At 40.3% G+C, this 135,483-nt stretch overlaps 2 protein-coding genes across 7 annotated transcripts; one reads left to right on the top strand and one right to left on the bottom strand.

The window, feature by feature from the left end:
- Positions 1–33,466: 33,466 nt before the first annotated feature.
- On the top strand, positions 33,467–92,433 carry LOC149319520 (amine oxidase [flavin-containing] B-like). 3 transcript variants are annotated; one of them, XM_089511895.1, is made up of 15 exons: positions 33,467–33,535; positions 51,700–51,794; positions 56,000–56,137; positions 65,362–65,466; positions 68,183–68,274; positions 73,712–73,853; positions 75,459–75,608; positions 76,325–76,484; positions 78,148–78,244; positions 78,962–79,015; positions 83,513–83,570; positions 84,850–84,947; positions 85,980–86,091; positions 88,771–88,833; positions 91,143–92,433. In XM_089511895.1, exons 1-15 carry the CDS (start codon positions 33,490–33,492, stop codon positions 91,311–91,313), a joined length of 1,581 nt encoding a protein of 526 aa, XP_089368021.1. In that variant the 5' UTR covers positions 33,467–33,489; the 3' UTR covers positions 91,314–92,433. The 3 variants fall into 3 exon arrangements, with proteins under 3 accessions (XP_089368021.1, XP_089368022.1, XP_089368023.1); XM_089511897.1 differs by lacking the exon at positions 33,467–33,535 and adding an exon at positions 50,805–50,839; XM_089511896.1 differs by lacking the exon at positions 56,000–56,137.
- Positions 92,434–103,890: 11,457 nt separating this feature from the next.
- LOC149319519 (amine oxidase [flavin-containing] A-like) lies at positions 103,891–133,480 on the bottom strand. Of its 4 annotated transcripts, none has more exons than XM_089511893.1 (16): positions 133,323–133,480; positions 129,110–129,201; positions 128,933–129,027; positions 128,525–128,662; positions 122,851–122,955; positions 121,522–121,613; positions 118,700–118,841; positions 117,223–117,372; positions 116,485–116,644; positions 115,565–115,661; positions 113,267–113,320; positions 111,341–111,398; positions 111,116–111,210; positions 109,164–109,275; positions 105,573–105,635; positions 103,892–104,659 (listed from the first exon to the last, which is right to left on the bottom strand). In XM_089511893.1, the coding sequence occupies exons 3-16, from the start codon at positions 129,023–129,025 to the stop codon at positions 104,498–104,500; spliced, it is 1,521 nt and encodes a 506-aa protein (XP_089368019.1). In that variant the 5' UTR covers positions 129,026–129,027; positions 129,110–129,201; positions 133,323–133,480; the 3' UTR covers positions 103,892–104,497. The 4 variants fall into 4 exon arrangements, with proteins under 4 accessions (XP_089368017.1, XP_089368019.1, XP_089368020.1 ...); XM_089511894.1 differs by having other exon boundaries at positions 129,110–129,198; XM_089511891.1 differs by lacking the exon at positions 129,110–129,201 and having other exon boundaries at positions 103,891–104,659.
- Positions 133,481–135,483: the final 2,003 nt, after the last annotated feature.

Raw genomic sequence — 135,483 nt, 5'->3', positions numbered from 1 at the left:
GCCTCATTTTGACTGATCTTCAGCTCTGTGAAAGTATTTTGAACACATTATGCACATGCCTTTAACCTACAATTTTATTTATATTATGATACAGCTGATGCACTGGTACCAAAGTTTAATGTTTGTGTCAAGATAGCTTTTAGACTCCAATGCCCCTTAGCATGAGCCAAGATGGCCAAGGTCAGGATAAAGGGAAAGTTGCTGGATGCCAGAGAAAGGACTTTTTAATCACCGTGTCTTCACATAAAGCCTGTATCACACAGAAGTGTTGCTCCTCCTCTGTACAGATGGGGAAGTGCTGTCAGTTTCCTTCTACTTTGTAAGCACTTCCCGCTGTATGTCATACAGTGGCTTTCAAACAAATTGTCAACAGAGAACCATTTTAATAATATCAGTGGGTGCGGGGAGGCCTCTTAACCTGTGGCCTGCATCCAACTGGTAACTCCAATTTGAATAGTGGGATATACAGTTAGCACACTCTGCATACCCCAAGTTATTTTGTGGGGTACAAATGTTTTGTTATAATTACATAGAGGACAACAGTACGGTCCTGGAAAGGTCATGATGACTTTTAAGTGAACTTCTCATGAGTGGTCACATAAGACCTCAGGGCATGTGGAAAGGACCATGTAACTTAATGTGTGTAAATGTTGTTTCTTCCCAACCCCTGCCTTGTGCATTTCCTCGTCTTGTCTTGTCTTGAAGGTCAAGACAAAAGAAGTCTGGCAGCCTAAAGCAGTAAGCCAGTCTCCCTGCTATTCACTCCTATCTTTTATATCTTAGTTCGTGTGTGTGTGTGTGCGTGTGTGTGAGTACTTTGCATGTGTGTTGATTCCCCTTTTTATATATAAACAAAACCAATTTAGAACCTGCTTCTGGAGTTCTTTAGGTTCAGAACCTATACATGTAGGCTGAAAGTCCTGGTTGCACTTACCCTGGCCCTCTCACTGCTCCCTAATGAGCTAAATTAATTTCCCAATTGAATACAATTTGTGGGTGACCTCCCAGGACCCTAGGTTTTCGGGTACCAATACATTGATGTTGACTTACCATTCAATAATTAAGTCATTACTGGATAAAGTCATTGTTGGATGAATACTGGCATCTAAGCATTAGATTCAGGCCTAATTTGTTAACATTAAAAGTAATCATAATATCATAACCAACCTAGTTGTCATCAATTATTGTTAATATTTTCAGAATATTAACTTCCTCATTGTCTAAGATGGTGCCCAGATGGTTAGGAAGGGTGTCATGTTCCAGTTCAGAGCTTGGAAAAGTTACTTTTGGACTATAAATCCCATCATGCCTTAATTATGGGAACCATTGTTTAAAAACATGACATATCCAACTCCTGATTCAGGTTCCCATTTCCATCTATTTCAACAGGGATCAAAAGGGAACAAGATTCAGAAGTTATCTTGTTCTGATCTGGGGCTATGCAGCCTTAGATGGCACCAACCTTAGATGGCACATTAACAAAATTTTCACTGACTCATATATATATCATGTGTTCATTTTCATTCAGAATAATTAAGGATGTCACCCATATCTGACACATCTATATATAACACCAAAATTTTCACAGTTTCTTAAACACAAAAAGCTGAGAATTGTAAAAGACATTACTAAAACTATTCCAATAGCTGAATAATATCCAAGAAAAGTCACTGTCCTGTTATTCAGTTCTCATTAATAGTATTATTTATCAATGTCAACTGCTGTATTACCATCTTCAACTCTTTCTTACCCATTCAATGACATTTGGAGACATTAATATGAATTGATCATCTTTCCAAGCTAGGACGTAAAGAACTGGATAAAGTCAGAGAACAGAAAAACATATGGTTGTATCACTCTCTCCCTCTCCCCTCACTTATCTTTCTGTCTCTCTTGTAAAAAGAGAAGGAGGATTAAAACAAAAGAAAACACTTCACTCCAGAACTAACTTAGGAAAATATTTATAGTAAGACAAAAGAATTGGTACAGTGTGCATTTCCTTATTTCCTTTGCTACTACAATACTGGCGCTATTATCACCACAGTAGGACACACAAAAGGTATGCATGTATTAATAATACTCTCCCATGGATTCTTTCCCTTTCTGCTACTTATATGATCATGATCATATGCTTATTTTGACATCAAAGTCTGTTCTCTGCCAATTAACTGAAGTCATAAAACTGAATGTTTAAAATGAGGCCAAAACTTTTAAGAAAGCTCATAAAATATTAAGATGCAACTGTGTAAACATGTCGAAGGGTCGGGTATTGCTCCCACATATGCATTTAGCCTAGTACTGCCATTCTATGTGGACTCTCATTTTATGTGACATCCTCTTGATGTCACATCTAAGCTTTGACCTGGTTTTTATGTTTCTCCTGTATTTCTCCCATTTTTCCCAGATCATAGAAACTCATCTTTTTTATATAAAAAGGAAAGACATAGCCATTGCACTGTTCTCTTTCTTTTTCTTTTTTTAAAAATGATTTTGAACATATGATTACAAAGAAAACAAGAAAGAAGAAGAAGAAGAAGAAGAAGAAGAAGAAGAAGAAGAAGAAGAAGAAGGCGGCAACAAGGGAAAGGAAAGTACATAGAATATGAACATGGAATAGGCATATGAATCAATATAAACTCACTTAGATCCAAGAATAATTCTTCTTGATGTGTAACATGGAGCTAGCCTGGTGCAGTGGTTTGAGTCTGGGAGATCCTGATTTAAATCCTTGCTCAGACATGGAAACCCACTCTGTGACCTTGGGCAAATCACACTGCCTCAACCTCAGAGGAAGGCTATGGGAACACCCCCACTGAAGAAATCTTGCCAGGAAAACCTTGTGATAGCTTCACCTTAAATTACTGCTCCCGAATTTAATTCTAATTCGGACTTCATCCGGATACTATCGCATGGATTTTGCCAGTGACTCTTCTGGACAGGTGCTCTCCTGGCTTTGAAAATCAGATGGTTGAACTCAGAATCTGATGGCGTCAGTGGCAAAAATCCATCCAATAGTATCCAAATGCAGCCCGAGTTAGAATTCAATTCAGGAGTAGTAAGTCATGTTTTAAAGCTGTGTGATAAGCTCCTCAGTGTATGTGGTGGTGGCTTATCTGGGAGAAGGCAATTCCATAGGCAAGGCTAGCATGATATTGCCTGTTACAGACTGCCAAAATAAAGCTGCTTCGGGTCTCTTTGGAGGTATGCTATTTAAATGATGCATGGATCCTAAGAGTCTGGAGGCCGCGCCAAAGCCACACTCCATTCCTAAGCACTGGAGTGCAGCTTTGGTACAGCTTCCGGATTCTTAGGATGCATGCATCATTTAAACAGCATACCTCCAAAGAGACCTGAAGCAGCTTTATTTTGGCAGTCTGTAACAGACCATAGTGATTTCACTGTTGGGAGATCAGGTTCAAATTGTGACTTAGCCATGGAAACCCATTGGCTGAACTTTGGCAAGTCACAGTCTCTCAGCCTCAGAGGATGGCAATGGGAAGCCCACTCTGAAGAAACTTGCCAAGAAAACCTATGATACGTTCACCTTAGGGTTGCCATACATCAGAAACAACTTGAAGGCATACAATAACAACAGCAAAAATCCCATAGGCAACCTGGATGCCGAAGTCTCATGTAGGGCTTTAAAGATAATACTTACCACTTTGTACCTTGCCCAGATGGTAATTAGCAGTCAGTGGAGTGACTGATGTAAACGTAATATGATCATTCCTAGATATGCCAGTAACCAATCTGGCTGCTATATTTTAAACTAATTGAAGCTTCTGAATTTAGTGAGAGTGATAGGAAGATTTGTTTACTTCTGTTTCTTTCATCTTATCAAAAACTGCAAGACCCAAGTTCCTTGTGCATAGACAAGAGGGGAAAGAGATGGGAAGGGCAATGCAAACCATAAGACATCAGGAACAAATACAGCTGTTTCTACTGGTAGGATTTTCAGTGTCTAATTTATTAATGGTTTCTGTGCAATTTTGGATTATACAGTCTATCCTTGCCATACGCGGGGGATCTGTTCTGAACCCCCCCCCCCCCCCCATAAGGAAAATTTCACATATGCTGGAGTCCCTTTACTTTGAATGGCAGCACATTCCAGCACATGTACCATTATGTCCCTTACTGCTTGCTGTCCACGTAAGCTTAAATCTGCATATGTCAAGGGAGTGTATGCAAAGGGCGAACTATATCTTTCTCTCTCTCTTTTTGTATTAGAGCAGAGATTCAAAGCAATCAATAATATATGTTTTACATTCCATTCAATCCTAAAATGTGGCATCAGAACTTTGAGACCTAGAAGCTTCTAAATATTTGTTTCAGAAATATCCCACAGATTTTTCAGAAAATTTTGCATGTGAACTATTGTAACTAAGGAAAAAAAAAACACCTTGACATCTAATTTAGGAAAATAATTCAAATTACTCCACTTATATTATTAAATGATATTGACAAGAAAGAAGTGCAGTTAGTTTTCAGTGAAATGTGCATAGTCCTACTGATATGTTGCTCATTGCTAATGACTATAGCAAAAGCTGAAAAAGACAACTCAACAAGCTAGTGGTTATCAAAAATGGCAAGCATTTTACAACAAGGAAAAACAGTTAAGCCATCTAGCCATCTTTTCTATTGGATGTGAACTTGCAAAAGAAATTGATGTTCATGTGAAAGGGAGGCTAACTCATGTTTTTGGAATGCAAATGTCAGAAAACTGAAGTTTAAAGGTTAATTTGCCTAATATTTTCAACCACATGGGTCCATTAGGAAAGAAATCATGACGCTGAAAGAATAATCCCTTTATTAATGACCCAAAAGTTACAAAATAGTTAATAAACATATAGGACTCTCAGACCGGATGTTATTGTTAAATAAAAGTAGCAAAAGCAGGTGTTTTCAGAAATGCAATATAACAGTAATTCCAGAGCAGTAATTTCCAAATTAAAACACACTTTTTAATTCCTCATGAGATGTATATATGAATGAAGGATTGTGATTTCAGTGTGGGAAAGCAGGCCATTTTTGTACTGGACCCTGGACAATTATGCTTGGGCCCTGCTAATACGACCTGTTTCACACAAAAACATTTGACTTTGCTTTTCAGTACACTATGATCCTGAAACTGACTTACCACAAGTAATGGGAACAGTTTTATACCCAATGCTTGTTAGATTTTTCTCCACGTAGCATTCTCACTGTCGTGATTTCATTGCTTTTCTTTGCTGAGGTAGTGAAAAGTTATTACTGGAGAGACTCTCATGCCCTTTCCACGTATTACTTGAGAGATTCTATGAATTACCGTTGCCCAGTCCCTGTTGTTTTTCCCTCTTTCTTTTGAATTCCAATGGAATGTAAAAGATTGAATTCAGAATAAGAAAATTTCTGCCAATAAAGCTAATTTCCAGTACTCAGTGGTTGCACATTGAATGAAATGCAACATAATTGAAGTCTTTTGGATGAAATCTCCCCTAACTTGGCACTTGTGATGGATGGCAGCTTCCATCACCCCAGGCAGTTGGCTGTGGTATCAGTGCACAATGGGAGTTCTAGTTCAATACATCAAGAGGATAGAAGGTTGGGAAAAGCTGCTTCATTCTACTCCTTGTATTTTGTACAATGGGTTAAAATTCTTAAAGGGATTTATTATATTTACAATAGAAGTGTTATCTATTTTGTACATTTTTAAGAAGACAAGATGACCTATATTTGGAACATTCCAGCATCCTTTCTGCAGTACCCTAAGGGATGGCACTCCTGTTCCCCAACGCTTAGGACTGACATCCGTAAATTCTTGATTAGAGATCTAGATGCATTTGTGGAAAAGTAGCCAGGGCAGGACTCTGAAATACCATTTTGGCCCTGCAGGCACCGGCCAAATAAAATGGCTTCCCCGCATCCTCTGGGAAGAGAGTCCAGACGACATGGGGCCCAAATCCCGAGTCTGGCAGAAACAGTCCAGATAACATCCTGCCTGTTTAATGACAAACCTGGAGTATATACATTTAAAAATGTATTTAAAAACTTCCCTATTTGCTCCAGATCTTCATGAAAGATCCAGAGTCCTCAATGCTAACACTGAGTGGCTGTTTGAAATGTGTCCCACTTTGCTGCTTGGTGCTGCCACCACCACTACCAGACATTGCTCATTCTGAAGTCAGAACAAGGAGTGAGCAACACACGTGGTAGCAGAAGTGAAAACAGCAGAAGTGCCAGGCCACAAAGCAGGACATGTATGCGAACAGTCATCCAGCATCAGATGGAGAACCCTGGTAACAGTGGTAGGTAAAGATAGATCTGGGGCCAGGATACTCTGGGCTGCTTCTGGAGTATTTTGGCCTGTGCAGACATTACCTTTCTTAATTCACACTGCCCCATGATCTGAATGTTGAATTCTTCCCATGGTCTGATCCCCACCCCCCCTCTCTTTCTGTGTAGACACAAAACATTTTATCTGATGATAAAAATGGCAGTGGGAACCCTATCTATCTCTTTTTCTCTCCACTTTTTCTCTCCTGTGATATAATACCAATCTAAAATTATAAGCAATTTAATACTGACAGCATTAGGTTTCTGTTAATGTCATATAGCGCTGTATCAGCAATAGGACGGTTAAATTTCAGTTGAAGAAACTAATGATTTAGTGAGAGTCTGGAATGTTTCAGAGGCCGTGGTCGTGAGAGATGGGAACTTTGAGCACAAAATATAATATAACCAAGTTCCTCACTGGTATTGTTTATTTGTAAGAAGTGCAGTAAAATGTTTTATATCATGATCTGTCAGGAGGAGGTTGTGATGTCCCAGAACACAATGCTCATTTAAATGTCCAGTAAACTTTGAAGACTAGGGCATGAATCCAACAAAGCAGGGATGTGTACACATAAATTTAAGCACAAAAGTTGCTTTGTTGGTGGGATTGCTGGCTGTTTAGAGTTCTCTGGTCTGTGCCTAACTGCTTAACCAGATCAGCCTGTGCAGAAATAAAACATTTTAAGGACACTTTTGGAAGTGGGGTCAGGGAACCAAGAGGGGAGCATAATCTGAACTGCTGTGAACTTTTCCCAGTACAGTCTTGGTACATCCCTGGTGTCTTCCAAGTGTGTTGAACTACAACTCCCATTATACTTTGGAAGTGGCAGTGAAGAAAAATGATAGGGGACACAGAACCATTAATTCCACTCTACTGAAATACAATCATTTTTCTTTTCTTTTCCCCATGCCCTTTTTCTTTTGTTTCAAATTTTTCTGGATTATAAATTTGCAGACAAAGACTGGCTTTTAAAAACTTGTAATAAAATTTATGTAAGGCATTCTGTCAGCTTTTATTTTTTTTTTACACAGGAATGGGATAAAAGTGCTTTAAACAAACAAGCAAATATCTAGTCAGCATGATCATTGGCCATGGTGGAGTTACAGTACACTATACATAGAGGATGTTAGGTTGTGGGAGCCAAAGTGGTTTAGTGATTTAGGCATTGGACTACAATTCTGGAGAACAGGGTTTGAATGCCCACTCAGCCACAGAAACACTTGTCAGAATGTGCAAGTCAGCACAGTAAGTTGTGACTGGATGAAGGTGTAGCAAATGGCAGGTGTACCCAGAACAAGGTAAGCCTGCGATTAGAAAATGAGAGGGCAATTGGTCAATTAGGCCAGGTGGCTATCATAGCCAATCTCTTCAGACTGTAATTGTCTTGCAAGTCTGCTGGGTTTTTGGGAGTATTCTATGTGTGCTCTCCATACTGTTTGGAAGTATTCTGGGCTTGCTTTCCATGCAAGTAAAGCATACTTAAAGTGCTCTTCATGCTTGCTGTCTTTGCTCTCTGTGAGTTTTACATGCTGCTAGACTGGTAATGCTGAACTGATGTACTGCTGTGCTTTGAAGCCATGCTATGCTTTATTTTTGCATTTTTGTATTACGCTGTTTTTACTATGTTTTTGCTTCAGTTTTAAGACTCTACTAAGTAAAGCTACTTTTTTGTTAACATACTTCCAAGACTCTGCTGTTGTTATTTTTAACTCAGTACACACCTTAACAACCCTATCATGGGGTTTTCTTGGTAAGATTTTTCAGAGGAGGTTTGTCACCTAGGCTGAGAACATGTGACTTTCCCAAGGTCACCCAGTAGATTTCATAGCCAAGCAGGGGATCAAACCCTGGTCTCCAGCATCGTAGTCCAAAGTTCAAACCACTACATCACATTGCATTACTTTCTAATTGCTTTTAAGAAACACAAAAATAGTCTGAACCACTCAAAAATTATTCAGAGTGGCACCCAAAAAAGTAAAGAGTAACTGTTACTTGTTACCCAAATACACACAAAATAACCAGTTAATGTGTGTGTGTGTGTGTATGTTTGTTTCTCCTCATGACCCACCATAATGGTAACACTTGTAACACATTATTTTTGAACGCTGCTCCATATATTTCCATTAAATGAAACACAGACTTTGTCCCATGGACTGTTATATTTGTATGGTTAACCCAGCATTTATGTGACCTGGTCTCCTCAAGAGGAAATATGTATGTATGTATGTATGTATATGTAAGGCATAATGAAAAAAATTTAGATTGTAGCCTCAAGGCTTCATTTCATTTCTCTTTTCTGAAGGTTTCCTCAATGAACCTGTAATATACAGAACACTTTCCTTCGACTTATGTTCTAAGAACACATTCATATATTAAGGATATTGTGCCTACTGCTTCTTACATTTTATGCAGATTTCTATGAGCCAGTTGGGCATAAAATGAAATGAGCACCCACTAAATTGCAAATAATATCCTCAAACAATTTCAGACAATTGTTTGCCTTGGCAAACCATGCTGCTAATTTTTAAATGACAAAAAAATATATGGAGTGTGGGTCATGATGGTATCCACACTTCACAATTATAGGAATTTGATCACATTTTAACTGACATGGCTCCATCCCATCGCATCCTGGGATTTGTAGTCTGTCAAAAAACATTTTCTGCTAGAGAAGTCTAGTCCATTTCCCTGAGCTACAACATTAGAGTTCCCTTGCACAGAATTTCACATAGCCCAACAAATTGCCATCTGCAAGATTCCCAAGGATGGAGCCATGGTAATTTGAGTGCTGCCTGTAACTACATGGTGTGGATACACTCAGGGTGGGGGAATATCATAGGCTTATTCCAGATGGGCCTTAGCTCCGCCCCCAGTATGTACTAGGGGCTGGCTAAGGATGTAGCATCCAATCAGGCCTCACTGCTAGTACCTACTGGAGACGTCAAAATGGTGGTGCCCTATACACATGGGCGCCGCCATTTTGACGTGACATATGCTTAGCGTCCACACATCACGGTACAGATGTGACGCTGCAAGTGCACCATTGATGCCTTGTGGCGTCACAACTGTGCCACAAGAAGAACCCACTTTTTGCAGGTTCTTTTTGCTGCACGGGGGAGTTGTGCGGTTTGTCTGCTGCAGCTCCCTCGTGCAGCAAACACGGACACTGGAGAGCGCCCTTTTTGGGTGCTCTGTAAAGTGCCATAGTTAGTTAAATTTATTTTTATGGCTAGAAAGACAATCAAAATGTAAATTTATGAATATAGTGGTAAATAACCATGTTCTGCTCTTCCTGCATGTGCATCCTTTTAGAATTAAATTTACACTAAATGAGAAGGGCAACTAAATTGCAAAGTTCTGGATATAGTAGGAAATACTCCATATTCTGCTCTTCCTTCTGGTATCTCCTTTTAGAATTATATTCACATCCATGCATGCAGCAATATCTGATAAAGAGGGAAGAAAAACCCTGTCATCTAAGGCAGGCTGAAGAAAAGTGGAGTAGGGTCAGCAAAATCCCCAGCTCTTAGTCCTATGGAGAACCTGCACCGCCTGGAGTCTGCACAATGAAAATGCAACTCTAAACAGTGGACTCTTACATATGACACAGTTATAGCATTATATTTCCCACTTTCAGTACCATAACAACATCCTACAGACATCTGGGGTTTGTAGTTTAGAGTGGAGTATTTAGAAGTCTCTGCTAGAGAGCTGAAGTGCCTCCTCAGAATACAAATCCCAGGATTCCAGGCATATTTCCATGGCAGTTGATGTGGAATTATAGTGCTATAATTATGCAATGTGAAGAACCCAGTGTGTTGTCAATTAAATGTAGTAACAGCATCAAGTAGTTCAATAATTTAGTAGTACTAAAAATCTTGTGAGAGCCAGCATGGTGTAGTGGTTTCAGTATTGGGCTAGGACTCTTGAGACCAGGCTCAAATCCCCACTTAGTCATGAACACCCACTGGGTGATCTCTCAGCCTCAGAAGATGGCAATGGCACACCCCCTCTGAAGAGCCTTGCCAAGAAAACCCTATGATGGGTTTGCTTTGGGGTCAGAAACGAAGGCACACAGCAACAAAACAACAAACTAAAAATGGTAAGTTTATTTATTTTCATTAGGATTTGTGAAGAAGTGTTGTTTTAATAAATATATTAGTTATCCATTTCCAATACACGTTTTCCATTTTTTCCCCTTCTTTTTGCCCTTAAGTTAAAACCTATGTCACTTAAAAAAAGTAGTAACATTTGATTTATAGGAAGATGAGGCAGGGGTTGCTGAATGTTCATCTTGTCTGAGGCCCAGTGCCAGCTCTCAGCAGCCCTGCTCTGAAGAAACAAACGACGATGTATCATTTTCAGGAAAATGAAGTGTACTACGGTTTATGATTGTGTGTTAAAGCTGGCAGGAGATTTTCAAATGAGCACACCAAGAAGGGAATAGAATACTAGCAAGAGAAGGGCAGTTTTGCTCAGGAAAGAGGGTTTCGGAGATGGAGAATTTATTCAGAATATCCCAAAGGCATCAAGGATTCAGGGCCCCAGCAGGATACAGGAACAAACCACTACAGCAAGGTGGAAGAAGATATATTTATATGGATGTTTTTAATAGCCTTGATAATTGTGTTTGAAACAAAAGGACACAATTCACCAATAGAGATTGTACTCCTAGCCAAATTTGACGCATTTGTGATTCAGACAAATTTTCTGTATTTGTCACTCAGACAGACTTTTAAAGCAGAAGATTTATTTATTTATTTTTTAAAAAGAATGGGCTGGATGTTGTGTTTAATAATATTTTAAACACTTTTATCTTTTTAAACGTTTTTATTTTTCATGTAATCTGTTTTAATATTGTAATAATTTAATTGTGTTCTAATGTAACATTTTTCTATATTTTTAAGTGTACTTTTTTTAAATCTTGTAAGCCATTCTCTGAGTCCCAGTTTTGGGGAAATGGTGGGATAATAATAATAATAATAATAATAATAATAATAATAATAATATGCCAGATTACTAAGAAAAGAAGAATGATTCATTGCCATTGTAATTTTCACAGCTTGCCCTTCTCATTTTTTACAGAGCATCAAAGATAGTAAAGGATGACATGTAACAATTCTTGCCTTTTCCAGTTCATGGAGAGAACTGGGTCCTGATTTGTTCCTCCACATTATTTCACACCAATTTTGTGTGTGTGTGTGTGTGTGTGCACGTGATCATGCATGGGAGGGGAAGTCCACATAAAAAGTTGTGCACAATTTCATATGATATTTCCATTTTGTGCAGTATGTGTATGTGTGCAGGCTTCTTCCTTTAATCTGATTTACCTCAATGCTATTTTTACTAATACATTTTGGGGAGAATTTCCCCATAATGCATACATGGTTTGTACATAGTTTTTGATGGGAAACTTAGGGCTCAATCGATTTATTAGTCCAAAGTACAGTAGACCATTAGAATCTGTGGTGCTTCATTCAATGGGTCTGCCCTAACTCTTTAACTCTCACACTTCAAACCGGAAAGTCAGAAAAATATATCTGATAGAGTAAACTGAGTCTAAAAAGCTTATTCTACAAACTGTTTTTTCTCCATCTCAAAGGTGCAACAAGAGGTTCCCTTTCTATACTAACACTGATCTGTCTTGGAGTATGTTGCAAATGATTGCTTGTGTTAACTGTGTGAAGATGGTCCTAGCATATGGAAAACATGTCTGCCTGCAGTGTCTGAGACCAGACCATATGTTAGAAGCAAACAGGCATCAAACACTTGCATAAAGTGATTAGTGTTTTTACTATTCTGTATCTTTCTTTTGTTTATCTACTAAAACCTTTTACTTCCTTCTTTCCTCAAGAGGTCATGTCTCCCTTCTCTCAAGAAGTCAGTTAGTCTCTTTGTTTCCTTTGTCTCAAGATAATACTGTATCTTGTATTTTATTGTTGATTTTATTCTCTGTTGTAATCTCGCCTCACTCTGCAGGGAGAGGCAGGAAATATAAATAAAAATTATTATTATTATTATTATTATTATTATTATTGTCAGGAAAGGAGCATCCACAGGGCTCCAAATCTAGCTTACACCAACACATGACAACAAGCTTTTAGATGCTCTTCTATACAAGATTAGGTCAACTTCTTTTGCCTATCTCCTTTACAATCCTAAAGTGGATTTCTGAGATTTCATAAGGATTCTTTTTTTCACTTTACAAGACCATCCTGAGTAATTACTTCTGTTTTTACAACAAGCTCATATTCATATAGATGCTTAATAAAGATATTAAGTACTCCTACACAAGTGCTCTTACATCCTTTTTACAAAGACTAGCCAGATACGCAGCTTTGAGACAAGGCCGTGATTCCTCTGAACAGGAATCAAAGAGTCATTTCCCAGATATTAGTTGGCTAGATGTTGAAAATTTTTATTTGGATTTTTGCCTTTTTCTAAGAACAATGTTTTCTAGAAATATTAAACATGTCATTTTCTATGCATATAATTTTGAAGAGATTTGAGGCCAAGACATTTACAATGAAAACAAGCCTTCATAGAGTCAGATGGTTAAAATTAAACAAACACCCTAATGAAGTGAATTCAAAAATTTAACTTCGCATCTGTCCCATTATGACACTGGGTCAGACAATGCTTGGAATTGTCCATACCGTTGCATTTCCAATTTCTGTGTATGGTTGTGAAGGCTGGATGATGAAGAAAGTTAATAGGAAGAAAATCAACAGATTTGAAATGTGGTGCTGGAGAAGAGTTCTATAGATACCCTGGACTGCGAAAAAGACAAATGAATGACTGCTAGTGGTGGTTTCAATGTCAATGGGTCACAGGTTCCACTCCAGGTTTTACTCTGAACATCAAAAGAACTACCTAAGGGGCAGAACCATATCCTTCAAATGTGTTCAGTAATATGGAAAGATCATTTGAAGTTCAGACTCAAACCAAGAATACATCCAAAGCCCAACCTAATGGCATGGAGGTCATCAGTCACCACTGAGCACTCCTAAATTGTGATGTTTTCTTAGAGTCCTCCATTTACACATATGTTGCCCAATGTTCCTTTTGGAAGGGTCATTCTGTCCCCCCCTCCCGCTTTCTTTCCTTCTTCATTAAGACATTTTGTTGTCCCCATATTGCTGTGTGTAAAAGTATTTCTGAACATCTATATTAATAATTAGAATATCTCATAAATTTATTTTATTGCTCATTTTTACAGTTTAGAAACTCTTTCCATTACTTATTAGCTTGTCCAGGCATTTTTTAACCATCTGTTACTCTTTTCAATGCACAATAAAAGTTAAATTTAATTAACCAGCAGGTGTCATGGTTGACTAAATTCAAGCCTTTCACCCTGGGCTAAAAAAAAAAATCATATTCAGTGATCCTTGCTTCTCCAGAAAACCAAAAATTGGTTGCAAAACAACACTGACCTTTACTTTGGAAAAATCCACACCTTCAGTTACCTTCAACTAGATCTAAAACTTTGTGGTAGAAAATCATGTTTATATGCTCTGATAAATTCAGCATGGTGACTTCATAAATTTGTAATCTCGTGAAACAGATGTACAGTAAGTATGTAATAAATTGCTGCCTTTCAGATCAAGCAGTGCTGAAGATTAAACAGCTTTTGAATGGGCATGAGTGCACCTTTGTGAGTCATAAATACTACAAAAGCAAAATGGCTTTTCCATAACCTGCTGCTGATCGGCTTTGTATATTGTCCCTTGTATGATGGAAGGAGCTTGCCCTGCAAAAGGAGTTTTGAAAAATTGCTCCCATTTTAATTAACTGCTTTCTTATTTCTTTTAAAAGAAAATCTTGTATAGGTAAAAAGGCACTGGTCCACAGCCAAACATAAAATCAAAATTATTGCAGTCTGATGGTGCCACAATAACAAACCCACACATGTAGACTAAACAAATCAGAGCAAAGTACAGCCCTAGGGACAAATGCTGCCCAACTATGTTTCTGAAGCCCTGAACCCTCTTGCTTTGGAAAAGCTAAAGGGTGAATTGACTGTCCTGAAAACTCAGGGAATGACAATTCACTTTTAAAATACAGATGAGTCTCAATTTACCTCATCCCTCATTGACAACATTTCAAATTTACAACATTTCTCCACAAATAAATCAATAAAAGTCTCACTCACAAATCAGAGTTCTCCCTGCATGTCTGTGCAGTTGTACATGACAGGAGAGGCAAAAAGAGTGTCAGGTGGGTTGGACTTTTGACATAAGAAAAGTTAACGGATTGACTTTTTTTAACCGCCTAGGCTGGGGAGGGGAAAAAGCAACTGACTTTGCTGAAATGGAGGAGTTTTCTTTGACAGCTTAATAGGGAATGTGTGAGGAGGAAGAATAAACTGGAATCGTAAAGTTTTGATGTGGCTGGAGGGAAGACTGGAGTGAAGCAGTGGGTGGAATTATGATGAAAAGAGAGCACATAGAAAATAGTAACAATATCCAAAGGAATAACTCTGGGTGCATCTAAACTGTAGAAATAATGCAGTTTGACCACACTTTAACTGTCATGGCACCATCCTATAGATTCCGGGGATTTGTAGTTTTGTGAGGCATCAGTACTCTTTGGAAGAGAAGGCTAAAGACCTTGTAAAACTACAAATCCCAGGTTACATAGGATAGAGCTACAGCACTTAAAGGGGCATCAAACTGCAATATTTCTATTGTGTAGATGTACCCTCTGTTAAGCATACTACAGCCAAGACAGAGAGAAGAAACAGTTCTTACGAGGTGCTCTCTTTCTGCATGCTCATCTTAAGAGAAACTGCTGTGTAAATGGCATGCCAGTTTACCCCCAACCAAGCCCCTTTGGGATCAGCAGTTCCTGCCTATTCTGGTTCCTCTGGAAATCACCATCATACTTCTGTAGCCTGAAAAATTCAAGCTTTCATGTTTTATGCTTTAAACCTCTTTAAAAGTGGTGGTGGGTTGAATAAAACTGCTATCTTTGTGGCTACTTCAGCTCTGCCAAGATGCATCCCCTTCATCTCCAATGATTCCCTATGGAAGTAGCTCCCATCATTTCCATCAGTCTAAATTTATGCTGCAAATCTTGAGACTTTATCATAAGGGAGAAAAGCAGGAAAAGCTAGGATTAAAAAGGTATTTTACTGGGAAAGTCCCAAGATTGCGGCAAAGATTTTCAGACGATGTTGCGATTGGAGAGGACTTAGCCTAGGAATAGCCAGGGAATAACCAGCAACAAATCATTCACAGGGAAATCCTGTGAATGATTTGTTGCTGGTTATTCCCTGATTATTCCTGGGATAAATCCTCTCTAACTGTGATGTGTCTTGCTGCGATCTTGAGACTTTGCTGGGAAAATGCCTTTTTAATCTTTTAAACTTTTGGTTTCCCACAGAACTCTCATGGATTAAAAATATAAACAGTACCCCCAAAATGACATCTTTTTATGACAGTTGCTGCTGTCAACATGCCTCCCGCTTAGGCCACGACTGTTGTCCTCAGGCTTCGGTCTTAGTTCCTTTGCTTAGATCTGCCTGTCCCCCAAAACTACTCATTCAAGCTTCACGGCTTGAGTCTTTCTGCTGTCCAGCTTTCTGTAGATTTCAGGATGGGTAATTGCATCCTCCCTCCTAAGCCTCTAATTCTACTCTCATTTTGCTTCCCCTTTTGGTTAGTTCTGTGCATTGGTTGGTTGGATGAGTTAGTTGCATGTGTGTGCTTTCTATGTTTCTTCTAATAAAAGTTCATATAGTTTCACATACCTGGGATCTATATCAATTATTACTAGTATAGCTGGTGCTGGATCCCACAAATTAGGTTATCGTCTCTCACATAGCCAAGTTGAGTGTTCCCCAAACTAAGATAGATTGCTATTGTCAGTAGAGGAATGGAGAAGTGACCATCTTACAATTACCATAGGTTCCCCTAGGCTATGGGTGAAAATTATTAATGAGGTCAACATAACAAATAGGAAGCATTTTTTAAAAAACTGGAGAATGAAAACAACTTACAAAACTGAAAGGACAATGATTAACTCTGTTGTTCAGTTGTGCAAATGTATTTGTCTCCTCATTCTTCAGAAGGGTCAATTGCTATAGGTTTTTCAGTTTTGTTTTGTTTTAAAAACATTATTATTATCATTAATATTATTTGGTTTTTTTTCCATTTTATAACCCACCTTTCTCCCAATAATGGAACTCAAGGCAGCATATTAAAAACAATACAAATTAATAACTATGCAAAAGTTAAATGAAAATATATAATTAAACAATTATATGTTAAAACAATTAAAATATTAAAATGCATTAAAATGATAATAAAAACTATATAAACTATATAAAAACATAAACCACTTTTTAATCTTTTCAGATACTGGAGTTGTGTACAATAAACTTTTAATGACTGTATGAAGAAATGAAACAGCTTCCATGCAGAAATGAAGGACTTGAGAGAAATTTTACTTCTTTGTATTAATGATTCTCATGACCAGTATAATAAGCTTTAACTCAAAGTTTTGCATTCAATTTTTATTCTACTGGGAAAGAAATCTGTGTGTCAGGAAAATGGTTGACAAGGTTCTTGCTGCCATCATGTGTTCCATTTTACTTGAAATTTATTTTGAAGGACTTGCAAATGAGAATAAGCACATGCCTCCTTTAGGTGGTGCTAGTGCATTGCTGTATTGTAGAATGAGCCAGCCTTTTATTCCTCCTGCTTAATGCTAAAATCATTACTCCACTTCTCTGCACAAAATAATAATACCATTGGGGAAGTGCTATTTGTTTGTTTTAAACTACTTTATTCCACCTTGAAGTCAGCATGGCTGCAAATGTTGCTATGTGCCTTCAAGGACATTCTGACTTATGGCTACCCTATCCTAGAGTCTTCTTGACAACAAGCGTTCTGAGAAACTTGCCATTGCCTTCTTCTGAGGATGAGAGTGTGACACTTGCCTGAGGTTTTCATGGCTGAATGGAGATTCAAACCCTGGTCTCATGGAGTCCTAAGGTTCATCTACATTGTAGAAATAATGCATTTTGATTCCACTTTAACTGCCATTGCTCCATTCTACAGAATACTGGGATATGTAGTTTTGTGAGGCATCAGCACTTTTTGGCAGAGAAGGCCAAAGAAGTTGTAAAACTGCAGATCCCAGGATTCTATTTAACAGAGCTACAGAAGTTAAAAGTGGTGTCAAACTACATTATTTCTACAGTGTAGATGCATCCCTAGTCCAACACTCAGACCACTATGCCACACTAAGAAGCATTAAATTAGCCTGTGCCTGCCTCCTCACAGGGTAGTTAGTTCTAGGCACCTTTGGGAAAGGAGTAGTCCCAGCCCTAACTTGACAAAATAGCAGCAGGTGAGGAATGTGATAATGGAAGTTCACCTTGCTGGCTTCTTTTCTCAGTTGTGCCCTTTCAGCCAATCTACTCTTTTTCAGTGATCTCTGTCTGATTTCAAAGGAGTCTCATCCTTAATGTCAAACAATATTTCCCAGGACAGGACATTTGCTTGGAATATAATGTTAACGATGTAGCTTAGAGGTCTGTGATTAACCCAGACTGAAGACTAGATTCATAAATCAGGGCAGACCAAACTGTCTGGTGGCCATTTTCCTGCCCTGAGACCTCGAGGCTGCTCAGATAGTTAAAAACACCTTCCAGCAGTCTACTCCTGATTTTGAAAAAAAGGTTTATAAGACATGCAAAACACTGTGGAGGAAGAGGTGCTGTAACTAATTTAAAAGGCTGATCACCATGCCTTGAAGCTTCCGGGAAGCAATTCATTCTTTCCTTGCCAAAAAGGGCAGTCAGAGGATGACAGAAGAATCAGGGGCTTCAAAATAATTTTTTGAGGGGATATATGTAGCCAAAGGGTGCACTGTCATGAGTAAAGGAAGGTATTATGTAGCTTCTTAGGTAAACAGATGGCTACATTTCATTTGAATAATGGAGAGTGGGGACATCCATTTTGGTTCTGCCAGTAGCATCCCACCAACAGATGGCTATGCATTATCTGTCTGTAGGGGAAAAGGCCCCAGGCACAGTGCTTCTCTCATGTAATAAGATCTGCAACTGAGTCATTCGATTATGCCAGAATTATAATTGCATAGAAGCTGACATGCATAAAGACTTCTTATTAGACAACAAGCTGAACGTAAGTCAACAGTTTTGTGCAATAGCTAAAAAAAAGCCAATATGATTCCAGGCTGCACCAAAAGGAATATTGTGGCTAGATTAAAGGAAATAATGGTATCACTTCATTCTGCTTTGGTCAGACCTCACGTGGAATACTGTCCAGTTCTGGATGCCACAGTTCAAGATGGAGCGTGTCTAGAGGAGAGTGACCAAAATGGTGAAAGGTCTGGAAACCATGATATTCTATGAAGAGTGGCTTAGGGAAATGGTATGTTTAGCCTGGGGAAGAGAAGGTTAAAAGGTGATGTGATAGCTATGTTTAAATATTTGCAGGGATGTCATATTGAGGATGGACCTGTTCCAGGGACAAAGACATGGAGCAATGGATTCAAACTACCTAAACATTAGGAAGCACTTTCTGGTGGTAAGAGCTGTATGACAGTGGAATGCACTGCTTCAGAGTGTAGTGGAGTCTCCTTCTAAACTGTTTCTAAACAGAGGCTGGATGGGCATGTGTTGGGAGTGCTTTGATAGTGTATCCCTGCATGACAGTAGGTTGAACTGGATGGTTCTTGGGGCCTCTTCCAACTCTTTGATTCTCCCTTGTTGAAGACCATACTCCTCCATGAACATCAGTAGGTAGGGGTAGGTAATATGCCCAATACACAGCTCTGAAAAATCCTCTCTTTTTTTGGCATACAGCTTCCCAGCCAGTCTAGCAGCCTATGCCTTGTAATCAAATAATTTTCCATGTTCTCAACAATGGTGTGTTGGGAGGTGGGGGTGACTAAAACTGTATACTCGGTTCCTGTTATTTGTTTGGTTGACAAGGGAGACTTGGAGGTTGCCACTTTTTATCTTGGGAAGTTTGCTCTGCACCAATTAAACATTTCTGCTCATCTGCACTATCTTACATCTAGTTATACTGTCCCTTAGTCTGTATGGGGCACATAAGCACTGTGAATCCATCTTGTTTCAGATTTCTTGACCTTAATTTTACATAATACCTTGCTCCTGAGAATTGACAGGGAGTGTATGTATTTATTTTCAGCACTTGTAGGCCACCTTACACCATATAAGCCACCATGATGTAGTTTGAGTACTAGACTAGGGTTTGAGGGAACCAGAGTTTGAAGCTGCACACAGCTACAGTATGGAAAAACTCACTGGGTTATCTTGGACAAGACCCTTTGTTCAACCTAAGAGGATAGTAATGGAAAACCTCTTCTGAATAAATCTTGCTAAGAAAGTCCTATGATAAGATCACTGTAAGTCAGAGTTGACTTGACTGTCCATAGCAACTACAACTCATATTGTAAGGTTTCTGGGTGGCTTATTACAAAGTCAATTAAAATAATCAAATTTTGCAACAACAAAAGTAATCTAGATATTCAAAAAACATTAAACATTGCATGATTTTAAAAGTGGATGTAACAATAATAGAATCATAGAATCATAGAGTTGGAAGAGACCACAAGGGCCATCCAGTCCAACCCCCTGCCATGCAGGAAATCCCAATCAAAGCATTCCCGACAGATGGCCATCCAGCTTCTGCTTGAAGACCTCCAAGGAAGGAGACTCCACTACACTGCAAGGGAGTTTGTTCCACTGTCGAACAGCCCTTACTGTCAGGAAGTTCCTCCTAATGTTGAGGTGGAATCTCTTTTCCTGTAGCTTGCATCCATTGCTTCGGGTCCTAGTCAGTGTTGCCAATTTCGCGACTTTCACGCGAAAACGGGGACTTTTCAGAGCTTTTCGTGTGATTTTCACACCTGGCTCTATTTCAGTGCCTTTTCGGCGACTTTGGCCCATTTCAGCTCCAGACTGCTGCAGAGCAACCAACCCTTTGGAGTGTAACAGTTTTCAGCCAAGAGGGCTGGAGAAAAAACTCTCTCTCTGTCTCTCTCTCTAATGACTCCCTCTGAGAGCCAGGACGGAGCAAGCCCCCCAACCAACCCCAACTGTTTGGAGGAATCACATTCACACTAACAGTTCAGCCAATCAGAGAGAGGACAGTGATTGCCCCCCCCCCCCCTCAGGCATTCTCAGGCTCCAGGGGCAAAGGAAAGTGGCTGCAGTGCTGGAGAGAGGCAGGGAGTGAGGGATCTTGGGTGGCTTAATCCCAATTGCCTTGGATTTCCAAGTAAGAAATAAGTTTTAAGGCACACAAAGGCAATACTTGATCATGGTCTCATGGCTTGATGTTGTGGACTTCTGTGTGTGCCTGAGAGTGACATTTGAATTTCTGAATTCCTGAGCTTGGGCAGAGTGCCCCAAGCCTACCTCTCAGGGTCGTTGTTGTACTGTGAGGACCATTTGGGTTGTGTGATGTGAATGTGATGTCCCTGAGTGTGTGTGTGTGTTAGTGATTAAATATGCCTCTGAGCATGGGCAGAGCACCTGGTCAGTTGGCATCCCTGCCCTGTCTTCCCAGAATTTTGTTTTGTGGCTCTCTTTTTCGTTCTCTTTTCCATTGCCATCCATACTGCAGAAATAATCCAGTTTGGCACTGCTTCTAACTGCAAGGCTCCCTGCAATGATGGGATTCTGGGCACAACAAACCACCAAGCCCAGAATTTCATGCATGGAGCCCTGGATACCAGTAAAAGCAGTGTCTCAACATGTCACAACAAACTACAATTCCCAGGATTCCCTGGTTTGACAAGGGAATTGCCTGCATGCTTCCATATCACAGCCCCAGAGAATGAGTCTACAGGATATCAGTGTTGCCAATTTAAGTCCAGTTCTTCAGCTGCATTTGGATTTAATAATGATAATAATGGTGATGATGATAGAGAGATCTTGTAGCACCTTTGAGTCTCACTGGAAAAAAAAAGTTGGCAGCATGAGCTTTCCTAGACTTAAGCGTACTTCCTCAGATGCATGGGAATTGTAGTTCATTGTGGCACCTGAGCTCTTTCTCACAAAACTACACTTCCCAGGGTTCTCTAGCACTGAGCCAGGGCAGTTAAAGCAGTCTCAAACTGGATTATTTCTGCAGTGTGTCTTGGACCCAACTCAAGCTGCATCTTCACTCACGTTTTAACTGCCATGGCCCAGTGCTATTAAATCCTGGGAACTGTAATTTGTTGTCACACCAGAGTTTGCTGAGAGAGAAGGTTAAATGTCTCACAAAACTACACTTCCCAGGGTTCCCTAGCACTGAGCCAGGGCAGTTAAAGCAGTCTCAAACTGGTTTATTTCTGCAGTGTGTCTTGGACCCAACTCAGGCTGCATCTTCACTCCAGACTCCAGAGACAATCCAATTTCATACTGTTTTTACTGCCATGGCCCAGTGCTATGAAATCCTGGGAATTGTAGTTTGTTGTCACACCAGAGTTTGCTGAGAGAGAAGGTTAAATGTCTCCGAAAACTAGAATTCCCAGGATTCCATAGCACTGAGCCATGGCAATTAAAAGGGTGTCAAACTGGATTTCTGCAGTGCGGTTGCAGCCTAAAACATTTCTATTTGGCACAAAGCTTCCTGAACCCCCTTCATGTCAAAATAAATATCTTAAAAGGACTGAAACATTCTTTGTTTGGTTCAGTGGTGATTTTGAGGGTTGAAATAAGTTACAATTATTTTTATTCAATTATGTTTACGTTTATTTGCAAAACATCTGCCATTTTAACATTATGGGAATTTTCCGGGAATTGTGACTGAATATTCCGTGTGATGTGGGGGGATTCAGCGGGTTTTGGACAAACATTTTCGGGAATTATCTTCCAGGCTTGTTGGCAACACTGGTCCTAGTCTCTGGAGCAGCAGAAAACAAGCTTGCTCCCTCCTCAATATGACACCCCTTCAAATATTGACACAGGGCTATCATATCACCTCTTAACCTTCTCTTCTCCAGGCTAAACATCCCCAGCTCCCTGAGTCGTTCCTCATAAGGCAAGGTTTCCAGACCTTTCACCATTTTAGTCGCCCTCCTCTGTAAACCCATTAGTCCCCAAAGGCTTTTCTGGAATGCCAGGCTTTTATTTGGCACTGAACTGAGACCAACATCAGTGCTAATCAAGCCTGCATTTCCTAAGTGGATGATGTGGCTAAGAAGACCTTCCCTTATATACCATTCCAAGGTATAGCTCAGAAAACTTGCAAAAGTGGTGCAATCATGATATACTGTAATGGTATACCCATGAAATCAATGTATATGCTCATGGCAATGGCGGTCGTACAAAGCAACCTGCAGTAAGTCCATGTCAAATTATGGAAATGCAGCCTTTATGCCAAACTACATTTTGCATTAAATGTGTGTGTGTGCGCGCGCGCGCGCCTGCACACATGAATAAAACAAAACAAAATGAGGTGGGGAAGCCAGTGGATCTGTGTTGTGAAGCTGACAAATTTACTCAGCTTTGTGGGGACCTCTGATGCAGCGATCCTGGGTTGTATGGGAGCCATCTAGCTGCTGCGTGCTATTCCTAACAGATGTTTGACACCAGGAGAGGTCACATCCTGCTCAGAACAGCTGTAAGAGCTGCAGTCCTAAAGCCAAGAGTGGATTTTCAGCTCCCATGGCAACAGGTCCTCCAGCTGCCCTAGTCTGAGATAGCTGATCTAGATTCTTTCTTTGAAATTCATTTTTTTAAAAAAAAATACAAATAACACTTCAACAAACACAAACACAAATACTACTACTACTACTACTACACACACATGTTGTTGTGCACCTTCAAGTCATTTCTGACTTATAGTGATTTTAAGGTGAACCTATCAGGGGGTTTTCCTGGCAAGTTTCTTTAGAGAGGGTTTGCCATTGCAGTCTTCTGAGGCTGAGAGCATGTGACTTGCCTAAGGTCACCCAGTGAGTTTCATGGCTGAATCAAACTGTGGAATCAAACCCTGGTCTCCAGAGTTGTAGTACAGCACTCAAACCACTATGCCATGCTGTCTGGCTCTCTCTGGCCCCCACTGTGTGTGTGTGTGTGTGACTAAAAACTACAATACAAAAACTGCAAACTAATAAAAAGAAGCAACAACAATCCTAACATAACACAAAAAAATAACAAACACTCTGACTTGCTCTGCTTATATCAAAAAACCCTTGTGTGTTATGAATTAAAGGAAGTCCCTGGCCTGGATTTGGACCACAGTGCTGGCGATGTAGGGGAAAGCCCCACAGTGGCAGGATCCTGCTAAAATCCTGGCCAGATACTGTTATTTTTCCTGAGAGGAAAACTGCTTGTAGTGCTAAAAGTCTTATCATGATATCCAGCCCTCTACCATCTGTGCAGCAGAAACAGCGCCCCCACCCATTACTATTAAAAGAAGCTACACACACACTGCAAAGTTACCTTTAATGTAATGCAGGGTTTGGGGCCCTTACAGTAGCCACTGCAATACTACCACTTTTCTGTAGTATACAGCACTGCTGTAGAAAAAAAAGCAGGCAATGTGTAACTATGGATAAAAGGTAACATTTGCTTCTTCTGGGCTTGGTGTGAACTTTCTGGGTTCTTTAGCTACATTTATTATTGATTCTTTAAGATATACAGAAGAGGTGACATTATCAAATTTAGTTATGAAGTTGGTCAGTTTGGAAACTAGGTTGAGTTACTGTTATTTACTTACAGAGTATTACTTTTAGTGAGCAATTAATTATTGACATTTTAGAAGACAGAAGTAATTACTATTATAATGAGCTTGGAGCATTTGAAATCACCAGACAATATTCCAAATGCCATGCTCTCCATCTTGATCTGTAACTGAAATAATCCTAAAGGGATTTTTTTTGTGCAAAAAATATATGTCATCGGAAAGAGGGAAGGAGACGTGAAACAAGAAAATGCAATGGAAGAAAATCCTTAACGAAAGACACAATTGTTCAGCCCTTTACAAATGTAGACGTTCCTTGTACAGTACTAGAAAAACCATTCAAAACATATTCTATAATTTTGCAACAGCTTGGATCCTACAGTTCTAGAAATTAATTTATGTTCACAGAAAGACACTTCCCACCTCTTTCTCTTTCCTCACCCCAAATGACACTCTCCTTGTCTTCGAGGAAGGGAGTGTGGTGGTCACAAGAAGTAAAGAGGTTGAGATTTTTTTTCTTTCTGTAAATGTCTGTAAGTATATTTGGTTTTCTCGATCCCCCCAACCTCGCAATGTTATATTGTATTTGAGAGCATTTATAAAGAGAAAAGTAAACAAATCAGAAATCTATTATTACAATTTTGAACAAATGTACTTACCATATATTCTCAACTATACATTGACCTCATGTATAAGTCAAGAGCAGGTTTGAGGGCCAAAATAATGGATTTTGATGTGACCCATGGATACGTCAAGGGTGAAATTTAGAATTATGCAACAAAGGATCTAAAGGATGAAGCAAAGGAAAACAATGCCAAAGAACTTACAAAATTCCAGCAGGCATGACTGTCTGTGTTCACACTGTTAGGAAGGATCGAATTAGGGAAATTTTAATTAGCTCAAATACGAGAGGTGTGTCCTAACAACGCACACACAGGATCTTGTCCCTTAGTGTATACCCGAGGTCACCTCGTCCACCCCCAAGAGACAGAGACTTTGATACCAATGAGGTGCAATTAAACAATGAACATTTATTAAAGCCACACAACAAAAGGGATCGCACACACACACACACACACACACACACACACACACACTCAATACTATAGCAAGGGAGGGGTGAGTTCAGGGAGTAAAGGAAGGAAGAGAGAGGCACTGTTGGGAATATTTACTTTAGACGTCTTCTCCAAGGAACTGGATGAGATGCAGGATGGATAGTGGATCATGGCTGCGGGAAGGGGAAAGGAAAGGGCGGCCGCAGTGGCTTTGGAGCTGAGTTCCGGCAGGCAAAGCTAACTAGAGGCCCGGTGACAGTGAGCTTGGCTTCGCTCAAGTGATTTCAGCAGAGCAAGATGCTCTAGGAACTCAGGCTCGGAACTAGAAGCTCGACAAGCCCAGCTTGGAAATCAGGCTCGGAACTTACTGCTCGACCAAGCCCAAGGAAGGGCTGGAAACGAGGTCCTTATATATCCCTAAACATAACCTCAGGCTATGGCAGCCTGGCAGACAAAAGGCTTGATGACTTATCTTTGTCTAAGCTGAAACTTACACAATGGATACACAAAGCATAGGTCTGCCACTTATTCAGGAGAGGACAAATATCTAGATGGCTGAGCCGTTAAGTTAATCACTGGCTCATTAAGGAGGGAGCCATAGCTATTGTCCTCCTTGTCTCAGGTAGCTTGCGAATCTGGTCTAGCAACTCCCAAAACTGCTGCTGAAAGGTTTAAATCTACCTTTTTTCCTGTGACCATGCCTAGCAAGGCAGCTGGCTACGTGGTCTGCTCGCTTTTGGGATAATGGCGGCTAGCAATGGGGTCAGTCAGGGGTCATAGCTTCAGACTGCATGGCACTCAAAATTTAATATAAATCCATACTCTGTAACAACACTAAAGGCTGGATGGATAAAAGAGTAGAGGTGGGTCAGTCCTTCCAGGACATATTATACTCTGGCTTATAACCAGGGGATGCTTCTTATATATATATATGTATAAAAGTCAAAGTGCAGTATCCATTGACCCATGGATAAGTTGATTCAGATTTTCGGGGTCAATTTTTTGACTAAAGTTTCTAGACTTATACATGAGTATATATACAGAATCTTAAAATAATGAAAGTCCATGAAAAATATTCAGACAAAACTATTCTTAAAAAAGCACTATAACATTTATCTTGAACTGCTCTCAGTGGCAGGCTTATTCCCAGCTGGTTTGTATTCACCTTGCTTTCCATAAAATCATCACTAGCACTGGCAAGACAGAAGTTGACTTTAATGTAGGATTTAAGATCTAGCTCCAACTGTTACTAAACATTTGTTTATTTTATTATATTTTTTCTGCCCAATTATAGAATAGAATAATAGAATCACAGACTTGGAAGGGACCCCAAGGGCCATCCAGTCCAGTCCCTGCCATACAGGAAAACACAAGCAAAGCACTACCAACAGAGGATCATCCAGCTTCTGTTTAAAAACCTTCAAAGAAGGAGATTCCACCACATTTCAAAGCAACATATTCCATTGCTGAACAGTGCTTACCTTCAAGATGTTCTCCCTAACATTTAGGTGGAATCTTTTTTCCTGTAGTTTGAATCCATTGCTCCATGTCTATTCTCTGGAGCAGCAGAAAACAAGCTTGCTTCATCCTCAATATGACATCCTTTCTAAGGCTATCATGTCACCTCTTAACTTTCCATTGTCCAGGCTAGAGATACCCAGCTCCCTATGAAGACTGTTCTTTATAGGGCAAGGCTTCCAGACCTTTCACCATTTTGGTCACCCTCCTCTGGACATGTTACAGCTTGTTCACATCCTTCTTCAATTGTGGTGCACAGAACTGGACACAGTATTCCAGGTAAGGTCTGACCAAAGCAGAATAAAGTGACACTATTCTAGGCATCAGTAATGATGGCTGGGATTACATAAGACTAAAAGAATAAAAACAACCAATGTAGGTGTTTGGAATTTTCAAAAGAATTGGTGCAAAATATAGTTAGAGATCACATTCACTCTATACATATGTTTTATATGCTTAAGGGAGACTTATCATAATCATAATTATTTGCTGGTTAATCAACCAAAACATAATGAATACAAGCTCCAGGAAAAGAGATTCCACTGACCTTATCACACGTGTGTGTATGTATGTGTGTGTGTGTGTGTGTGTGGGTGGGTGGGTGGGTGGGGTTGCAGCTCAGATCCGCAGTCACTCCTGTTCTAGCAATGCAAAGCATGATGTTTTTTCACACCAGATCCAGAGTCACTCCTGTCTAGCAATGCGAATTACGGTTAAAACGTGATGTTTTACCACACCTGGTTGCCTTTCTGTTGCCCTTCCGAATTGAGGGGGAAGCGAAGTCAGTTCTATTCCAAGCAAGTCACGTGATGCGGATCCAAGCAAAGCAGAGTGGGTTCACATTGTATTACCACACCGGAGGGTTCAACAATTCGAATCAACACCCTTGCACAGTGGGGCTCTGAATGCTGTCCTCCTTCCCTGCCCCCTCCTTAGCTGTCATCCTTCATCGGGGTGAAGAAGCAGTGAGGGGATGATGGGATAGGTTGCTGGGGGTTGTTGGGGCCAGTATTGGGATGCAGGAGAAGGCAGGGGATGATGGGATTGCTCACTCGGGGTTCGCTGGGGCCAGGATTGGAATGCAGGAGAAGGCAGGGGATGATGGGATAGGTCACTGGGGGTTGCTGGGGCCAGGATCAGGATGCAGGAGAAAGCAGGGTATGATGGGATAGCTTGCTGGGGGTCCCTGGGGCCAGGATCGAGATGCAGGAGAAGGCAGGGGGTGATGGGAATGATGGGATGGGTTGTAGGGTGGCAGAGGGGGCGACATGGCATGAAGGAAGGGGATGATGGAGCAGGATGCAGGGTGCCAATGGGGGTGACATCGGAGTGGTTTTCCACACCAGACCAATTCGCAGTGCAATCGAAGTGAGCCTGGAAGCGAATTCTGTGAAGTCACTTTTTTTCTGGTTTTACCAAAATGAGGAGTCACTTTGGAATCACTGCGGAAGCACCTCACAAGGAGCTCCCATAGAAAGGAATGGTGTGTGATAACACATTCACATTCTGATGTGAATGCGCATCATTGGAAGTGCAGACACGTCGGAACTGAGCCAGAAAATCTCCAAAAATCTCCGTGTGATATACTCCCACCCCAACATTAGGAGGAACTTCCTGACAGTAAAGGCTGTCTGACAGTGGAACACACTCCCTCGGAGTGTAGTGGAGTCTCCTTCCTTGGAGGTCTTTAGACAGAGATTGGATGGTCATCTGTCAGGGATGCTTTGATTTAGATTTCCTGCATGGCAGGGGGTTGGACTGGATGGCCCTTGCAGTCTCTTCCAACTCTATGATTGTAACAGTAAAAGTGCAGCTTCTCTACATCCTGAGCAAGGTCAACTCACATCGAAGGAATAGAGAAGGATTTTCACTATAAGAATATTTGGGGAACTGTTCCTTAGTTAGGATGAGGATGTCTTACCCTACTGTCATCCCAGCTGGAAAGCATCTTCTAAACATAAGGGAGAGATGATATTGAAAGAGTGGGGAAGATCAGATAGAGAGCCAGTGTGTCATAGTGGTTTGAGTGTTGGACTACAACTCTGGAGACCAGGGTTTGATTCCCAGCTCAGCTATGAAGCTCACTGGGTTTCTCATTGCCAGCTCTTATTGTCAGGAAGTTCTTCCTAATGTTTAGGTGGAATCTCTTTTCTTGTAGTTTGATCCTCATCCTAACTTATTGCTCTGGGTCCTATTCTCTGAAAACAAACTTGTTCCATCCTCAATAAGACAGCTCTTCAAATACTTAAACAGGGCTATCATATGACCTCTTAACCTTCTCTTCTCCAAGCTAAACAGACACAGTTCCCTAAGCTACTCATCACAGGGCATGGTTTCCAGGCCTTTTACCATTTTGTTTGCCCTCCTTTGGACATGCTCCAGCTTGTCTACATCCTTCTTCTATTGTGGTACCCTGTGTGCATGGACTTGGATTGATAGTTCCATTTGGAGCAAAGCAGGAGGACAGTGCCAGTATCACAACTCACAAACCTCTTACTGCACATGCCCTGGCAGAAGTGACACAGAGCGGGGTGGGGAATCCTCCTCAACAGCAGTGTTGGGCCTGGAAAACTTCCCATATATCACATGTGTGGTAGTTAAATCCACATATGTTATGAGCCCTAGTGCAATAATGTCAAGTGCTGCAGCTACTGGGCATGTTTTGCTGCCTTCCTAAAAAAAAATGTGTCAGATTTTTTGTCTCTAACTCTGAGTTAACATTTTATTTGGTAAGCCAGGTTTCTGGGCCTGTTTACCCAAACTGTTCTCATACTTGTTTCCACAATCATCGAAGCAGTCTCATAAAGTTGTTAAGATTGTCTGTACAGCAATTTTGACACTTTGTAAAGATATAGGGGCATAGGTTTGCATGAAATACAGTTTTATTTTCTCCTCATAATCATGGGTGTCTAGCCTGGCTAGCCAGCTTCTGGAATACTATATACACCGCAACAATCTTGCTAAGCACAATCCTATTCATCTTAATAGGAGTAGTAACTCCCCTTTATGCCAGACTGCAGACATGGGTGGGCCTGAGAAAAGAGCAAATGCATCTTTGAAATGTAATGTGAAAAGCAATTCTCTGAATGGATGCTGTGGATTAGATAGTTGCTAAGCACCAAAGCCAGCCTGATAATAGGGTGAAGTCTATGGCTTGTTAATACCCTACATTAAAGCAGATCTAGAAAGACTTGGGCAACAAAAAAACACATGTTTCAGCATTTTTATTTGGTGCAGGTCGAAGATGTGGTGGTGTTTGCTAAATGAAAAGAAATGCATTATCCCTTCAAATCACTGATGCAGGATATGGGTGGTGCAATTATTGGTGGCACTGATGTACAGTTGGCCCTCTGTATCCACAGATTCAACCATCCATGGCTTGAAAATATTTTTAAAATACACATATTCCAAAAAGTAAACCTTGATTTTACCATCTTATATAAGGAGCAGCATTTTACATTGCCATTGTATTTAGTGGGACTTGAACATCTACAGATTTTGGTATCCATGGAGGTGTTTATGTCCTGGAACAAGCCCCAGCAGATACCAAGGATTCACTGTATGTCCATGGTTGTAACCAACTCAATACCTGGCCAAGGCTCACATAAATTTGCTAGCTCCAGGGCCAACCCAAGACACTTTGCTGCCTAAGGCAAAGCACAAGATTCTGTCCCCTCCCTTCCATTCCACATACAGAAGTAAATTGGTCTGAAAGTCCATTTTTATTGGGCAAGGTCTTCTACCACACCCATTGCTAGTAGTTAATAAAGCCAATCACATACAATCATTCTACTGTTTGAGTAATGCCTACATTAAGGGTGTCAGAACAAAACCAAATCTTGTTGCAGTTATTATATTACAACAGCTATACATCATAAGTATGAGGGTTGAGCTTGTGGTATTTATTGGATGAATTATTATTATTATTATTTTGAAATAGTGAGACTATTTAAATAGGCTTGAGGAAGAATCTCTGCTTTGAGATAAATTGAAACAGTATAACCCTGTTTGTCTTAAAATCTCTATGGAGTTTATTACACATTGGTAGAATCCCATGCAGAAACAGGATTTTAAAATCCAGGTGTTGTTTGTCAGATGCATTGGCGTGAAAGAGAAGTTACACGCACATAATCCTAAGTGAAAACTCCTTTGTACTTTTGGAATTTAGAGAAAGTAAAAAGGAGTTATTTTAACGACTTTGTGTTCAGGTTATTTTTGCATTGTTTCTCTTTCACGCAAATGTCATCTAAAAAACATCCTGCAAATGTGGGTTTTTTCAACTTTCTGTTCAGGTTAACTCCGAAAGTTGTCTGAAAAACAACCTGTAAATGTGGGTTGTTTTCAGTTTAAATTTAGTTTCTGCACAGGATTCATCCATGTGATAAACTCCTAAATTACTTTGGTCATCCAGATGTTCCCCCACTTATTCCCCTGAAAGACACATGCTAAAGAAGATGATGGGAAATGCCAACTAGGATCCACAAGAAGGTTTTGGTGTTGCCATTGATTTAACCCCTAATAAAGCAACGGGAAAGATTACCTGGATCTTCAAGACTGCATTTCATCTAATATGCTATTTATTAACTCTATATGCCATTATATAAGCATTCAGAGGGGCTGTAGCATCTGTCTTGGGGTTATATCCAACTGCAGCCTTCTGCAAATGGAATGAATACCACTGAATGGTTGAAGTTTTCCTTTCCCCTCCAGCCCTCCAAATCTGTTCTGAAGTATTGGAGGACTTTTCAGAGCATGTATGGGGGGGGGGGAGTAGGTTGGAGAAGAAGAGGGGAAACCCCTACTAACAAACAGCAGTTTGTTTGGTTAACATTAGAAAGTCCTTAAACCAGGTTTCTAGAGGCTGTAATCAAGTGGATGAGGCCTAAATTGAGTCCAGATAATATGGAGGTGATTTCACAGATCCTGCGGGATTCATGGAAGGTGAATAAGTGGTGCCTTTATCAGATCATGTACTGAGAAACATGTTGACACTGTGGGTAGGAGTACCTTTTATCAGTTATGTCTATTGTATCCTCCAGATATAGATTGCATTCACGTTCTTACTCATCATAAAGAACTCATCACATGGACTTCCAGGTTTGATTCTTTAAGGCTTTGTATGTGGAAGTCCCTTTAAAGATTTCAGGTAGTAAAAAGGGTTGCTGGTCATGAATTTTAAGATCAGGCACGCGTCCATTTCCATTTTTGGTATAGTTTAGTCTGGAAGGTCTAGTTTGAGCAAATGCATTTTAAAATCCTCAAAAGTGGAGTATTCTCATACATCCCTAGCTTTTGAGCAATAAATTTCTTCAGGAGCAGACATATTGTCTAATTGTCTACCCCTGTAGTGAAATAAGCTACGTTCCTTATTCTCTTCTTCTCAAGAGAGCCTTACATTGGAAAAGTGGAAAGCAGGGTTTTTACCTAGAGATGCGAGCTCTTCAGCTTGATTTGGTTTGAATTCAATACTTGCAAGTTTTCATGGCAAGCATTGGCAAAAGGCTCCTCTTTTTTCTGAGCATTTTCTCTCAGCACCTAATGTTGGAGCATGAACAGTCAAGGTATGCTAGTAGTCAAGCACATGTGCCTTATGGTACTGTCATATTAAAAATCGCAGTTGCTCCCAAATATGGATAAAAGAACCTCTTAGAAGTTCAAATGTTACTGCTGCTGTACACCTTCAAGCTGTTTCTAACTTATGGTGACCCTAAGGGGTTTCTTGACAAGATTGGTTCAGAAGGGCTTTGCCTTTTCAATAGCCAAGCAGGGATTTGAACCCTGATCTCCAGCACTGGAGTCCAATGTTCAAACCACTAAAGCACTCTGGCTCTTCTAGTTCAGCACATGCACCCATATTCTTCTTATTGTTGTGTGCTTTGATTTACAGTGACTCTAAGGCAATCCTATCACAGGGTTTTCTTGGCAAGATTTATTCGGAGGGGTTTTGCCAGTACCTCCCTCTGAGGCTGAGAGAGTATGACTTGCCCAAGATCATGTGGGTTTCCATGACTGAGATTGGCACCCTGCTCTCCACAGTTGCAGCCCAACGCTCCAGTCCCTACACTACACTGAAGGAGGGAGGGAAGACTTTAGATAGAGGACGGTCCTTGGGGCTGATGAGGCATGTAGTCCGAGTATATCTGGAGAGGGACAACACATAAAGGAAGAACGGAAAGCTTTGGATAGGCGAGAGTTATTGGAACTGATGGGGCTTGTAGTCCAAATCTGTCCAGAGGGGCCCAGGCACAAAGGAAGAAGGGGAAGCATTGGATATGGGCCAGTCATTGGGGCTGATGGGGCTTGTAGTCTGAGTTCACCAGGAGGGGCCAAGACACGAAGGAAAGAGGGGAAGCTTTGGATATAATGGGACAGTCATTGGGGTGGATGGAGCTTGCAGTGGGAGCCCCTCAGGAGGGGTTCATGCCAGGGGGAGCAAAGGGGGACCAGGCCCCGCCAAAGGGAGGACATTCCTGGAAGATGCAGGGCAGCTGCAAAGGAAGGGCTCCCAAGAGAAATACTAGAAATGCAGGCTGCTGCTTAGGGGTGCTCCGGATGGAGGAGGGGGCACTTGGGGCTTCCTCCTGGACAGGAGGTTGGCATGAGGGGCAGGTCCGGGAAAAGGAGGACGCCAGGCCTCTCTGGCCAGAGACTGGGGCTGCATGCTGGTGGGGTCCTTGCTCCAGTGTGGCTGCAGCTTGGAGAGCCAGCCCCTGCCCCTCCCGACCTGAGAGAGGCGGGGACTGGGAGGGAGAGGAGGGCGCCTCCTGCTGCCTGGCCCCAGCCTCCTCCCGGCCAGAAGCAGCAGCAGCAGCAGCATCCGAAGGAGCAGCATCCCCAGCAGCAGCAACAGGCGGAGCCGATCGCAAGAGCAGCAGCAACAGCAGCAGCAGCAGGAGAGAGGAGCCAGGCAGCAGCAGCAGCAGCAGCCATGAGCAGCCGGTGCGACGTGGTGGTGGTCGGGGGAGGCATCTCGGGTAAGGGCTGCTGCCCCCTCCCCAAGCCCAGCCCCCCCTCCTCCTCCTCCGGGCTTCTTCCTTCCAGGCAGGTCCAAGGCGAGGGGGAGGTCTTTCCCCCCTCTTTCTACCCCCCCCCCCATCTTGACTGGGAAATTCGTATCTAGGGAGCGCAGGGGGAGACTGCTTGGCTCCCTGAGGCCGCCCCTCGATCCCTGCTGCCTGGGAGAGGCAGGTGCCTTGGCCTCCAGGGAGCCCCCAGAAGCACCTTAGGAAGCTGGAAATGCTCTGGCCCAGCTGCTGGGTAATTATTATACCCCCTTATAACTAGTAATCAATAATTATTCTACCCCTCACCAATCACTAATAATCAATAACTATTATACCCCCTTATCAATAACTAATAATAACTAATTATCAATAATTATTACATCCCCTCACCAATAACTAATAACAACTAATAATCAATAATTATAATACTACCTTCATCAATAACTAATAATAACTAATGATCAATCATTATTATACCCCTTAACAAGTAACTTGATAGAATTCAGTGACCTAGCTGTGTTAGTCTGGAAAATCAATATGCCAAGGGATTTTGCAGCATCTTTGAGACCAACTGAAAGAGAACAGTTGGGAGCCTGAGCTTTCGTAGACTTGAGCCTACTTCCTCAGATGCATGCAAAGCAAGTCTAGGAAAGCTCAGCTCCCAACCTTTCTCTTTCAGCCCATCTCAAAGGTGCTGCAAGATCCCTTTCCCTAATGGTTTATAAGAGATGCAGCTATAACCTTAGAATGGCCAGCCCCCTGACTTTTAGGTTCAAGCCATTTCTGAACCTCTCATGGGGTTTTCTTGGCAAGACGTGTTCAGAGGGGGCTTTGCCATTGCCTTCCTCTGAGGCTGAGAGAGTGTGGCTTGCCTAAAGTCACCCAGTGGATTTCCATGGCTGAGCTGGGATTCGAACCCTGGTCTCTCAGATTCATAGCCCAGCACTCAAACCACTACAGCATGCTGGCTCTCCCTTACTCCTGCCAACCCAATTGCCAAACCAGGTCTGTTTGGATCATGTGTATATCCTTTGTGATGTGTGTGTTATATATCCTGAAAGTGGCACTTGCTGTGAGCTAGACTGCTGTCCATTTTGACCCTGGATCTGCATCCTGAATACACAGAGCAGGAGCTGGGAATGATATATTTTGGCCTGAAATTATGATAGATGAGAAGTTTGTTTTTTTTAATTATTGCAGGCCCTTCATGTCCATTAATGTATATGCTCCAGAGGCAGGATGACCAGACATCCTAGACATGTCCTACATTTCAGCCTTCCATCCAGGAGGAATTAGAAAAGGTCCTCCATTTTGAGCATGCCTAAGAAGCATGAACTTATATTAGTGTTAGTAGCTTTTAGCTTTTGGGATGTCAAGATTTTGGAAGGTCCATTATTCTTGAATGTCCTTTTCCTCCTTGAGGTTATGCTATCTGGTCACTTTCTCCAGAAGAGTCAATGGATCTGCCACAGTGGACTCTGTCTGGTTTATGATACTACTTAAATTGTCATCATTTTTTTCGCAGCCAGGAGTGGCTATAGTAACATCATCAAATATCCATTGATGGAGAGGGGGTGAAAGAGGAAGTAGAGCAGAGAGACAGCATGGTGTAGTGGTTGGAACAATGGACTATAACTCTGGAGATCAGGGCTCAAGCATAAAAACCCACTGGGTGACCTTAGGCAAGCCATACTCTCTCAGCCTCAGAGGATGGCAGTGGCAAATCCCCTCAGAAGAAACTTGCCAAGAAAATCCTATGATAGGTTCATCTTAGGGTCATCATAAGAACTGGAGGCACAAAACAAGAGAGAGCAGTGGGAAATGCCATGTATGTTACTTTCCTAATTCTTTCTTTTCCTTCTGAAGAGAAGTGTTTTTTTAAAGATAATCTTACGAAAGAGAAGCTGGGGTGGATAACTGGCCAAAGAGAGAGGGAACATAAGGGTGAAATGACGTCCACAAAACCTCTCCCAGCAAAAATGGATTGAATTGTGGTGCTGCTTCTGTTTGCAGAAGAATTTTCCAACAGATGAGTTCCTTCCTCAAAACTGTATGTAGGCATGGTTGATTCTGCAACCTGAAGCAAAAATTAGGTCTGCTTGGCGGAACTTTTATCTTTGAGTCATAACTATATAAGAAGAGCCGGTCTGAATCAGACCAAAGGCCTGTCTCACCCAGCATTCTGTTCCAGCAGTGGTCAAGTGGAGCTCTATGGGAAGAAGCCCTCAAACAAGATAGGATCCTCACAGCATTCCCCCTCCTGTCCCTAGCAACAGATACACAGAGGCACATTGCCTCTCATGCTGCAGGAAATGTCTAGCTTTCATCATGTCGAGGAGCCCTGGTAGATTTATCATTTATGTCTCTAATCTCATTTTTAAAGCTGTTGAAACCACTACGTTTAGCAAAAACTTGTAGTTTAGCTGTGTACTGTGTGATCAAGTATGTCCTTGTATCTGTTCCCAATATTGCACCTTTCAGATCCCAGGTTTTGCTGTTATAAGCGAGTGAAAAGAAACTCTGCCTATCCATTTGATCATATCATGCACACATTTTACACAGCTCCCAGTTCAGAGACATAGCTGTGTTGGTCTGAAAATATCAGTGTACAAATGGACCTTGAAGCACTTTTGAGACTCACTTTTTTAACTGAGTAAAAGAAATTGTAATATCCTGAGATGCATGAAGTGAACTGGTATCCAGGAAGGACCTTTATTATCAGACTGAATGTTTAGTTTCTTCATAGCTTCCAAGTTCTAGTCTTATTCTGATTTCTTGACTCCAGTCTCCATTCTGATTAATGACTGAGCCAAGGTATGGAAAACCTCAAACTGTTTCAATGTCTTCATCATCTGCTTTAAAGTGATGTAAATCGTCTGTTGTCATTATTTTTGTTTTCTTAATGTTCAATTGTAAATCTGCTTTTGCATTTTCTTGCTTTATTTTATTCAGTAATCATTTCAAGTCTTTGCTATTAATGGTATGGTATCATCCACATATCTTAAATTGTTGATGCTCCTTCTTCCAGTTTCCATGCCTCCTTTCTCCAAGTCTAATCCTGCTTTACACATGATACTGTATGTGTAAAGGGAGCCCTGGTGGCACAGTGCTTAAATGCCAGTACTGCAGCCACAATGTTGTGAGTTTGAACCCGCAGGGCTCCAGGCTGACTCAGCCCTCCAGCCTTTCGTAGGCTGATAAAATGGGTACCCAGCTTGTTGGGGGCAATTGGCTAACACATTGTAAACCACTTAGAGAGTGTTTAGTTCACTATGAAGTGATATAGAAATGTAAAGTGCTATTGCTGTGTGTTCAGCATACAAGTTATACAGACAGGGTGATAAAATACAGCCTTGCCTGACTCCCTTGCCACTTGGAAACCTTTCTGTTTCTCCTTAGTCTGTCCTGACAGTAGCTTCTTGTACTAGGTACCCCAATATTTCAATTAAGAGAGTATAAGGGAGAGTTTTCTTTTTTTTAAACGAAACAAATTTAAAGTTATTTTTTTAAAGAATGGGATAGGGGAATGTTGGATTTGTGGCACTAACTAGATCCCCTGCCATTTGTTCTGCAAGTTACAGAGTTGTGTAGCAAACTCTGGAGTCTGTGTCTTTAGCAACAGCCATCTTTGCTTCATGTGAAATGTACACATTAGAAACAAAGAGCTTTCACTTCTCTGATTTATTAACACACCAGTGTATTTTGAGATCACAGCCCTTTTCTCTCTTCTGTTCTTTTAAGAGGAAGAAGGTAGAATAAGGAAACTGGATATTACTGGTTAGGATTCCTTCCACTGTGTAATAGTAAAGCTGGCAGTTGAAATTCTGCTGAGTCTTTAAAGATAACGTGAACAATGTTGCGTTCCTATCTGCTTAAAGATTACTTAGTCTGAAATACAAAGTATGTAATGTGCCAACTTTTCTAGCTTTTCACTTACTCAGCACAGCAAACAAAACCTTGCAACAGTATTCAAAATTGCCTTGACTACAGTACTCTCAAACATACAGTAATATAACAATACTACAGTCAGCCCTCCATATCCACAGATTTTTTATTCATGGATTTAAGCATCCATGGTTTGGAAATATTTAAAAATATTATATATATCTCTATCTATCTATCTATCTATCTATCTATCTATCTATCTATCTTCCAAATAGCAAACCTTGATATTTTGGCATTTTATATAAGTGGCACCATTTTACTATGTCACTGTATTTAATGGGACTTGAGGATCCATGGACTTTGATATCTGCGGAGAGTAGGGTGGGATGTCCTGGAATCAAACCCCAGTACAGGGACGTAGCCAAGGAGGGGGGTTCTTGGGGTCCGGACCCCCCCCCCCTTCCATTAGAAAAATGAATGGTATGTGCTGCTCTGCCGCCACACCCAAGCCCCATTATAATGGTGGCACCTAGTCTGGACTTCTCCCCCTTCCTAAAATCCTAGCTACGTCCCTGCCCAGTAGATACTAAGGGCCCACTGTACTAGGAAATGTACCTAGTGTTGACTGGGTTCATTATTTTGGTTAAGATTTCAATGAAACAAATGTTTGAGTGGCACCACATACAATCAAATTAAATTTGCATCAAGTTCCATGTAAAATGGACCCAAACCAGCAATTTTCTGTGGGGAAGGGAGCTGAACTTTGCCAATCAAGCACAAACTTGCATGAAAATATTCAGGCTATATTTAAATAAAGTAAATAGTAAGGGGGAGTTAATAAATATACATTCTAGAGCAATATACATATGCAGAAATCTGACATTTTGGGGGGACAGTACCCAAAGCAGTTGACAGACTGGATCCAAATCTTACCGTGTGTCTTTGTTTTTGTTCTGTTAGGTAACGCACCAAGTCTGGTTACTCAGGTATCAAACATATGGCTTTGTATAGCACAACTAACAGACAAACACTTCCAATTATAATATAAATTAATCAGCTGGTAGACTTGTGTGATTATAAGACACCCTGGCCACATTTTAAAACATTTAGTTTATTAATTATTTGACAAATCTTTTATAATAGCCACTTAAAATATCAAGGCTCATATTATTTCAGAGCTGTAGGTAATTACTATGGACCATTTTCCTTCCACTGATCAATGTTTGCTTAGTCTTTCCATAGCAATATTGCTATGGAGGAGGGGAAGTTGTAAATATTACAGCAGAAAAAGGTGGAGAAAACCCAGTCCTGAATTTACCATACAATGGGTCTACTCTAGGTGGTACTCCAGATGGGATTTAAGCTTCCCATTTTCTTGATTCTAATTCTTCTATACTGTATTAGATTTTATTTTAAAAATCTAGCACTCCAATTTTTTTAAAAAAATCTAGGATTATGCTCACACCATATCTATATCTATATGATGTGTGTGTGTATACATTAGCTGATTTTTTTTTTTTTAAAAATCTAGTAGTTACAAGAGAAGTCAAGCTCAGAAGTTTAATTTTCATTTTCAGTAATGCTCCCTGGAACATCCTGAGACTAAGCTAGCTGAGCTACCCCAAAATCATATGGCAGAAGTGTACCACCAAAACTGCTGTTTAGCTGAGACTCCGCAGGAATTACCAATCAAAAGTGTACTAAATGATCAAGCACTATTAAGACAGCTACTGTTGCTGAGCCTTTTTAGGAATAATGAATCCTGCTTGCAATATATCCTATGGAGATGTACTTGGAGTAAGCTACACTGAACATGTATTTAACTAGACTTTGTGCTTGTTAGAGTCTTCATATTTAATGATATTTGAATGGTAAAGGATGGGAGAAGTAATTTGTCCCCTCCATTTAATAAAAACCTACCTGATAATGATACTCCCCCCCCCCCATTTTAAAACAGGTCTCCTGTCCTTGCTTCCTGAAGAAAGTGTCCTGTGTTGAAGAAAAGAAACCACACATTGAGAATGGAGAGCACATGTCTTTCCACCTGTCATCCAAGCTCACAGTAGAATTAAAAATTGCTTCCTCATAGTTTATATGACATTTATTGACTGAACATAAAAACCATCTTTAGTTTTGCCTATGAAAATGAAAGTACATAGAGTTTATTATATCGGAAGGCCACATAGTTTGCCTAGTGGTTTTGTGCAACATGTTCTTTTGGATTTTAACCTCATATATCTATTTGACTCATGGCATTGTACATATTCTTGTCTATCGCTTCCACCTGCTCTTTATATCTGATTTGGATAGTCCAGATAAAGCATTGAATCTAGTCTGCTGGGTTTTCAGCACTCTGAAACAGCTGATCAAACAGTTCATGCTTCACATTGCAATTCTCTGTCTAGCTCATACACTACAAGATCTATTTGATTTTAAATGTTGGGAGCCTGCCAAGGAAATACCTAGTACTGAAGCAAGTTACACAATCTCTTTTCAAATAGCAACATAATGAGGCATGAGACCAAATTATTGGAAATCACAGAATAAGACCAAATCGAATGAAATCAAACCTTGTTTTTTTAAACTGTTGTGGAAGAGGCAGTGATGTTCTCAGAATGTAGTACTGGTGCTGGACATCTCTGCTTCCAATATCTTTAGAGGTTATTAATAATAGAGCTTATTGAGTAGCAGTATTGTAATAATGGGAAATGAAGCCGGAAATTGGCTGATTTCCTCCATCCCATGGCTTTCCCAGACTGACTTGAGCCTTCATTCACCATTGCATGCATTGTTTCCTGACCTGACCAATGCAGACTTTTATAGTGCATCCAGTGACTACATGTGTGCATGTGTGGGTTGGGGGGCAGGGAGAGAGGAAGCTAGAAAGATCATGTATTTTTGTTTGTACAGATAATCTGGTGGTGTGTAATGCTTTAAGTGTTGGACTAGGATGCTGGGAGACCATAGTTTGAATCCCCACTCAACAAGCCGCATTCTCTGAACCAAAGAGGAAGGCAGTGACAAACCTCTGGCTAAATCATGCCAAGAAAACCCTATTATATGCCTGTCATAAATTGGAGTTGAACTCAAGGTACAATGCAACAACAAGAATAACATTTCAAGATGTGACCTCCTGCTGCAGTCCTATCCCTCTGTCCTTTGGCTGTGTTCACTGTCTACATTAGTGACATCTGCATAAGTTTACCATTTTCAGGATGAGTAGATCTGAGACTAATTCCATAATGTTTGGAATGAAGTATGGCTTGGACTAACCTTACTTTAGCATTAGAAGTTATATGTTTACTGTTTTGGATCTTACCTAGTTCTGTCATTGCCAAGCTTCCCAGTCCTAATTTTCTTCTGATTTTTTGACTGCAGTCTCTGTTCTGCTCAGTGTTTGATTCAAGGTATGGGAACTCTTTGACTATTTTAATTTTCTCATTATCTAGGCTGAATTCTTGTAGCTCTTCCATGGTCCTTATTTTGATCTTCTTGATGTTCAGCATTCAGCCTACCTTGGTGCTTTCTTTTTAACGTTCTTCAGTAATTTCTCCAGGTCGTTGTTGGTTTCTACTAGTGTTTTTATAGATTTAGTGTTCTTTTATTTTTCTGCTGGTTTTACTCTCATTTTATACGCTGTAGTGTTTTTATGTTTTGTTGCCAATTTTACCTTAGCTTTATTACATTCTATCTCTAGTATTATTTTATAATTTTTATTATTTTAATAGATTGCATAGTTCAAGAACTTTAATTACTGGGAAGTCTAATAATTAAGGGGAATATTGGCTTTTAGTATATCCCATCTCAAAGCTACAGGCATCTTAATTCCCATCCCTTTCTTATGAGATTTCACCCATAGGTTTTAATTAATGTAAAAATAATAATAATTTAAAACAGAAAAAAACCCATGCAGAAATAGAGTGTGATGATTTGCAAAAATTATAAAATAAGCAAAGTTGAGCAATTTCAGCACAGCCGTATTAACACAATTTTAGCTGACTGATTGATGGTGAATGAGAACAGAAGTAAAGGTACCTAATGCCAACTTCAATATCTCCACAGCTGTACAGTAATCTGATTGTTTATATTGTGTGGACTGCTCTAATGATCCCAATTCTATTACATTCAAGCTTCAGGCCAGGTAATCTAATAAAGTGAACACTGAGGCTTCAAGAGAAATTCTAAGGGTAGGAAAATTGCTTTCTATGCTGTGAACAAAAGGGTGTTGTCCTGTCTGATTCCCTAACTGTACATCCCAATGTGTGTGTATGTCTATATTATAGTGAGCTACAAAGCTATTGTTGATGCTTTCAAGGAAGCCATAAACTTCTGAGTTAAGCTAAATGTAACAAATCTGACCTGATTTTGACCATAAAGGTAACCAGACTTGAAGTAAAAAAAAGAAAAAGAAAACAATATTGACTAGGGCCGACCTACCCATTTGTTAGAGCCTTTTAAAAGGATGCTAATCTTTCAGGGCACCTCTATGCCAGGAATGTGTATCCTTCCAGATAATGGCCGGAATTCAGTTAGGGACATTCACTTATGCAAGTGTCTCTTGTGCATGTGTATGCTTTTTGTGGGGAGCTGAAGGGGTTGGTATTGCCTTCCTCTCTGTGCAGTGTCCAGTGCCCTCCACCCCTCAGCCTTACTATAAAGCCTCAAAGCCACCTCACATGCCCATTCTGTGCTTTACAGTTAGCTGGTAGGATTAGAGAAGCATCTGGAAACCACCCCATCCAGGTGCTTCTCTGATCCTACCTGCTCACTGTCTTTACACAGGCTGCCACTACATGCCCAAATTAATGCAGTTTGACACTGCTTTAATTGTCATGGCTCCATCCTGTGGACTTCTAGGATTTGTAATTCATTGTGGCACCAGAGCTCTCTGACAGAGAAGGCTAAATATCTCACAAGCTACCAATCCCAGAATTCTATAGCATTGAGCCATTTCAGTCAAAGTGGTGTTAGACTGCATTAATTCTGCAGTGTGGATGCAGTTGCAATGGTTATAGAAGTGCTGGGACCCGCAGAGGACCCCTACACACCTCAGTGCAGATGCAGGTTTGGGTGGGTGGGGGTTGACAGGCCTTCTCTGAGCCTGTCTGCTACTGTGAAGTATGAACAACTATACAAGGTGTCCTTGCGGCTTTAGAAGAGGTTGGGGTGGTGATATATGGCTCAGCACAGCATAGGTCCACATGCCGATATCTACACTACACTGAGCAGATGTTGGGTTGAGGCCATTGTTGGACTCTGTCTCCCATCAATTGCAGCTAGCATGGCCAGTGGTCAAGGATGTAAGGGCCTCTGGGAGCACACATTCCCTGTCCCATCACTGTGTCAACAAAATATATGTTTGCCTTCATGTCAGAAGAAATTAAAGTGCCATTTAGCAGTCTCATTGTGGGTAATAATCTTAGCACAAAGCAATCTGGGTCCTCACAGTATATCTAGAGGAGGTTTGTTGTATAAATGGACCTGAACTGAAGCAAGTAACTGGTGAACCCAATTACTTTTGGTTGTGTGGTTTGATTAGGTAAGGTTTGCTAAGCCTTTTCATGGGTATAATGTTCATGGGAGTGCAGACTGCAGTTTCCTCCTGCCTCTTTTTTAATGAGTTATTTTTTAAAATGTTTAAACTGAACAGCATATATTCTGCTATGCACATCTGCATCACATTCAATTGTAAAACTACCCAAGTCATCAACGTTTGGCCTCAGTTAGTGATCACCAATAGCATTGATGAAAGAAAACCATCTTCAGGAAGAGCTGTGTGTGTGAAACAGTCTACAGCTGCATGTTGAGTATTGTGTTTCTCTGATCTTACTTTCAACTTTGTTTTTATTTGTGGATTTTAAAAGTGCTTTTTTGGAAAGCGCTGAGAAACAGAAAGCGCAGATAAAATGTGCTTTCTGTTCCCACGCATGTTTAGAGTATTCATAACTCTGTCAGAATGGGGAATGTTTTTCTTAAGAAGGGCTGTTAGCCCACATAAAAGTCAATCCGGGGTCACAGCCAATGATAGCTGCAGCCACAGCAGAAAAACGCAAAGAAAGGCGTGTATCTAAAGGAAGGGTAAAATGAGGCCATTTCCCCTCCAAATCAAATTTCTGCTAACACCCACAAAATTTTTCTTTTTTCAGTCCCCAAATGTCTAGCTTTCTGGAGACTTCAGACACTGAAAATCATTCACACTTAAACTCTTCTATTTCCTGTGTTCACATTCCTTTGGTAACTTTGACTGTCCCTTTTCTTTGGATGCCTAAACTGAATTTCTAAATGCTTGGCTCAGAATTTAAGTTACTGCAATGCTAGAAATTTGGAGATTGAATAAACATTTCTTAGGGGGATGCTCTCATTTTGTAAACACCCCTTCTACTGGAAATAATATAAAAGTGAAAAAAAATGCTGAAGTTATCAATCAGGATTTCCTTTAATGCCTTACCTTGACCTTCTTTTACCAGTTGTTCATGGTAGGCAGGTCAGTGCTGCCAGCCCACTGCATTCTAGAGTTTTAAAATATGTGGCACTAGCCTGGAGTGGAAAATTGTGAACTGGAAAATTGCTACTGGGGCTGTTATTGTTCACTGTACTCTACCTTTTCCCTATATCTGGACCATAAATTATATGAAGCACATAGATAAACACACACAAAAGATGAAATGCTGAAACAGAATTTCTCTAGCTAGAGAATTAATATTATTTAAAACGCAGCTATTGCAAAAGCAAAATATAAAAATCAGGACACTATTTAAAAAACTATTGCAGACAGCTCTTGAGTCTCTTGGTACAGAAAAGAATTCTCATTAGCTGATGGAAGGAAAACAAAGAGGGAGCTATCCTTGCCTCCTAGGTAGGGAGTTCCCAAGTCTGGCAGAAGCCCATTGAGAAGGCTGTCTTCTGAGTTCCCACCAAATGTGTCTGTGAAGGTGGTGGGAGAAAAGGGCCTTCTCCAAAGACCAAAGATCATAGGGCCTGGACAGGCTCATATGGGTAAATTTTGTGTTGTTAACTGCCTTCATGTTAATCATGGTGACTCCTTGGATGAGACTTCTACATTACCCTCTGACCTTCACTGCTCTGCGCAGTCCTACAGGGTCAGGACCATAGCATCTCTGATTGAGTCAAGCCATTTGGCATGTGGTTTCTCTCTCTTTCTACTACCTTCTACCTTTCTTAGCATTATTGTCTTTTCTAATGGTTTATGTCTTCTCATGATGTTGACAAAGTACAACAACCTCAATTTGGTCATCTTGGCTTCAGGGGAATTTTGGACTTGGTCTTCTTGTTAGCTTTTGTTTGTCTTCTTGTTAGCCTTCTTGACTGTCCAACTCTCACATCTTTAGAGGGTAATGGGGAATACAATGGCTTGAACAATTTTCACTTTAGTATTCAGATTTCTGTCTTTGCATTTTAGGATCTTGCCCAGTTCTGTCATAGCTGGCTTTCCCAATCCTAGCCTTCTTCTAATTTTTTGACTGCAGTCAAGAAATGTTTGATCCAAGGTGTGGGAACCCTTTGACTATTTCAATTTTCTCATTATCTAGAATGAATTTTTGTAGATCTTCCATAGTTATTGTTTTTGTTTTCTTAATGTTAAACATCAAGCCTACCTTGATACTTTCCTCCTTGACCCTCTTTAGTAATTGCTCCAGGTCTTTGTTGGTTTCTGCTGTAGTATTGTGTCATCTGCACATCTTTGGTTGTTAATGTTCGTTCCTCCGATCTTCACTCCCCCTGCCTCTGAGTCTAAGCTTGCTCTGCATATTATATTTTCTGCATAACGGTTAAATAAATACGGTGATAGTATATAGTCTTGCCTGATCCCTTTGCCAGTTGGGAACCATTCTGTTTCTCCATACTCAGTTCTGATGGCAGTCTCTTGACTTGAGTATAGGTTATGAACCTACAATAAACTGTAGTGGCATTCCCATTTTTTAAACAGAGTATCCCATAGCTTTTCATGATCTATGCAATCAAAGGCTTTGCTGTAGTCAATAAAGCACCTGCAGATTTTCTTCTGGAATTTCCTGGTGTGCTCCATTATCCATTCTGTATTTGCAATGTGATCTCTAGTGCCCCTTCTTTTTCTGAATCCACCTTGTTCCTCTGGGATTTCTCATTCCATATATGGTAGGAGTCTTTTCTGCAGAATTTTGAGCATGACTTTGCTTGAATGGGAGATTAGTGTGATGGTCCTGTAGTTACTTCAGTCTTTTGTGCCTCTTTTTTGTGTACAAGAATGTACACTGATCATTTTCATTCTGCGGGCCACTGCTTTGTTTTCTGTATTTGTTGGCAGATTTTAGTATTGAACTTAATTCTTCCTCTGTGCTTCGTACCAGTTTTATTTGTGTGTTATCTGTATCTGGTAATTTGTTATTCCCAATTGCTTTGAGTGTGGCTTTCACTTTGCTTTCCAAAATTTGGGGTTCATCTTCATATGTTTCTTTTTCCTAAATGTTATTTATCCTTTCACATTTTTATATAGCTCTTCTGTGTTTTTTTCCATCTTTTCAAATCACATTTTGATTGTGTATTATCGTCCCTTTCTGATTGTAGAGCATCCATATCTTTGGTTTAAATATCTCTTTGAGTTCCTGAATACTGTGGAATAGATCTCTTCCTCTTCCTTTTTTTTTTTTTTTATTATAGGTTTCTATTTCTCTGCATTGATTGTTGTAGAAATTCTTTGTGTCCTTGTGCACTAATCATTGAACAATAGCATTCCTGGTTCTGATTTTGTTCCTGTCTCCCTTTGCTTTTTATCTTTCTTTAATTGCTTGAAGAGTTTCATCTGTCATCCATTGTTTCTTCTCTCTCTCTTTTTTTTTGCCACAGATATTGTTTTTCTGCATTCCTATTTGTCTGTGTCCCTGACTTCTGTCCATAGTTGTTTTGGATCCCAGTCCACTAGTCCTAAGACAGTGGGCCCTTTGTATATGTAGCAATCTGTTCTGGACTCCCCTGCATATGGGAAAAACATGAGATTTCAAGTCCCATTGTTTGCTATGGCCATGTGCTCCTGTGTGCAGTGCTGTGCATACTTTGCAGGTGTGCATGCTATTTTAATGCCTGGGGCTTGCCTTCCATATGAGCTTGAGTCCACAGATGGCAAACCTTTATATGGGGTGAGCGCACTGTAGTGAAAATCTGTTTTTCACACTTTCTTTAAATGCCATTGAATATTTTCCAGATCATATTTTGGCATGGCCATTGATTTGATATTCTTATATAGTTTTATTGTTTGGGATATTCATGGTCTGTGCTGCATTCTGTGCCTGACCTTGTTTTGGCTGCAAGAATAGAGCTTCTCCATCTTCTGTTCCCTATTATGTAATCAATTTGTTATTTGTGTTGACCATTCAGTGATGTCCATGTGTACAATCTCCTCTCCTGTTGTATGAAATAGGAATTTGTGATGAATAGATAAATACATGAATGAATAAACAAATAGATAAATACTGTACACTCTGTCATATAGACCCTGAGCCACATAGGGCTGTTGTTTTTCAAGAGCGCTATCTGGTGGTTTTAGAGCCTTATCACATTATTGAATAAACTCAGGAGGCAAATGAAAAGACCCCATTTTTTTTCACCCTCTGCATGACTCTCATTCTCTTCAAGTTGTAAAAGCATGGGAGAGCATTGCCAAATGAATTATTTCAATTTGGCAAATGGGATGATTTTATGACACTTTTACAACCCCCTCCCACAGGTTTTACAACTGGAAGAGAACGAAAGAGAACGGCGTTATGCAGAGGGAGAAAAAAATGCTTCTTTTCATTTGCCTCCCGACTTTGTTCAATAAGGCGATAAGGCTCTTAGACCTTCGAAATCTAACCAGCACAAGGTATTGCTGAACAGCTCTTAATTATTTATTTTCTGTTTTTCTTGTTTTATTTGAATTGTGAAATGATACTGTTTCATCATTTAAAAGAAGGAAAATTAGAAAAAACTAGTAATGAACATCCTGTAGGGAGAGCAAAAGCCATAAGCATGAAGTTTCTAATTAAAAGGACAGCTCTATGGGGAGTGTCACCTGAATGGGAATTATGTCTACATAAGCAGCAGATGATCCTGGCTATGAAAATGTACATTGCTAGATGCTATACAGTAATGCTTTATTTATTGTGAGGTAAAATTGGATACCCTGATGAAGTTTTTAATTTGAAAGTGTAATGTCTACTTCATTGATTTCTTGATTTAATGAACAGGGATTGTAACTTCCAGACTAAACTGGAGAATGAAAAATTATATTTTGGTTCTACTATATAAGTCAACCTCATGTATAAGTCAAGGTTGGACTTGGGAGTCAAAATTATGGATTTTGATATGACCCATGGATAGGTTGAGGTTAAAATGTAGAGGTGTGTAACAAAGAATGTAATGGATAAAGCCATGAAAATGATGCCAAAGGACTTACAAAATTCCATCAGGCAAAACTTTGCACTCACCCTAAAGATTGGATGGATGAAGAGGAACTACAGTAAATCCTGGCTGTGTGGTGTGTGGGGAAGGTGACCAGACATAAGCAGGGCTAAGAAAATTGCTACATGTTAAAAAGGATAAAAAGGCAAAGAAAAAAAAATAAAAAAGAAGAAAAAGATGACTACAATAGCACCCTTTAACTTTAATGTATAACTTTGCCTGATTTTAACCCAGAAAAGCTGGCAAACATACACAAATGTCTCACTCAGATCCTTCACAACTCGATTTCCCATCACTAGAATAACATCGCTAGAATTCTCTTCTCTGAATAGGCTGGGGAAAGCTAAGAATATAGTTCATCCCAGGAGAATCTAAAAGAAACACGAGCCCCCTCTACTCTCTTGGTGCTCTTTTGATGGGAAGCACCAAAGAGCTGCTGCCACCATTTTTCCACCCAGATATTCAAAAATGCCAGAAATGACACAGTGATGGAGAAAATAGAGGAGGGTTTGGTGTTTCTTTCAGGTTCTCTTGGGATGGACTAATCTCTTGTCCTTTGCCATTCTTCTCAGAGAAAAGGATGGTTCCTTTTTTGATTAGAGTTAAGGTACAGTACTTCCATTGACCCATGGCTAAGTCAACCAACTTTTGGGGATCTATTTTTATTTTTACCTAAAAATTGTAAACTTATACATGAGTACATATAATATTTTAAAAGTAATGTAAAAGTAATATAAGTGTCAGGTTGTCATATACTGGTGAATGCTGTTGCATCATTGCTCTTATTTTTTTAAAAAAAGTACAGATTTTCAGCTACGTGAGACAGTGGGTTTGAGTGTTGGACTATGACTCTGGAGACCAGGGTTCAATTCCCAGCTCAGCCATGAAATTCACTTGGGCAAGTCACATGCTCTAGCCTCAGGGGAAGGGAATGGCAAACCTCCTCTGAACAAATCTTGCCAAGAAAACCCCATGATATGGCCTTAGGGTCACCATAAATTGGAAATGACTTGAAGGCAAACAACAATGACAATGTGGTCCTCCAGATGCTTTTGATCAGTAATCTCTTTATCTTTCACCATCACCTATGCTGAGTAGGGTGATAGGAGGTGCATTCAACTGACATCTGGGGGGTTGCAGTTTCCTGACCCTGGGATTATGTCTTAAAACTATTCTATAGCATTTATACATCTTACATCTTGAGACTGATTAGTTCTGTACAAGTTTATTTCAGAGAGTCAGTGGTGGTCTAAAAGATAGATCTCTGTTTTTGTTACAGAACTCATTCCACTTTTGCATTTTGGTAAATTGGTCATGCTGTGGAGAGGGATGTATTGGTTCAAAAAGATGTGTGATGCAAAGTACAGCACACATGCCTCATCCACGGCCTTGTCATCCACAGCTTTAAGCTTATGTGGACGGCAAGTCCTGGATGTTACAATAGGACATGCACAACCATTGAAACGAATGGAACCTGAGGTCCTGTATTTTTGCCATAAGCGGGGTGGTGGTGGTGGTGGTGGTCTGGAACAGATCCTTTGTGTATACAAAGAGCCCACTGTAATAATCATAGAAATGTTCTGCATGCGCTATTTTCTCTTATCAAGATATCGTTGGTCATATCTTTGGTCATATCTTTAAACTTGAGTGATGAGTGACAGAACCTGTTCAATATTTGTCTTATTTTACTGACCTGACCTTTTTTATTGGGGTGTGTGTGTTAGGGATTGTAGCTCAAGCATGGATCCATGATTGTAGAAAAGACAAACTGACAGGAATACAAAAGGCCAAAATTAGAGAATAATTGTTATGATGGCTGACATTTCAGTCACATAGTAATTTCACTGCAGATTACTTTTTGATAGGAAAGCAATTTCTGCAGATTAAACATGAATTCTAAAAGCCTCTGGAAGCCAATCTCCTTGGTCGCAGTATCTTCAAGTGGATGCTATTTGATAGTAGGTTGCCATAGTTACTTATGAAGGCTTGCTGCATTTGCCTTGCTTAACCTCCGTCTAAGCACCACGGTGCCCTTTGTACAAATAAGATCTATCCTTCTTGATTCTTTGTTGTCTGTATTAATTTTGCTACTGTTGAATCTCCTGGACAAAGCTATTGATTTTCCACAGTGGGTGAATTTGCACAACATGGTAAGCCAGGAACACTGGTGCATGCTGCTTGGTTGCTCCTGCTTCCAGTGGGAGCAGTGAAACCAAGGGTGGGAATCATGTGGTAAGGGTGGGGAGGGTTGTTTGTTTTGTTTTTGTAGTGATCAACCAGCAAAACTACTTGAAAAGCATAAACCAGCAAGCTGCTCATCCAGGACAATCCCAGGTTCTGCGTTGCTAATATTCTGAATGACTCAGTTCAGACAACCTATGCCAGCCTATGTATTAGCCATTAGTCCAATATCAGAATTTCAAATGATCAAGCAAATGGTTATTTGGAACTATTTACCTACTTCTGTTTTTCATCTGCTCACCATTCCCAGCCTCTAATATTATAGTGATAACTGGAATTATCACTTGTCAGTTCAGTCATTATACACCACACCATTCTGAGCCAATACTTTTCAAACACATTTCAAACCATGATTCAAACCATGATTCTGTTTCTGGGATTAGGTTCAGCACCCTTTGACTCTGAAACAAGTAAAGCTTATAACAGAGTATTGAATGGTTGTTTCACAGCTAATGATGTAATTAATTTTTTTCTCTTTCTATAAATGAAGCCTAAACCGTTCCCCCCCTTTTTTCTTTTTTGATTGCAGTATTTCCCCCTAAAAGTGAGTATGCAGCAATCTGTCTAGACAGTAAATCCCAGTTTTGTGATTTTTGTTCTATAGAATAAATCTGAATTTAAGAGATATTATGCTTAGCACAAACACTCATGAAGTATTGTCTAACCAGTGCTAGGTCCCTCCAAGTCCCTCTGGTTTCACAGAGAGAAAGAGAAGTAAGTATACAAATATTTTTCTCCCCATTTAATTTATGAAACATAGAAGTCCTTAATTGTGGCTTTGTGGTGGCATTTTGTTCATGGTTTGACACAATCCTGGCATTTACAATTTAAAAAGGAGTCAGGAAAGACTTGGTAGCTTTTGGGGGCAGGAGCTGGAAGAGCCCTTGACTTGAGCTGCAAAGCCAATCTGAACACTGGGTTAGCTGGTCAGCAATGACTGTAAGGCAGTTTCCCATGTTACTGTTCAGGCAGATTGCTCCTGCATGCATTCAAAGTAGAAGGTGACATTCCAGCCCAATGCCATAGTAATTTCTCAGAGACAAAGAAGTATTTGTACTGAGTAGTAGGTGTTTTCTTTGAACTTTATCCCCTAGGCCCTGACATTTAGATTTACTTTGTTTTATAGCTATTGAAATATTAACGCTTGGCTTTATACAAAGTAGATTTTCCACAATTCTACATGTTTTCTTGAAAGTTTTCAAAAAGGATTCTATTCTCAGTTGGAAGAGAATTGTAAGGCAACAGGAGCACTGTCAAAACTGTCTTTGACTCTATTCTTACATGGACAACATATGATAAGCAGTTTGTTATATCCACTCTTTCTAAATTTCATAATGCCATTTTAATGCTGGCTAATTGGCACGTCACAGTTGGGTCAGTTCAGCCTTTGCAATGTTAGTATTGGGTGGTTTAAATTTCTGAAACTTACCTCACAGTAAAATTACTTGTGTTTATTATTTGTGTTACAGTTTTTAATGGAATTATTGTTTTTAAAGTTAAGAATTTATTTCAAGAAGGTGTAAAATGCCTTGAGTTGAGGAGACAGCATTACTCAGCCTTTGCTTATTTTTTAGGTCTATCAGCAGCCAAATTGCTTTTTGACTCAGGATTGAGTGTTGTGGTTTTGGAAGCCTGTGACAGGGTTGGAGGAAGAACATTCACTGTAAGAGTAAGTAGCCCTGTTTTATATCCCTATATATTGATGTTTTATGTTAACAGTTACAGCTGTATTTCAAACACTTGTTTCCAGTGTAGGACAGATGCCACCACCTCAGCCATGATAGTGGTAATAATAATAATAATAATAATAATAATAATAATAATAATAATAATAAAGTTTATTTATACCTTCCACCTCTCCCACAGATTGAGGGGGGTTTTACAACCTTAAAAGACACTTAGTACAATTTATAATCACTACAACAATAAAATACTAACACTGAATTTACCAAGAATTCCTATTAGTTCCCTAAGAACTACAACTCGTCCATTAGCCAACAATCAGAGTCAAAGAAGAGCAGTTGTCATAACCTTTTTATATGGAATTCAGTGGATAAGCCCACCGGAAGAGATCTGTTTTGAGTGCCTTCTTAAAGCTATCTCCCACTGGATGCACCATCGGCGTCTGAAGCTCAATATGTCCAAGACCGAGCTTCTTGTTTTCCCTCCTAAGCCCACCCTTCACTACTCCTTTTCTATTTCTGTCAATAACGTCTCTATCCAGCCGGTCCAGGAAGCCCGCAGTCTCGGTTTCATATTTGACTCCTCTTTGTTATTTATCCCTCAGATCCAGACTACAGCCAAAGTCTGTAGATTTTTTCTCTATAATATCGCCAAGATCCATCCATATCTCTCAGCTTCTACCACAAAGACACTGGTCCATGCCCTAGTGGTCTCATGACTAGACTACTGTAACCTCCTCTTGGCAGGGCTTCCCCTCTCTCATCTCCACCCATTAATTTCTGTTCAGCATTCAGCTGCATGCATTATTTCACTCGCTCGCCGTTATGATCATATCTCCCCTCTGTTGTCCTCCCTTCACTGGCTCCCTTTTCCTTTCCGCATCAGGTACTAACTTTTGCTACTCACTTTTAAAGCCCTGCATGGGCTGGCCCCTCTTTATTTAACCAATCTTCTCTCTCCCTACATCCCTACTCGCACTCTCCGCTCTGGTAGCCAAAGTCTCCTCTCTCAACCCAGGATCTCCTCTGCCCCATCCCGGATCCGTCCCTTCTCTCTTGCTGCCCTCATTCCTGGAACCTTCTTCCTCTGCATGCATGGCTCATCACTTCCCTAACCAGCTTTAAGGCTGAGCTGAAAACCATATTGTTTAGGGAAGCGTTCTCAGGGAATTTGTGATTGTCATCTGGCTGTCTGATAATATTTGATGTGATGTGATTTGTTTTATATTTGATGTTTTTAATTTGTTTTTTTCTTTTCTATATGGTAATTTTATCTATTCCTCTTTTAATTGTTATTATCTTATAATGTACGCCTTGGGCAGGCTTTTATATACTCTTTAATTTTACCGACTTTGTACAGCGCTGTGTATAATTACAGCACTTTAGAAATAAAGTTTAATAATAATAATAATAAAGGCCTCTAAGGTAGTAATGAGATGGATCTCTTCCGGTAGGTCATTCCAGGGCTATACACAGTATCGCTCCCAAGCGCCCTCTCAGACCTGCTTCCAAAAGGAAGCCCTGGTATACAGAAGACCTCCGGGCAAGGAAGCGGGTTCTGCGACGGCTAGAGCACGCCTGGCGGAAACACCAGCGCTTACCCGACAAGGCTCTCCTAGACCGTCTTTTGGAGGACTACAGAAAGGCAATACGTGCAGCTAAGAACTCGTTCTGTGGTGCACGTATCGCGTCCGCGGAGTTACGTCCAGCAGAGTTGTTCAGGGTTGTGAGGGAGCTAACTCAGCTCCCTCCGGCCCCGAACCAGATCCTTGAACCTTCTAAGGCCTGCTGTGACCAATTTAACAACTTCTTCACGGATAAAACCTCTCGGATAAGCGAAGGTCTCGAGGCCAGTTTTAGAGCAGAACCTAGAGTAGAGGCATCCAGAGCTTCCGTGGACTCGGTTATACTGGATCAGTTTGAGTCTGTCAGTACCGAGGATGTGGACAAGATCCTTCGAAGTGTTAGGAAGACAACATGCTCCCTCGATCCCTGTCCCTCATGGCTAGCGGCGCAGGGGGGATCGGTTGTGACTTCATTGTTACACCGAATTATTAATACTTCTTTGAGGGAAGGGCAATTTCCAACTAATTTGAAATTGGCCATAGTAAAACCTTTGTTAAAAAAGCCCTCCCTCGACCCCCTTTTGCATAACAATTATCGGCCAGTCTCGCTACTGCCATTTCTGGGGAAGGTGATCGAGCGGGCAGTTGCAATCCAGCTTCAATCGATCTTGGATGAAACGGATTATCTAGACCCATTTCAAAGCGGCTTTCGGGTGGGTTATGGGGTTGAGACTGCCATGGTCGCCTTGGTCGATGATCTCCGTCTGGGCATGGACAGGGGTAGCGTGTCCCTGTTAGTGCTCTTAGACATCTCAGCGGCTTTCGATACCATAGACCATGGTATCCTTCTGGAGCGCCTGGCAGAGGTGGGAATCGGGGGCACTGCGCTCCAGTGGTTCCGGTCCTACCTCTCCGGGAGGTTCCAGATGGTGCAGCTGGGAGACGTGTGCTCCGATAAGAGGGCCCTAACATCTGGGGTCCCTCAAGGAGCCATTCTGTCTCCCATGCTTTTCAACATTTACATGAAACCGCTGGGAGAGATCATCCGGAGACATGGGGGGCGGGGTTATCAGTACGCTGATGACACCCAAATAGTTTTCTTTATGTCTCCGACTGATGCAGTGACCGGGGATGGCATCTCTCCTCTCGTGGCCTGTCTGGAGTCGGTAATGGGCTGGATGAGGGAAAACAGACTCAGCCTGAATCCAGAGAAAACGGAAGTACTCGTGATAGGTTCCCCTGGCCCAGGGATGGCGGTGGTTCCACCTGTCCTGAACGGGGTCACGCTTCCTGTGAAGGACTCGGTACGCAGTCTGGGGGTGCTCCTTGATTCGTCCCTCCACCTCACATCTCAGGTGGATGCGACGGTCAGGAGCACCTGTTATCAGCTTCAGCTGATACGCCAGCTGCATCCCTACCTGGGCCGGAGGGACCTTGAAACTGTAGTACTCGCTCTGGTAACCTCTCGTTTAGATTTCTGCAATGCGCTCTACATGGGGCAACCCTTGTACCAGACCCGGAAGCTGCAATTAGTGCAGAATATGGCAGCTCAACTGGTCTCTGATACATCTAGAGCCAGTCATATAACACCAGTGCTTAAAGATCTTCACTGGCTGCCTATCCGCTTCCGGGCGCAATACAAGGTGTTGGTTATTACCTATAAAGCCCTAAATGGCTTGGGCCCAGGGTATCTGAAGGACCGCCTCTCTCCATACAATCCGCCCCGCACACTCAGATCATCCGGGCAGCAACTTTTAAGTGTCCCAGAGGCTAGATTAGTTTCCACCTCCAGAAGGGCCTTTACTACCTCGGCCCCCAGCCTCTGGAATTCGCTGCCCAATGAGCTCCGCTCAGCCACCTCCCTAGCCCACTTTAAGAAGGGGTTGAAAACTTACTTCTTCGAGCAGGCCTACCCCTGATTTTCTGTCCCTGAATGCTCTCCTCCTCTTCTCCCCCCTCCGCTGGCACTGTTGGCTGGCAGAAGTTTTATTGTTTTAATGTAATGGTTTTAATGGTATTGTTTTATTTACTGTTTGTTTCTGTTGTACACTGCCCTGATTATAAGAAGGGCGGTATATAAATAAAATTTTATTATTATTATTATTATTCCATAATCTTGGGGCCGCAGCAGTGAATGCCTTATGTGAAGTTGTCATTAACCTGGTATTATAATATTCTAGTAAGAACTTCCCAGATTTTCTGAGAGTGCGGGGTGGATTATGTAGGGAGAAGCACTCCCACAAGTAACTTGGACCCGAGCCATGTAGGGCTTTAAAGGTAATAACCAACACCTTGTATTGCACCCGGAAGCTAATTGGCAGCCAGTGAAGAGATTTCAGTATTGGTGTTATATGGTCAAACCTAGATGTTCCAGAGACCAATCTGGCTGCTGCATTTTGAACCAATTGAAGCTTCCGAATTTGGTACAAGGGTAGCCTTATTAAATTTTTGGTCTTAGCCCCAGAGAAACTAATCTGAATGATATTTTGTGTTTTAGGGCAAGGAGTATTTGAAACATACACCCCATAGAACAAACTTTGGTAGTTGCTGCAGAAACTCTGGTTTTTAATGAAGCATCTCAAGATACATTTGATCTTCCAAATATTTCACTCCTGTTTCTCTGTTAGAATAAGCATGTCAAGTACGTTGATCTGGGAGGAGCATATGTGGGACCAACACAGAATCGTATATTGAGACTATCTAAGGAACTGGGACTTGAGACATACAAAGTGAATGAAGTTGAGCATCTCATTCATCATGTCAAAGTAAGATCAATTTTTTAAACTGTTCTAATCATTTAATATTTCTCGCATTTGCTAATTAGCCATGAAAAAATTACCATTCCTTTTTGATCTGACAGAAAGCCAGCTTTTCTAGCGGTGGCGCAGCTTTGCGGCACTTCCTGGGCCAGGTTCAAAGAGATAAAGATATATTGTGTTTGTCTGTCTTGCTATCTTTTAGATGGGATATCTTTTTACTAAAGTTTAACCATTATTTTTACATTATTATTTTTTTACACCCACCCACCCCTTCTCTCACTTTATGAGTAACTTTTGCATTCATACTTAAAAGTGTAGTTTCCTATTAGGCCCTCTTTTGTATTTGAATAAATCTTGGACAGAAACTTTTTTAAAAAAACAACTAACCTTGTTGTACTGGGAAGTCTTAATGCCTTATGAGCTTCCCTAATTATATTTCCAAAGCAGTCCCAGGATATAGTACTAAATTATTCAATATGGGCCAGACATTGATTGTCAGATTACATAAACCCAGTTTGTTTCTCTTGAATGGCAAAAGATTAATGATGACTGCCTGGGCCATTTTACCTGTATGTCAGACAACGGTAGTAATGTTAATCATTATGTTATTATATTACATTCTATTTGGCAGCATTTCACTAATTTTTTTACTGTAGCTGTAATGGCAGATAGTGATCATCACTGAGTGCAAATGGTTTGCAACCCCTCTGGCTTTCCGGATATTGCTAATGCGCCCCAAAGTAGAATAGAATCAGCCAGTCACTTATTTTTGCATTGTGTGTGCAGGCTTGTGGGTGAACACCAACTATATCAAAGGGCTATTAAACCTAGATCTTGTCTCTAAAAGAACCAGAAGCCACCCTCCCTCCAGTGGTGGGTAACTTCACTTAAAAATTCAACCTTATCCATCAATTTTCCTTCCCATCCTAGCTGCTGCCTAGACCTTGTTTTCCTCAAAAAGTTAGTGTTCCTTAACTACAGAAACAATAATTGGCAGCATTCATTTTCTGTGCTGCCAGCATCCACATCTATGCATTGGAGAGTTTCCTTCTCTCCAAATCTCCCTTGCATGCCCACTTCATTCTTGCTCCTCCTCTTCTTGGCCTTTCTTCCCCACCATGCCTCTATTTCCTTGTGTTTCTAACCTCACATCCTATATTGTCCCATTTAATTAAGCTACCATGTCAGCTAGCATGCAGCTTTCCCCTTTATTTTCTCCTAATAGCATATGCTCTTCCTGATTTTTAACAGGACTGTCCCTACCAATAGGCAACTTGAGACAGCCATCTTGGGCAGCAAATGCCAGGGATGGAGAATGGCAACAAAATGTTGTTGGTAGGGCTGTATCTAATGGCCTGCCTGTGTACTAACTTTCCTCCTTCAGAAGGACACTGTACAACTACAAAATAAGTGTTAAATATCAATCTAATCAGCTTCTTCTGTACAGTTGGCCCTCCAATTTCACGGATTCTTTATCCAAGGATTCAACCACTTATGGCTTGAAAATATTCAAAAAATATAAATTCCAAAAAGCAAACCTTGATTTTGCTATTTATATAAGAGACACTATTTTATTATGCCATTGTATTTAATGGGACTTGAGCATTCATGAATTTTGGTAACTATGGGGGGTTCTGGAACCAAACTCCAATGGATACCAAGAGCCCCAGTATATAGAATGGTGTAGGGGGATTTTTATCTTGTCCTTTGCCTCAGACAGCATGTCTTGGGTCAGCTGTGGATCTTCCACACTGTAAGATATCTACAAACTTCCTCTCTCAGTTATCCCTTATTACTTGATTTTCCTGCCCTTTCTGTCCTGCTCTCTGCAGGGTGCCTTCTCCTATTTCATCCCACTTTCTGGGAGGCTCTTGTAACTTAGTCCATTGCCTGCCCAGCAAATGTCCTTTCGAAAAATCCCCCTTAGTCTTAATTCAGTAGATGATTCATTGTCTCAGGACCTATTTTCCCCACTCCTTAGTCTAACCCAAAATGGTGGTCTGTGGAAACTATGTAAATGTTATAACAATATAGTGCAAGTATGGTACTGGTTCTGGAACATTGCGGGGGGGGGGGGGGCGGGGGGGCGGCAAGTGGGATGCTGGTCCACCACATCAGTTAACTTGAGAACCATGACTCAAACCCAAAAGTTGTTTATCTCCTGAGGATCAGCAGGAGAGGTTTTAATTGCAGGGGTTTTTTTATTCTGACAGCTCTCAGCACGTGGCATGAACAGGAATATCCAGCCAATTAATAATAGTTATAGCTTTCTTTGCTACAAATACAATCCAATATAGACTAGGTTATGATAATTTTTACCTTAGATGAAACAGTAGGAGTCATCTATTCTTCATGGTGGGTAACATACAAAACAGATGACCACCAAAGTTCAACAAAGAAGCAAACAACTTTTGGATGTATGTAGAGTACCCTAGCTTGAAGAGTTCTACACACTAACAGTCTAAATATACATGATAACAAAAATAGGTAAAATATTTCTTTATTTAAAGGTAAAATTAAAAATACAGGCCAACTCACATCTAATTATATTTATCACATGAGAGGTGGTGTTACTATATCAATGAGGGTTGTTCCTCCTAGGCATGGCAATATTACCTGGGAGTGGGCCAGCCTTTAGTTAGCAAATTTAAACATGGTGAAGCATGTATTGAATGTTTGCCCGCTTTCCTCATGGCAGCTCTCTGACTTTGGCCTTTAAATGATTTTTATTGATGCTCATGCATCAGGTTTTTAAAAGTTATAATATTATGGAGGTCTTAGACAAAGTCATATTTGCTGATTGACACTGAGTCAAAGTAATCCAGAGGATTTGCTGCTAAGATTTAGTGAGTTAAATCCCAGTTCAGACATGAGGGTGTATGTCACTGTGTTAGAGCACACACACACACACATCTGTACAACTGAAATAAAGATCAGTTTATTTTGTTTGTTATAACTTAATAGTTATGCAGGAATTGGGATACATTTCTGATGAACCAATACTGGATTGTTCTTACACTTGCTGACGCTAGCTGATGCCTTTACAAGACATTTTAAAAGCTTATCTTCAAGTCTCTTTGGAAGCTTTACTGTGGGTCATGTAAGAACTCCTGCTGCTTTGCTGATGATGAGTGCTTCAAAGTAAATTAAATTCACTAATTGAAGAGCTTCTGCTGTTCGAGTAATATGCAGCTTTTCATCTAATGCTAATTTGTCAAAATAGTTTTTGACGCAAAGGATGTGTGTATTAGAATATATGGACTGAACATAGGAACAGGTTACAGAATAGGATAAGACTCTCCACTGAGATGCAGTTTTCTTAGAGATGATCCACATGTACATGTTATTGGACAATGAAGAACAAAGTCAAGGAATGATATGTGTGGTTCAATATGCCTGTTATAGCAGATATGGAGCAGGGTTGTAGCTGAGTACATTCAGAAGTTTTAAGATTCAGCGGAAGTTTGGGAAAGACTTCTATCTGAAACCTCAAAGACTCACAACCTCAGAGTGTAAACATACTGAATTAGACAGGCCAAATGTCTGACAATAGTAGAAAGCAGCTTCCTGTGTTTTTTTCTCATGATATGTAGGCATTTTGTGGTGTGATGTCAAGCCACCTTATGCATTGTTACCCCTCTGCCAAGAACAGTGGGAGAAAACATATGCCATGGTAACATGGTAATTAAATGGCATGTTATGAGGAAGGCAAGCATGACACTGAGATGCTACTTTTCATGGCACATGAATGCCATAATGCATGGTTGTTATTTGAAAACATTCATGTCTTATCAAACAATATTCCAGAAATTCCATATTGCTTTACACTAACCTTAGAAAAAAAGGGGGGAGTTGCATAATAATTGTCAGAATTCCTTTGCAAGCCTTTTCAATCAAGGCAGTTGCTTCTTCATTCAACCCAAGTGATTAGGTATTATGTGAATCAACCTTACAGACCATCACCTTCATTCTTTTTATTATGGGATCATTTAAAATCCATGGAGGCTTAGGACAGAGCAATCTTTTTGCTCTTCATGGGAAATAGCAGCATATATCCCTGTCTTCATCTATGCTCAACCTGTATAGTTATAAATATGTTCAAATACTACCAATGTCAACAAGCCTTCAAAGATGTCTCTCCAAAGAAGCACAGTTCTGGGTAAACACTCCACACATAAAGCAGGTCTACACTGACAATAATACTCCTGGCTGCTCTCAGAGTATTTTGGTTCTGAAGCTGCCCTGAGTTCCCCCATTACCTGTGCATTCCAGAGCAATACTGGCCAGCTATTTACAAAGCTTCCATTGCCATTTCTGCTGGCACAGGTCACTCCCTCTGAGGCCAGAAACAAGGTGTCCAATGCTGATCACATGGCTGGGTGCCTTGTTGTGACTTCAGTGCAAATGCCCTGCACCAGGGATGACAGCAGTGGGCACTGGCATCCTTGCACTGAGTGTTACCTGGTTTGGAGCGTGGGGCTTGTGGGGGGCAGGGCTTGTGGGGGTCCTCTCCCTGTGTCACCCCATCTTTTTCCTGATGAGGAAAAGAGCAGAATAGCACAGGGGTGGGAGCATGTGTAGGGGAGTGGGGGATAGATCAAGGAGTGAGTCGGAACATGCTTGGGGGAGTGCAGGATGGTGCATGTTTCGGAGCATTCCTGGGGGAGTGTGGGATGACCAGGAGGGAGAACACGTGGGACAACATGGGATGGCATGGGAGGTGGGAGCGCATGCGGGGACAACGCAGGGGGGAGGGCAGGGAGAGGCCTGACCAGGTGTCACCCCCCCCTTCTGGAATTTCACCTGGTGCAGGCTGCACCATCACACCCTCCAACCAACAACACTGGTGGCACAGCTGGCACAGCTGGGCAGTGTGTAAGATGTCTCCTGGTATTGCAACAGAGTGCTTCATTTTTTCTTGGAAGACCTGGAGCAAATGGTGAAAGGTTTTTTTTTTTTTTTTTAAATGATTGAATGCAGGGAAGGCCCGGATTCACTGTGGAACAGCTCTTCCCATTTGAAGACAGTCTGCAGTTGAATTGGGCCTTTGGCCCAGCATCATAAAGACAAAGCAAAACAAAGATGGGGGAAAACTGGTTTATTTGGTCCATGTAGACATGCTCATGGAACTTCTAGTACAGTTGAATGGAACAAATAGAACAACGTGCCTGCATTGTGTCATTCTAGGATACATGGTAGGTTGCAGATTTTCAAAAGCTGAATGTATTTTGCTCCATGTATTGATCCATTTTTTTTATTATGGAAAAAGTAACATCTGAACAGTCTAAAATATACTTGACTACATTTGACAGATTGTATATAGGAAAAAATGTATGTATTAATGGAGGATTAGTATTTCATTTTTCTTCCTCTTGTTTTGCAACTATAAAATATTTAAATGGCATTACAAATTTGTATAAAATGCATTAACGACATTCTTACCTAAGTGAAACCTGTGATTCACCATGTTTCAAGGCTCTCATAGACCTTGTTCATTTTATTTCTGAAACTGACTCAGTGTGAAAATGTTATTTGCTAGCTTCTGGTCATGAATAAAATATGAGAGGCTGTTCTAGATTCAGATTTAATTAGCAGAGAAATAAGTGATTACTGTATTGGAATGCATGCGGCTTTGTGGTGGTTCTTTTATGGTACTAATGCAGTGATACATGCAAGTTAAATCACTGTGATTTATTAACGCTCCTGACCTGGTCTACAAAAATAAATGGCAGTTGCTACTGGCGTAACTTGGAGTATAACAGTTTAAGTGGATTTTAAATGACTAGATTAAATTGCTTCCATTTTTCTTTTTCAAACTTTCCTTTAAAACCCATTCTAATCAAGGCCAAAATATGAAATAGTGGTTCTTTGATTTAAGCAGACCTTGGAAATGCTACTGGCTTATATCCAGTTGTTAGTCTTGATTGGATAGAACCACCCACTGAATCAATGGAAACCTCATCTTCCACACAGGGTGGCCAGATGTCATAACTGCAAAAGAGGACAAGGCACTGCAAAATGTAGGGTATTCAAGAAAAATGTTGGGTGTTACAAAACAAAAGCTTAAGACACTACTATAAATATAGATTCACATAATTTACACATATAAATTGACAAAAAAAAAATGAACAAACCCAAAACCTCCCAATGCCCCCTGATGCTTTTGTATCCCTTTCACCCTCTGGCTGCCCCCTCCATAGAAGTGAAAGGGTGGAAGAGAGGCAAGGCTGTCAGTCCAGCACCCATGCTCAACTCTAGCTGCATGCCCTGACCCACAGAAAAGGAGGCAGACACCATGGCGCCAGAACTCCCTGGGGCAAATCGCTGCCACCTTTGGAGCCTTCTCAGCAGGAAAAGAAGGAGGAAGAAAGGGTAGAGGATGAGCCCTTTCTTGGGTGGCACCGCTGGGCCAGGCTATTTCTGGAGTGCTCTTTTTCACCAGGGAGCCCTGATGGCACAGTGGTTAAATGCTGGTACTGCAGCCACTCGGTCACAGTCTCAAGGTAGTGAGTTCGATACCAGCCAGGGGATCCAGGGTTGACTCAGCCTAGCACTCTTCCAAAGCTGCTAAAATGAGTACCCTGCTTCTTGGGGGCAATGAGTTTACACATTGTAAACTGCTTAGGGAGTGCTAAAGTGCACTGATAAGTGGTATAGAAATGTACTTGCTATTGTTTGTTATTGATGGGCAAAAACCCACCAGTGCCTCCCAATCAAACTACTTTTCCACTTTGATTCACATGTGATAAATTCCTCCTGCTGCAGTTCCAATATGCAGTCACATGGTGTGAGTGGGCATGATTATGCTCTTCTCCTCCTTTCATCTTTTCCCTGCACTATCCCCAAGCAGGCTTTTGTTTCCTTTTTATTTAATGGATTGCCATGATCACATAATTGTGCTAAAATAAATAAAAGTAAAAGTAAATACAGACTAAAAGACATGTTGGGAAGGAGTTAGGGCAGGGAGGCAGAGCTATGGAGGCCAGCATGCAGAAAGCAGAGACTAGGTCAGAAGCAGTACCATCACGTTTTTGAAGTGCTGTGTAATAATGAGTGTCCTCAACCCAGTATGTTTGTGTTTTCTATACAGATGTTATTTGGTCATTTTATGAGCCTGGTGTGCTTCAAGCAAAAACAAACTGTCTTAACCTGTGTGCTTTTACTCACAATAGATAGATAGATTATTATTATTATTTGTCTGTGGCAAAATATCCATTACAAAACATTCAGACTGGTGACAAAATTACAATTGTATTAGACACAGAATGAAAAAAAAGTTAAAATAAAAAACAAACAAACAAAAGGCTACTGGATAAAACATTGAGCCAACAATAATAATGATAACTACAACAACTGATCTCTTTTACAATCCATTGCTACTGCCTTCAAGAAGTTGCAGCAGATCTTTTGTGCTGCTGCTGCAAAGGTGGCAATCAAGTGTGATGGATTTAGAATGATCGGTCAACAAGCCACAAATAATATCAGACAATGGCCAACCCACCCTCATTCTCAAGAGATCTCCCAAAAAATATGTCCTGGGGTCACTATATAAAGGGCATTGTAATAAAGAGTAAACTAGGTCTCCCAATTTCCCAGAACCACAAATACATAATAATTGTGTATTTCAGCATCCTTGATTATTTCAGCATGCTTGATTATTTATTTACTAATAGTATAATACATGATAAGCAGTTTCTTACTGTTCAATACCAAGATTTTTCCTTGTGGCCTAAATATGACTTTTTCTTTGAATGGATTTGCTTCAGATTTCCTTAGGTTGTAATTTTAAAATCACCTTGACATATCCTATATGCAGCTAATATTTTTATCCTCAGAGTGCCTTTTGTTTATATTTCACTTTTAAAGCAGCTGCACACTTTACATGAATTTGTTACTTTGGTTTCATCATAGATATAGTATACTAGTTAAATATACTACCGTAAGTAAAATCAGACAGAAAATCTGGTCCATAAAATCTCTCCTGTCAAGTGATTCATACTGAGAACAATTTGTTGACATTGTAAATCAGATTATAATGCTTGTGTTGCAGTTCATTTGAATTAATTTGCCAGTTTAACCAGACACATTATCAAATCCCTATTACAGTTAAATATTATACACAAGCAGCCTAATCCACAATTCAATTAAGCTAAAAATAGAAACCAGTTTAGTTCTTTTGATTGAAACAGGGAGGCTAACCTGGCCTAAATGCTTTTCCATTAGTTTGTAATATGGATTGTATCTGCTGTGTCCATTTCTAGTGCTGTGTCTTTAAGAGGCATGCTGGTACCATTTCCCAGGTATCAACATTAATATATGGAGATGCCAGCAAAACTAACTAGGAACTGTGAGAGAGCTGTAAGAACTGTTTGCAATGTCTCAGAGAAGGAACTGGCACGATGACAGCCTGAATTCTTCAAATGGGAAGATTGCTGGTTTATTCACCCAGGAACCCTTGCTTTTGACTCTGTTGGTCTGAATTTACCAGGAACACTGTTATCAATTACAAACAATAGTACTTGGGAAACTACAGCCTAAATCCTGTTGTTCATCTGGTTTAGAAAAGATCCATTCAATCAATGGGATTTGCGTATTTGTTGATTCACCCATTCAGCAACTGATTGAATAAGTCCACTGTAGGTGGGACTAACCAACAGGATGTCAGTCTACATTTCCGGAGTGCCACCAGGACCTAGACAGCACAGTAGCACCAAGTGGTAGCTAGAGATGCAGGAAAGACAAACTAGAAATGACACATACAGACCTCTCTCTTCCACTCACACTTTGGCAGTAGTATGAACTGCTGATAAGTGTTATGTAAGTGGTAAGTCTGGAGTATTGGGAGTCTGGATTGATGGAAGGGATGTAATAAGGATGGGTATAAAGGAGAAAGGTGCTTAGAGGAGATGTAGGTATGGGCTGTCTCACCAATAAGCTGGTCCAGTTTTCTAACATTTTGAAAAATGACTCATTTCTGAGTTTGATATGAGCCTAAATGGTGCCTCTCATGAAGGATGTACTGTACAATTTTGATGTGAGCCTCAGTAATATAGTTTTTTTGAAACACACACACACACACACACACACACACGCACACACACGCACACACACATTAAAAACCTAGTTTTTCACAGCCTCATTGTTTATGTTGTTTGATTGACATAAAGTTGGCCAATTTAGAGTTAAAACTGGACTTGAATGCTGCTTATCTTTTTGTTTCTGCTTTGTAGGGCAAATCTTATCCTTTCAAAGGCCCCTTTCCTCCGATGTGGAATCCCATTGCCTATCTGGATTACAACAACCTGTGGCGGACAATGGACGAAATGGGGAAGGAGGTATTAAGCTCTTGATCAGTTAAGGAACACAACTGTTGAGACAGCTGATGTGTTTCAAACAGCAGCCTCGGGATCCAGGCTTCAGTGTCCTTTGGCAAAGTGTGGCTCCTCCATCATGCTCAAGGATGCAGGTCTTTCTCTTTTCACCACATTGTACTCCAGGTTCCCACTCCCCCCTCCAGCTGCCCAATAATATTTTTCTGCATTGTTGGGCTGATTTTCTGTGGCCCTCAAAAGCAAGAAGGAAAGTAGCCTAACATCTAATAGAGAAAAAAACATGTGATATAATTTTGAGGTTTTAACCCTGTGCATACAAATTGGTGGGTGAATCCCACTGAATTTCAGAGAACTTATTTGCTTCCTATGAATCACGCACTCCTCCTGAATATGTAGGACTAAAATTGTTAACCGAAGTATTGGTTATGCTCAGTGTTTATGCTCAGTGTTTTCATAATAAAGTTGTCCATCTTAACCACTCTGAGCTCTTGGTTGGACTGAGAGACTTAGTGGGTGGGAATGGAACATCTTGGCCAATGCTCTCTCTCTCTCTCTCTCTCTCTCTCAATCTCTCTCTCTCTCTGTGTGTGTGTGTGTGTGTGTGTGTATTTATTCCTTCCTAACCAGATTCAGGGCTTATCCCAACTTCGTATCTTATCTGGAGTGACATAGTGAGGCTAATATTTTTGTTTGTCCCAAGAAAATCAAAACCATGAGCCCTTTTGAGGGGTCTATCTACAGTATATCCATTGGCTCATTTCAGAAATCTAACAAAACCATTGTTTTACACTGAACGTGGTACAGAATGCAATGCATGGTTTGGACTGCCAAATGTAAAGGACAGTTTTGAGCAGATTGTTTGTTGTCATTTTCTGTTTGCTCATGGTTCTCATTTTTATGGAACTGCAGGTGTGTCTGGAGATGTGAGAGAGCAAGTTCAGGATAGTGGTTTGAGTGTTGGCTCTGACATTATGACTCTGAGAGACCAGAGTTTAAATCCTCACTAGCAATATAAACCCACTCGGTGGCCTTGGGGAAGTCAGACTCTCTCAGTAAATTGCAAAGCCCCTCTGAACAAATCTTGCCAAGAAAACCCCATCTTTGATTAACTTTAGGTCAAGTCAGAAATGACTTGAAGACACTCAGCAACAAGAAGTGACGATAGAAAAGTAGCTATAACAAGAGCTGAAACTATAGCCTGGTATAAACAGGCCCTAAACAATGCCTTCATCACACCCCACAACCCTAGTATGTGACTAGGGCATCATCGCTGTGCAGCGCTGTATAGATGGCACACGCAGCGATGGTATCGCTGCTGCGCTGCATCCAAATGGAGCAGTGCAGCAGCAAGGTGTTCGCGTCACCGCAGGCTGCTTGTGGTGGCGCTGCTGTGCAGCAACAAAAGGTGGCCCCAGCCCACCCTTTCGGGTCCGCTTGTACCGGGCCATTGAAACAGAAGTAGTACAAACCATGGTTTGCAAGCCCATTCCAGAACAGTTTCTTGAATCTGTTTTCCTGGCCAACTCAAAATATGCTTTGTCATTTCACACTAATTTTCACAAACCACAGTTTACTCTGATGCATGAATTGTACCATTATTTGGCCTGTGACTACAGCACATATTTTCGGTCACAATTTTTCACTTACAAAATGGAGGCACAGTAGTTGAACATTTCAAGCTTCTGGGATCTCATTTATTTTTAATAAATGAGCCTGGTATGTAGAGGACATATGCTTGGAATTTAATATTTCCCAGCCTAGTGGGCAGTGTTAGGAGGCCAGGGTACTGCACTGCTCTCCTTGGAGAACTTAGAAGCCCAGATTTCTCCAAATACCCTCAAGGGGCTGTGGAGACAATTTTGCCATGTTTTTAGGCTCCTTGCACCATTTTAGGCCCAGGAGAGGGCTTCCCTACCAAATTCTGGTTTACTTTTGTTTTTAAAAAGGACCTTTCCCAAGCCTAAAATGGCCTGGGAGGGCAAAACAATGGCATTTAGCATCTGCATTTCTATACCACTTAATAGTGAACTCAGCATTCTCTAGGCGATTTACAATCTGTAAGTCAGTTGCCCCCAACAAGCTAGGTATTCATTTTACCAACTTACCAAAGGACTCTATGGAAGGTTGAGTCAACCTTGGAGTCCTGGGATCGAACTCACAGTGTTGTGGCTGTAGTACCAGCATTTAATCACTGTGCCAACTGGGCTCCTTCAAAACAAGGGCATTTGAGGGACATGAGGCAGCAGCGTCACGGGGTGTGTGGACTGCACCAGGTGACACCTGGCTCTGTGCCCCCCTCCCCACAACTCCCTGCTGATTGCCACAGCATGTGGCAGGGAGCGAGAGGCTCAGGGCACCCCTTCCTCCCTGCTCAGCGCCGCTTTACATGTGTGTAAATCTGCACTGGATAGGGAAGAAGGGGTGCCCTGGGCCTCTCCTTCCCTCCTTTCTCAGTGCAGCTTTACACATGTGTAAAACCACACTGGGCAGGGAGGTGAGGGCAAGTCCTTTTGGCCCTGCACCCTGAAGGATATATAAAAATATAATTAGTATTTTGGCTGTAAAATGCTTGTTAGATTTGCCTTGAAATGGAACAAAATACATTGCTCATTTGAAAGAAGTACTGGCCCTGAATAAAAAGAAGTGTTGAATTCTAAATACTTAAACAGTACATTCTGTGATTTTTTGCACTCAATATGTAACTCCTATTCTCTTTTAGATCCCCAATGAAGCCCCCTGGGAGGCACCACATGCAGATGAATGGGACAAAATGACCATGCAAGAATTAATAGACAAAATCTGCTGGACAAAGTGAGAAGTGTTTTTATACATACTACGTTTATAAGATAGTTATCCATAGTATCTATGGCAAACACCCTCATCTTATGGCAATGTGCTGGGCATACAGGGAGAGGAGAAATGAAAAGAGTGAGAGTGGCCCTGTCCCCTTTTGGCTCTTGCCCCACAAACAGCAGCATCCATGTGGCCCTACCAGATTACCCCTAAGTGAATGTGATTTTTCACAGAAAAAAGTTTACCCACTTCTGTTTTAAAAATAACAACAAATGTTTTGAATCAGGTCCAGAAAAACCTGAGGAAAAATTTCTGTAGAAGTGTTGGGAAAAGTGAGATATAGGTGGTGTCTGCACATCCTGCCCCTGAAGCTCTCCCAAGCACCCCCATTACCTGGGCCCTCTGTTGTGATGCCTGGTGGCTGTTCACATGCATATCCTGCTCTGCTGCCTGGCACAGCTGCAGCACCACCAAGTCATTCGCTGATGAGGTCAGAACAAAGATCTTCTGGGAAGAGTCAGAGCAATCAGGAATTTCTTTACTCCATTTTAACAGGGAGCTTTGGGGCTGAACATGCTGGACTTTTCCCAGACCATTCACACCAGACTTGGGTATTGGGCCCTGCAGACTCTCTACCAAGAGGACAGGGAAGGCCAGTTTATTAGACCCATGCAAACAGAGCCATAGTAGTGAAACTGGGAAATGTGAGTGATTGTACAGAGTAATCAAGCTGGCAAAGCAGAAACTGAACTGTCAGTCCTGTGCTCACCCAGCCAAATACAGGGTCTATTAGAAGAAGAACCAACTTTTGTAATCTTTGTAAAACATATAAAAACTTAAAAACTACTTGTGTGTAATGAAATGCATGGTCTAATGGAGAAGAGAAAGAGGAAGGCTAGCAAATCAGAGGCAGCCCATTTAGCTTCATTCAGGTTCTCTCCTGGCTCATATGAGCTTGTTCCTTGAACATGCCAACAGTCTCATCTCTTAGGTGGCAGGGGAACCATACAGTGGCCTATACCTGTGGATTCCCATACCTGTAATCCCAGTGCTGCCCAGGAGAGGAGCTAAATGACTGGGTTTCTGTAAAATGGTGCATCATTGATTGATGCCTGGATCCATGCTTATGCTGTGGTCCAAGCCTATTCATCTGTACGCAATAAAGTTGTGGCCTTTTCCATTCCAACAAAATGTTGGAGGGGCTGCAGTGGCAAGCTGAAATGCTTAATGCAAAGCCCCACACTCACCCCTGGGTCTGCAAGATATCACACCCACAATTTCATGCAGACAAATTGATTTGGATTAGCATCTTAGTTCAATGAACCTTAGTTCAATGCTGGCAAGGAGGCAGGTTAGTAGTGACTGCTGCCTGGTAAATATCTAAGGTCATCAGGCTGGTTTTATGGGAAGAGAATATGTGAGGAGTTTGGGATGAACAGTGAGGAGTCTGCCACTGCAGCCCCTCTAATGTCTGCCACCTGAGACAGTTGCCTCTCTCTGCCTATTGCTAGAACTAATCCGTAGCATTTGCAATGGGCTCCAGGTGCCTAAAAACCCATCTCTCTATTTTTTCATAAATGAGCCTCTGTGTATATTTTATATATTCCTGTACTTTTGATCTCCCATTGTGATCAAGATCTATGTTGTTGTTTTTAAAATGGCTTCTCTTCACTAGGAGGCAATGGACCAGAAGGGTAATCTCAAAAATTTTTCTTCTGTTTGGCTGACAAATGGAACACATTTGCCTTTGTTTTATATAGCATGCTGGAATGGCCATCTTGTGTGGTTGAAAGTGCATGACAGATTAGATAGCTAGTCAGATCTGGCAAGCTGAAATGTAGCAGAAGAATTATGGCAGAAAACTGTATAGATTAGATGATTTGCTGTAAACTGTACATATTTCAAACAATGGATCATTCAAGGGTCCCAGTAAAGAGAAAGGGAGACAGAGGGAGAGAGATTTATCTCTATGTATGGTTATCTCTAAAAGGAAGACATCCCAAGGGCTCAGAGTGCATGCAGTTTCTAGCATGGCATGTATGCACTGGTGATCTGGATGAAGAGAACTGATCATATAGAATGCAATTCACAGAGCTGCATGCATGTGCAGTGTGCTCAGAGGTACTTCTGAGAAACCATTCCTGAAATATTCAACAAGCCACTTTGAAATCTTGGGAGAGATTTAGGAAATTCATTCACTACAATGTAAGAAGCGCTGATATGTCAGAAATGGAGCAGTACCAACAGATATGCAAAACAATCTGCACATTGCATTAAGGGGCTTTTTGAATCTTCATTCTATATTAAAATGTTGAAAGCCAGCATGATGAAGCGGACAGAGTGTTGAAATATGAATCTGAAACAATTGCTGCTCATAAGTCTACACCAGTTTGGAGTGACAAGTAGATTTGGGCACTGGTTTCATATCTCCACTCGGCCATGCAGCTTACTTACAGGCTTGTTGACAGGGCATTGAGCTTCTTAAAGGAAGTGCTGGATATAAATGTTAACAGATAATTACATGGGAGAAAAAAAATCCAGGGGAGCCATATTGGCCATCCAAAATATAACAAAATCTATACTGCCCAAGCAGTGATACCTTTTTGGGGCTAACTCTAAAGCATAAAATGCATGATGAAAGCTTTTGAAGCTTCACTGGTGCCTTCATCAGGCAAAGATGTTAAAAATCATACAGAAGAAAAATGATAATGAAGAGGCAGTAGAGACCACCCCTTTCAGGGCTGTCTGTAAGTGCCCGTTTTTGGTCTGCAGCATTGCCGCAGCAACCCTTACAACGTTTCTTCCTTTGCATGAGGTGTGGGCACTGTGATGCCCACACATCATGCACATGCTTCCCGTGTGGGCAAAGTGGTGCTGTAATGGCACTGCCCACCTGTAGTAGGGCTTGGGACCATGTGGTTGGTGCATGGTCCCAAGCCCTACTATCACCACCAGGACGTCACATTCTGGCGGTGTGTACTGCACCAAAGTTAGAGTTACAATCTATCTGAGATGTTGTCAGTTAAGATTATATTGAGGGATTTCAATCCAGATGGAGGCCACTCCCATTGGCCATGTGAAGATTTGGTTGGAGGTAAAAAACCTAAAAGAGTTAAGTCCCAATCCTTTGTTTCCCTCTTGTTTAGAATGTTGCATGTTAATAAGATACCAAATTTAGCTGCATCAGTGGAATTTAGAGTTTGGATTTTGTCCTAAAAAATTACATTTGACAAAAAAAAGTGTTCCTAGTCTTTTAATTTCTTAAATAATGGAGCTAATATATATATATATTGGCTCGAATTCACTGAGGCAGTTATGAATATGTAACCTACACATTCATGATTGTTCTATATTCACGGTCTCTGCATATTCAGGGAATACATATTGGGATGGTGAAAGCCTCCCAGTTCCCACATACTGGACAGCATTAATTTCAAGTGACAGAGATCTGTTCCCCTGCTGGACAGGAAGCAGCTGATGTCTCCACCTCCCCACTGCATCCCCCTTTGTGCAAGAAGTCTCAGGTGTGAGGGGGAATTGAAACCCTGCTTCTAACTGTCACAATGGAGATCATTCACAGGAGGGGGTGGAATGTCAGCTGTTTGTTCTCGATCGAGAACAAACCTCTGTTATTAGTACTGTTGTGACTACTGCCTGGTAAATGAAGGAGGGTTGGGCTGCGAGACACTTAGCTATGTAATGAAGGTACCTATGTTGCTAAGTAGGTGACACAGAATCATGGCCACCATTAGAAACACAGACAAGGGAACTCTTTTGACTCCAGTGCATTGCCACCAGTTTTGCTTATCTTTTAGCAAAACATGGTTCTCTATGCTAGAATAAACGCCTAATTGTTTCCTTAAGTTATCAGATACCAAGGAGCAAAGTATTTGCTTTTCTGGGAGACTTTTGTCACTTATTGCTTGGCCTGATCAAGGCACCTCCAGAACATAATAAACAGCAACTGAGTTATCTGGTTGTCAAAACATCTAATCAGTACTACATAAAAGTACAGTGTTGCTTTTTCAGTCCATGCCCACTTTGAAATATTACTCAGCTGTCATAAGCATTCATGGGGTGGGGAGAGATCCAAATGTCAGGTCACCCCAGAGGCCAATTCCGTCTTTATGTGCAGTATGGTCTTTCAGTATGATCATGAACAAATGAGAGATGCTGATTTCTGGGAAGAATTAAATACAGAATAACATTGTCTACATCTATTTTTTTGCCTTTTGCTTTTAAGTATTTAATGACTTATTGACTGCTTATGTTTACAAAATAATTTAAAGGATTTTAAAAAATCTTCAGTGAAGGGATTATTTGCTTGCTAAAAATTGGAATGTGCAGGGAAATGTTTGAAGAAATATCCTGTTGGACAGAGATGGAAACTGTCTGGTGCTCCAGATGTTACTGGACTACAACTCCCAGCATTCTTTCCCAGTGATTTTGGTAGCTAGGGCTGCTGGGACTTGCAGTCCCCACCACAGGGGTTGGATGGTTTAAGTATAAATCTTTAATTGTTATTCACCTAATTTATTCATACTGGGCATTTCAACCATGTCAACAGTTTCTAGAATTAAGAGGCAGAGATAGATCAAAATGCAGCACTAGCACCTTCTTGTTACTGACATTACCCTCTCTCCATCCAACAACAGCTAATCAAGGATTCCCCCACAAGGATCTTTCCCCCTCTACCAAAGGTGGAAAATTTTGTGTGGAATGTGTGTAGAAGGGCATTGTAATCACTACATTATCCCACGCTAGCTCTCAAGCCCTTAAAATAAAAGTAATAGAGATAAGTAATAGTAATGGGATGTGATGGCTCAAGTGGTTAAGACATTGATTCTGTTGACTGCAAGATTGGCAGGTTGGCAGTTCAAGGCCTGGGTGTTGCAAGATGGGGTGAACTTCCATCACTAGTCCCAGCTTCTATCAACCTAGCAGTTCGAAAGCATGCAAATGCAAGAAGATAAAATAGGTACCACTCTGGTGGGAATACAAACAGCGGTCTGTGCAATCATGCTGGCCACATGATCACAGAGTAGTCTCTGACAACGCTGGGTCTTCGGCTTAGTAATGGAGATGAGCACTGCCCCTAATGGTCAGACACGACTTGACAACCTTGTCAACAGAGAATACCTTTACCTAATAGGGGTAAACATAGCGTGAACTGAGACAGCTTCAGTTTTAAAAGGAAACAAGATATTTGTATACATTAAGAATTCAAAGGAATAAAATTGATCTTGATATCAAATTTAAATGCCCCAGATGTTTTGATATTTTTTCTTGCTGGAAGGTATGGGAACAAGTCATTTGATCAGCTGAAAGGCAAATGGCACCTGTTCACTTTAACTGAAATGAAAGTTGCAGTACTGGATCACTTTTTTGTCCTGTAAAGAGCACAACTGGGATAATAAGATTATCTATTATTTCTTTGTTATTGCTTTGTATACAGTGCTGCCAAGCGGTTTGCCAAGTTGTTTGTAAATGTGGATGTTACCTCTGAGCCTCATGAGGTCTCTGCTCTCTGGTTCCTTTGGTACGTGAAACAGTGTGGCGGGACAACTAGGATATTTTCAACAACAAATGGAGGACAGGTACGGTAAACCTTAATTTGTTTTCAGCCTCATACACTGGGCATACACTACATTCAGTGCATTTGCCAGGATGTTATATATGTGGCCAGGCCTTAAAATGCTTGTAACCCTACATCACACACTATAAGCAGTTGGAACTCAAATACATAGCAATGTTAGTCTGGATCAGTATGCAAAGGGAACATGTAGCACCTCTGAAATTAATAAAGAGAAAAAAGTAGGAAATATAAGCTTTCATAGACTTAAGTCAGACTTACTTACTTTGGTCTACTTCATCGGACATCATCAGTAGTTGAGTTGATTCAACGAACTGGTGTCCATCACTGGGCTGGCAATGTGCAATGTCATATGGAGTGGTTGCTGCATATGACATAGCACCAATCTACTCTATTAGTTGAGGGTGGTTTTTTGTTCATGCTTTCTTAAGTCAACTCGGTTTACCTCTACAAGTTTTGAAACATGTGAGAGATATGCTTCTTTAAGGAAGATTTCAAACAATTTCATAAAAACATCTTTTCTCATTTGCTGGAGAAACAGTGTATGTATTACCACAAGTTTAACAGTTCTTTTGTCAGTACCAGTGTGGTTTACATTTCAAAATGATTTCATGAATTCTATTACTTTTCAGTTAGGCCATACTTGAAATCCCCTTCCCCCATTTCATCCTCCCCTTTCTCCCTGACTGCTTTCTTTCTTTTTTTCCCCCCTTCCTTCTTATTTCTTTCAAATTTTCTTCATCATCATGGTTTCTTCTTCTATCCATGTTCCTTTCTGTTGGTGTCCATCTCCAATGTCCTGTACCTTCTTTCTCTGAACTTCTTTTCATCTTTCCATTTTTCCACCTTCATTCTTTCTGTGCAACTACACTATTTTTTCTTCTCCCTCCTTGGTGTGCCTTCTCCATTTCTCCTCATGCCTTTAACCTCTCCAGTCTACTTCCTCTTGATGTGTCTCTATTTCTCCATTCTCTTATTTCATCCTGTCTGTAGTGTGTCACCACTTTCCCACTCCTAATGTTCTCCATAAGCAGCCCCCCCCCCCCCCAGCATTCAGCTTTAAACCACAAGGTAGCATCCTGTAGACCTCCTCTTGTCATCCTCCCTCCCTCCTATTCTTTGCTGGTTTTTGAACTCACTGCTTGCCATCATAACCCCTACTTACCACAGAGTGATAATTCTAATGAAAATGGCAGTAGGAGTGGGAGGAACCTTGTAGCAAATCAGAACACTATCCCGATACTGTTCCCTGAAAAGCACCCTCAAAATTGGGGAAGATGTACTTTATTATTCTGCCTTAACTTTTCCTGTGAAAAATGAAAATTAATGCAGTAGTTATGGTTTCGGGCATATTTCACAGCATAAATCACAGTAAAATGCTAATCATTAAGCTGTGGTCTTTAAACTGCCACTAAATCTTTGAGAGATATGTAAAATAAAATTTATGGGGTATTAGGAAGTCGCTTCATTCAATGTAATACCAATGAGTAATTTAGCTAGAGCTAGAAGACAAAAACAAAATGGATCCTGTGAGTAAGCATTTATTACATATGGATATTGTTTGAAACTACCATTTTGCCTGTTGTACTGTTTTCTCTCTGTCTTTCAGGAGAGGAAGTTTATAGGTGGTTCTGGTCAAATTAGTGAGAGGATTATGGAATACTTGGGAGAACAGGTTAAACTAGAGAAGCCTGTAAACCATATTGATCAGACTGGTGAAAATGTAAAAGTGGAGACTCTGGACCATGAAACATTTGAGGTGATTTAAATAATGGAATTCTGACATCTAAATAGGTTATCTGTGGTCATGTAAAAGAGAATCAATGCATTGATGACATATTTATATGTTTCATTGTTTTAATAAATAAATAAATATAAAAACCATGACTGCTTTGCCTCCAAAAATGGTTTGGTATAGTTGGTTTTTTATCTTCAAGTTATTTCTGACTTATGACAACTTTAAGGTAAACCTGTAACTGGGCTTTCTCAATAAGATTTGTTCAGAGGGGATTTTCCATTCTCTTACTCTGAGGTTGAGACTGTGTGACTTTCCCAAGGTCACACAGTGGGTTTCTGTAGTCAAATAGGGTAGCACTATACCACATCAACTCTCAAAAATTGGTATAGTAATGTTTTGAATTAAAGTAAATAATTTAGCTTGAAAAGTTACCTTTTGGGCTACCCCAGCTGGGTTCTGATTTAGACACAGCAGTCAATCATGACTTGCAATTATAAATGTGAGCATGTTTCTTTATGTCTTTTAAGCATGGTGAGGGCTGTACTTTATTTTTCCATATATTTTAAAAAAATGTTTGGTTGTCTTTCGGGTATGACAATGTTTTTATGTCTTTAGTCATATGTTCTTTTATGTTGTGAGGCACCTTGGATCCCAATGTTCAGAGAAAGGCAGGATGTAACTAAAGAAATAAAGAAATAGACCCCATTAAGATCATTTTGTTTACATTTCTTTTCAAGGCTCAGTATGTGATTTGTGCCATACCACCAGCACTTACTTTGAAGATTCATTTTAACCCATCTATGCCTTCTATGAGAAATCAGTTGATCAATCGGGTTCCTATGGGATCAGTCATCAAATGTATAGTATACTACAAGGAAGCATTCTGGAGGAAAAAAGGTATTTCATTTTCACTGAAAAGTAGAAAGTAGTCATTTATCTCAGTTAGTCTCAAAAGTACTACAAGATCCCTTTGCATATTATACATGTACAATGGTCCATCAGTCCCTATTTGCCTTCAAATACTATGGGTGTGAAAGATGGATTGCTATTTTCTGCTGGAATTATATTCAGGAGTAATAATAAGGAGAAGGAGATGGAGAAGGAGATGATAAGAGAACATTCCACACTATTGGATATTGCCTCACTTATTCTTAGATACTTGGATAGACTCTGAATCCATTGATAGGCAAAAACTCCAATCAGTAACACCTAACAGACTGTGAAAAGATGATGATGATGGTATGATGATGATGATGATGATATCTTAGTTTCTTGTGTCCTTTTTAGTGGAAAGGTAGGATTAAAAAGAATAATAGATAATAAAACAAAGAAACTGAGTCTTATCATGGTTATTTCTCTGTTATATGTGGTATGGATGTTTTTGATACAAATTTACCATAATTTGCAGTTATGCTCCTGGGCAGGTGAATTTGTTGGAACGACATCTTGATTATTGAATTTAATTTTCAATTTTTCCATTTCTTTTTATTCCAAATATGAAAAAAATTAAATATTGGAGAAGTCATTCTGACAATTTCACCTGTCCAGGAGCCTGTTCATACCAGACAGTTAGAGTGTCATTATTCCACTAAGTTCTATGGTTTCATCCTGTAGAATCTTGGGATTTGTGGTTTGGTGACTGAGAATTTGAAATGCCTCTACCTAAACTGCAAATTCCAGGATACCAAAGGATGGAACCTTGACAGTTAAAGTAGAATAATAGAACTATAAAAGCATAATGTGAATGGGCCTCAGGTCTAGGTCTTTAAGGGCATAATTCTTAAATGCCCAGGTGTGAATCTCTGTGTATATCACCCATATTAGTTCAGAATTTAGGATTGCCACCTCTTTTCCTAACACTTATCAGGTACACGGTAGACGTAATATAGTCCTCCCCATGGTGAAAAATAGCGTACTATTGAATTTATCAAAGAGAAATAGAGGATATTTTTTAAATTGTTTTTAAGGAACCTGGATATTCGCACATTGTTGATAATAGAAAAAACTTAAGGCTGTGTTTGTAGTTTTTTAAAAAGTTCTGAATATGAGAGAAATGAAAACCAACAGAATTTGCCATCCTCAACAGATAATACCATGTAGGGAAAATCCAAGATCAGGATTTGCAGTTTTTATTAAATGTCCTTTTGAAAAACAAATACATTGATGCCCTTGCCCTTGGGTGACTGTGCAAGCTGTCTGTGTCGTCCTCTCTCCTACACAACTCTCAGCTCCAGGCATTTGTTTTGCCTGTATACGATTCTGTAGTTCTGGACTTCTCCTCTTGGCATTTCCACAGATACTGTATTTCAGGTGAAAATATGTGAAATATCTCTTTCTGGTTAACTACTCTGAGCAGTTTTCTTAAGTAGCTCTTCCCATGCCTGCCAAGCTGCTCTATGGGCTTTGTTAGTACCACTACCTGTAGCTGGGTTTTCTTGCAGCATTGAAACAGCTGCATACATTCCATGTAATAAACTTTGCTGTGATAAATATAACACCATAGATGGTTATTTAAGTACATTGATTATTCACATCTAGATCTCTTTTTCCATGATCTCAGATTACTGTGGTACCATGATTATTGAAGATGAAGATGCAGCTATTGGATTGACATTAGATGACACCAAACCTGATGGAAGCTTTCCAGCCATAATTGGGTAAGTTATACCCCAAATCTTGCGAGTGAGCAACAGTGAGAAGGAGGATCGAAATGTGAAAAGTATCTTACTTGTATCTTGACTGAAGTGTGCATCATATGGTAGGAAAATAGTTCTTTATGGAAAAGATACCACATTTCATGGCAGTATTTACAGCAGTATAAAAATAGCCCCTGGAGAAGAATCCTGGTACATTCAGAATGGAATTTATTTTGTTCCAGTCTTATATGTTTTTCTGTCTATTTCATTTAACAGGTATACCTTTTCATTTACTATGCAGATGTACTGAAACATGTAGGTATGATATAAAAAGGGAAAGTTCATATTACCTTTGTGTGAAATGTGTAAAGTATGGCAGTCTAATTCAGAATTCTGTTCCCACATGAATGCAGTGGCCTGTCCCCACTCTTATTCCTTAGTACACTATATTCAGGTGACTTGTATTTTTCACTGAGAAAATGCACATTTTCCCTTTTGTATAGCATCCTATTGAAAGGTAAAGGAAAATATATGGCTGTTCCATCCTTTGTATTTCATTATGTTGTTATACAGTATCAAAAAGTGCCATTGGACAGTGTCTGACATTTTGGAGGGAAGAAAAAACATTTGAAGACATCAGATCTAACCATTAAAAATGTTATTTGATAATCGGAATAAAGTTCTCTTCTGTGCTTCTTAATTCTTATTCTATGTATTCTGTGTTTTTTAAAATTTTAGTTTCATCCTTGCTCGGAAGTGTAGAAGATTATGTCACCTCACTAAGGAAGAAAGGTATGAACAATAAAATCACTTTGTTCCCCCCCCCCCCCCCAAAAAAAAAAGCCAAATGTGATGCTGCTTTCTTTCTATAACCATTTGGTAGCAATGGTGTCACTAGGGTTGGCATCATCCAGTGTGGTAACGCATGGTGTCACCACCACATTGAGCTCCTCCCATACCACACAACTCAGAATCCTTAGTAATGTTTTTTGTACTAATGTTAGTCATAAATCATAATTGCTGTCTAATACTGACCGTAATAGTAATAGTTATGACAAAAACAACTAATAAAATTAAAATTATACCTTTAAATTACAATATCATGTACACAGCCTAAATGTATTTACATGCATATAGCTTCATGTGGTTAAAGTGAAAATTTGGTAAGATGTGATGTTTTAAAAGAGAATTTAAAAAGAATGAAACATTTAAAATCTTAATTTATTTTTTTTAATTTAAAATTTAAAATTTATTTTTTAAATGGGGGCTTCTCTCTTCTCCTCCCACTGAGCCCTGCCCCACTGACACTTTAGTGTTTTAAAGGGATGCAAGTAAACACTACAGCCCATTTCTGTCCAAAGGCAAATGTTTGGTGAGCAATGGTATCACCCCCCCCCCCCCGAGTGTCACCTGATGCAGCCCACACCTCATAGTGATGCTCCTGTGTAGTAGTAGAAGGTATTTTCTTCTTGTACAAAATCCTAGTAGCAGTTTTGTCCAACTCACAGATGAAAAGATCTAGGAAAGGTTACTCTTTTTTTTTTGATGACATTACCAAAAGAATCCCCCAGCCATGATTCAAAAATGAACTACAAAGTGTTTAAAAACTGAATTACAGTAACACATCAACACAGAATGCTTGATGGCCACAGCAGTTACTTAGCTGTATGTTTTGTTGTTTTTTTTTTTAAACAAAAACAAAAATAAAAAAAATTAAACCAAGACATTTGCCATGTTATACTGCTACCAGAAAGGAGACTGGTCAGCTTAGTTCTATTAATTTGTAATTGAAACTTTTCAAAACCTCACTTCATCTTTGCAGATACCACATTGCTTACTAATATTATAAAACAATAAAAATAAATCAAAAACTACAGAACAAAGAATCAAAGCAAAGAAAACTGCAAAAGAACAAAAATATAAAAACAGAATGATTTAGTAAATTAAAATGCCTTGGCAAACAAAAATGGAATAAAAAGCTTTGCTCTGCATGTTTTTTTAACTTAGATGGTATAATCAGGAGATCTCACACTAGCTATTTATGACAGCCAACACATGAAGGTTACTTATTACTTTGGATACAATCCCCCCCCCCCCCCCCTTCATCAAACCAGAAGGAATATTTAGAGTGTTTCCAGACATACCACTGGCTGTGGTTAAACCAATTCTTAAAAAGCCTTCCCTTGATCCCCTAGAGAGATCCAATTATTGGCCGGTATCGCTTCTACCGTTTTTGGGTAAGGTGATCAAGAGGGCCATTGCCAACCAATTCCAAGCATGATGACACTGATTATCTTGATCCATTTCAGACTGGCTTCAGGTCAGGATACGGAGTGGAGACTGCCATGGTCGCCTTGGTCGATGATTTCCATCTGTGCGTCGACAGGGGAAGTATGGCCCTGTTGGTGCTCTTAGACCTCTCAGCGGCCTTCGATACCACTGACCATGGTATCCTTCTGGAACGCCTGAGGGAATTGGGAATCGAGGGCACTGCTCTTCAATGGTTCTGGTCCTATCTCTCTGGCAGATTCCAGTTGGTGTCACTTGGCGACAACTGTTCAGCCAAGAGGGAGCTCAAATTGGGTGTCCCTCAAGGCGCGATATTGTCGCCAATGCTCTTCAATATTTACATGAAGCCACTGGGTGAGATCATCCGGAGACATGGGGTGGGGTGTTATCAGTACACTGATGACACCCAAATTTGCTTCTCCATGTCTCGGACTACTTCAGTGACCAAGGATGACATCTCTCCTCTGAATGACCATCTGAAGTCAGTAATGGATTGGATGAGGGAAAATAGACTTAAATTGAATCCAAATAAAATGGAGGTACTCATCATAGGCAATAATAATAATAATAATAATAATAATTATTATTATTATTATTATTATTTATATTCTGCCTTTTCCTTGCAGAATCAAGGCGGATTACAAGCAAAGGTAACAAAAAATTACAGATACAAAGAACAAAATAACCCCCCCTGTCAATTAAATAACAGCAAACATAATAATAAATTAATTATGCAAAAAAGTCAAAAATACATGATAAAGAATACAAAATAGAGAAATCCAATATACATGGCATAACATAATAATTCAAGATACATGACATAGCATAATAATAACATAGCAGATAATCTAAATGACAATCCCCAACTCTCCCCTGGCAGCAAAACAACAATCAATTATTAATTACATATCTAAAATAGTTAAATTCTGGGCTGATGCAGCAAAGGGTTCCGGGGGTGTTGGAGAGCGGCAGAGCATGAAATACTCTGCCTCTCTCCTTCATGTCCTTTTCTGGGCTGGTGCAACCAGGTGGTCTGGGAAGAAGAAAAAAAGGCCAAGAGCCAGCATTTTGAAAGTGCTGCTCTCCGAGAGCATCTACCAATAGCTGCCTCAGGTCTGCTGGGCTTAAGGTGGTCCAGGGCAGGAGAATTGGGCAGGAGAAGACAGCCTCTGGTCTACAGTCTTTCCAAACACCACTTGGCTTAATCAAAACTCACCCTCCTCACTGCTTCCACTCTTCCCAACCCAGATGGAATTAGGGGGCTGTCAGCTGGCATTCTATCAGGTTCTTTCAGTGTCTCAGGCTGCAGCTGCCAGGTGTTGTAGGCTGGAGAGAACGAGGGAAAGGTGCCTTTTGAACTCTTCTTCCTTCAGCATCTCAGGCTGGTGATAAGCTCCCCAGTTCTGGTCAGGGTCACACTTCCCCTAAAGGACTATGTTTGCAGTTTGGGGGTGCTCCTGGACTCGTCATTCACCTGTTGTCCCAAGTGGATGTGACAGCCAGGAGTGTGCACTAACAGTTCCGGCTGATTCTCCAGCTACAACCCTTCCTGGAACGGGAAAACCTTGAAATGGTTGTACACTCCCTGGTAACCTCTTATCTTGATTTCTGCAATGCGCTCTACATGGGGCAACCCTTATGCCACATTTGGAAGCTTCAGCTGGTCCAAAACATGGCAGCCAGATTGGTGACTGGGAGTTCCAAGTTTGATTCTATCACACCCATTTTAAAATCCCTTCACTGGCTACCTATTAGCTTCCGGGCACAGTATAAGGTGTTGGTTATTACCTATAAAGCCCTACATGGCCTGGGTCCAGCTTACCTGAGGGAATACCTCCTCCCATATAATCCTTCCCGCACTCTCAGATTCTCAGGGAAGAATCTACTACAGTCAGAGAGAATTAGACTGGTAACTACTTCCCAGAGGACGTTTTCTGCTGCCACTCCAAAAATCTGGATGAGATCCACCAAGTAACATCTTTGGAGGCCTTTAAGAAGGCAATAAAAACGTATCTTTTCTGGCGGGCCTTCCCAAACTGATCCCTAATCTCACTCTTCACTTGCTTAAATTGTTATCTTCAGACTGATTCGTTCTTGACTGATCTTATTGCCCATTGTTTGGGAATTGCTTTTAACGTTAATTTTAGGGGGGAGAGGGAGTGGAATCTGGAGTCTAGTGTACTTTTATCTACTGTTTCTGTGCTTTTGATTTCATTGTTTTCTCTTTTTTATATGCTATTACCCGCCTTGATCCAACACAGGGAGAGGCGGGTTATAAATAACAATAACAATAACAATAATAATTACAAAGATTTCTTCTATACTGACATGATGAAGATCAAGGACAGGCAATATTGTCAAGTTCTGTAGACAATTTTCTGCCCCTAGGACTGCACAAGGACTGAACACACAGCCAAAAATGCCAAAGAAAATAGGATGTGGCTGGAAGTTTGCTTGTGGATTTGAAGAATAGATAATCTTTTATTTAAACAGTGCAGACATCTGTAATGTACTGAAAAGTTAAATGACCACAACTGGTAGCTACTAGGAGAGGCAGAGTAGGCCTTCTGGTGAGTCTGGAGGCCTGGGGCAACAAAAAGTGCCATCTGATTTCCAAAACATGTAGAGGACCAAAGGTTAAGAACCACTTTTTAAGGTTTTGAGAAACATTACTTGTCTATAGAATAAAGTGTCATGCGATTATACTAATCACTAGGAGCAAAAATCTTGAAAAGTACTGAAGGGCCATGTCATACTTCATCATCCAGCTGTTTATACTTGTGGTTCCTCTTCCAGCTAGCAATGTGTGTGGAAATCACAGAAGCCCGTTTTCCTGTGTTTTTACCCTTACCAAGATCCCTATCAACACAGAGCATTTGCAAATCTGAAAAACACTAGTGTATTAAAATACAGAACAAACTATTGAGAACAAACCATTTTTTTCTTTTGTAAATGAAGTTCAGAGTAGCTATATATGACTCTTTAATATTTGTCTCATAGGAAAACACAGATTTGTGAACTCTATGCAAAGGTATTGGGATCACAGGAAGCCTTACATGTAAGAATTTAATTTCCATTACAATCTACACCATAGCGAATGTCATAAAGGATTGCTTTTGTGAATTTATACAGATTTAACATTTCCAATAGTTGTTGCAAACTGTTGATTGCATCCACATTTTCATAACTGCCAAGTAAAACTTAGGAAAGACAGTTACAGAAGATGAAAAAATGCAAGGAAAAGTCTGAATTGATTCATTTGTACAGGATTTTTTGTTCCACTGGCAGTATGTGCCATTTCTTCATTTGATTATTGTTGCACATAAATATTCTTTCTTATCAACTAGATCTAATAATGAAACTAGTAAGTGATGTCTTATTCCTACAGCCTTTGCAAATGTACAAAAATGATTAAGGTTTTTTCCCCCTGCAGAAATAATGCAGGTTGACACCACTTTAACTGCCATTGCTCAGTGCTATGGATTTTTGGGATTTGTAGTTTTGTGAGATATTAGCCTTCTTTCTCAGAGAACCTTTATCTTTGATAAAGATGAGTAGAAGATATGAAGGAATGAGACCCACGACAGTAATGGATTTCCTGTGTAATATGTAGCTTTTCTCTGGCATGCTGAGTAGTAGGGCTTGTGAATTGTTCTCTCACAGCAGATAAGGACAAATTCAAATACATTTAGCATCTCTCTTCAAATGCTTCATGGCTGAGTTTTAGCATAAAAAACAAAAGTCTTTTTGTGGTTCCCAGAGAAGTCTCGGCATCTATTGAATGTTTCATAAAAGTGTCTTCTGTGGCTTGCTTTGGACAGTTGAGGATTCTGTTTATGCTTTTTAAAAAGGATTCTGTTTATGCTTCTTCATCACTACATGTTAACATTTCAGAATCATTCTTATCAGTGAAATATCTTATTTATTTCCAAGGGTGTACTTTGGAAAAGCAAAGGTGCAATTTATTTGGTTAGACTATGGAAAAGTTCCTTTTTTGTACTATAATTCCCAGAATCCCCTAGCCACCACAGGCAGTAGACTGGGAGTTGTACAAAAAATAACTTTCCTAAACTGTGCCTTTTATTTTGTACGTATCTAACAATCTTTAACAAAGTGCTGGACAAGAGAGAACATAGGATTTAGATGATATTTTCATTTGCCTCTCTCTTTTAAAAAACTGTTCCTCCAGATTTGTTTATTTGGATAAACAAATAAGCAAAAGTGTCTCATGGAAGGCTACTAATATTCTTCACAGCTGTCTCCTCAGTATTACTTTTACTTCCAGATGTTTGATGTCTCCTTTCCTCCTCACATTTCTGTTAATGATTCCTTTGTAGCCAGTGCATTATGAAGAGAAGGACTGGTGTGAAGAGCAATATTCTGGAGGATGCTATACAGCCTATTTCCCACCAGGAATAATGACTCAGTTTGGAAGGTATGATAACAAGAAACAAGTGTCTCTTCAAGAAGCGCAGGAAGAAAAAGATCTAGTTATCATGGGGTGATATTAAGGAAAAGCCCAGTGTCTAACTTATGTTTTTCTTCCCTTGGTTCCCCAGATTTTAAAAGTTAATTTTAAAAGCATAATAGAAGTATACAAAAAAGGTCTAAGTTATACACTATGATAAAAGCAGGAAAATAGTAACATAAAAAGAGAAAAGAGAATCATGTTAGTAAGAGGTTTCTATAAAGGCTGATCGAATATCAAAATATAAATCCATTTGTTGATTTCATTTGTACACCATTCTTTCAAATGCTGCAAGTGTTGTTAGGTCTTCTGTCCATAGGATCACAGGTAAAGTTATCTTTCCAGTGTTGAAGTATCAATCATTTAGCAGTCTAGAGGATGCAAAAAATCCACATCCAGTGGCCCCTTGTTAATTTCTAAGATACAGGCAAGTAATTCAAAAGAACCTGGGTGTCTCTAAATATTGAGAAGCTTTCAAATACCATGTTTATCCACTTAATTATTTCCACCGAAAATGGGGCAAACTACAGGATTGCTCCAAAACATATATGTTAAAGAAGCATTGGTAATATTTAATCTTCAGCAATTTGTTTAGTTAGATAATCCTTTCTTCAAAAGACACTGTGGTGACCAATGTACCCGAAACAGCATGCCTATAAAACAATTGTCCATTGGTTAGCCAAGACTAGACATTCTAGTTCCCAGTTTCATTCCTGTTGTAAAGTCCCATGTCATGTTTATTAATAACAGACATTTACATATATAAACCATTGATTTAACTACATTCATTCAGCTTCTAATAACAGTAATGTTTTTTAATATTAAGGGAACTTTGGAAACACTTAGGGCTGCAGGGCCAAATCTGGATTGTAGCAGTTGTAAATATTGTCCTTTAGCTCATAGAGGTAAATTAAACTAATCTTGCAGAGTTGAGACTGGCAGATCTTTAATCATAATTTGCATAGTTTTCAAGCTTCTTGTCTTTTGGCTGCTTTAAAGGGTCCTTCGTGAGCCAGCTGGGAGGATATTCTTTGCTGGCACTGAAACTGCTACTGAGTGGAGCGGCTACATGGAAGGAGCAGTGCAGGCTGGAGAAAGAGCTGCCAGAGAGGTACATGCAGAAGGACCTTTCACACTACGCAATTACAGCACCATGATTCCACTTTAACTGCCATGGTAACATCCCATAGCATGCTGGGATTTGTAGTTTAGTGAGACACTTGAGCTCTCTGGCTGAGAATTCTAAATAACCTTCTCTAAACTGCAAATCCTACATGCTGTAGGAAGTTGCTATGGCAGTTAAAGTGCAGCTATAGCATGAGTCATGTACTGTTCCAGAATCCACATTGTGCTGCAAAACAGACATCTAAAATCTATTTTAACAGTAGCCATTTGGCTTTGTAAGTTTCATTTAAATTCATAGCCCATTGCTGGTCCTAAGGGAACTCTGGGATAGTTTATGAGATGACAATTAAAGGTATAAACAACAAAGAATCCTGTGGCACTTTTCATATACCTTGATGAGCTTTTGTGGACTACTAGAGCCCACTTCATGCTATATAATTTGTCAGTCTTTAAGGTGGAGCAAGTAAACGTTTAGAGTCTGAGGACCAATTTTCTGCCCATGGGATCTTCTGGGAGATATATAGACTGCCCCCCCCCCCTTTTGCCAAAAATGGAAACAAAATTAGAAGTGGCCAGAAGTTCACTTCTGGCTCTTTAAAATGGAGATTTTTTTTTATATAGGTGCAGTGCCGGTGTGTGTGTGTTCATCCAGTGGTTCTCAAACTTTTTGCCCTAGTGGCCTTTACATTTACATGCAAATATTGCACACACCCAATTTGACCTAGTAAATGAGTAAAAATATAGTGGTCCCTCCACATTTGCTGGAGCTAGGGGTAAAGACCCCTGTGAATATGGAAAAACTACAAAAATATAAACACTATATTTTTTACCTGAGAGAACAACTCTCTAGGAATCTCCAGGTCCTCCAGTGCAACTCTATGATCAACATCTGCCAAAAGGCGATCATAGAATCATGCTGGAGAATATACAAATACCTAGAGAAGTATTTTCTCTAAGAACGTCTAGGTTCTCTAGCACAACTCTGTGGTCAACTTCTGGCAGAGTTGTGCTGGAGCACCTGGAGATTCCTCGAGAGAACGTATTGATCAAAAACGCAAATAATCAAATCTGCAACATTCAAAGCCACAGATATGGAGGGCCAACTGTATTTTGTTTGATGTGAAGTCAAAGGCTTTCATGGCTGGAATCCATAATTTTTTTTGTGGGGTTTTAGGGCTATGTGGCTGTGTTCTGGAAGAGTTTATTCCTGACGTTTTGCCAACATCTGTAGCTGGCATATTCAGAGAATGCTGGCATGAGAGCAATGCCAGCATTGTCATGCTGGCATTCTCTGAAGATGCCAGCCACAGATGCTGGTGAAACGTCAGGAATAAACTCTTCGAGAACACGGCCACATAGCCCAAAAACCCCACAAAAAACTATGTGAATTTTTGTTGGCATATTCACATATATTCATGAATATACAGGAATATGCAGTGTTAATGCAGTAGCATCTTGTCCTGAGCACTGGGCAGTGATGGTACTGGTGGTGGGAGGAGAAGTGACAGCTCAGGTTGGGCCCCGCCAGAAGCCACGATCCACCCATCTTCCTAACTCGCCTCTTCCTCCTCCTTCTCCATTTTCTTCAGGCAGAGGCAGCTGTGCCCTCTTTGTCTTTCCCTTACCCTCTAGCAGAGAAAATGTTTGGGAAGTGGAAGAGGAGGGATCAGGGCCTCCACATCTTGTGCCCCCCTTGAGCAACACTTGGGGTCTCACCCCACAGTTTGAGAACCACTGCTGTAACCTATTTAGAATGTGTATTTCTGCGCCTTAAGAGGCATTTCATCCTGGAGCGGGGAGGGGGGCAGGAAAAGAGTATTTTGGGAGAGTCTGGGGTGAGACTTGCAGCAAATGCTCAGGGGTCACATGGTGCCTTTGGGGCAGTACTTTGCCCAGCCCTCCTTTAAGGTGCCACAGGGATGCTGCTGTTTTTGCTGTAATAGATTTCCTAATCTCTGGAAATTATAATACATAAAAATATATTGTCAGCAAAATCAGTTAATAACAATAACCAACAATGCTAAATGTGAGCACCCAAATGAAAACCTGTCCCCATACAGCTCCTATTGCACCACCTGAATTTCTAGTGACAATGGGATAACAATTGTGTGTTAAAAGCAGTGACAGAGTCATACTTTCATCACTTGGGTACTTTCTTTAAAGTTCACACTAAACCTTGGAGCAATTACCTGCCCTGTTGACATCAGCCACCACTGGGGGAAAGACTGCAGCATCTAGTGGAAAGCCTTGGGTGGCCAAGCTGCATTATTTTGCAACAAAATTTTAGTATTTTAAGTTATTCCTGGAAATAGTCCATTTAAAAACCATCTCAGACTTGATTTTATTAGCAGATTAAGGGCCTGTTTCTTTCCCTGTTTATGCAGAGACCGTCTTTTGTGCACCTTGATCTGGCCTACCTACCCTGCAGGCTTTGGCCTTCATGATAAATTCATATTATGTGGGTTTTGTGCAACTCCTGCTCATTTCAGCAGAATTTTATCTCTTTCCATCTGCTTGGTGAATAATTGCTTCCTTAACTTTAGGCAATAAGCATTTTTAAGTGAATGTGAAAGTCATTTTTTCCCTTTATTGAATAGAACAAAAAACTGGAAATCACATATTCACAGTAGAAGAGTTAAAAAAATAACCATTCTCACTCTTTTAGATATTGTGCTGTATGGGAAAAATTTCAGCAGGAGAAATCTGGAAGCCAGAACCTGAATCACTTGTAAGTTTGCAATTTTCCGATGGTGGTGGTGATGGTGATGATGATAAAGAATATCGTTGAGATGAAATGGTACTTTATTTAAGACATTTACTGACAGATAAATGTCAATCACACTTTTCAAGGCACTGCTCTCACCCTGAGATTCCTTGGTGAAGAGGGTCCAATCCGTGAGACTGAGGGCCATGTCTTGAAAACTGGAAACACTAAGGGACTATGCAACCTCTTCGAAAGCTGAATTGCTCCTACTGGTGGAGAAATGATTCATGTTTTCGTTGGGGTGGGAAAAGAATGGAATGGCAAAGGGACACAAAAGCCAGGGAGGCATGGGAACCTCACTTTTCCATTCCTGTTGTACATTGTCCAGCTGGGTGACATCTTTTCAAGATGGTTGTTTCAAAATGGTGTGCAGTGTTCTAGTTATGGCTGCAGTGTGTATTTCTATTGTGACATTAGAGATGTTTGCTGTTTGCTTTCACTCTATTTCCTAACCCCAAGCATGAAATTTGCTTCTTCCCATTTGTTATGATTCCTTTCCTCAACACATAGCTAGATTTAAGAAATGCTGTGGCTCCAACCAATGTGAAGTTTAAGAGGTCTCATAGCAATGCCAAAATAACACTTTCTTTTAAATTGAAATGTAGTAGTTTAGAGCTCCCCCCTCCATCTGAGTTCATATAAGGTAGTTTAATTATCTGGTCTATAAATATAGCACTAACTGGATTCTCCACCTTGGTCAAACTAGGGACAGATGACCTGATCTCTTTCTGACCCTGGTCATTTGTAGTTAGTTATAAACCCACTCTATTCAGAGCTTGGGAAAGTTACAATTTTTCTACAACTCCCAGAATCCCTTGACCATGTTGACTGATTTTGAAAGTTATAGTCCCCCAAAAACTAACATTTCCAAGCTCTGAATTTTTCCTGCTTCCACACTATGTGATTTTTAAATAAAATAAAATTTGAACATTCACCTGCATTTTTTTTTTTTTTTTGCATTTTCCTGCAAATATCCACTTTGCTGTTGTGTACCTTGAAGTCATTTGCAGCTTATGATTACCCTATGGCAAACCTATCACAGGGTTTTCTTGGCAAGATTTGTTCAGATGGAATTTGTCTGATTTTGAAGCTGAGAGAACCTGACTTGTCCAAGGTCACCCAGTGGGTTTCCATGGTTGAGCAGGAGTTCAAGCCCTGGTCTCCTAGAGTCATTCCACCTCTTACACCATTCAACCACACTGGCTGTCTTAGGTTTTCACTCCCGTCTCCCAAGTATGCATTTGTATATACAGTACTTAAGGTGAAAACTGCATGGCAAAATTTGGAGGAGTGCACAGTTGAAAGGATAATGATATTCTAACCTACATATTTGTCTGGGAAATGTGATTTTGTTTGGTTCAATTAAAAAGATACACTGAATGAAATTTATATCAATCCCTACTCCTATCACCTCAGTGGAACTGTAGGAAAGCAGTAATGTCAAGAAAATTTGAAAACATGCAAACAAGGTGCAGGCTGCACCTGATGACATCCCAGAAGAGGGGTGACGCCTGGTCCCCCCCCCACCTTAGTGCCATCACCTTGTTCTCCTCATGAGAACAGTATCATGAGGTGGCACCAAGGAAGCCAAGCACCTGGAAGCCCCACCTCCCCCCACACAGGGTAACACCCTGGGCAGTGATGCCACTATGCAGACCGAGAACATCTTCCACCAAGACTTTGAGGGGTCTTCTGAAGGTCTCAGCAAATGATGTCATTGGTTTGCATCTGGCTGGGTTTGTATAGCCTGATGCTTCTCCAGTCATCTTCACTATCCACTTTGCAACAGAATGGCTATGGTATGTGGAAGCTGTTGCGGCACAATGGTGTCCAGGGGGTGGTATTTGGATTTCGCAGAGAGCAGAAAAGAATATGAACCTCTGCACCACCAACAAAAAAGACATACAGTGAGCCCTTGGTATCTGCTGGGGTTTGGTTCCAGAACTCTGTATGGATACCAAAATCCATGGGTGCTCAAGTCCCATTAAACACAGTGGCATAATAAAATCATGTCCTGTATATAAAATGGCAAAATCAAGGCTTGCTATTTGGAATTTATATATTTTAAAAATATTTTCAAGCCATAGATGCTTGAATCCATGGATAAAAAATTCCATAGATATGGAGGGCCAACTGTATGCAGGTATAAGGTGGACTTAATGCCTACGTATGTCATTAACAGAATGCTAGCCAGTGACTTCTGTTAAAAGACATTTCTAATGCTTTTGAAGAAGGTGACCCCACACTAACTGATGAACTGTTCTTCCATCTAGGATGTTCCCGCCCTGCCAATCACAACGACCTTTTGGGAAAGGAACTTACCTTCTATACCTGCACTACTGAAATTGATGGGATTCTCTGTACTCTTTACAGCAGTGGCTGCAGCTGGGCTTGGTGCATGTAAAAGGGGTGTGTTGCCACGAAATGGAAAGTGGATGTCCTAATGTCAAGCTGTATGTCTTGATTTGCAAATTTGTGTGTATTCACACAATCATTTTACTCTCACTGAACAGTGATTACTGTCACTCTCAATTATCCCATGCCTTTATTCTATGAAATATGGTCTTGTGAAGGAGTTTGGTATGTTTTTGAGAGCTCATTGGCTACTATTAAAATATACACAGTAGAAGGAGCCCTAGTGTACTTATATTTTTTTTTGTTTTTATAAAATGGACAACTACAGAGATCTCACTGCAAAACCCATAGCACAATGAGAGAAAAGTAATTGTGTGACACTATCTTTGGTCTCCAGATGTTTGGGAGATTAGATAACATAGGCACAGGGATGTCAGTTAATAAATCCCAGCTACAAAATCCCATCTAGATTTGGAGTCTAAATTCTTTGGCATTGTATTTTGGCTTCCCTTCCAATCCTGAAGTGTTTTGCAAAAAGGATTGCTTAAAAATTGGGAGAGCTTTATTTTTGTAGTGTTTTCACTTCAGTACAGTGTTGAAAACATTTAGACTTGCTCAGTAAATAATCATTTATGTATAAGTTGTATAAAGCATGAGCAGGGCCACAGATGAGTAGGGTGATCTTAGTGAGCTGCAAAAGAGGGTGGGGTTCTTGGACCGTTAACAGCTGTACAGAAGAGAGAATTTCAAAAGGCATAGTTTGCATGATCCATTACATTTGCTAAAATTTCTTTTTCTTTTTCATCCCTGTTCTCAATTGGATGTGGCCTCCCAACAACAAATGCAATCATGAAACCTATGTTAGTTTATATTTTATTTATACAGGTCCATATTCTTGAATCATTAACAATAATGGTAGCTAGGAGCAGAACAAAGGATATGAAGGATTCATATATCTATGGAAGGAGGATAACAAACTGTCCATGGCACAGGAAAACATCATCCTTATGATTCCCTGACTTTTTGGTTTCAAGAAGTCTGTTTGGTTCCAAACTTCTCTCTATAACCACAAGAACCCATGATTTATCGCCCCCCCTTTTTTTTTAAAAAGGAAATGATGGTTACCAGCTACAGATGCTGGATTACATCCAGATTTAGGTCTAATCTGCACTGTAGAAAGAATGCAGTTTGACATCACTTTAACTGTCATGGGACAAAGTTATGGAGTTCTGGGACTTGTAGTTATGTGAGATACAGTGGGTCCTCGCCTTACGCGGGATCCGTTCCAGATCCCTCTGCGTAAGGCGATTTCCGCCTATGCTCAAGCCCCATTGGAAAAATGGGGCTCGTGCATGGCAGCGCGCGGGGCGCAACGGGTGCGCGCACCCATTCAATTGAATGGGATGTGCCGCCCCTTCCACCCCACGCGCACCCCCGTGGCTTGAGCGCGTATGCTCAAGCCGCATAAAGCGTGCCCGCGTATGAGGCGGGCGCACTGTATTATTCTTTGTCAGAGAGCTCTGGTGCCACAACAGACTACAGATCACAGAATTCCATAGCATTGATCCATGACAGTTAAAGTGATGTCAAACTGCATTACTTCTTCAGTGCAGATTAGACCTTAGTCATGCTTAGGGCAGACCCACTGAAATAACATGGCTTGAGATACTTGTGGGAACATGACCTGTTGGTCTTGGTGAGTCTGGTCTAAATCTGGATCCAAGATAATGGGTTTAGAAATTATATGATGGCTGCTGTTGTAACAGGTCATATAGGATTCCAATGTATATTTTTCTGCTTCCATCCAATGAGTTACCAGTGTACTATTCTTCAAGACTCACATAGAATCACAGAATCATAGAGTTGGAAGAGACCACAATGGCCAGCCAGTTCATGGTTAGGAAAGTGCAGGACTATAGGACAATAGCTCTGTCATTCCTGTCATTTGGCTTTTTTCGCTCTTAAACTGTTCAGAATCAGCCGTAGAAACACTACGATAAAGATCCTTTTTAGTTCTAGTAAAACGTAAAATTCTACCAGTGTACTTATACTGAGGGCTGTTCCCTTTTACCCAGCTATGCAACAGCAGTTGGATGGTGCTGAAATGAACCCCCCCCCCCCCCCAATCAGTGATTGGTCATGGGTGTCCTCTGGTGCCATCTGGCTGCCATTGAACAAACAGGGAAAAGATGCTATACAGGGATATACCAAGATACCTCCTTGCATAATACCTGAAAAACTACTTAACAAAAGACTGGGGGGATGCACCAACATAAGCCACTAAGAGGATTCCAGTTTATGTTTATTAAATGTCAGTGGCTGGTATAAAAGGATTGTGTAGCTACTGAGATTCAAAGTTTTACAGAGGGAGGAAAGAAACCCCCGTGGAAGTAAGCATTTCTGTAGGCCTTCTGTGATTTGTTCCATTTTAAGAGCATATCCCATTTTAAGATGGGATATGAAGCCTACAGGTCAAAAAGGTTTTCCTATAGTGAATGATCCCTGTGAACATGGATACAACCCTAGGGATATTTGGAGGGCATGAACAACAGAAAAACAGAAGCAAAGTACAAAACACAGTTAATAGGTGATTGTATTTACTGTTTTTACTTATCACCAAACTGTGGTGTTTCAGTCACAGAAATTCATCGAGCAGGGAGGATAAAATGGATTGCAATTACTTCTGATTGGTTTTTAATGAGTACTCAGATGCTCTTGACAAATAACCAGAGTTAATATTTGTGGTCTGGTATTAAAATAAATAATAATAATCATTATTATTCCCAGAAAGTTTCATTCTTCACAGTCTTTCATCTCCTCCCTTCCTCAGATGAAAGAAAGCCAATATTTCTAGGAAATGGAGCTATTTTTCATGGCCTAATCAGAAAGAGAAATAGCTTGCATTGTGCATGAGATCTGAGTTGTATAACTTGATCTATGAGATCTGGTAGATGGTTGATCTTGCCATTAGGCAAGAGGTTGAATAAACTGAACTTTAGCTCTTTATTTTTACAACATTTCTTGGAAGGAAGTCCTACTTAATTCAATGTTACTTGCTCCTGCATAACCAAAGGGCCACTACAAACCAAAGTCATAATCTCTACTGCAGGCTCTATGCTCCTGTACAGTGTGTACAACTTAAAGTAGCTGTCATTTCTAATCATCTGTTAAGAAGAAAGGAAAACACCAGCTGGATGGACTCCAAGACTGTTTTTTCCCCCCATCCTACCTGCCAAGTGATCTGTCTGTCTGCGTTGATAGCATTTATAGTGAATTGGGCAGGGGAACAGATGAAAAGAACAGTTTTTCATGGGCTTTATTGTAGAGATTCAAGTCTTATAATATATTGCTTTCCAAGCTGGGCTCTATATCTTTAAAAACAGTGTGTTTCATCTGTAGAGATTTTTCTAAAAATTCCATGCAAATTCTGAACCAACAAAGGCATTTTAAACTGATGCAAGGCATCAGTGAGGGGCAAAGTGAAGTCTTCTCTGTGTTTTTGAACTATGGTTCCCATTAGTCCTAGCCAGACTAGCAAAGGATGGGGAAAAGGTGCAGTTCAGCAACATATGGAGGGTCACAATTTTCCCACCCCAATGTCAAGTATCAACCAGAATTGCGAAATGGGAGACTCACTCCACATACAATCCCAAGCATTTGTGACATGTTTTAATTACTGCCAACAAATAATAATATATTATCTTCTCCAAAACATGTTTTGAAACATAATAGTGTGTCCATCTGGTTTGTGGGGGGAAATGTGTAAGAAGGACATGGATTGGCTTATTGAATCATGAAACCAAAGGTAACTACAATCCAACACCCTATGGGTGTGATTTAACTAGTTAGAGGCCTCCTTCCAAACAACACTATTTGAAAAGAAGACTGTTAAAGACAATTAATATGTGGTGTAGATTTGTAGTGACATTTTCAGCAAGTGACTGTTTCATGCTTCTAGCCCTTTATCATATGTGATTAGAAATCTGCTACATTTAAAAAAAAAACCCTGCACATTACTGATTCAATAAACACAACATATTATGTTTCTATTCAGGTAATAATTTTGAATGAATGAGTCTGTATATGAAAATATATCTTTGATAAGGGTGTTCACCTCAATTTGACCCCATTGACATATAAAGCCTTATTGGACTCCTTCTGTGAAGTGTATACATGTGTTCAGTTGCTTTCTCGCCAATTCTGGAATGGGCAGCAGGGTACATTGTCATATAATCTTCTGATGCCAATACTTTTGGTGTGTGTGTGTGTGTGTGTGTGTGTGTGTGAGCCAGACAATCTGTTCATTGCTTGGGCATTTTGTGCACTGAAGAATATGTGTGTAGAGTACTGTAGGCATTGAATTCAACTCTGTATATTGCTGGGAGACATGTTTAGTTACCAACTGCAGTACAGTATGCCTCCTGTATCCAAGGGGGAAAAGTTCCCAGACTTACTGTGGATATGCAAAGCCACAGATAATAGTGAACCCTATGGAAATGAATGATTTCCAGCCCAACGTCCAGCAGAAATAGACTATAGAATCATGTGGGAAGACCTAGAATATGAGAGAACATTTTTTTTGGATGCAGATAAATGAAACTAGCCTCACAGATATGGGGTTGGTACTGTACTCAGAATGATAAAGTATGGTAAAGAGAGTGATTACACTTACATGACAGTGAATTTGAATTCCCAAGTACTTGGATGAAGATTGTCAGACAAGAAGATTTAAATGTACCACATATGAAAATTATTTTTGGATGTTACCTTACCTATTAAAACTATGGTGAAGATTTTACCACACACAAAAAAGGTAGAGAGTACAGAAGATAATGAAGAAATAAGAAAGAATGCAGCTGGCTATAAAGTTAATTGCTCCTGGTGTTGATCCAATTTTAAATACATTGTATCTGTCCATACACTGTGTTGCTGTAACTATTGTACTGCTAATGCTATCCTTGATGTCAGTGTAGTTAGCAAAATCAGCTATAGAATCTATGACACTGAGAGAATTTATAATGGTTCATTAATTATCACCTTTCTGATTTGGTCAAAAGAATATTCTATGTCAACATATTACTGATGTGTTTTTGAAAAGCTTTAATCTTTTCTATAAGATATCTTGATCCAAAATAGCATATGTATTAGAATTCTTAATTGAAATCAAATATGTTCTTAAGAACTGATGGAAATTTCAATACCAACATCTTTAAACCAATGAAATGTACCACTGAGTTTAACATATATGTAGGTGGTCAGCACAGGGCAGGGGTAGGCAAGCTGGTGCCCTCTGTTGCTTTGGATTTTATGATAGCGGCTCTTTGTTTCAGCTCCTGACAGATTGTCTCTGGCCTGCCCCTGTCTTAAGTCTACTTGGGTTTCCTCTGAAGTTCATAAGGATCTCGTTCTCACAAGTCCACAGTGGCAAACTGGTCTGAGACTGCAACATCCACTAACCACTCTTTGCCAAAAGAGGACCATACCAGAGCCATGCTAATTACTAATGGCTCCAAAGGCCTGGGAAAGAAGTTAATGTAGGCCCCCATCCCATCCCATTATAATATTTCGGAAGCATTCATTGGTATGTGGGAGAGGCTATCATGTGGACATGCCTTTTGTGATCAGACGTGCAATCTTTTGAACACTAAAGTGAATACAACCTAGTAGTATTATCACCTTGCTGCCACCTCAGCTTTTGCAGTGCTAGGTGGACACCAAAACAAATATAGGTTGAATGGTTATTCTCAGGTTATTCAGGCCTATTACAGAGTTTACTTATCACAAATGATAACTGATTTTATGATAGAGGCTCTTTATTTCATTTATTTCTCATTGTTTTCCTTTAATAAGTTCAGTGCCACTTTGGGCCACAGCAGACAGCGCAGAAGGAGCGATATCTGGCCATCATCACTCTAAAACTGCAGCAGCTAGATGGCTCACTCCTGAAGCAGGCCATAGTGGCAGGAATGGATTAAATCCTTTCCTTTGGCCAGCAGTTTTGAACTACCTTGGGCGGCCTCGGTACAGCTTCTGCTGCTTCGGGGACATGGGTGTTGTCTAAATGCCATGTCCCCGAAGTGGTCAGAAGCTGCTCTATTTGACCCATCTGTTTCAGGCCTGCACCAGTCCTCCTTGTATTTCCCATTCAGGTAGTAACCAGTGTAGCTTTAAAATATATAGTAAAGCTGTAATATGGTGAAGAAAAAATATAAACCATAACAGTGCTTTCATATTTACCCCAATCCATACCAACCTGAGGACTAGTACTATACCAGATGCAGGCTAGCCACACTTCAAGGACAAGGCAGAGACAAGACGTAGACCACATTGTGAGATAGGTATTGCCGAATGCACTGTTATCAAACTTTAAAAGTTTAAAAGCCATGTGTGATAATTTTTAGCAAACAACATAAAATACAAGTTAAATTCCAACATCTGTATCTGCCTAATAACCCACAAATAAACCTCATTCAGCCTACTTCAGTAAGATTTGCATCCCAGATATGCTTCAGATATCATGGGGCTCAATAATTTTCTTCGGGTGCCAGGATACACAAAAGAGATTGTAAGTAGTACACCATATGGTACAGCTGTATATATGTAAGATTTACTTCCTTTCACAACTGAATTAAAATGGAAGCCAGAACATTCTACATGCACTTGCATATACAGATACCCAGGTAATGTGTGATTTTGTGTGGATGGGACAACATTACCAACATTCTTTCCTATGATCCTGTAGCTGTAGGAAGGAAAGTCTACTAAGAGCTAAGCACACCCTCAAATAGCTAGATGCTGGGGATTACAAAATAAATGTTGATATCTTGATATTTGAAGTATGTTCAACTTCAGTTTTGTACAAACCTGGGGACAGTTGGAGACTGTCCACATGTAAACATCCTCCAAGTGTAATGATTAGTTTTGCTGACATGGAGGTCATCCTCCAAAAATGTTACCTGTGTGCACTCTTTCCACAGAACACATGACAATAAAAATTGAAAATTGGGGAGAGGGACCCATAATATCGAATGTTGATCTGCTTGAGTGTGATTTTTAAAAATGGTGATCTCAGCAAACCCTCTCAAAACTCAGCAATAAGCTTAACAGATTTTCCAAAGATGGTATGTTATTGCTAAAAGGAAAGGTCACGCTCCCTAGAGCTGGTTTTATTCTGGAATGTCATTTTCCCCCAGAGAGGCTCTTCTTAATTCAGGCAGGTATCCATTTTGGTAACTAGCCATCATAATATGTGGCATTAGTAGAGAAGCTCTAGTTCAGAAGACCATTCTAATTGTGAGAATTATGTCCAGATGCTGACTCTTAAAAATTCCATTCTGCAGTGCGATGAAAGAAAATATTTGATTCAAAATAGAAAGGAAGTATGTATACATGTATACATGTATACACTAGAAAAAGTGTGTTTAAAAATGGTAGTGCTAAACCACCAGAGACCTGCCAGGTGCCTATGTGAGTGTGAACAATGCAATTAAAATAGGTTATAGTCCTCTCTAAGTAAATTTACCCATTGATTAAATAGAATGTTCCTTCGACTATCCCTTCCCTGAAGCCTGCTTGTCTGATCTCTCGTGGAACTCTCGTGGAATAAAAGCAAAATCTTCAAAACAGGCTGATTTTTTAAAAACCCACACATATATATTTTAATGAAATAAACTAGACACTGATCTAAATTATAGCTGATTTTTTTAAAAAATGAAAACACCCATACACATATAGTTTAATGAATAAATTAGTCACTGAACTAAATGGTAGCTGAGCATTTATCTCCTATAAGTGGTCATGTTTGTCTCTTGTAAAACAAAAAGTGACATTACATAGTATTGAGCTATGGATTTGGTAAGCGATGGTTTGTTTGTGCCTTATAGAATTGTGGTGTAGTTCTCAAGTGCCTCTGTTGTGGTGGCTGTCTCTGTGAATCCCTTATCGCAATCCTCCCCCCCCCCCCCACCTGTTTAATATGCCTACTAGATATTTTTACCTGGCAGTTGTGAGCCTCTTTAAAAATCATACTCAGAGGAATAATAAATATTGCTGCACTAAATTTTGTGGTCTCTTTTTTATCTTTTGGGAATATTTGCTTTCCGTTTCTGCATATATTTAGGCATACTGACATTGAAAGTATTTTGTAGTTACTTATGGGAAATGTGTTTTGTTAAAAGAGCAGAGAGTTTATCCATATACATATAAACATGATTCTGGAATAAGATATATCATACCTATATTCCTGGAAATAAGTCCCACTGAATGCAGTGGGGTATATTTTAGTGTAGACATGCATAGGAATGCACTATTGACATCTTACATATTCCCCATTGATTATTTCATTTCTTTTACTCTAGGATAATTGCAGTATTTTTAGGGTTTCTCACAGGCCTGGACCCAATTTAGCAGGGTTTGAGGTAGAAACATGCAAATATTGCTGTTTTTCAAAAAGAAAACAAAGAGAAACAAATTTTAAACCATGTGAACTGCTCAGTCTTGGTAGTTTGTCATGGTGATTTTGTCTGGACACTGTTACCTTTGTATTGGGAAACCTTCCATCACCACCAAGTGGAAGGCTTTGCAGACATTTTGACAACAGTGGGTTGGTTCTTCAGGGTCTATATTTAAAAAAGCATGGTATAGTTGAAAAAGCATTTCAGTTCTATAGTTGTAAAAGCATGGAAGAAAAGCAAAAGCAACGGGTTCCAGGGACACAGTGTTTTGCAGAGACATCAAAGCACAAAGGCACAGAGGGAGAGAGTTCCAGCATCAATACTGTAACTTATTGAGTTTGGATGGCATGGATCAGTCAGCTATATCTGTTAACGTTTAAAGATCAGATATGATTGTTTCCCAATACAACTGTGCCATTGTCCACACAAAATCAGCATGATGAACTACCAAAACTGAGCAGTTCACATAGTTTAAATTTGTTTCTCTTTGTTTTCTTTTTGAAAAGTAGCAATATTTAAGTATACCCCACTGCAGTCAGGGAGGCAGGCAAGCAAGGCACTGGAAGGAAGGGACGGTTGCAGGGCAATATGCCCCCCTGCTGCCTCCTCGCTTCTCTCTACACAAACTATAGGGACACCATTGATTCTGCTCCTCTCCCCCTCCTCTTCTCGGTGATTCCTCCACCAACAGCTTTCTGAAGCTGGATACCGTGTTAACATAGCAGCCAGCTTCAGAAGGTGGCTGGCAGCCAGGTTGGCTTGACCGCCACTTCCTCTCAAAGTGTGGGGCTGCCATTTGGATGTGCGTGCAGCACCCCTGCACTTTGAGAGCAGAGAGAGTAGCACATTTACACAGCTGGCATTTGGTAGTGTGGATCACATGGCCATGGATCACCAAAATGTTATTGTGAGGGAAAGTGTGATAAGAAATGATGCCAAACCAGTATGCTTCCATTCTTAAACTAATGTGATGGTGGCTGGTGTGATAAAGTCCTAAATCACCTCTTCCCCATATGTCTAGAATGCAACGTGAGGGAAAACACATTTATACAAAGAAGAATTTCTTTCCTTTACATTCTAGTCATGCACAACATATCTGATAAGGATCACCCATCTCTCCTCTGTGTTCCTGTAATTAATCAAAGCAAAACTTCTTGTGTTGTTGTAGTGTGTCTATTTATAGAACATTTGCTTTGGCCGTCACTAATAGAACTCTGTGACAGAATATTCAAAACTGTCTTGGGCTGAAGTAAAAGGTAGTGGGTTCTACTGCCTTTCATATCTACAAGGACTAAAGCTGGTGCAATTCACTTTGGGCAAATTCCAATATGACTGATCTGCCCCTCATAGCCTACAGTATAGATCTGGAATTAGTTATCCAGTTGCTTCCTCACTTCCAGATTGTTTGGCTCTTGGCTGAAGAATCAGATTCTGCTTAGAAATTCATATTTTGAGAGAAAATGTGTGTGTGTGCACATGTGCATGCACATCCATGTTAATATAGGGCTTCTGTTTTTTAAAAATGCAGATTAATATAGAAATGGGACAGATTATAGATGAGCAGTCTGAAAGTGATAGACTAGAACATAGTGATTCACTCACTCTGATTTACAAAGTAAACTTAATCTCTCCAAGGCTGTCAAGAATCTAAATCTGGGAACATGAACTATGGGGAAATGCCAGCAATCTCTCAGTAAACTTACAAAACAAATAAGTAAGGCAAAATCTTTTAGTACTGACCTCTCTGAAAGCCTAAAATGAGGTTTTTGTGAAATCCTTGCTTTTTTTCAGTATAAAGGACGTGTGGGAGTAGAGGATGAGAATACTTAGTCTTTCCTCCTCCAGCTGGTTATTTGCTGCCACATGTCATATTCCCCACTCCCATATTCCAGATGCTTATTTTATAAAGTAAAGAACACTAACAGACTGGAAATAAAGAAGGGAAATTTAGTTATTGAATCTTATGGGATGAAATTCCTTAAATATGCCCACAGAAGAAAATAACTTTCCAATGTCATCATAGGACATACCTTATACATGGGATAGACATTAGGAAAGAAGGAAGGAGGAAAGGGGAAAGGAAGAGTAGGAACTGAAAAACATGATTAACACAGGGAGACTCAGCACAGAGTTTTCTCTTTTTGTCCTTCTCTGTGGGACTTTTAGATTTGTAATCAACAGTGTTGATCAAGTGAGACAAGTTGTTCTCTTTTCAATGCTCATGGGACACTGTGCCACATGTAGTATTTTTTTTAATTATTAGATGGGCAGAAATCAACCTTTGTGAAATGAGTGGGGTTCAAGATACTGCAGACCACATTATCTGGGACTGTCTCTATTACAGAGATGAGAAAATAGATTTTCTCTGTTGTATGAGAAGGAAGCTCCAACAGGTGGTTTAAGAATTAGTCTTCAGGATCTGTGTCTGTGGCCTTCTGTTTTGTCTACTTTTCATTGTTCTCTCCAAGTTAGTATCATGGTGACCAGTCTGTGTATGGAAGGATTTTTTATTTTTTCCTTACAGACACCAGGAGGCAGCAGCACAGCAGCCTTTTGACCTTAATTCTCTATGGCGTGGTACAGACTGCCAAAAAGCAGCGTACTAGCACCAGTATTAGGGTTAGAGAGCGCGCACCATGTACATGCTCCCTAACCCTAATATGTGCTGGTGGCGGCATAATTGCGACGCCTTGTGTACACAAACACCGCCACTATGACGTCACGGCCGCGCCATGTCCAAATGGCACGGTATGGGCATGATGTCTTTGCACCACCCCAGACTGCTTAGGGCGGCCTGGGCATGGCATGAGAAGGAGCTCCGAAACAGAGCTCCTTATTTGGGCATGCCTCATTCCCGCAGCCACCAAATGGCTGCGGGAACGACGCCAGGGAGAAAGGGCCCGAGCGGCCCCTTTCTCCTCTGGCTCCTGGGGTGTCCTGGGGCATGAAGCCCCAAGGATACTCCTTTTCCAGACCATGGTGAAGTGGTATTTTGCCGCTTCTCTGTGGCCAGGAAAAGTGCCAGATTGGGGCTTCTGAGCTGCCAGTATGGCTGCCCTAGCCCCAATCGTCTGGGGAAGGGGGTGGGTGCAGGCCGCCCAAAAGTACACCAGAAATACCAAAGGCGAAGGAGAAGGACCATGGGAAGAGGGGCACATGGGTGCGTGCAAAATAAAGTAACCCTTCCCGTGTGTGTGTGTGTGTCTGTGTGGTGTGCCTTCAAGTCATTTTCGAGTTATGGCAACCATAAGGCGAACGTATCTTGGCAAAGTAGATTCATATGCTAGGGATTTGTCTTTGCTACCCAGACCTTGTTTGGATTAGGTGTTCAATTCAGGATGTTGCATTTTAAGGAGATGAAGAAGAGAAGGCTGGGAAAAGATGCAACAGCATTCTGGAACTGCCTGGGAGGGCTTTCTGCCACACAGAACAGGGCAACCCAAAAGGGTGGGACTGTATTTAATAGGCTGAAGCTATATAAGGGTAGATTTGGGGCAACTGCTTTGATGAACAGCAAATTCAAGAAAGGAGCCAACTACCTATAGATGTGGTGACTGGCCTTCATTGAATACTTTTGAGTAAAGGCTTGGGCAGCCATCTTCTTAGGACAGGAAATTTCCTGCAGCAAGAAAGAGGTTGGACACAATGGGATATAAGACCCCCCCAACTGCAAAATCTTTAATCCAAATAAACCAAAAGAAAAAAAGAAAATGTTCCTTGTCTTCGCAGGATTCTGGGAGTTGTAGTCCAAAAAGTAACTTTTCAAAGTTCTGGGCTCTTCCTATAAATCTCTTCCTATAAAGCTGTAAAACAACCAATACAGCCATTAAATCATTCTATGGTTGTTGTTTTTATGTAGCTGATGGGCCATTTAGTCCACTCCCTTGCCTGATATAGGAAATCTAGAATGTCCCACCAGTTGAAGGTCCAGTTTTTGCTCTTTCCTTTCTTTGCTGTTGCTTACGTTGCTTTCCCAATTAACATTACTTTTTTTTCTTCATTCAGCTCCATGCTGAATTATAGCTGAAATACATTCACACCCCCACCTTTTGAGCCAATTTAAAATGTAATGTACAGAGGACAATGGGTGCTTGATTCATTTAAGAAGACACTATGGATAGGCCTTCTCTCTTACTGTAAAAAAAAGTGGAACTACGCGAATTAGAATAATTACTCAGAAATGACTGGCTAAGAGACATTTGTATTCACAGAGTTTTATTTTCATGAGCGTTTGTATTGAGTTCAAGCTTTGTATTTTTTGAGCCAATCAAAATAATTAATATGACTAAGTTAAAAAGAAGTTGTGTAGAAAAATATAGAAAGAGAAGAAAGAAAATGATGATCACCCTTTATAGGTTTTTTTTTCCTATTAGAAGGTTAATATTGTCAGCATAAATGCTAAATATATTTATTTGGAATAGTTGATTTATACAAAACTAACATATAACTGTAATATAGAAAGTTGTATATATGTTAATTACTACACTGTATTTTTCTTTTTAAACTAATAAAATTTAATTTAAAAAATATTATGACAAATGGAAGCTTTCCAAAGGCACTGAAAAATTTGCAAAATCTGTTCTACTTTGTACTCATTACGTATCAGGGGGATGGATAGGGTGCAGTGGGGAGAAAGGTCACTGACTTTCAATCAAGCAAAGTCAGTGAGGAAAGAAAATAAAACCCTCACTTACTCCATGGGGCATGGATTCAATTGGGTTGGCTGTGTTGATTCAGGTGTCCCAAAGAGGGTCTGAATGACTCCTCTCCAAAAACAACATCCACGGCATGAAGATGGGGTGAGAATACAAACTGTTATTTCAGATATATTCTCGAGAGATAAGTCCCTTCTTATAGGCAAAAAGTCCAGCTGTGGCCAGTGAGGTGAAGAAAGTAGACAACCCCAGAAAGACTAGGAGTCCTGGGACTGATGGCAAGTTCCTTTCCAAAAATGTAGTTGTGATGGGGAGAGCTGGAACATCCTACATGAGAATATATTTAACATTAGAAATTGGAGCAATGAAGCCAGGCACACTATGCACAGTTTTGAGGAATAAAGGCTACTGAATACAGTGCCATTTATCCTTGATTTAACATGCATACAGGATTTGACTCAGGCATTTTTAATCCATAGAAATTGTGTTCAAGTAGAAACCCAGGAATAACTGACACCAAGAAGTGCTGGATCAGTTCTAGTTTGGAAGTTTCAGAAACATATATTCTCAATTAAATAAAATTAAGTAAATTAAGTAAAGAGACAAGGACAGAAGCATATTATCCACTATTCTCCCAGCAAGAACAAAGGTTTGAAGGGGAGCACTTTCTCTATATAGGGAGACTCAACACAATCCACAACTTTTAAAAAAAATCAAAATCATGACAGTCTCCGCATACAGGAGAGTCTCTTCCCTTCAAGCTGTTGCTCTCCAGGCATGAACTCTACATGTGAATAGAGCTAGCATGTTCCCCTCAAATGTTTGTGTAATATCAATTATATGCCTACAGTTGCAATTGGAACCAATAGCGGACATGAAAGTGCCAAAGCTTAAGATACCATTGTGGGGGAATCAGTAAAGGGTGATGGGAGCTATAAATCTGACAGAACAAAGATTAACATTTATCTCCCATATTGGCTGCACCCAGTCTTATTACCATAACCTCTATTGTAAAGATAACATATAAACACTTGAGGGCACTTCAGTCCTAGTTATTTCTATAGAGAAAGTCTCTACATATCACTTCACATGCCACATAGGAAAAGCTGAAGGAAGTAAAGAGAACCGAGTATTTTGATTCTCCATTTCTCAGAGGGGAGGCTTCATTGCTCTTGGGGGTTAAATGTGCATATCATGACTACACGCTCTAGAAATGTAGGACACTTCAGGGAACGCTTACCTTTGATTCTGGTTCCGTGACCCAAATTTCATTCTTTGAAATCTTTCCCATGCTGCACAGTATCTGGAAGAAGGAAATCATTTCTCATTAAAAATAATTATTTTTATATCACAAAATTGTTTAGTAAGAGACTGAAATACTACTGAGAGCCAGTTCACACATTGGCCAAAATCCTGCATCAAGAGATGTAGCTACAGAGATGAACTATGGCATGGGACAGACCTCCTCAAAAGGGCAGCCTGCCGGCAGGCTAATTCCCTCTGGAGGGAAGCTGCAGCCGCCAAACCGTGCGGCTTCCCTCAGGAGGAAAAAGAACCAGGAAAATGGGTTATTTTAGTGCCTCAGGGAGGATGTAACAAGTGTACCATTGGCACACTTGCTACATAATCGATGCATGGCAACGCATGGATGCCACGCGTCGCTTAGGTAACAATGGCGGTGCCTGTATGGATGGGATACCGCCATTATAGCGCTGCCGTTCTGTGCTAAGGTTAGGGAACGTGCAGTTGCCACACAGTCACTAACCCTAAAATTTGGGCCGTGTGTTTTGGTCCTATGTCTCTGTAGCTAGGCCTCGTGATGGTACTGCCCAAAACTTATCATTTTATCAGTCCAGGCCTCATCTCTATATGGCCATTTCTGTGTTGCCAAAGAGCAGAGGGCTGTCACAGCACATCCAGCTACTGGAAAATAAAGAGTTAAGTCCCTGCTTATTACCCTGCTCTCTGGCAACACAGAAATGGTGATGGGGAGCAGTGTCTTGCATGGTTTAGGAGGTAGGCTTTGGGGGAGTTTAGTTCATTGCAGGGTTGGAAAAGATTTGTGCATGAATTGCAATGGTGTCAGTCATATTTATGCTATTGTAATTCATGAACTGGATGTCTACTAGTGTGTGCGCAAAGCAAATGTTTTATGCCATCAACTGCAATGGTTATGTCTGAAATAGGAATAGGCAGGCAACAGACTGATCTCCAGCATAACAGATTGATCTCCAGCATATGCCTTCTAGAAAGGAATAGTAATGATGAGGAACAGTATTATCCCCCTTATTTGGTTTAATTTCAAAGGCTTCCAGCAGTACTGTGCTGTGACACCAGAGTACATGGAACAGGGACCTGCTCACAAAGATTGTTATCGGAGATGGCCTTCACCATTAGCCAGAGTGAGACACCACCTCAGTCAGCAAATCCTGCCTTTCATGAAAGCAAATTGTTAGTTGCTTAATTTGTTATTCTGGTTTTACTGCCAGGGTTGGAGAAAGGCACATGTGAGAGGCACTTGTCTCATGTGCCAAAATAACTTTATTGGTTTTCAGCAACTGGCAAAGATGGAGTGGGACATGCCTTGCCATTCACTGCTCTGCATCACACAGAAAAATATCTTAGGCCAGGCTGGCCCATAACTCAATAGGACAATGAACCAATATAATTATGATTTCCCTTCCCACTCCAAGAAGCACGATGCAAACTAGGACCACATATTAATTCCTTCCAGATAACGTAAACCAGTGTTTTTTTTAAAGCCTTTATGACTTATTTCATGGAACATTTTCCAAAGATGGGATTCAGATCACAGTGCATGTATGGGATGATGCCAAACACTTTTGGTTTCAAATATTTCAGGTTCTACACTTTATATCACACTGGGATGTGAGAGACCATGTTTCTTGCTTTCTGTCCTCTTTTGAGCCAAGTCACAGAGGAATCATGGGGCTTAACTTCAAGAATCTATGCCATACTTGTTTGAACTCTTTCCCCTAATTTGTCTGGCTCTCTATTGGCTTGAGAAAGAGATTTGGGTATATGAAATGATGGTAAAACCTGGAAAAAACAAAGGAGCAAAATTGCAATTTGGGATATCTCTGCAAAAGTTGGAAAACATAGTCTGAAACTTTTACATCAGCAGTATTACACTCCAGAACACTTAGTACACATCAGCCATTTTATAGGGAAAAAACCTTCTGAAGTGGTCATACAGCTTCTGAGGTCCTGCACCCCAACCTCTTAATTTCTAAGCTTTAGTCTTCAGTGATTATGCAACAGAATAGAAATTCAATGTCATAATCAGATGTTTTAACCATCTTCTCTGGAAGCAATAGCTCTATGTTACATAGGGAATGATTTAATTTCCTATGTTCAGCAGCAAGATCAGTTATTGTGCAAAACCAGAGAGTAAGTAAAAAAAAAGAAAAAAGAAGCTATCATTAAGTGAACTGAGATGAAGAAATTGGTGCTTCATTATTATGGATAAACTTCCAGCACAAGTATAAAGATGCACCAAGAATTAGGAAAATAAATTCTTTGATATCTGGTTTTCTTTTATTTTGTATGTCAATTGTAATATTATTAATCCTCACCTTTTTGATTCTCATGTGTATTTCTGGGAAAATGTTCTTATGTGATGCTTTACTTAATATTTTTATGCTTTTAAAATTATTTACTAATTTGTGTATACATATATTAAAATATATTAACAATAAAATTCTAAAAACCACAGCATAGTTGGTCCTCGGTATCCACAGGGGATCCATTCTGGACCCCACCCCCACACATACTGAAACCCGCTGATGCTTGCAAACATGTTGTCCCCAACACCAGTATGTCCACATGGCTGCACCACCATTGGCGATAATGCAACTTCAATAGCAGCACATGCACATGGCTGGGCCATTAGGGACAGCCTCTGTTGTACCCAGTGGTGGTGCATGCACATGGCTGCCCTGCCTAATGGCAGGACAGCTGCATGCATGTGCCACCACTGGGGACAACAATGGCTGTCCCTAATGGTGGTGTGGCCACATGCACGCTTCGCCATTGGGGACAACACAGGCTTGCCATCTGGTTGAATCCGCAGATGGCCAAGTCCATGGGCAAAGAGGGCAGACTGTATGTACAAAGCTCAGCATACTATTTACAAGTGAAAATCATATGGTGCAAGGAAATTAATTGCATCACACCCAGTATGCTCACTTGTCTGGCGTCTCTGCAGATGTTTACTAAAATGTAGCATAATTCATGAAGAGAAGAATATGATGAGAAGAGGAAAACAGGTACTTGATAAATGAATCATGCTCATTTGGAACATTTTCCTGAAGAATAGCTATCATATATTGATATGAATAATCACTGAAGATGTTTAGAAATCTGGAGAGGCTTTGATTTTCACTTCATGCTTTAATGTTATTGTATGCATTCCGGTTATTCTGGCTCATGAAATCAGGTGTTTTTTTTAATTATGTTTATTCATACACACAGTGCTTCAATGTAAAAAAAAAAATAAGGAATACATTGAAATGGTTTTTGACCTGTGGCTGTCAATGTTTTTGACTTTAAGCTCCAGAATTCCTCTGACTGTTGTCTACTGCATGGGATTTATGAGAGTTGAATCCCACAAATAGTTGGAGAAGAACCGATTGAGAATTTTCAACCATAATTCATGGGATTTAATGGCAGCCTTTTGTTATACGACAGTTGGTTTTATGTATTTGTTTTAAGCCCTTCAAATGTCATTAGCCTTCTTTTTTTAGGACAATGACAGTGGTTCAGCACCCCAAACCTCCTTGGCACAGTCCTTCATCTTGGCTCTCTTTACCTCTCTAGCAGCTCTCTCGCCAGCCTGTACTGCCCCTTCCATGGCACCAGTCCACTGTGTAGCTGTCTCAGTGCCAGCAAAGTAGATCCTACCTGCTGGTTGACGAATTATCCTTTAAAACAAACATTACAACAGATGTTAAAAGAACAGAGATAATCATCCGCCTTGCAGATAATGGCTTTTTATAAGGTGCTGACATGTACCTAGAGGTACTGTGACTAGCTTTGCTTGTCTGTTATTTTCTTTTGATATTTTTATGAAGGAATTACAATTCACTGACAGCTTTTCAGAAAGCACCACCTTATCTATCATGAATGCTGAAGTCCTTTATAGCAATGTCCCCACAAAGGTAAGACATCCCTTGTGATGGCAGTGCAGAATGTCTCCAAAATATGTTAATATCTTTGTGGCTGCCTTAGAACAATGCATTCTTAGCTCCTTTTCCCAAAGTGTCTTCCCTATCTGACATACATTTATATGACAACTATATTATCTGGACTCATAGACAGGATGTCCTGGGAAAGTTCCACAATAAACTACATAACTTTGATTGAGAATTAATCTTATCCTAGTCAATGTTACAATTTCACTTTCCAGACACTACAATGCAGTTATACTGGAAACCTACTGACTGCTACACATACTTAAATGATATCGGTTTACACCAGAACAAATCAGAAAATCTGGGTTGGCAGCCAAATTCTACAATATAACCAGCTCTGTTCACACTTGTTACACACATATTTTCTTGTAAGGGTTAAACTCTGATGTTTCTTAGACAATAATATCCACCCAAGGAAATAAAAACAAATCAAAATAGATCAACAATCAGTTTTGTACCCCAGAACAACTTATTACAGAACATACCCAAGGGAGTGTCCAGGTTATTCTGTGCAAAAATATTGTACTCCTCTCTACCAAGCCCTCTAACAAACTCCTCTCTAACAAGCTCAGAGAACTGTACAGTAGGCAGGCAGCTATCTAGCTGTAAACAGACTAATATCTGATCATGTAACACAGATACAGAGGTAGGAAACAGACCATGTGACAGAACCAGATGTCAATTCTACTTTGGCAATACTATTACATCACCTAATATTTAATCTACAGTATCTGTTGTTCATACACATGCTCATTTTCCAATGCTCTATTGAATTTTATATAGGATGCACAGACAGGCCTATTAGCAAAAGGGTAAATACATCTGACATACAAATGACAATATGCAAAAATCAATGAGGGAACACTGTAGTCTTCCAGAATGGCCTGTCTCTGATCTCAAGACATGAACAAAGGAACTTCAAAAACAGATTTCAACAGGAAACAGTTAAAACAGTCCAACCCTCTCTGCTGTAGCTTAAACAGAGACACAAGCTTTTAAACGCACAGTAGGCTGTCAGTATCTGCTGGCATTTGGTTCCAGGACCACTCATGGATAACAAATTCTATGGATGCTCAAGTTCCAGTGGTGTAATAAAATGGTGTCCTTACATAAAATGGCAAAATCTTGATTTTGTTGGCAGTCTCCCTTCCAAGTAGTAATCAGGGCTGACTCTGATTAGCTTCCAAGATCAGATGGGATCTGGTGCCTTTAAGATATTTACCAGTTCCTCAATACTAGTATGTCAGTGTTATTATCCAACTGTTGTTTTGTGAATGGAAACCACTGAGGTAATTATCACTGTCTGCATTCTCTGTGTTTTAATTTTCCCTGATTGCATGTAAATATATTTCTGCTAACTGAGAATAAGACTTCATGAATTTGACGAAGTGCACTGAGTCCATGGATGTTATATTAAATGTGTTAGTCTATAATGTGCCACAAGGCACTTTGCTGTTTGTGTGTTTGTGTGCTAACATAAACTACTCTTTGAAAATGTATAGAATATTTTGTAGTCCAGCCACTGATGATAATCAGTATCAGCAAAAAAATATATTATATCTTGTTTTACCTTCCAGATTGGGACATTACACCAGGTGGAAGATAGGCTATACAGCCACCAGAATATTGCTCTTCACTCCAGTTCTTTTCTTCATAATGCACAGGCTGCAGGAACAAAGCATGAAAAACAAAGCATTAGATAAATTTAAGTCTAGGACCCAAAGAGTTAATACAGTTTAGCCAGGAAGTTGTAATTATTAATACTTTACTAATGTTTGATGCTCTTCTTCCTTACATGTAATGCTTCTTTTGTTCCCAACACTTTTGCATACAGTTCACATATTTTTTTCTTTCTACATGAAGAAGAAAAAGAAGAAGAAGGTACATGTGAAAGAATCCAAATTCAGGATAATATGATCGATAGTAAACTATCAAATCTATAGTACAGGTCTAATTACAAAATATGTATATTTTTAATAGGCCCATCTTTTCAAGTACACTGATATTCATACACTAAGCTGCTAGACTTTTCTCTCTGTCTGCATGCTCCAAAGGTGTGCTCTTGACTTGGCCATTATTTGGAAGTGGGGTACATTCAGAGGAATTCATTTTTCTCACAGAACACTCTATACTGTTTCCCCCTCTTAGGTTAGATGGTAATGGAGGAAATGTTTATTCAGGCCATTATCTCTTCTCTCCACTAAAATATTCCCTCCCATTTACAATCTCTCTCTTTCTCTTACACACACACACACACACACACACACACACAGTTTTGCTTTCTAACCAGGAGGTAGCTACAAACCAATGTGGATATGGATGGCAGCACAGTTAACAAAAGCATGTAGTTTTGCACAGTGAACTAAAATGCTTTCTTTTTTATTTCACTGCATTGCACTAATTTTGGTTCTATGATTACTGAACAAGATAGTTGTTCTACTATAATAAGCAGTTACAGATAACAGGGAAAGGTAAACATCACTTCTCTTGCATTCATCTCTTAGTCACTATTAGAAGCTGCACTATTCCCAAGACAATTTACAACATAAAATGTCCAATTCCATATGAATATAACAAGTACATAAAATCATATTTGAGGATGAGTAAGTTAAGACAAGCCAAAAAAACAAGAGTTTAGGGTGAAGGATTAAACATGGTGGAAGCTCTCTGAATAGTGTACAAAGTATACCTTCCTGAAAGACATTCAAAAAAGAGACTGGTTTTGTTTCTCCTGAAGCATCTGTGGCTCCATCCCAAGGACCTCGGTGATTTTAGATCAGGGGCCAATTTCCTGTTCTGGGGCAAGATGCCTAAACTGATGGTTGTCGGCAGGTTCAGGCATTGAGCAGAGTTTCTTTCTGCAAGGGCTGCCTGAACTGGGAGTCTTGTGCTTTTGCTCCTGCTTGGATAGCGAATTTCAGAAGGTAGCATTACAGGGTTGCCATTCTGGGCAAAAATTTTGTTTTGGTGTTCCTCAGGCTCCACTCCATTCCCAATGCTCATCAGTATCTACATTGGGGAGGAGAGGAAACATGTGGCCTTTCAAATGTTGTGAACTGCTAAAAGGAGAGGAATTCTAGGGTTTTCAGTTCAGAAACATCTGGACAGCCGCATGATTCCACTCTCTGATCGACATAAATGAATGGGCAGAGACTGCCCATAGGAGGAGAATGAGGCTCATTTGCCTAAGAAATGTTGTCGTCTCTAAACCATGTTGCCCTTCTCTTGAAAGAGCAGATTCACTGTTTAGGAGTATTCATTGATCCAATTTTTCTCACTTGATGTCCTAATGGCCTCAGAAGAAGACAGGAATCTGCCTTATACTGAGTCAGACCCTTTGTCAATATTGCCCAGTATTGTCAACATTAACGTTCAGGCAGAAGTTTTCTCTCCTGTCTCTATTGAATCCAGTATTATCTAGAGAGACTGGAGACTGAAGCTGGGATCTTCTACATCTAAAGTGTATGCTCTGCTATTGAGCTAAAGCTCAAAGCACCACTGAATACTTTTTATCAGCTTCAGTTGCTATACCAATTACACTTCTACCTTGATAGAGAGCCTGGTTGCAGTTATCTATGCTGTGGTAACATCTCTCCTCGATTATTGCAACACTTTTAAGGAGGCACTTCCTCTAAAGATGGTCTAGAAACTTCATAACAAAGAGCAACAAGTCTGCTTTCATGATAGACAATACACAGATTTAGAAGTTGCGTATTCTTACCTCTCTTCTTTGCTAAGCTCTGTTAGTTTAAATGCTTTTCGTGCAACAATAAAGCTAAATTGAAAAGGAATTACACCAATTAATACACTGATTTGAGAAATACACATGTAAAACTTTTCTATTAGAGGCATTTAAAACAACAACACAGAGACAGACAGAGATGCTGTGTCAGATCTCATTTAGGGAGAAAGGCCGGATATAGGTGCAATAAATAAACAGACTTTTGAACAGAACTGTGCCTATTCAACTGCAGCACAGCAGAAACTGCCCTGTGTAAGAACAAGTGGGTCTCTTGATAATGACACTAATGACCTGGAAGAAAGGTGTGTGTGTGTGGTGGTGGTGGTGGGGGGGGGATATCAGTGCAATCTTGTATCCAGCCAACCTGTTTGTATCTAGCAAAGAAGCTGTCAAATGACCTAGGAATGGTGATCAGCAGAACAGATGACATGGCAGGAAAAGCCAGCCTATCATCAGTCTTTCCTAACAGGTGTTCAGCCTTCCCAATTCTTGATATAAGTGTGAATGACTTGAATATATGGTTGGTCTTGCTCTCTCTATACCTATAAATAAAATGGAATGTCCATGTTCTCTCTTTCCACCATCACTGACTTCAGTTTAAGATATAAATATTTTGTATAATTTACATGAGATGAGATCTATGGTTTTGAAATCAGTGAAGTGCCATTTCCCCTAAAAATCCTTCTTAAATGCTCTCTATATTTTTTAAAATTACACCAACTGACTATAAGTCTGGTATTTTTAAAAAATCACAAGGCAGTGACGGGAGGCAACCATATCCCTCTCCTTAGTATTACAGATTTATAGCATGTCATGGCAGGGGGTTAGACTGGATGGACCTTGCAGTCTCTTCCAATTCTACGATTCTATGATTCTAATCTGTTTTGAGGATTCAGAATAGCTGTTTATGAATGCAATGAGAAACTTGCAATTTGCAGTAAGCAAGCAAATAACAGATTGTGTTTTTTCATGTGGTCCAAAATGCTGCTTCATTTATGTTGTTATTTTCAAAAAGCAAAACACCACAGATTGCCATAACTATCAGAAGATGAGGATATAGTTGTTTTTCCTCTTGATTTTGCTTGTTTAATTTAGTCATAATCACTTCTCCACTACTGGATCTCTCTTTGTAATGTTCATATTGGGTATACTAGTTACATGTAATGGCAACAGCCTTGAGGCACTCCTGGCAGTCACACTGGAGAAGGAGGAAACAAGTAATCCCTGAAGAGAAGCTGGGATCATTCTTATAAAGCCAAACCAAGGATGGACAGATAAGGGAGCTGATTTTCTGCTCCTGTGCACCCCGCAACCTTAGTTTTACATAAAAACACAGCTATTATTTCCATCCTTACTGCTTCTACTGTTATGGAATAAATTCCAGAAGCATACTACACCAACTTGTGCTGATACATTTCAATGTTTATTCCATTATATTGTCTGAAATATGAGGAAGATCAACATGGACTTTTACAGACAATTGGGTGGGCAAGTAATGCTAGGACTGGGAATGTGAGAATGAAGGAAATCAGCTCCTTAAGAGGAAACAAAGTAGTACCTAGTTATGCTGAGCTCTCTAAGGCCAGCAATAAGTGGTAAAAGGTGATGATTACACATGTGCTAAAGCAGAGGATATTCAGGACATATTTAATGGCATGCCATAAATATGATTTTTCTAAAGCGTAAAGGATTGGGAGCCAGTGACCTATAAGGTTGAATTACAAGTCTCATCACCCCTCAGTATTGACCAGGCTGATTGAGGTTGGTAGGAACTGGAGTTTAACAAATATGGAGGGCCACAGATTCCCCAGTCTTGCTATTAGATTGCCTTATATTATTTAGGGCCTTGGACAAATGGGCCTATAGTGCATCCTTGTCATGTGCTAGCGGTTGGCCAAGGGTGCACCGCGCATATGTGCCTCACTCCTAGCACGTGACGAGGGTGTCAAAATGGCGGTGTCCTGTACACATGGGCACTGCCATTTTGACATGACCGATGCTTAGCCCCCTTCTGATGTTGTGAGTGAGCACTGCTGCATCACAAGGGCACTGCAGAAAGAACCCGCTTTTTGCGGGTTCTTTTTGGTGCGTGAGGAGGCCATGCAGTTTGTCCGTTGTGGCTTCCTTGCGTGGCAAAACAAGGCGCCAGTCGACTGCCCTTTTTGGGCGGTCTGTACCCCGCCCAGGTTACAGTCTATAAGTTTGACAACAGCCAATTTTTCTAAGACTTTGACAAATATTTCTACAGTGCAATATATAAAATATTGGATGTCTTACCCCATAATGGCAGGCTCAGACTCATCTGGTTTAGTATCATCTAAGGCTGCTGAAACTGGAGCTTCCTCATCCAAAATCATCATGGCACCACAGCATCCTGACAGGAAAAAGGAAAACTAAATAGCTAAATTCACAGTGCTACTGCTAGGGACACATCTTAACATAAACACATGCACACCGGGGTTTGTTTGTTGAATGTTTGTTTTTTACATTTATTGATCTTCAGAACTGTCATACACCAAAAATAATGCAGTTTTCTAAACTTCCAGGGAATGGGCCCAAACAGACAGGCCAAAATAAAGCTGCTTCAGGTCACTTTGGAAGTATGCTGTTTAAATGCTGCATGAGTCCTAAGAGGACGGAAGCCATGTCAAAGCCATACTCCAGTCCTAAGTACTGGAGTGCAGCTTTGGTGCAGCTTCTGGCCTCGTAAGATGCGTGTATCATTTAAACAGCATATCACCAAAGTGACCCAATAGCAGCTTTATTTTGGCCTGTCTTTTTGGGCCCAAATATCACTAAAAAGTTGCTAAAATGCATCGCTATTGCCTAGTGTCATGAGGAAAGATAGTGCTAATATTTAAAACTACAGAGGTAATGGATCTATTTATGATATGTTTACATAAAAGACGGAGAGAGAAACTACATGAGTAAATGTCCAGAGTCACATGAAAGCATAAGGACATCCATCATCAGATTTCTGTAGTTGTGATTTACCAAGCCAAGCTCAGCATGACAGCTCCATCAATACCCAGGCCGCAGTCCTAGCCAGCAGGAGAATGATTTAAAAATCTTTCATGCTTCCACTTCTGTTGTCAGCATCCAGCAGTTAAATTTCAATAAACACAATCTCAGGGAAAGTTATACGATGTTAAGTCTGACCTGAAGATGCTACAAATTCTTAATTATGAAACACATACCCAGTTTTCTCCAGAAAGCTTCTTTGTAGAACATCATGCTTTTAATAACAGAGCCCTTTGGAATACGTTGGATCAACTGGTTTCTTTTTGTAGGCAATTCTGGCTTGAAATGGATCTTTGTGGTTAAAAGAGGTGGAATGGCGCTGATCACATACCTGCCCTGTAAAATGCAACATAGAAAAATAACCAGCTTATGTATTTTAAAATTATATATTTGAAATATTTGTATCTAACTTTGCAGGCACACTGTGGTTACAAAGCAATTGATAAGGCTCTAAATAATAGAGAAAATGAACCAGATATAAAATAGTATAAATAAATGTGTCTTAACATTTTTAAAAAGTGGTGAAATCATACATATTTGCCCTGGGATAAATACATTGGAAAAGTAAACATTGACAAAAAATCAGTGTAAAAAGGTGAGCAAATATTGATTGGTGTACAGGTTTTTCATACAGTTTCTAGCTATGCACACTCATCACTTCAATCAATCTGGGATGTATATGAGATGAAATCTATGAGCATTGTAATGGTAGTCAAGTGACATATTTACAAAAGGATGCAAGACATAGTGTCAGATGCTTTGAGGAGAAACATTCACAATTAAATCAATAAAATAAGTTTTAAAGACACCCCCAGAATAATCTGCAAGGGTGGGCTAATAAAAGTGAAGTAAAAGCTGATTAACTGAATATGAACCCTCTTAAAGGCATACTGCATGCATTCTTATTCAATTACCTTATATATCTCATGGTTCAATGTCTCCACAATAACACTGTCACCTGACTGATCAATGCTAATTACTGGTCTCCCCAGTTTAACACTATCTTTGAGTTGTTCCATCATTTTTTCAGCAATTTGTCCAGAACCCCCAACAAACTTCCTCTCCTAGAAGAAAACAAAGCAGATTTGGAAGAAAGAGAAGAAATTAGTAGCCAGAAATTGGTATGCTAGAGGACAGATTTATTTAGGTGGTAGGCTGAACAGAAGCTGTGGTAAATACATTACGAACAGTTTAGGACCATTTGCTTAAAAAGCAAAAAACCCAAACTTTTGAATAAGAACCACTTCACTAAAGTAGAGCAGTTATAATTTTTTCCTCCTCCAGTTAGCCCGTTATCTTTTGTATCTTTTGTTGTGCTGGAAAAATCCATTTGGCAAAAAGCATGCTTTTATTACCATTTTCTTCTGGAAGGAGAACTGAAGTGCTTTGACAGCATGCAGAGAGGCAAGTAGAAAGTCTTGTGTTTCTCTCGTGCTGCTTCTCAGCATTCTTTTGCCATGTGATAAAGCTCATAGAAAAAACAGGAGTTCTCCTAAAATGGTTGGCAAGAAACAGAAACAGGGATACTGGGGAGGCAATGATGCCAAGGGCTAAAAGCTGAGTAAAAGGGCAAAAAGGTAATGTACAGAAAGGCTAAGGGCTAAAATTAGACAGTTAAGTTCCTGCCTGTCATGTGACAGACACATGACACCAAGAATCCTACTTCTCTTAATGTTTTGACAAGAGGCATGTATTTCCTATGGTCTCTTAGTACTAGATTGTGCATTTTGAAATTGGAGAAGTTACTTCTTAAAACTACAAGTCCCAGAACCTCCACCTAGTATGGTCAGTGAACAAACTGTATCTGCTTCAAGGAAAATTGTTTTTTTCTAACATACAATAGTATAGTATATCTATTTAATTCTAATTATGAAACACGTGATCAGACATTAAAATCTTTTGCTACCATTTCTGTCTGTCAGATCATGAGAAATCAAGCAGTTGACAGCACTGTCAGCACATATATGTCCAAAGATGACTTCTCTATTTACAGAAATGGTATTTTATTTTCCAAATACTCTGGTTCAACTCAAAGACCTCCCCAAATATCTTTCAGATTATGACATCCAGTAAGTGGTACTTCAATTGTATATTCATTCATCTAGAGATATTGGTTTATATTATGTTTTAAGTACACAGTTAATTGGCTAGTAACCATGGAAACAATAGTACAGCAACATGGTTGAATGGAAGAGAAGGAGAGTAATATTAATCTAATTTCCATAGCATTCTAAATATGATGCTACATTTCTGTTGTTATTCCAGATCTGTAATAAAACTGATGTTTTCCACAATGTTGTTCATTGTAGTTTATACTCTTTATAAATTACAAAAAGTGGCACACCATATTCTTTCTTTATAAAGTCTGAAAAAAAGTACACTTTTACATACCAGCCCTCCATTTGTTATAGAAGACATCCTGGTAGTTCCCCCACTCAGCTTCACATACCACAAAAACCAGAGAGCAGAGACTTCATGGGTCTCAGCAGTGATGTTGACATTCACAAAGTGTGTTGCATAATCCTTGGTAGTTCTGTGCAGAAGACACAATACAGACAGAGAAAGACTTGCTTAATTTCATTATATTTCAGAGTACTTTTCTCCACTAAAATTAAATGAACTACCTTCTCAGAATGCAATTGTAGCACCTTTGGGACTGAGAAAAAGAAAGAAGTTGGTAACATAAGCTTTCATACTGCTTTATCACACCAGGGGGCAAACAGGATTTAAACGAGAATTAAATGAGAGTTCAATAGGAAATGTCGTGTGATAAACATCAGGCATTTCCTGTTTAACTCTCGTTTAACTCTTGTTTAAATCCTGTTTGCCCCCTAGTGTGATAAAGTAGATAGACTTCAGTCCACTTCCTCAGATGCATTTGAGGAAGCAGACTGAAGTCTACAAAAGCTTATGTTATCGACTTCTACCTTTCTTTTGGTTAGTCTCAAAGGTGTTACAAAAATCCTTTGCATACTAATCTAGGGGGTCATTCCCACTGGCAGGATGAATCGCTTCCTGATTTGCTTGTGCCCCTGTTATGAAAACGATTTTAAAAGGACCCCAGTTCCCACTATGAAAGGGGATCTTTTCCTTACCCAGGTCCAAGTGATTTAATTTGCCCTGACTGTAGTTGCCACTGGCAGCACGCTTCAGAATCCATGATGTAAGCGGCTGCCCAGCTTGGAAATTGGGGGGTGGGTGGGTGGGTGGGTAGAGGCTGAGAGAGTGTGAAGCAAGGCCGGGGAGGTCACAGGCGAGCCAGGGGAGGATGAAGGGAATCCCTGGGAAGAACACAGGCAAACCAGGGGGAGGAGAAAGGGAAGCCCAGGGAGGATACAGGGCGTGTTCCTTGACTCGTCTCAGATGGCTCAGGTGGATGCGATGGTCAGGAGCACTTGCTATCAGCTTTGGCTGATACGCCAGCTGTGCCCCTTCCTGGAGCAGGGAGACCTTGAAACAGTAGTACATGAACTGGTAATCTCTCAACTCGACTTCTGTAATGTGCTCTACATGGGGCTACCCTCATGCCAAGTTCAGAAACTTCAATTGGTACAAAATATGGTGGCCAGGTTGGTCACAAGCACATCCAGAACTGCCCATATTACACCAGTTCTAAAATCTCTCCACTGGCTGCCTATCAGTTTCCGGGCAAGGTACAAGGTGGTTGGTTCTAACCTTTAGAACCTGGGACCTGACTACTTGCGGGAGCACCTACTTCCATACAATCCTCCCTGCACATGTCGGTCCCCTCGGAAGAATCTTCTACAACCTAAGAAGACTTTCAACAGTGACTCAGAGGGCCTTCTTATCAGCTGTTCCCACACTCTGGAATGACCTGCTGAACGAGATCTGCCATATTACCACCCTGGAAGCCTTTAAAAAGGCTATTAAGATGGATCTGTTCCGGCAGGGCTTTCCAGACTAGGTTAGATCCATTAGATCCATTAGACTTGCCTCCCTCTCTATTGATACTGATATCAAAATGGATTGATACCATCACCCCTGTCCCTCCCTCCTCATTAACAGTGCTTATCTGCCCAAAATTTTAGTGTATTCCTATTGGACAGTTTTAAATTTAATCTCTTTTTATGGGTTGATCACTGATTTTATGATTGGGGGAGGGTTGGTTTTTTTTAAAGTGTAATTTTTAATTGTTTTATGTTTTAATTATACTGTTGGAATCCACTTTGATTCCTTTGTGAAAAAGCAGAATACAAACAACAACAACAACAACAACAACAACAACAACAGGTAAACCAGGGGGGAGGACAAAGGAAATCCCAGGGAGGACACAGGCAAACTGGGGAGAGGACGAAGAGAAGCCAGGGAACACAGTTTTAAAAAGAAAATAATATAAAAGTAATTGCAAAATTGGTAGAATGGTTTAGCAACTGCTTGCCTTTGCAAGTAGCTGTTTTGCCAATCTATCAATTTTTCGATAATTTTTATTTTTAAAAAAGACCCAAAAGGCACCACTGTGCATGTGTGTGTGTGTGTGTGTGTGTGAGAGAGAGAGAGAGAGAGAGAGAGAGAGAGAGAGAGAGAGAGAGACATCCCTGAGGAGGAATGGGAAACACACAACCCTCTGCCCTTTGTCCCTCCTCTCTAAAAGAATCGATTTTGATCTGGCATTTCCACTGTTGGGACATGAGTCAGAATTGATTTTTTTGGAAAAGAACCTCTAAAAAGCTGCTATCAAATTAACCCGGGCTTTTTGCGTTTGCTGTGGATTATTTCCACTGGAATCGATCCAATGAGATGAGAATCAATTTCCAATGGGAACTAGGGGCATATAGCTCGAATCAGGATTCAAAGCTTTTGGTAGTGGAATGACGCCTAGATATTCATGTCTTTGAATTCTATGATTTTTGAAAACTTGATCCCCTCCCCCCTCACCATTCCTCTCTCCTTTTGCATCATGTCTTTTTAGATTGTAAACCTGAGGGCAGAGAACAGTCTAATTAACTACCTGTAAGACACTCGGAGAGCCTTTGAGGCTGAAGAGCAAGGTATAAATGAATGAATAAATAAATAAAGCATGATAAATACATTTCCTCTATTTGATGAAAACTTGATGAAAAGAGGATCATTTGAATGAATGAAAACTCTTCCTTTGACAACAAGTTTTCCTAATAATCTGTCCATACGCTCAGGCAAACAGCTAAGAACCAAGTACCATAAGGTAAAGTTGCAACATGTGTTAAATTACTTACTTTGTCCAGCAATGTTTGTCAATAAACTCTTTCATTGTCATTTTGTCCAATTGTTCAGCATTTGGTGCATCCCAGGGTGCTTCGGCAGGAATCTAAAGAGAAGGAATAAAAGTTGCTGCAACTTTAAAATCTTTTCACCAAGGTGACACTCAAATGTCACCGTACCACTCCTCCCACAATTTAATCTTGAAATAAAGGACATTAATGTAATCCCACAATTATAGATAGTTTTGTTTCATATTTTATGTGGGGGGAAAAATTAAATAACTAGATTTGTAAACAGATCTAGAACCACTGACAATAGGAAATGCATTTTCAGATTTTGTTTCTAATACTGTAAACATTATCTAGATTTATTTTTATGCTTAATATATCTCACAGTACTTCTCTCTTTCATACTGAACATCCCATGAGGCAGTTGTTTCTATTTCTTTTTTAAAAAAAGGTCAGCCATTTAATTGAGTACTTCCCTAGACCAAACTGCTAGTTGTGATGACAGATGTGTAATATATTTAAATAGAGAAATGCTCTAATCAGAAAAAGGAGGAGTGGGCAATCTGTTTTTTACAGGAAAGAGAATGATAGATTTCATTTATAAAAACCTACCCTGTACTTGCTATTTATTGCTCACAGCTTCCTGAGATGCCAACTAGTCTGTTCTGAAGGTGCTATACACTTTGATGGTTGTGTATAATACAAGACATATACATCTAAATCTGTTTATGGCTTATCAAAAGTAGAATGATTCTAGACTGGGACTATATCTGAACAAGGTAACCAAAACACAGATTTCTACCATCTGTGTTTCATTGATGGTTGGTTCTATTCTCTACAAACAATAAGCAGTGTTTCGGGTATAATTTTTTTCCTCAAGCACATATAGCAATGGTTCTTGAATTGTGCTTCTCAACATGTTTTGCCCAAGAAACTCAGCCACCATAGTCAATGGTAAGGGATTGTGGGAACTGAAATTCAAGACATCTGAAAGACTGGAGGCTGATAACCACTACTATGTGGTGCAGTCACACTTGCTCATTAATCCTAGCAAATGGTGTTCTTTGCCCCATACATTTTACAACAGTAAAATTTAATCTTCATGTAATTCTTAAAGTGGATTTTTTATTCTGAGTGCTATCTACCTAGAGATTTGATTCTTTTCCATAGAAGTGTTTCATGCTTTTCATCCATTTTTAAATTATAAAATATGAACATAAAATAAAATTATAAAATATAACATCCAATTATAAAGTATGAATTTTATAAATATTGAAAATAGTTATTCAGGGGGTCAGCCATGTGCATGTTACATCTTCATTACTTCCAGCATACCTTTTCACCGAATTCATTCATTGTTCTCCAAAAATTATTAATATCTAGATACACGAATGGATTCCATATTGAAGGAAAGGCACCACAGAGTGGATAAGACTTCCCCTGGATAAAGTAAGAAAATAAGGAGTTTCTTAGCATTAAGGTCAAGTCTCCATAATTTGTGTGGAGTTGTACTGATTAACTCATCAACATTCAATAAACAATACGTAGATTAAATCCTAACAGAATCCTAACTCTCACTGAGTGTGCATCCCCACTGAATGTATTATTTTGAGAATTAGTCAACTAGGTAAATAAACTTGATTAAATGGGCCTACTCTAATTAAAACTAAATCGTATTTCAATTCATTCGAGATGTATTGCTGGAGAAGAGTGCTGGGGATTCTGTGGACTCAGAGTGCATCTGCACTGTAGAAATAATGCATTTTGACACCACTTTAAGTACTCTAACTGCATCCTATGGAATCCTGGGATTTATAGTTTTACAAGGTCTTTAGTGTTCTCTGCATTAAACTGCAAATCTCAAGATTCTGTAGGACAGAGTCATGGCAGTTAAAGGGGTGTCAAATTGTTTTATTTCTGCAATGTGGGTACACCCTCAGTCATGCAAAGGGTTAAAGGACTCGGTCTCTCCAGACTTCTGTTCTGAAGGTTTGTATGCAATCTCATATGAACTTACATAATCAGAAACACTCTAGGCCAAAGTATTAAGGGCAGCTTGCCATATTATTTGTTGCACAGCTTCACAACACTTGACTTTTCTCTTCCCACAACCATTTTACTCTGTTGCTATTTTGGTTTCTGTTTGTTTGTTACTTGGGCTAATTTTAATACTATGTTACTTATTTCATTATTTTGAAGGTGTTGTTCATTGATTATTTTTTTAGCACTGCTAATGCATCTTGAGTTTTACAGGCCTCTTAGAACACCTCTGTGGGTGGAGGAAAGCAGGGCAGAAATCTATGGATGAATACATGAACAGATATGCAGAAACACGCACACAAACACATGCCACTCCAAACATGGAGTGTTCTATTTCTAAAAATTTAAATCAAAGAATGTATGAAGAAATACAGTTTCAGGTTCACTAGTCACCTATCCAAAATATTAAAGTTAATCATTATGAGAAGTACCCCCTCAGTCTTGCGTCCACCATCCTATTGATTCTGTTCCAGTATCTAAGGGATGGATAACTGAGGGGGGCATATTTCAATATTTATTTTGTTCCTGTAGCACAGAGGTGGGTAAATGCAGGAAAAAAAATATAAAAATTGTATTTTCCTGTAAGACAGAGGTTGGGGGCTTTATTGGTGATTCTACTGTTGTTGTTATGTCTTCAAGTTGCTTCTAACTTATTGTTACCCAAAGGAAAATCTATCATGGGATTTTCTTGGCAAGATCTGTTCAGAGGAGGTTTGCCACTGCCTTTCCCTGAGGCTCAGAGTGTATAATAATAATAATAATTTGTTTTATTTATATACTGCTATTCCAAAGATCATAGCGGTGAACAGCAAGTAAGCTAATTAGCAAGTAAGCTAATTTGCCCCCAACAGTCTGGGTACTCATTTTTGCGACCTCGGAAGGATGCAAGCCTGAGTCGAGACTTGAGAAAGTCTCCCACTGGGTTTCCATGGCCAAGTGAGGAATCAAACTGGTCTCCAGACTCGTAGTCCAACACTCAAACCACTTTGCCACACTGGTGGTGAGGTTAGCAACTATTAGGGGCTTTAAAGGACTGAATCTCCATTCTTTTAACACTTGGTTTTCTCCCTAAATGGCCTGTGAGGGGGTGGTGGTGGATGTGAATGACCATATTGCTACATTCAGAAGTCCTTTGCACTCACCCTCACCTGTTCAAGGCCTAGATGAGTCCCACTTCTAAATAAAAATGGCTCAACAGCCACTTGCTGTCTTGGGGGAAAAGTCACGAAAGGCACCAGAAATATAGAGGCTGAGAGGTAGAAGAGCTACTGGCAATTTTGGGTACAAATTAAACAAACACCACAAATTTGTGAGGTTGTGGGAGCACTTCAAAGGCTGGGGGAAGGCATGAGGTCTGCATACACACTTTGGACTCTCTTTGTTGCAATGTAGCTGTTTTCACAGCGTTACATCTGAAATTATGAATTTGGTCTTTGGCACAGAAAGGCAAAGCAGAAGACGTTTCTTCTTCAAAAGAAACATAGTTGAAACATAGGAGAGGCTTTCTCTACCTAGTCTGCTAATCTGTTTGTTCAATGTCCTAAAAGAAATGAGCTGCCATGCACAAACTAGACCAGGGAGAGAGCAGGGATTTGCCATTTAAAATCATGCCCTGTGTTTCCCTGGATGGGACAAAGAGTTTGGATTGTTTCCTACCTTAAAAGTGTCAGTAAAGGCACCTGAGACAATGTTGTAGCTAAATAATTGTATTAGGAAAAGAAATAAGAAAGGTATACTTTGAGCAGATACTGCCTACTTAATGTAGCTTTTTCTGCTATACTGGTGTAAGGGAAAACACAAGTAATTTGAAGCATTTTTTCAGCAAAAATACTTCCACCAGTTTTAGCTATTAATCCAACTGGATAAGGAAGCAAACTTTACAGAAAGATAACAAGATAAACATTCTTTCAGATAAGGCTTTTATTGTATAACTGCTCTACCAGCACAGACTTTTACAGGGGGGGTGAGACATTGTTTTCTCCCTTTTGTGTTTTCCTGCTTTTTTTTTTTGTCATTTTACTTAATGCAAAAAATCCATTAAGGAAGCAAAAAGTGCACACTGCTGGTAGCACTAGGAGGTGTTTAAATGGAAGACTATACCCAGCCTGATGCATCCACATCTTTTTCTTAGATGATAATCACCAAATGCACACCTTTTGTTAAAGAAGTTACAGATTCATTCCCACATAAATGCCAGAACCTTTTAGTGTTCAAGATAGCAATTTTTCTTCAACAATTAGACAGATATCATGCAACCAGATGAGTGCTTTCTATTCAAAATGTTTATAAGCATCTGGGTAAAAAATAAGTACTTTTGCTTAAACTTGTGGCAGTTCTGAAATGATGACCTGAAGGCTGGAGGATGTCTATGAAACACAACTTGGTTGACATGTTAATACCCCCATGGGGTTGGTTTTTTTTTAACATGCAGTTTTGGCTAAGATATGCACCAGTGGTTTACTGTTGTTTTGGGTCTTCAAGTTATTTCTACTTACAACACACTAAGGTGAAGATATCACAGGGTTTTCTCGGCAAACTTTGCTGAGAGGGAGTTTGCCTTTTTACTTCTTCTGAGGATGAGAGTGTGACTTGTCCAAGGTCACTCACTGGATTTCCATGACCAAGCGGGGATTCAAACCCTGGTCTCTAGAGTTGTAGTCCCACACTCAAACCATTACAGTATGATGACTATTAACTTTTAAACTTTCTGTTTGCACTGTGTGTGGAAAAATATCACTTTCTGCAAATAGACTCATAATGCAATCCTAAACATCAGGGGTAGGTAACTGGAGGATGTGAGAGTCAATTTTCACCTCTTGACACATTTTCAGTCAAAAATCAAACCAGAATCCACTTCTATGTTTGGACAGGGGTATTTTTGTAATGTTGCGGGGGGTGGGTGGGTGGGGTGGGGTGGGGGCTTTGTGTATGTAAGAATAAACCACTTTTAGGATAAAAACGACAGCCACAGACCACTGCTCTTAAATTTCTATTCACCAAAGAATGTTTCTGCTCTTTAGTTTTTGATATGAAAAATTAATGTAACTGTAGGTTCAATGGAGCATTAAAGATTCAGTATCTGGGCAAGGTGCAGGCACTTTGTTTTGGAAGACCAATAAAAAATGTTGCTCTTTGAACCTACAGATCATGATAACTAGGCCCTGAGTCCACTTCTGAAATACATATTTGCTCACCTGCATGATTATTTTCCATACTTTGGCTCAGTTCTTAATCAGAATAGATAATGCTGTCAAGAAATAAGAAGAAGACTAGAATTTGGAAGGGCTGATGTGAAGGAACTAGACAAGATCCTGAAGTGTAAAGATACACCATTGAATACTAAAGTTAGGATTGTCTATGCCATTGTATTTCCCATTTCTATGTATGTTTGTGAAAGCTGGACAGTGAAGGTAGTTTGTAGAAAGAAAATCAACTCATTTGAAATGTAGTACTGAGGAACAGTCCTATGGATACCATGGACTGCTAAAAAGACAAATATATGTCTCCTAGAGCAAATCACGTCAGAACTCTCCCTAGAAGCCAAGATGACTAAACTGAAGCTGTCAGCCTTTGGGCATGCCATGAGAAGACATGACTCATTAGAAAAGAAAGACAATAATACTCAGTAAGTTAGACGACATTAGGAAAAGAGGATGACCACATTCTAGAGGGATAGACTCAGTCAAGGAAGCCAGATGCTGAGTCTGCAAGACCTGAGCAGGGATGTTGAGGATAAGGTGACTTGGAGGTCTCTCATTCATATGGTCAACATAAGTTGAAATCAACTTGAGAGCAATTAACAATAAACAAAATGATTGTTCTTGAAGAATAAAAAAATAAGAAACAGTTAAAGCAAAAAAGTCTTGTACCAATCTTCCCTTTTAATTTCTATTTAAGGCCAGCTCTTAGGACAGCATTTGTCACTTCATCACCATGCCAGCACGTTTTGCATTTTTACTACATTTCACACTTTTCTATCCCCACACTATTGCAGTCTATCTAGATCATACTTCATGCACCTGAAAAAGTGGGTTTGAATCCACAAACACTTATTCTGAAGTAGGTTGGCCAAAACTATGCAGTAAGGAAGGATACATACAGATTTTTGCACTAAAGCCAGATGCATTAATGCTTATACCAAATAAAACATTTTAAGGTGCCACAAGCTTCTTCATTAGTTTTGTTGTTGCAATAGATTAACATGATTACCATCTTGTAAATTTCACTGGGTTGTCAATAAATGAATAATGAGTTAATTATGAATAATGAAACTTCGGATATTGAGCATTAATATTCCTAGGCTGGGCAAGTGGGAAGTCAATTTTAGATTGTGCTAAATGTACTAATTTAATTATGTTGATTATATGTTGTTTTAATAGATATAGGTTTTTATTAATAATTTATTAAGTTTTATACTATATACAATATCTTTAACAACAACACAAACATACAGTAATCATGTACCTTCCACACATTCTTTACCCTTTCATCACATCTTCATATATTAAATATCATTCAATCATTAGCTTCCTCTTAAAAATACTTGTTTATCAGCGAATTGTACCATGTCATATCTCTTATCTTACAGTTCATTTTTACTTCTATACCAATCTCAGAAGGTGATCTACTCACACTTTACTAACCCTCTTAAAGTATCAGCTTCAAAATATATATAGTTTTAAGGAGGGAGGGAATTTGAGATATTGGGGGTCGGTGGGTATTATTTTATTCTATTTTAAAGTTATTCTGGTAGCTAGTATAGAGTTATGATTATATTGTATTTTTATAATTTGATGTCTATTTGAGTTTGTATGATGTTTTTAAAATTGATTTTTTAAAACAAAATAAATGAACCAAATAAATGAAAACCAACCGGAGATCTATGTTTTTCATGTTATGATCCTTTAGCAGTTTTCCCCACTGTGCTATGCATGTTTCCAAAGCTGGATAAATAAAATGTAATCCTTACGTTTCTGTGCAGGATGCCAGGCTCAGCTACATTCACTTTGTATGTTTCTATGCCAAGTTCTTTAGCTAGTCGCAGAATTCGATTCTGTGTAGGTCCTATGTAGGATCCACCAAGATCTACATATTTCACTTGCTTGTTCTTGTCAAAAGAGGAAGAAATTGGAGAAATAATGTAAGCCAACTGCTGTCCAGAAACAGAAGATCCAGAAACTACTACTGTTTCATGGAAAAAAAACCTATTTCAGAAATAGGCCTAATTTATATACCTAAACTGAGAAGCACTGTATGTTTTCCATATTCTTAATTGAGCCATACAATGAAGAACCTTTTGCAACAATGTAGCATTCTCTTCCTAAATGTCATGTATTTATACAAAATATGGGGATGGTTTTAAAAGAATGGTACTTACCCTAATTGTGTGAGTCCGTCCCCCGACTCTATCCCGTGCTTCTAAAACCACAACCCTAAGTCCGGATTCAGACAACAGCTTGGCTGCTGACATACCTAAAGGAATGATGGAACAAGGTTTTTTTAAAATTACATTCATTTGCTTTAATACTAAAAAATGTAATATCTTTAAATATACCTCTCTAAAAGTCATCTGAACCACCATAGTTTGCTGTACTGTTCAGACACCAGATCTTGCCTTCAAAACCCCCACTTTATTTCTTTGTTCTGCTGAAGATGGACAACCTTGGTGTGAACTGGCGAACAAGCCAATGTTTTTGTAACAGTGTATTTGTAGATGCTTTTATTTAACATTTTATTTATTTATACTCTTATTTATTAGATATTTTTAGAAGCCAGCATGGTACAATGTTCTAAGTGTTGGACTATGGCTGTGGAGACCAGAGTTCGAATCCCAGCTCAGCCACGGAAACCACTGGGTGATTTTGGGCAAGTCACGCTCTCTCAGCCTCGAAGGATGGCAATGGCAAACCCCCTCTGAAGAAACCTGTCAAGAAATTCCTTTGATAGTGCCTTAGGGTTGGACTTGAAAACACACAACGATAACACATTTTTTAGATTATAGCTTGGAAATAACTGACTATATGTAACATGACACTTGCAATTATTTCCCATTTATTTTTCTTATAATAACAACTTCATTAGGAGTAACTCCATTCTTTTAGCAGTAAGACTGTAACATTTGTAGTTACTTTTCTAGTTATAGTGGATTGGAACCATTAAATGGTGGAGTACCTCTCCTTCCTCTATTAAATTGTACTGGATATATCAGACCCAAAGCCCATGTAGTTGAGCAGACTGGGGTCAACCAGGTGCTTATGGACAGCCCATTAGCTGGACAGCAGTAGACATGAATATATATGGAACTAGGAAGACCACTTTAAATCTACTTTTGGCTTCATCCTACAGAATACTGGGATTTGTAATTTTATGAAAGCCAGAGTTCCAGTGCAGTAATTTCAACATGCTTGCTTTCAATTGCCCCCACCCCCCACCAATCTATTCCCTGCCACTTGTAGCTGTTCCCTTGGTCTGTGCCTTCTGTCTGCAATAGAGTATATCTGCATTGTATGGTTATAGCTGTGGATGCTACTTGGATTGCAGTGGCACCACCCTACACATGATTTGGGATTCAGTCTGTGGAATTGTCCTGAAAACTCTCTGCTAGAAACCTCCAGTGTTGTAATTCAGTGGGAAATGAATGCTCTAGCAAACAATTTTAAGAACCTGACCAAACTTAAGTCTTTAGGACTAAGTCATGGCAGCAAAAGTTGTGTTAACCTATTATAACTGCAGTATGCTCCTTGTTGTTGCTGTGTGTCTTCAAGTCATTTCCAACTTCAGGCAATCCTAAGGAGAATTTATCATGGGGTTTTCTTGGCAAGATTTGTTCAGAGGAGATTTGCCATTGCCTTCCCCTGAGGCTGAGAGAGTGTGACTTGCCCAAGGTCACCCAGTGGGTTTCATGACTAAGCTGAAAATCAAACCCTTGTCTTCAAAGTCGTAGTCCAACACTCAAATCACTATGGCACACTGGCTCTCACTACTCCGCCGAAAAAGGAAAGAAAAAGAAGCTGCTAAGAGAACAGACACAGATGTAATTTAGCAGCAAGAGCTAGGAGATTACTACAAGTTTGTTTAAATAAAATTCTTCATTACTATACAATGCTATTGTCCTGATTTAGCAGGGTATTTAGCAAGTTAATAGATCCTCCCACTTTTCTTGCTGCTTTTAAAATATCCCAGTTTTCCTCCCACTTTCTCCCTTTGTCCTTATTTTATGCCAATTGCTACAAATGGAGCTGAATGTGAAAAAGTAGTTTGCACTCAAGAATCCTGCCCTTCCCAGTAGGCCCAAGCAAGAGCAAACACTGCAGCCTTTCCTAGCTTGTATCTTCTGCTCTATTAGTAACCTTTGCCATCTTACCCACCCATATCCCAGTTTCCATTTGTGAAATAATGGCTGGTAGGTATTATATAATTCCTGTTCCATTCCTAGTGGTAACAGTCACCCCGTGATGTACATTTGACCAGCAGAGGCTCTATTAGGAGACTTAACCATAGGCCACTGTGGTGTAGTGGTTTGAGCATTGGACTATGACTTCGGAGAGCAGGATCATACCCAGGGCATGGAAACCCACTGGGTGACCTTGGGTAAGTCACACTTTCTCAGCCAAGACCAAGCCCCCTTTGAACACATCTTGCCAAGAAACTACTGTGATAGGTGTTTATCACATGGGGGGACAATTGGAAGTATAAATGGTGATTAACTAAGAAATAGATCCCTCCCTCCAGTCCATCTGTTGCCATCTGGCCATGGAGGGAGAGATGCAAGCACAGCTGCATCGGGCCTAGCCTGAGGTAAGAAGCAGAGCCCTCCCTGCAGTCCATCTGCCTTGGTCCAAGCCTCAGAGGGAGAGAAGAACTGCTGGACCTGATCCCTTTCCCCACCACCATTCCCTCCTCCTTTTGTGGCGTGTCTTTTTAGATTGTAAGCCTGAGGGCAGGGAACCATCTAATTAAAATAATAATAATTGAAAGCAGCTCTGAAAGCCTTTGGGGCTGAAGGGTGGAGTATAAATACCGTAAATAAATAAATAACTCATAATAATCATGCAATAAACTCCATAGATTTGCCTTATGATTGCCAGAAGTCAGAAATGACTTGAAGGCACACAACAACCACCGCAATCCTCATCTCTTTCTGACGTTGGAAAACATATTCTTTTGGGCTCCACTCCAACCCCCAGAACATGGCTAGTGGGGTTGCAAACTGGGGTATTCCAGGAGTCCAAAAAGTAACTTTTCCTTCTCCTCCTTTCTTTTGAAGAACATTTCCCCCCAACAACAAAGTCACATAGCACAGTCAAGGCCATGCCCCCACACTTTTGTACTGCAAGAGCCAGATGGGTTTGAGCAACTGGGCCTGCATCTACACTGCAGAAATCATGCAGTTCAACACCATTATAACTGCCGTCCTGGCTCCATCCTACAGAGTCCTGAGATTTGTAGTTTGTGCAGGCACTGGCATGCTTGGGCATAGACAGGGTGAACAGGGCAAGGCGATGCAAAATGGAGGACATTCCAGAAAACATGGAGGACATGACCACAAAACCCCTAAAAAACCCGCTTCTATAAATGTCAATGATGTTTCTCTGCCATGCTCAAAATGGAGGACATTTTGACATTCCTCCTGGGCAGAAGGATGACATGGAGGACCTGTCCTAGAAAAGGAGGATGCATCCAGCAGAGAAAGCTAAAAGCCTTGCAAAACTACAAATCCAAGGACTCCATAGGATGGAGCTACAACACTTAAAGTGGTGGCAAACTCCGTTATTTCGACAGAGAGAGAGAGCATGGTACTTTCCTAGTTTAATTCCCCTTTAATGCTCTTTTTGGAGACTTTCTCTCCAGCCAGTGGCTTGAGCATTGGCTTGAGCATTTATTTTACTTTCTTTTTATCCCGCCTTTCCCCCAAAAGGCGGCTCACAACATAAAAAAACATTAAAACAACATTTTAAAAAACACTTCAAATAGCCTCATTAAAACAGTAAAAAGTAAAAAAAAAATTAAACATACAAAATTGAAAACATACAGAGGTTAAAAACAATCCTCCCCCTCCCCCATGAGATCTGACACTGGCCTGCGCCTCCTGGAGAGAGCTGGGTTCAAATCCTTGGGCCACAGCAACCCACCTTGGGCCAAGTCTCACTCTCTCAGCAAAGACCAAGGCGGCTGCTCTCTCTGGAGAGCAGGGTTCGAATCCCGCCCCTCGAGCCCCCAAAGCCCACCTTGGTCCAAGTCCCCTCCCTCAGCCTCAGAGGACTGCAAGGGCACCCTTCCCTCTGGAGAAGAGAAGGGCCAGCGAGAGGGTCGCCATTGGCCAACAGTGACTCGGCTCCCAGGCAGAAACCCATCCGCCTTGAGACCGCTTTAACTGCCCTGGGCTCAGAGCTAGGCAAGGCTGGGAAGTGTAGGGTTTGGGGAGACATGGAGCCTTCTCTGGCTGCATCCACACTGGAGAAACGACCCGGTTTGGCATCGTTTTAACTGCCTTGGACTCGAACTCCCAGAATTCCATAGCCTTGAGCCAAGGCAGTTGAAACGGTGCCAAACCGGGTCATTTCTCCAGTGTGGATGCAGCCTCTGTCAGAGAGAGAGCCCTGGTGCCACAATCAAGGACGTGCCTATTGCCTAGGGCTCCCAGGCACTCAGCCAGGGCAGGGAAAGCGTGTCTTTGGGACCCTGGCAGGCCCCCAGCAAGAGCAGAGAAGAAGGAGGCCTCGGTCTCCCAGCTGCCCCGAAGTGGAGACCCAGGGAGGCTCCCTGACCTGAGAGGCCGGCCCCGACCACCACCACGTCCCACTCGGAGCCCATGCTGCTGCCCTGGCTGGACCCACTCCCCGGCGCCTCCAGCTTTCTCCTTCTTCTGGAAGAAGCAGCAGCCTCCCAGCGGCAGCAGCCCTGCTCTCGCCCTCGGGCTTAGAAGGCCGGGCTCCCTCCCTCTCTCCCTCCCAGCTGGGCGGAGGAAGGGAGGGAAGGAGGCGGTCCCTGGCTCCCAGGCCTTAATCTTAACCAGCCCTCCTTCTTGGGGAGGGGTTTTCCAGGGCTTGACCTTTCTTGGGGGGCTTGGGCCTTGCCCTGCTCTGAGGCTGAGAGAGTGTGACTTCGCCCAGGGGGCGTTGGTGCTAGAGCTGGGGGGTCTCCAGGCAGCCTCCCTTTCCAGGACCTGCCCTCCATTTCTACCTCCTCCTAAAAAGAGGAGTGTTTTTAGCTTTGATTTGGTCATATCTGACATGCGGAGGAAGAAGAGGGGCAAAGGCTAAGAAGCACGCCTGGACATTGTCAGCAGGAAAGAAGAAACCCTGAAAGTAAACAGAGTGTGGCCACCAGGCCTGAAAAACACCAAAATCAAGACCCAGCAAATGCAAATGCAAAGCACCCAGAGAGAGGGGGATTCCCAGCAGGTAAAGGATCATGAGGTAAATGGACACTCTGAGGCCTTGCCATTCAACAACAGAACAACACACAGATGAACATGCAAACCACCTCCCCTCAACCAACGGTATATATACCCCACTCTCTTCCATGCCAGCATTCTCAGAAGATGCCAGCCATAGCTGCTGGCAAAATGAACTCCTAGAACATGGCCCATAGCCCCAAAAAACCACAAAAACCTATACTCATTTTCCTTAGCCATTCCTGATAGGGCCTAGAGGTTTATCACACGGGGATTTTTGCAGCTCAGATCCAGGGTGACTCCTGGTTCAGCTATGTGCATTCACATCGTAACATGAATGTTTTATCACATCTAGTTGCCCTTCTGAATTGAAGGGGAATCGAATCCAAGGCAAGTCACATGATGCAGATTTATGCAAAGCGGAGGGAGTGCACATTCACTTTTTTTCCGATTTCATCAAAAGGAGGACTCACTTTGGAATCACTGGAAGTGCCACGGAAGGAGCGCCCATAGAAAGGAATCTTGTCTGATAACACATTCACGTTATGACGTGAATTCGCATCGTTGGACCCGCAGTCACCCCGGATCTGAGCTGCAAAATCTCCAAAAAGCTCTGTGTGATAAACACCTTAGTTTCCAAGCACTTTACCTTCTTGATCACCTTACTTTGGGCACACTCCAGTTTCTCAGTTTCTCAGAGCTGGCCAGAGTAGAATGGTCTAGTACTGTTACTTCCCTCAGCCTGAACACACTATTCCTATTGATGCAGCCTAGAATTGTATTAGGGATTTTTTTGCTGCAGTTATCTATCACATTGGTGACGCATGTTTAGCCTATGGCCTCTAGATTCTTTTCAGCTCTACTGCTGTCAAGGTAGTTATTTCCCACCTTCTGTTTGTGCATTTCATTTTTCCTTGGAATTCATCCCTTACAAAATAAATTCCAACAGGGATAAATGTAAGTTCTCCAGTCTGTTTAGGTGATTTTGAATGCTGATTCTGTGCATTGTATTATTTACCACTCTTTATTTGGTGTCATCTGCAAATTTGATTATTAAATTCACTAGTATGTCATCCAAGACATTGAGATATCAAACAACACTAGGCCCAGGACATGAGCCTTATGGCAGCCAACCAGTCACTTCTCTTCAGGAAGAAGATGAATCATTTGTGAATGTTCTTAAGCCAATCAGAAACTTAGAAATTTAATAGCAGTATTATGTAACCAACATTTTCCCAACATGTGTACAGGAATATAATGGGGAGCCTTGTCAAGTCTTACTGAAAGTAAGATACGCTACATTCACAGCATCTCCCTGATCTAACATACATGTGTCACTATATAAAAACAGGTAGGATAAGTATGGCATGACCTTTTTTTTAATAAAGCCATGCTGGCTCTTTGTATTCTTACAATATTCCTTTCTAAGCATCTACAAGCTGACTGTTTAATTATTTGTCCTAGAACCTTTCATGATGTTGATGTCAAGGGGACTGGTCTGTAGTTACCCAGGGCTAGATATAAGTATTTTA

This window comes from Sceloporus occidentalis, unplaced genomic scaffold, assembly GCF_023333645.1.
Source record: "Sceloporus occidentalis isolate IW3139 unplaced genomic scaffold, rSceOcc1.0.p SCAF_2, whole genome shotgun sequence".
Classification (NCBI taxonomy): Eukaryota; Metazoa; Chordata; class Lepidosauria; order Squamata; family Phrynosomatidae; genus Sceloporus; species Sceloporus occidentalis.
This window is presented reverse-complemented; position numbering and strand designations above follow the sequence as displayed.

Excerpts from the sequence above, each read along its gene's own strand:
- LOC149319520 (XM_089511895.1), top strand. The coding sequence starts at position 33,490 with ATGAGCAGCCGGTGCGACGTGGTGGTGGTCGGGGGAGGCATCTCGG. Across the intron at positions 65,467-68,182 it reads TGGACGAAATGGGGAAGGAG|ATCCCCAATGAAGCCCCCTG; the intron begins GTATTAAGCTCT and ends ATTCTCTTTTAG. Across the intron at positions 83,571-84,849 it reads GATCACAGGAAGCCTTACAT|CCAGTGCATTATGAAGAGAA; the intron begins GTAAGAATTTAA and ends ATTCCTTTGTAG.
- LOC149319519 (XM_089511891.1), bottom strand. The coding sequence starts at position 133,368 with ATGGGCTCCGAGTGGGACGTGGTGGTGGTCGGGGCCGGCCTCTCAG. Across the intron at positions 121,614-122,850 it reads TGAATGAATTCGGTGAAAAG|ATTCCTGCCGAAGCACCCTG; the intron begins GTATGCTGGAAG and ends CCTTCTCTTTAG. Across the intron at positions 118,842-121,521 it reads GACAAACATTGCTGGACAAA|AACTACCAAGGATTATGCAA; the intron begins GTAAGTAATTTA and ends TCTTCTGCACAG.